The 144,179-nt window shown below is 39.0% G+C and overlaps 1 protein-coding gene across 7 annotated transcripts; it reads right to left on the minus strand.

Moving 5' to 3' along the window:
- Positions 1-14,429: 14,429 nt before the first annotated feature.
- On the minus strand, positions 14,430-99,524 carry VRK1 (VRK serine/threonine kinase 1). Of its 7 annotated transcripts, XM_076003735.1 has the most exons (14): positions 90,311-90,415; positions 60,634-60,798; positions 56,583-56,638; positions 48,344-48,413; positions 47,056-47,143; positions 41,269-41,377; positions 41,045-41,137; positions 38,839-38,971; positions 37,911-38,031; positions 37,715-37,773; positions 34,215-34,393; positions 19,711-19,801; positions 18,260-18,331; positions 14,430-14,847 (listed from the first exon to the last, which is right to left on the minus strand). In XM_076003735.1, exons 1-14 carry the CDS (start codon positions 90,345-90,347, stop codon positions 14,816-14,818), a joined length of 1,305 nt encoding a protein of 434 aa, XP_075859850.1. In that variant the 5' UTR covers positions 90,348-90,415; the 3' UTR covers positions 14,430-14,815. The 7 variants fall into 7 exon arrangements, with proteins under 7 accessions (XP_075859850.1, XP_075859849.1, XP_012646518.1 ...); XM_076003734.1 differs by lacking the exons at positions 18,260-18,331; positions 90,311-90,415 and adding an exon at positions 99,289-99,524 and having other exon boundaries at positions 19,711-19,798; XM_012791064.2 differs by lacking the exons at positions 18,260-18,331; positions 90,311-90,415 and adding an exon at positions 99,289-99,524.
- Between the last annotated feature and the right edge of the window lie 44,655 nt (positions 99,525-144,179).

Genomic DNA, 144,179 nt, shown 5'->3' on the forward strand with positions numbered 1-144,179 from the left:
ATCCCTTAGCAGAGCAGTACATTTGTTACAACTGACAAACCCCTATGGACATATCATCACCCAAAGTCCATAGTTTACATTATGGTTCACTTTTGGTGTTGTATGTTCAATGGGTTTAGACAAATGTATAATGACATTTATCATTATAGTATCATCTGTGTCATTTTTAAACCACTACTATTTTGGAATTGTTACTGCAATATGACTTAGCCCACAATGACCAATACAATCGGGGTTGAAAATGTTTAGGGGGGTGCAAGGGCCAGGTTACAATGGCTGTGCATGGTATCAAGTTACACAGATTGGGGACAGTAGTGAAGGGGGTGGCTCTGAAGACTTAGTCTGAAGATCCAGACAGGTTTGGGCTCAGATACTGCTGTACAACTAATTAATTGTGTGACTTTGGGCAAGTCAAACTTCACCTCTTTAGGCATCAGATGCCTGAAAAATCATAGCACCCTTGTCACAGATTGTTATGGAGATTAAATGAGACGATGTTTATAAAACAGCATTGTACCCGGAACGTACGATAATAATCTTTAATTTGATTACTATTAAAAGGAAATTCTAACATAAGAATCCCCACATAAGATATTTAGCAATCTCTGCTTGAAGTTTCCAGAGGTGAAGAGTTTACAGCCTCATGGGTTTGTTGGTTCCATTTGAACTTAAATAGCTTTTCGGTCACTTCCCTGCATTGGGCCACCCCTCTTTAACTGAGCCTAGTGACTTACTTCTCCGGTGACTCAGAAGAGTCTTCTTCTTCTTGCACATGACAGGCCTTCACATGTTAGTGGGCACTGACCTTCTCCACCACACTCCCCACGACCACCTCTGTCCTCGTCTCCAGACTGTTGCCCCAGTTCTTCCATTTCCTGTGTAACCTGGATTCTTAACCATTCTCCATGCTACCCACCCTCATCTGGAAGCACCTCGATTTTTCCAGGTCCATGCCAAGGGGGGACCAAGTACAGCACACCAAGACAGTCTCTTCAAAAAACTGTCCAGCAACCACTGGACATACATAAGCAAAAAAAAAAAAAAAAAAAAAAAAAGAACCTGGACATAAAACTCACAGCTTCTACAAAAAATAACTAAAAATGGATCATGGCCTTAAATGTAAAGTGGAAAACTATACAACTTTTAGGAAAAATTTAAAAACAGAAAGCTTCAGAATCTAGGGCTGGCACAGTTCTCACACTTGACACCAAATGAACAATCTATAAAAGGCAAAATGGACAAATTAGATGGCACTCTCTTAACTCTAGCATTCAAAATTCAACCTTTTGGGCCAGAGACAGAATCTTTTCTGGGAAAACTGACCAGTTCAAGAGGAAAGACCTTCAGATAATCACATGACGGTACATGAGGTACCTCTTGTGCATGGCTTCAAATCCTTGCTCATTCCAGCCCAAGCCACAGTGACCCACTCTGCGCAGGCTCCCCAGCTTCCTGAGTGCTGCCTGATGGCCCCTCTCCCTCCCTTCTCTGGGGGTCGCATGGGATGCCTTCCAGGAACAGTAGGAATTCCACATGTGCAACTCAGAAGTGTGGGAAAGCTAGCATCCCAAAACAGGCTGTGAGATGTATTTCACAGGCTCCTTGGAAGATCCTGCAGGATCTGGGTGTCTGTCACGCCTAGCAGTGGCCAATCTGATGCATCTACGGCGGTTCTCCCTTCTTCCCTGTTTTTACTCCCTTGTCCCTTGCTTCTCCTCCCCGGGATCACATTCAGAAATAAACTACCTCCGTTACCCCCATAATATGCCGAAAAAAAAAAAAAAAAAAAACTACCTCCGTGTAAGCCTCTCCCTCAGGCTCATCTTCCTGCAGATTCAAGTTAAGAGAGGGTTCTTCTAAAATTGGTCCGAGATGCTAAAAAAAAATGACAGCTGCAAACCCCCTGCCCATCACATAGGCTTGGAACTCCCCATCACCCCATACATCATGGCTCACTCTTATGTATGAGCAAACAGCCAAGGACCAAGAGGCATTTGAGAAAACCATCTGAAATGAAAGACCAAAACAAATGGTGTAACCTGGGGACACAGAGACTATGTAGGGACAAGAAAGCTTCCAAATGTTATAATTATTAATAAAATCCTTAGAGAGAGAAGAAAATCCTGCATCCATGAACTAAGACCAGAATGATTTTTTTGTTTTGTTTTGAGACAGAGTCTCACTTTGTTGCCCAGGCTAGAGTGAGTGCTGTGGCGTCAGCAACCTGTGAGGTTCCTCACAGCAACCTCAAACTCCTGGGTTCAAGCAATCCTACTGCCTCAGCCTCCTGAGTAGCTGGGACTACAGGCATGCGCCACCATGCCCGGCTAATTTCTTCTATATATATTAGTTGGCCAATTAATTTCTTTGTATTTATAGTAGAGATGGGTCTCACTTTTGCTTAGGCTGGTTTCGAACTCCTGACCTGGAACAATCCGCCCGCCTTGGCCTCCCAGAGTGCTAGGATTACAGGCGTGAGCCACCGTGACCGGCCAGAATGATTTTTTTTTTTTAAAGAAACATTAAGAGAACAAAGAAAAATTCCTGGAAATTAAAAACATGATAGCAGAATTAAAAAAAAAAAAACACACATTAGGAGAACACTGAGGAAAATTTCCCACAAAGTACAGCAGACAAAAGAGAAAATGTTTATAACAGAAGTTCCACAAAGAACAGAACAAAGAGAAAGAAGGAAATCATCAATTCAAGAAAAATTCCCTTGGATATATATTTTATGATTACAGGGATATGAACCATAGAAAAGATCCACATCAATATATCTGTGTGAAATTCAGGACATGAGGGAGAGAAAGAAAGCCTTTCAAAAGGCAGGGTGGGAAATGGGTCACATACAAAAGACCAGAAATTGGAATGATTTCCAGTTTGATCAACAGCAATACTGGAACCAGAAGATATCAGAGCAATGCCTTCAAAATTCTGAGAGAAAATTACTTCTGATCTATAACTCTATACAAATCAAACAATCAGTCAAGAGGAAAGCTAGAACAAAGACATTTTCAGACATGCAAGATTTCAAAAAATTTACCTCCCACACATCTTTTTCTCAGGCTACTAATGAAGGCTGTGCTCCACCAGATAAGAAAGAGGAGTAAACCAAGAAAGAGTACCACATTGGCTCAGGAAACAGGTGAGCCAACACAGGGGAGAGACAAAGAGCAAAGCCCAGGGCAGGGGAGAAGAGGCCTCCAAACAAAGACTGTTCTACGTATGTGCAGCAGGTAACTGGCACAGATCACCAGGTCTTTGAAAATCTGTGCAAAGGACGGTGTTGGGCTCTAGAGTCACCTCCCTCCAGTGTGAATAGGCAAGCAAAGCCAAAACTTCTTCTATGAATGAATATAATTAAGAGATCTTCCAAGATGATGATGTGCAACTGAGACTCAATAAGACAAAATATATTCCCTAACATCACGAATTAAAAACACTGACAAGTAGTATCTGACTTCGTAGTTTAACTAAAGCCTTTATTCTAATAAATTGCAATGTAGGAAAAAATAGCTTTCATTTTTTCCCACACACACACACAAAGAGAGAGACAAAGAGATATGTAGAGTGTGGCTTTGGAAGGCTATCCAAGCCTATGATAGTTATTATTTCTGGGGAGGGAAACCAGGGCTGGAGGAAAGGTTCTTGATTTTTTTTTTTTTTTGTCATGGATTCTTTTGGTTGTTAATGCAACAAATAAAACAGGATTATTTTCTATACAGATTCCTTGAAGGTCCATAATCTTCAATTTAAGAACTCTCACTTTTGATTTTTATATCACATACCACATACATATACGTACTCAAAACACAAGTATTTCCCCAAAATTAGTTAAAAATGATGTAGGGATGACTGAGGTCTAACATATATTACATTCATTTATAGCCCACAAAGGTCATCAATCAGAGGGCTGTTCCCACCTTGCTTTCCCTGGGAGAAGCTGTCAAGACCACCTCTTAGAGTTTGTGACAAGATTTTAAAAGCCGGTTCTATTCTTATCAAAGGCAAATTGGTTACATATACATTTTAAATAGCATATTAATTTTATTACATATAATCTAACAGTAGATAAATGGCCTCTTTTTCCCTTTTCTATCAGCTTCGAGTGTAGAACAAAAAATCAGCGTTTCTGTTCCTTTGCTAAGGCACATGAAACCCTTCACCTTTGTCAACTAAACCACTTCCATTGATGGCACTTCAGCCATCTAGCCAGAGGCTGGAGAAAATGAAAGATTATATGTAAATGTGGGCTACTAAAATGGAAATGTCAATTATAATAACTGTTTGGGTTTCACTAGAATGACCGCTACCCAGTTTTGTCTGCCGGTGGCCTTTGGTAGGGAAAATGGCGCCACTGAGAGTAAAGTTTGATAGCAGTTCTGGGGTGTTAGGGAAAGCTAACCAAATGGCCAAATATAAGGAGACGGAGAGTATTAAAACTCTGTGACTGGCCGGGCGCAGTGGTTCACGCCTGTAATCCTAGCTCTTGGGAGGCCGAGGTGGGCGGATTGCTCAAGGTCAGGAGTTCAAAATCAGCCTGAGCGAGAGCAAGACCCCGTCTCTACTATAAATAGAAAGAAATTAATTGGCCAACTGATATATATATATAAAAAAAAAATTAGCCGGGCATGGTGGCACATGCCTGTAGTCCCAGCTACTCGGGAGGCTGAGGCAGAAGGATCGCTCCAGCCCAGGAGTTTGAGGTTGCTGTGAGCTAGGCTGACTCCACGGCACTCACTCTAGCCTGGGCAACAAAGTGAGACTCTTGTCTCAAAAAAAAAAAAAAAAGAAATTTGTCCATTTCCTCCACATTTTCCAGTTTGTGTGAATAAATATCTTTGTAGTACTCATAAATTATATCTTGTATCTCTTTGGGATCGGTTGTGATATCTCCTTTTTTATTCCTGATGGAGCTTATTAGAGATTTCTCTTTTCTGCTTTTCGTTAGCTTAGCCAGTGGTGTGTCAATTTTGTTTATTTTTTCAAAGAACCAACTTTTTGTTTTGTTAATCTCCTGAATAGCTTTCCTGTTTTCAATTTCATTTAGTTCTGATTTGATCTTGTTGATTTCACTCCTTCTGCTGGGTTTGGGGCTGGTCTGTTCTTCTTTTTCCAGCTCTTTGAGTCGTTTCATTAGATTGTCTATTTGTGATCTTTTTGACTTTTGATTATAGGCATTTATGGAGATAAACTTTCCTCTCAGAACAGCTTTAGCTGTGTCCCAGAGGAGTTGATAACTTGTCTCTCCATTGTCGTTTTCTTCATAGAAGTTTTTTATTTCCGTCTTGATTTCTTCATTTACGAAGTAATCATTTAGTAGGAGGTTGTTTAATTTTCACGTTTTTGTGTAGAAATGTGAGTTTCTGTTAGGGTTGATTTCTAGTTTTATTCCATTGTGATCTGAGAAGATACATGGTATGATTTCTATTTTTTTAAATTTCTTGAGATTTACTTTGTGTCCTAGGATATGGTCAATCTTAGAGAATGTCCCGTGAGCTGATGAGAAGAACGTGTATTCAGTGGATTTGGGGTAGAATGTCCTGTAGATGTCAGTCAGACCCAATTGTTCTAGAGTTTTGTTTAAGTCCATTATTTCTTTATTAATTTTCTGTTTGGAGGATCTGTCTTGAGCCGTCAGTGGGGTATTGAAATCTCCAGTGATTATGGAGTTGGTATTAATCCATTTGCTTAGATCTAGTAAGGTTTGCTTTATGAAACTGGGTGCACCTAAGTTGGGTGCATAAATATTTAAAATTGTTATCTCTTCTTGTTGAACTGTGCCCTTCACCATTATGTAATGACCCTCTTTGTCTTTCACTACTTTTGTTGGTTTAAAAACTAAATCGTCTGAAATTAGAACAGCCACACCAGCCTTCTGGATAACAGACTTAAATCTCAGGTATGAAACCATTAGAATTCTAGAGGAAAATGTTGGAAACACTCTCCTAGACATCGGCCTAGGCAAAGAGTTTATGAAGAAATCCCCAAAGGCAATCAAAGCAGCAACAAAAATAAATAAATGGGACATGATGAAACTACAAAGCTTCTGCACAGCCAAAGAAACAGTCATGAAAGTAAACAGACAACCTACAGAATGGGAGAAAATTTTTGCATCCTATGTATCCGATAAAGGACTGATAACTAGAATATACTTAGAACTCACGAAAATCAGCAAGAAAAAATCAAATAACCCTATTAAAAAGTGGGCAAAGGACATGAACAGAAACTTTTCTAAAGAAGACAGAAGAATGGCCAACAAACATATGAAAAAATGCTCACCATCCCTAATCATCAGGGAAATGCAAATCAAAACTACAATGAGATATCACTTAACTCCAGTGAGAATGGCCTTTATCAAAAAGTCTCCAAATAACAAATGCTGGCGTGGTTGTGGAGAGAGAGGAACACTCCTACACTGCTGGTGGGACTGCAAACTAGTTCAACCTCTGTGGAAAGCAATATGGAGATACCTTAAAGCGATACAAGTGAATATACCATTTGATCCAGCAATCCCATTGCTGGGCATCTACCCAAATGATCCAGTGACACTCTACAAAAAAGACACCTGCACTCGAATGTTTATAGCAGCACAATTCATAATTGCAAGGCTGTGGAAACAGCCCAAGTGCCCATCAATCCAAGAATGGATTAATAAAATGTGGTATATGTATACCATGGAGTACTATTCAGCTCTAAGAAACAACGGTGATATAGCACATCTTATATTTTCCTGGTTAGAGCTGGAACCCATACTACTAAGTGAAGTATCCCAAGAATGGAAAAACAAGCACCAGATATATTCTCCAGCAAACTGGTATTAACTGAGTAGCACCTAAGTGGACACACAGGTGCTACAGTAATAGGGTATTGGGGAGGTGGGAGGGGGGAGGGGGGCGGGTATATACATACATAATGAGTGAGATGTGCACCATCTGGGGGATGGTCATGATGGAGACTCAGACTTTTGGGGGGAGGGGGGAAATGGGCATTTATTGAAACCTTAACATCTGTACCCCCATAGTATGCCAAAATAAAAAAATAAAAAAAAAAAAACAACAACAACAAAAAAAAACTCTGCGACTTTAAAAAATGTAAGAGTAAATTACAATTCCTAATATCTTCTCAATGGGGAAATAGAAGCCATCATTTGGAGTCTTAAAATGTCTATATATTTTTGGAGCAGAAACACTATTCATTTCAAAACAGGACATAGGCAAGGTGGGGGCAGGGTGGGAGGGGGCTGCTGCAGACTCACAGGTTGAGTCAAGACGATAAGACTTCTCTTCTCCTGTATCTTCATTCCCAGGCTCTAATGATTCAGAGATGAAGTGTTAACTGAACACACCCTGTACCAGCCTAAGCCTAACTTCTTTTGACAGCCTACATTACAAATTTTTAAAAAATTTTGAAATTAAGTATGTTTGAAAATGGAAAACAGACCCAATTTGGAGGAAGGGAGACTCAATCTAGAAACTAAAATCATGGTTAACTAATTTGCCAAGGGTGGGGAGGGTGATGAATGGTCTTCTGAATCCCCCCTAACAACAATGGGGACGATCAATTAGGCAAGGAGTGCTTTGGGCCTCTGTGCTGGCTCTGCTACAATTTCCTTTTTTTTTAAATGTCTGGCAGAATGTTTTACAAACTAAACCCAGCAAGACTACAATTTTACCAGAAGGTGCCTCAGATGGTTTTGCTAATAATTTTGATCAGCCGAAATGGAGAAAAACATCATTTCAATTATTCACTTTTCAAAAGCCGTCAATTTTAAGTTGGAATATCTTCCTCCTTCCATCACCATCAACCAAATAAAACCAAACCCTGGAAGAGCCCTCACAAAAAGGTAAAGGGAGTAGGCAGTGACGTTTTTTAGTGTGTTAGCATGCTAAGAATCTTATCAATATTAATTTCTTGCTACTCAGAAGTTGAGTCCAGCTTATGTGTAACTTTGAGAGTAAGTTCCCTTAGAGATACTCGGGGGAAGCTGGCGTCGCTACTGCTGCGAAGATGTAAGTGCGAACCACCATATATTGGCTTTTGTTTTAATAGCCTTTTAACCAACTTTGTTAATGGACTGAATGCAATTTAGATATGGAACTTGGCTAAAACGTAGCTTCAATTGGCTATTAAAATTTAAGAGCCAACTAAGATAGCTAATTACAAAAAAAGCTCCAGTGATAATGCTAAGCAGAATTAGTAATAGCAAATGACAGTCTGTCTAGTCTTATTCCCATAGGGAAAGAAACTCTTAACTGAGAAGTCAACCAGACAATGTGCAGCAACCCTAATTGCATTACTGGTATTATGGCATACAAATCTGGCAGCTCACTGGGACAAAACAGTGTGTAAAGTCTGTCAAACTCAAGCTAGAAAGCAACTGACCCTCTTTTACATACCAGTTATAACAGATTCCAGGAAATTTTATTTCTATTCAGAGTTGATGGGTAAATGCTCTTTTCCTATAAAAACCTAGCAAGGACTGAGGAATAAGGATGGAAGAAAACAGACGCTCCAGAAAGCACAATTCAAAAGAAAAAGATCCTTCATCTATATAGAATTAGATTCTCCCTATAGATATTTAGGTCTAAAAAAGGCAACAATAAATATCTGACTGCTAAAAAGTTGAGCTTAGGAGGAAAAAATGTTCTACTTCTTTGCTTCATTACAGATACCCTCATTATGGCATCAGTTGAAGTGCAGACTAGCTCTCCTGTGAAGATTTATCATGTATGGTGGCCACTTTGAATCGGAGGTACTGGAGTCTTTAACATTCCCTAGTCAAGTGTCTCCCTGCTGTGCCTGTAAATGTCAGTCCAGTTTTTTCACGGCTGCGCGCACAGATTAGAAACAGCAGGAGAGCTTGGGAGTATGACTACAATACCAGTAAGGACACTTGTCTTCGTGGCACTGCTCAAGTGATTCTTGGAATGCAGGACCCTGCTGTTTTCTAATATTTACACACAACTGGAGTCATCAAGAGCAGTAAATGCAGTCTAAAGGCAGCTTGCTTCTTTTGTGTTAGGGACTTTACATTCAAATAGGGATATCAACAATAACACCAAAAAATATTTTCTTTAAAGTTTCATATTTCCCCTCAATTTTGCTGCTACAAGAACAACCAGGTATTATCATAACTGTTCACTTAGCTTGACCCTCCCTTCAAAACACTTTCTATGTGCATCATACAGTTCATTGGGAACAGCAGGTGTTTTGGACTCTTGACCTCAAATCGTGTTTTTGCAGACTGTAGCTTCTCTGACCTCTACAGGAACAGACGGGGCCCTGGAAAACATTTTGATGTAATTTCAGCCACCTCTGCTTTCTGAACACTTTGCATGACATATCAGACTTATTTTGGGGACTGTAGCACCTGGAATACAGACAGCTTCAAAAGCTTGGTTAGGAATTAAAAAAAAGTGGGGGGGGGAGCCTTCTTTAAATAATATATGGCAGGGTGAACTATATTTTTTTGTCATAAGCTTTTAAATACCTGCTAGGGATTTCTGGACTAGAAACTTAGCCAGAGGTTTGGGGGAGGAGGAGGTACACAAAGACAAGATCATATACCTTTGCAATTATTAATAGAATGTTAAGCAGATTAGAACATGCAGGCTTCATACTTCTCCCGGTGAACTGACTCGGGTTCACACCAAAATATTCTGTAATAGTTAATGAAATAAATGAAGACAAAAGAATAAATTTTAGGTGTTTTTTGTAGGGTGGAAAAGGATTAAAATGCCCAGGATATGAAAGGTCTTCTTAAGGATCTTGAAGGCATATTTCTGTACCTTGAAAAGTTCGAGAAATATACTATTGGTCTCTTCACCAGGCTAATAGAATCACTTCCCAACTGTAACTTTCTAGTCTTCAGGTTCAGCACAACTTTTAGTTGCTCTACCCTGACTTTTGAGTATTAACACATATTAGTACCTTATGGGGAAAGTTTGACAAAGTGTGTAAAGGCCTTTTTCATGCCTGAGAATTATACCAAAGACCACCACGATCTGTACCATGATTTTTGCACAAGGCCAGAGAGAATACTGAATACAGCAATTTTTCCATTTATAAAGAAGTTGTTGCCCAGGTGTTATAAGGTTTCCATTTTACATAATTATGATCATTTTCACTTGCTTCTAAAAGGTATCAGAAGCAGAAAGACAACCTACAAAAAATGGAAACAGATTTCAGACTGCTGTCTTATTTCCTCCCCATTCCATACTCTGGATGCTCTCAAGCTCCTTCCTGCCTCTGCACCCCAGACACAAAGATGATCTAATAGATCATCTCCACTCATACTTCTGATACTTCAGAACATTCTAACAAACATTGGGCTTAAGTTAAAAAGAGAGTTTTTTTTGAAAATCATTTGCAGTGGAAATAAAACTAAATTTACTTAATGTAGTTTTATAGGTAACTTCATGATGAGCCAAACTACAAAAGTCAGGAATGATCTTAAGTTGCAAAATATTATGCCATAATAAAAGAAAACTCACCATTATATGTATAAACACACCCTTAGTACAGTGGAAATGGTAAGCACTTTATTTGTATAATAACACACAAGTGATAATGAGAATTATCTAAACCATATGGTCAGCAGTATACTGCAGAGGATTACTAATATAATGTATGAGGCAATATGTATATAAAGACCCTTTTACAAATAATTCTTTAGTGTGTCTTGTACTTTCTATATAAGTAGAACTTAATGAATGAGCGGGTTACAGAATAACCTGTAGAACTTAAAAAAAAAGCACTATAAAATTTTATCTATGCAACTATTGTAACTATAAGAAGTTAGGCAGACATGAAAGAAGGCTAAGCATAACATAGCCAAAGAACAAGAGTTTGATTTCTGTAGTGGTGGCAGGACCATAAGTGAATTTTTTTTCTTTCATTTTGATTGCTATTAATATGGTCTGGGCAATAACTAAGAATAAGTAAAATGGCATTAATTAAATCAGTGTGGTGCTGGCATAAGCACAGATCAATGAAATCGAACAGATAGTCCAGAAACAGACCCTGGCATGAGAACTTAATATGTAATAAAGCAGGCATCACAAACCAGGGTGGAAGAGGGGTGGGAGAGATAATTTATTTAACAAATGGTACTGGAGCTACTGGTTAGCTGTTTGAGAAAAAATCCATTGTGATCCCCATCTCATGGCACACATATACCAAAATAAATTCCGTATGGATTGAAAATTTAGAAACATTACGATCGACAGCCTAGAAAAAGTCACAGTAAATACTTCTTATTTCTGGATGGAAAATATTTTAAAACAGTGGCAGAAAATACAATGAAAAGATCAATAGATTAAAGCCATTAAAACTAAACTTCATAAAAATAAAAAATATATCAACAAAAAATAAATAGGAAAAAGTCAGCAACAAACAAGACAAAGGGTTAAGGTCAATACTATACATAAGCAATACATACAAATAAACCAAAGAGAAAATAGAGTTTACAAATAAAGAACTGTTCAGGTTCACTAGCAATCAAAAAAAATTTACCTTATCAAATTATAAAAATAAAACTTAATATCTTAGTACATTTGGGCTGCTATAAGAAAAATACCATAGACTAGGGTGGCTTAAACAACAAACACAGTTCTGGAACTGGGAAGTCTGAGAACAAAGTATCAGCAGCTTCTATCCCTGAAGGCCATCTTCCTGATTTGCATATGGTCACGTAACAGAGAGAGACATCATCTCTCTCCTGTCTCTTCTTATAAAGGCACTATCCCATTCATGTGGGCTCCACTAATCACCCCCTAGAGGCCCCGCCTCCAAATACCATCATCTTGTGGGTCAGGCCTCAACATATGAACTTTGGGGAGTGGGACACGAACATTCAGTCTATAACCCTCAAGGATGACAAAAATTTAAGTTGGGTACTCTGATTTACTGGGGAAAATATTAAAATAGATTTTTGCAAAGCAATTTGGTAATACACATCAAAAGCTTTCCATTTCATAATCTTTGACCCAGTGGTTCCCTTTTGAAAATCTAGGAAAATATTCATACATGTTGACAAAGATTTCTGTCCAATTTTGCTTAAGAACATTGTTTATAATATCCCCAAATTGAAAACAACTTAAATGTCCAATATTAGGGAAACAGTCATGAAAGTAACATAAATCTGTAAGATACCATGGAAACATAAAAGTTGTGTTCATATAGTATCTGTAATAACATGAAAAGTATTTGTTAGCTTTAAAAAGTAGACTATAAGATTTTACATACAGTATAACTATTTAAAGATAAAAATACACAGAAATGACTGGAAGAGAATGGGTAAAAATATTAATAGTGGTTGCCTGTGGGTGGTAGCATTATGGCTTGTTTGTCTCTTGACATTTTTCTGTATGTCCTAAATTTTCTACAAGGACCATATATTAATATACCTTGATGATAATCAGAAGAATACAGAGCATTAAAAATAGAATTTTAAAGAACAAGCATACAATGCTCAACTGTACATATCTAGATCCATACAAATACATATAAATTTATATTCCCACCACTAATTTATTACTATGTAACTTTGGGTCTTATATGCACATTTAATTTAGTAATTTAAAAAATCAGTGGTTTATAACTCTGGCCTGTTAGTGTTTGATTTGTCTTAAGAGATCACTATGGAAGAACACCTAGAAGCTACTTTACTTTAGGTTTTAGTTAGTGAGTTACTGAAGATTAGTTGCTTTCTAGAAAATGTAGAACATATACAAATCCTGTTGAATGAAGGATAACAGCCTGGCAGAGGTGCCGATCCACAACAGACTGGAAAGGCTCAGTTCACTAAGGACCTAGGAAAACAGCAGGGAAGGCAGGACACAACTGGGACAAGAACACATTAGAACATGGAAGCTGCAGGGTGAAGGGAGAGGAGAGAAGGCAAATCCACTCCATTCAGGGATTGAAAATAAAAGAAAAACATTTCAAGATAAAAATAATAAATATAAAACTGAAAGGGACAAGAAAAAAATGCATCTCTGAATGGCAAGGAGATTGCTTAACCACAATAAAGGAAGTAGGAAAAAATAGTACAAGGCAGAGAACAAAAGAATAGTAGAACAAGGGACACAGCTGATGAATCAAACTGGCCACTGTGGCTAGTAGTTTGTTATTAACTTCTGTAGCCCTGCCAATACAGTAACATTCAAGAAAATGCCAGCACTTGTTTGAAACAATATGTGAGGAAATATTTGTTTTCTTAATATTTAACCAACAGGTTTTGCTATGTTTTTGTGTTTTGAAAGATAAAAAAGGCTAAGACATATACACAAAAACATATCACACACATTTTTTCCTATTTTAAGCATCAATGTGTTTAAAACAGAACTTGAAGTGTTACCAATAAACTTGGGATCATAGCACCAATGAGTACCAAAATCCCACATTCTACAAAAAGCTGGAGGAATGTCTCCCCCAAATCTAATTCTCTATTCTATAAGAAAGACACATAACTCTAGAACTTCAGGAAGCATTAAAAGATTAACCTTCAAAGGAAAATCTGTATATGTGTTTCTCATTTTTCAGTATCTGACCATTACAGTGATAAATGTTTCACATAACAACTAAATATCCACATCAGAAGGCCAAAAGTTTTAGTCTGTGTTGGTTCAGCATTTCTCAGACTTGGTACAACCTTGACAATGTCTGGTAAGCCAATATCCTCCCTTTATTATTTTCTTAATATTTTCTTCAAACTAACTTTTTAAAAAGTGAAATACCTACTATAGATTTAATCACTAGTTTAATGTACTAGCTGTATTTTGACTACATATTAAAATACTTAAATAGGTAAATAAATCTGTGTCCATGTAACACCTAAAAACATTGTACATGCTATACATGGTAAGGTGTGCTGGCTACTAGAAAATATATTCCAATCCCAATTTCTCTGACAAAGTAAATTCTGAGGAATGTATCTTGAAACTTTTCATAAATATATTAAAATTCCAAGCTCCTGTGCCTAAGGCAACTAAAAAAACTTCACATCTTAAAAATTTCTCATCATTAAAACTCTAAGGTGCTTGGTTTACTGTACAAATATTATATGCCATAAAAACAAAACTTGCAAGAAAAACAATCTCCTGGGAATGAACAGGCCATATATATGTCTAGTTCACAGGACTTACTTAAAAGAAGCCAGTCTTTATAGAATCTTTGCCACCGCTTGATAATTTATCACCTGTTTTCTTATCATACAGCTTGCATACTTATGTAATTCTTACGTAATCTAACTCTCAAATATGTACATTTTCTCTCTCACAGACATACATACTCCATTTTTTCTTTCATATTCATTTCCCTTCTTTGTACCACCTGTCTCATATAGCGGGTGCTCAATAAATGTTTATGGAATAGAACAAAATCAATACAAATCAAACCTTATAACCATAACAAATTGTGCATTTGTATCAAGCAAATGAGATCTTTATTTTAAGTTTTGGATTTCCTTAAAAGTGAGGACTCTGTCAAACATTTTTATCCATTCTGGGAAATGTACAACAATTAGCAAAGTACGTATCATAGTAATTTTTCTTGTATGTCCTTCAAAACCTCAAACATAGCTTGAAGTAGCTTAAAGAGTATAACCTGAAGATTATGAAATTTCATAAATTAGCCTTTAATAAATTGTACAAAGTATTTTAATAAAAAAGTTTGTTTTCCGAAGACACTGGTATTTAATTACTATTCCCACCCCACAAGACTCACATGAAAATAAAACACTTTAAACAGAAAAGGAGAAAAAAAATCAAATGAAAAGGAAGAAAAGTTCAAATTCACAGCATCTGAATTACTTCTGGACTCTCTTTCTGGTTCTTGAACCTTGAAAAAAAATCAAAGAAATGTAATCATGAATCAGTAAGTTATAAAAGCAAAAGAACAAAAAACAGAAATATTCCTATATACAGTTAATATTTAAAAATCTAACTGACTGATAAGCTTGCAGAGCTTATGAAATTTGCACACAAAAGTACAATTATATACCATGCAAAATCTTAGAAAATTTTGTCAATTTTTAATGTCAAAAATTATGCTAATAAAGCCTACTTTTTTAGCCATATAAAAATTCTTAAATTTTTAAAATGTATCTAATTTACAGTGATAACAAAATATTTCTCCCCAAAATTTTTACTGTAAAATTTAAAACACTAACACCAAATATAAATTGTGGCGATAAAAAGCATTTATTCCTTGGGAGAAGCAACAAGGTTATGCATATAAGAAAAGCAAGGAATTTTATTCTAAATGAGTTTCTTTTTACAGTCTATTAACTATACTTTTCAGGCAGAAGAGCACTAGGCTATTCTAAAATGTAAAGTCTTTTCCACTAGGAATAATGTAGATCCAAACTTAGTAGCCTCCTAGAAAAGCATCACATCTGAAACTGGTCTAAGTCTCTATGACAATTCTCATCCAACTCTTCTTGGTTTAAGAACAAATCAGAGATTCTCTATTGGGAGCATGAGAATTCTGACTCAGTAAGGAGGCTTTTCCCCTCAACCACCACCACCCCCACTCCACCTCCAACTCTGAGCACAGCAGAGTCAGACCGATATGCCTGATCCCAGCTGCCTAGTGCTGGCAAGCGAGGTGTGGCCATTTCCTTCCCACTGCCTCATGCTGCACTCTGCCAGGAACGAGCAGGGGCACCAGAGTGGGGGACTGTGAGATGCCCATAACTAATCAATGACCGAACTAAACAAAAAAGAGATCAACATTTCTTTTCTGAAAAGTACAAAGCATTCTTTGAATTAGGCACTAAATTTCTACCACACATTGTGTAATAATAAACAGTCTCTAAAGGTTTTCTGATTAAAGGTTTATTAACTGGAAAGTCAGTTTAAAAAAGCGCTTTTTATTTTTCCAAGTTATAGTTTCTATTTCATTGTCATACAGTTCAATTAAAGCAAACTTCAGACTTATATATATGAATATCCTTTTTCCCTGCTACTCATAATACGTAACTATAAACTATGATTGATTTAAAATTTTGTGGTTTTTCTCCAATTTTTGTGATGTGGCCTTCTATTAAAATATCCCAAGGTAGATTTTGAGGTTTTTATTTCAATAATTTTGAAATTAATTCTACACACAAAACTGAAAATGTGATAATGAGACTGGCATAATGAGCTATCACAAAATCAAGGCCAATAATCAATACTATAATACACCTCCCTTGCGGTATATTTCTGAAACTGTAACATTACAAAAGACATTAAAGTAACAACAACAGAGCTATATTAAAATAGCATTATTCTCATTAATGTCCTAATTTGATATTTTACTCTTAAATACCATTGCTGCTTTCCCCTCTTCAATCTAAAGTTTCTTGCTGCAACTAAAAATGCTATCACTACCTGAAATTTATTATATAATCAGTCCTAAGCACCTTGGAGACTTTGCTACATGCATCAATATTTTCCCTAATAATCACTTCTAATTGTTGCAGGAAAAAAAATCTATCTTCTTGTCTCTTCAAAATATAACCATTTTCATAACACATTAGTACTGGTAAAAGGTCTAATCATAAGACTAATGTATATATTAATAATTTGACGTTTGAAAAATAACATATACAAGTTTGGGATACTCCTATGATTTTATCACGCAGAAGAAAAAAAACAAGTGGGAAATTTCTTTGCATGGTGCCCTTAAAAATATCTGTTTCTTGACTAGTCATGCTTTCCCCAAAGATTCCTCGGGAATGGTCCCAAATCCAAGGGGATAAGCAGCAATGATATTTAATTTAAGAGTAAAATGTCAACTTAGGACCTTAATGAGAATAATGCTATTTAAATATAGCTATTTAGTGTCCTTCAAACATTCAAAAATAACACCAACAAGAGTAGTCTTCATTTTATCAACAGGAGGGACTAAGTATACTAGCCATAAATATCATGTCTATATTAACTAATTTTTAGCACAATTCGAAAATATTGGCATGGTTTTGAAATGCCAGACATGCATGGTTTTTTAAGGCTTATCATTTTGTGAGGGGGAAAAATTACTTGCAGCAAATAACCAAATTTTCTCAATTGGTAAAAATTATGCCTTGCATAAAAATAAAAGGATTAGAGGCCTCTGTTCTTCTTGAAAACCACCCCATCACCCCCTCTCTTTCTTTGAGAAAACCCTACACAATACACATTTTGAAAGCTTTCAGAATGTGTTCTTACACAATAGACCCCCAACTATTCAAAATGAGTTTAGGTGTATCAAGAAAATTATACACGTTTTTAAAATGGTCTAAATAGATATTAAAGGAAAGTTGCTCCCATTTTGCTAGGCATAGCATTCTGAAAGATCACACAGTGAGAAAAATCTCTTACCATATTGTAAATCATAAATTGTGTTTGAAAATAAAATTGTTAATGAAGAAACTGACATTTCTAAAGCTGCTGTTAGAGGTAACCATTCTTGAAACACGTTTATGACAAAAAATCTTAAAGCCCTAAAATACAGAGCTCCCTGAACTGTATTATATATTTCTTAAAAATTAAAAAAATTGAAATATAATAATATTTCATCTCCTTCAAGTTACTTTAAACTGATGAATACAAAAATATACATTTATAGGAATCCTTGGCTTTTTCTTTTTTACTGGAAGCAATAACATTTTACTATCTCAGGTAATATATCTCTCATTTATGAATATTTTGATAGTAAAATACCTTAACTAGCCTTGTACTTTAGGGGGAAAAATTGCAATGGGAAAATAAACAGCATTTAAGTAAAGCATTTCAGAGTTTATATGAATAAGGGAGATTCTGATTATTTATATTCTTAAAAAGTTATGTCAAAAAAAATCTGAATTGGTCTCCTTAAATTATCCATGAATCTACTCTCTTTTGTCATTAATAAAATAAGGAAAGTACTAACATTTTCTCATGGGAAAAACCATTAATAGGGGACCTTATATTAAAATTTTAAGTATAAAAAAACATTTTCATAATTATATTAGAATTTGAAACCATTTATCTATCAAAACAAATACCTCTGGTGCTCATTAGGCAAAGTTCAGGTAACAAATGACATCCAGGCAGTAAAGAGAGACATGAGTCTTCCCCATGCACAGCTGTGACTTCGCCTTAGACTTAATGGGTATCAGCCTTACTAGGACGATGGAGGACCTTTCCTAAACTAAAATTGACAGTTTTAAAATTTAAAGGATTTTTTTAATAGTAAGAATATTACTCTATCTTTATAAATGCTCCTTAATTTTGTTCCCACTCACTGTCATAGCTGCTGCTGCTAGCCTCTGGCTGAGACATGCTTCGATGTATTGCTCCTTGGGACTCCTCACTTCCTAATAACAAAATGAACAAGACGGGAGCAGGGGAAAAAGACAGTAGCGAATGGAAGAAGGCAGCAGAAAAAAAGAGAGGGACTACTTCAAAACCTTTAGCCTCCAGAGTGAAGTTATATATTCCCTATTCAGGTAAGACAAGTATTCTTTGTGTAAAAGCAGATAAACCTAAGGATGTCCTACCCACAATATGTAATGAAGAAAATGTTAATAAAATCAGGGCAACGATGATTCTCTCTCAAAAAAGCCAAATACCTTGCTTTCCACAAATATGCATCAATGCCACTGTCAAAGCCAAGGTAAAATACATTACTGGCCTTACTCAATAGGGCACTTATGCTTTAATAAAATTTTTAACAAAAATAAGCCTTTTTCCATTAAAAATCAAAAAATATTTCAGGATCAACAAAACAGTAAATAAACAAAAGGCAGACCAGAGAGAAATCTTTATTAAGGAAAAAAAAAAAAAGCATTGTGGACAGCACCGCACTGAATCTCTCCTCATTGAATCAAGTAAATCATACCTTAGAAAACTTGGAACACACTGACTGGCAGTTTATTAAACATACCAAAGTCCAACCTACTTTTGTCCTTTCTAGATGCTGCCTTTGCTAATGTCATTTCTGAAACTACTCCATTATTGGAAGTGCCATCAATCCCAGTTTATAAGCCATATAAGACACTTCATACTTGGTTTTTCACTTCAAGAGCTTTGGAAAGTGATTAAGTCAAAGTTTTAATTCCTTGCCCCTTAACTTGTTCAGAGAAAAGAGGAGTCGGCAGACTTTATGGGGAACAATCAGGCAAATGGAATTTGGCAGTTGCTATAAGCTCATGTCTGACTCCTGACATCCACTATCATACCAGAGTCATGTGAGATCAGCATGAGCAAGAAAAAGACACTGGCCTCAGAGTTAAGAGTTCTGGTCTCTACCTCTAATCTTTTCATAGTAGCTCTATCATTTACTTTGTTTTGTTTTTTCTTTTAGAGATGGCGTCTCTATGGTGCCCAGGCTGGACGTGAACTCTTGGACTCAATCAATCCTCCCACCTCAGCCTCTTGAACAGCTGAGACTACAGGCATGCACCACCACGCCTGGCAGCTCTGTCATTTAAACACTCAGTGGCTTGGGCTCCAAATTTGCAAAATGAGGCTACCTCCCCAGTCCCAACTTCCTGATTATTGTGAAGAGTAAATAACATAATGTGTGTACAAAAGACACTGTGATACATACTATACAAATATAAGATCTTATATGATATTTTCTTATAAAACCACAATGTTATGACCCCTCATAGTTAACCCCTCATCTAGTGGGAGGAAATGAAATTTGTGTCTATCTATGGAAGAAGAAGTTAAGCAAAACTATTCAACTTACGGGTTTGTATGGCCTCCTCTGTCTGTGTATTTGAGCATTCCATATCTTCAACACTAGATTCTGTGGTTTCTTCAATTTCTTTCTTTCGCTTCTTACACATAAAAATTTAAGAAAGAGAGAGAGAGGGAAACAGGGATGTAGTCTGATGGTTAAATAAGTAAATATACAAACTAACCACATGGTATATATAAATGTACATAGGTATAGTTATGTTAAAACATATAAGAAGAATATCCATAAGTTCAGGATAGTGGTTAAGTAAGGGAAGGGATGAGAGATGGAAGAAAATGGGAGTAAGAGAACTTTCAATTATACAGTTAGTCTGGATGGTAGGTACATTTGCTGCATCTACCTCTAACTTTTCATGCTTTATGTAGTTCATCATTTAAAGATATGTTTTAACCATCATGACTGACCATACAGAAACTCTCTTTTAGGCCAGGCGCAGTGGCTCACGCCGGTGATCCTAGTACTCTCAGAGGCCGAGGCAGGAGGACTGCTTGAGCTCAGGAGTGCAAGACCAGCCCTAGCAAGAGTGAGGCCCAGTCTCTACTAAAAACATAAAAAAATAAAATAAAATACTACTACTACTACTACTAATAAAAGAAGCTCTTTTTTAAAATAAAGTGTTTTACAAACTTGCTATCTCCCACCACTCACTCAGACCAATGATACTTACAATGTGGGTGGGAGTACTGGGAAGAGAATAATCTACTTGATAAATGGAAAAATATAGCCTCACCCTGTTTATTATATAACTGGTTGTACACTGGTGGTAAAATTCTATTCATCAATCAATAATGGCAAACTTCTAATAAATGTTTCTCTTTTGGCATACCTTTTTATTAAAAGTTTACGAGGGCCATAAGCCTTACTGAAAATGAATTGCCTTAAAAATACAAAGCACCCCTAAAATCCCCAAAACCATTTGAATTTCCCACCATTTTCTCAGGCCTTTCCTATTTTTCTAGTGGAGTGTTATTTAGGAGTTAGTGCCTATATTCTGTAATTATCCATTCTTCCCAAATATTCGCTCAAGTTCATTTTATTACTTTCTAATACTACAACATTTTCTAACATATCCAGTCCTGTGTAAAGTTTTAAAATTCCTTAACATCTCTACATATAAGTATAATTAGAAGAACATTAGTAATAAATATAAGACTTTTTGTATTTTTCATAACTTTATCCCCATGTAGTTTTAAACTTAACTGGGTTAAAATCCAAATTTTAATTCAAAGTTTCTGTAGGTTGCCTAAAATAAATTTGCATTATTTAGAAAACCATCTGATATGTCCCAAATTTCACAGATTCACAAAGTAAAAGAATGTCCTCATTTATATATTCTAACAATTAATAAGTTAAACTTCATCTGAGCATGTTCCTTGCTGCAGGCCATTTTGTATACAGCTAGGAAAGAGGATAATACCTGCTGACAGCACACTATTCTTTGTCCTAATGGCAACCATGGGTTCTGTTCCAAAGAGAACTACATGGGAAAGCTGAACTCTACTCAAGCCATATTATCTTAAAATCTCCAAATGGTCAGAACTGCTATTACATATGTATTACGATTAATCCCACTGTTTCAAAAACATTCTTAAGGTGGCTATGTAAAGATTAGAACTTGGAGATACCTACCATGTTCTTAAAGAAAATGCTTCACATACATAAAAATAAAAACGTGACTAAACCTTCAGAAACTTTAAAAGGCATTCATTTAGCAGATTTATATATGGAGGTACTGTTTCTCAAAAATAGCTCTAAGAGTGGCTATAACTTCATATAACTGATGAGAGAAGGGAAGAGTGCCTTACATCTTTCTTTTCCAAAGTGTTGCTTCATGATTACCATCTAAACCCTGCTGGGCTGAACAGATTGGTTCGATAATTACATACAATAACTGCAGTGGGCAGGTAACCCTCAGCTGGCACAGGGCAGCTCCCCTGTGAGAACTTCCATATGCAAACTGCACTGATGGAGTGCATTAGGTACATCTTTCCTGCCGGTGCACAGGCCTGATTAACGCCAGCCAAGACTCCAAGGTTAGCATGTCAGCAGATTTGTGATGCATTAGGCAGGAATAAACACAGACACTTTTGTTCGTTCAGACCAAAATTAAGGAGGAATATTTCAGTACTATATTGTTTTCCATACAGGAGAGAATACATTTTCCAGTTTTTAGAGGGCAGATTTTTAAATGCTCATTATAAAGGGAGCTAGCTATCCAATACATTCTACCCAAGAACCTAGTGCATTCATCTTATTTTCAAGCTTATTTAATAAGAAAGGAGCTTTCTTAATCTCCATGCAGGTAAATTACATAGGAATGAAAATCAGACAGTATTCAACCAACAAAAGAAACACCTGTGCTTTAAGCGGATGCATTAGGTAAAGCACTGAATTGCATTAATCCACACTTCAGCCAGGTACCTCCTGCCCAACTTTTCTGATAATGTATGTAGTTTGGATAGAAAGGGCCAGTGGTTTACAGACCACCAATTAAAAAACAAAACAAAACACAAACCCTTCAAGTTTAAGAGTTTCTAAGTATATTATCCATTTTATAAGGCAATAAGTAAAATTCCAAACAATTTGCTACCAGCTTCTTCCTTCTGAATATTTCCAAATGCTTCATTTTGTTATTTGCAACATCCTTAGGCTTCAAATAGTGCATATTTTGGTTCCCTCTGAACAGAAAAACAGCTTCACAAAGTGACTATGCTAATCTCTGATTTTGTCATATTCTATACCAAGTCTCACAGGTACCTTTGTGTTTATAAATGAAACCAAAATATTGTACGACATACAGAATAACTTATAAATAAACTTAGAATAGGGTTTTCTTTTAATTCAGCACAGCTAAAAGATATTCAAAAAATTCCATTTATTCCAAAGGGCATTAATGTATGTATTACACATTTTTGAAATGTCCAGATACGCTAGTCTGAAATTTAGGTTATTAGCAGCTTCTCACTTCCAATTTAGAAACAAACAGGAAGACAAAAAGGCTAGATGCATTTGGACTGGTAATTTACTAATGGTATAAACACTGACTGGATCCCAGTCATAGACTTAAAGCTGTTTCAATGAAAAAGAAAATAAAATGTTCAGAGGCAAAAAGCAAAGAGCAATTCTTTGCTTCCTAAATAAAACATCAAAAGATCACTGCTAGATGCTTTCAACAGCCTCTAAGAAAAGCCAGATTCGTGGCTGTATCCAGAGAAGATGAGTACTGAGACTATGTTGGGGTTTTCCCCATCCCTTATTATAAAAGTTATACATGTTTATTTTAGAAACTTAGAATATGCAGCCTAAAGTTTTAGAATGTCTGGTATTGCACATGGGTCCAAGAACAAAGGACTCAAAATACAAAATGTGACTGCACTAATCAGTTAATCTTATTTATTTAAGACCACTTAAAGTCACTATGCAAATGTACACAATTTACAAATTACTATTACATTCCTTAATAGCAACTAAAAATAGAATATCAGTTACTCAGTAGTAACATAAAAAAAAGATAGGACACATTTTCCATGAAAGTAAAGCAAACACATATACTACACAACAATATTTATAAAAGTAGTAGATTTAGTTAAGATCCACTATATAGACAGCAAAAACTAAAGGTGAGGACAGAAGAAAGCCAAAGAGAATTTGCTCAGTGTTTCTTGGCTGGTGGTATTAAAAGGACTGGAACTCAGAGCTCTTTCTCTGTATTACAATTACTTTTCCACAGAACTATGCTGCCTCCCTATGTGACTTTTTAGTATGAAGCAGCAATTTATAGGTGCTGTATTACTACTTTAATGCATATTTTTCTGAAGAGTTATAGCGCACATATTGGTGTGCTTCATGTAGACTATTTCCATGCCCCTCTCTATTTCTCTCCTACTATGTATGCTAACTGAGGGCAAGGACTATGGTTTTCTTTATTTTTCTAACCCTTGATGAACTTAGCACAGTATTTTACACATAAATATTTATAGATAGGCACCTATAGAGCAACTATTCAACTACTATTTGTAATAAAGAGATGATTTCATATCTTACCCCAAGTCCCTCAAAAACTATATGATATTTGAATGGACATTAAGTAATTATAGATATGTTTTAAGAAAATGCAGGAAAAGGTCGGATATAATTAGAAGGAGAAGAAATGAAAAGATGAGAAGAAGGTTAGGAAATAAGTGACTTAAAAAGGAACAGATGAATTTGAAGAATTATCTAAAAATATTCCGCTAGAATGCATTAAAGTGATTTACTATTTCAAATGAGTTTCAGTGATGAAGACTGTAATAAGAATAATGAATATTGCAATTTCCTTCCACAATAGCATTGACCTCCATCTGAACAGAGGTGATGATCACCACCACGTACTTACTAAGCATCTACTGTGTGCCTGGCACTGTTACAGGCTTCATTCTCAAGCTAAAAAACAGACACTATAAAATAGATTAAAGCAAAAAAGTAATTTCAGCTTTTATAACATTAAACACACACATTCAATTTCTATAACTATTTGTCTTGATGTAAGCCCTACAAGAAATCCTTTCAGCATTCCATAAATGAGTATTCTTAAACAAGTGTCCAATGTAATCCCACTTATATGGAATTTAATTCCATGAAGTATTAATCCATATGTAAATTTAACACACATATGACTAGATAGTCAACCCTTAATTTTGTTTTTTGTTGTTGTTGCTTATTTGTTTAAATTTAGATCTCTCTCTGTGAACACCTAGTTATCTACTATATAGGTAGGAAAAGGAAGTACAATTCAAACAATTTTGCTAATTATTAGTAGGTCTGGGGGAAAGAGTTTAACAAAAGAAAATGTTTAAGTACAAGGCTAACAAAGTTTAGAATATCTATGTTCATTAGTTCAAACCATCCACTCTTATAATACTATGAGGAATTAAGTTAAGATTTTACTGTAATTATCTGAAAATGGTACACCAAAAATTACTAATTCATGTGAAGTGTGCCAAAAAATGGTAGATACTGTCAGAATAAATAAATGAAAAAAACCTCAGTTTTATCTGATTGGCTATCAGGATTGACTGTTCCATGGACAATACATTTCTTAGCAAAAGCACTGCCTTCACAAAATAGGCATAATTTGTCTACTTGCTTTTTTTTGAAGCATATGTATGTCCTGTCCTTCAGTTTGGCCTACTGAGAAACTAGAGGAAGATAGGATCCCTATTGTTAGTTATTCACTAGAAAAAACATTCAGGTAATGAACAGAGGAGCTCAGAAACAAATTAAACCTTGATCACATGATCTGTAAGGGTACTACACGCATAATGACTTACTCTCATCAAAATCTCATACAATAGCAATCACAACATAGAAAGATTTCCCAGTGGCACTTTTGAAAACAGTAATATGTAACCTTAACACTTGTACCCCCATAATACGCTAAAATAAAAAAAAAATAAAAAAGAGTGATGTATAGTATATGAATACTGTGTATGGGTGTGTATATATATGTATAGTAAATGAATAAATATAAATACAAATCTCTTAAAAAGAAAACAGTAAATCCAATTTCCAACTTGTTGGTAACAATGACCTTTCATGATTCTAACATCATTCTATCACAAAGATCATGAAACTTCAACATAAGCAAACCTATAGTCACTTAAGCTGAAAGATGTTTCTAGAGATCCAATGAACTAAGGTCTAGAAAACTAACATATCAGTATATTCTTTTCTATACTAAAATCAGTATGATAGTCCTTCATTCATGGTTTCCTCTGGGGGCTCTATGACTTGCACCATTAATGTCAAAAACTTTTAGTAAAGTTAAGATGTTTCAAGGACAATTTATGGGGAAAGGCAAATGGGTGGCTAGTTATGCCTTAATTATATTTAATATTTTATGCCTTAAACGACTAGATGTTTAAGTACTTTCAGTTTCTCTGAGAAAAAATGCTATGTAAATGCATAATAATAATAGTGGCATGGCCCTGGACAAGTCACCTAGCCTCTTTTGAGTTTTAGTTTCATTTGTGAACAGATATATCACACATGGATGCTGCAAAGTATTTAAAAAATAATTTAAAAGTCCTGAAAGAATATAGAGTACTACATCTATATTTAGTGTTAGTTTCCTACACTAAACTAACAGGAAAAGAGGCATTCTACTCGGGGCTGAGGAATGTAGTATTAAAATTAGTCAACAACAAAAAATATGAATTGATAATAAAGATATTCCTTAGATAACAAAATCTAAGGAAAATCACAGAACCAAAGGAGAAAGACACTGAACTCAAACAGAACTAATCCCTATGCAAAAAGAGCTAATATAAAAAGTTAAAATTACTATTCTCAAAGAGACTTAAGAGGGTATCACACCAATCAAATAATATGGTACCATATAAAGAAAATAATCACTACCCTTAAAACATGACTGAAAAACAGAACAGATGAAATAAGTGAGGTAGAGGAAGCCCACAGATCTACCCAGAACAGTGTTAAAGACAGAAAAAAAAAATTTTGGTGGAAGAGTTAGGAGATAAGGAGAATAGAAGCTAGAGTCCAAGAGCTCCCAGATTCAGGCAGTAGGAGTTCCAGAGAATGAGAAGAGAGATGACACAAAAGGAAATACATACATAAGAAGATAAATTTTTCAAGAGTTAAAAATAGGTATTAAGTCTTTAGTAAAAAGGGTCCACCAAGTAAATAAGGTTTAAAAACAAGACACACAGACACTTATTATGGTGAAATTCAGAAAGCCACGATAAAAAGAAAAGCAAGACAATTCAAAAGTGGAAAAAAAATAGAAATCTAACAAAAAACAAGTCAGGAAAACTGGATGCTAGAAGACAACAAAGCAATATCTTTAATGAAAAACTCTCTATATAGCCACCTTACTTTTCAACTAGAGCAAAATATGGACATTTTTGGACTTTCCAAGATTTGAAAGCTTACCATTCGGATGGTCTCTTTAAATTATTTGAGCATATACTCTGAAAAATGAATCTGAGAAAAAGGATATGGATAACAAAAATATCAGACTCATGATTAACTCTAAACAACTAATGATACATATTATATTAATACACACAAAAAAACTAAAACTAAAATCTCCAGGGAGATAATGGTTTGTGAGGGGTTGAGAGGATAAAAGTAAAAACATGCTCAGTTTACTCTTATTAAAAAAGGATATAAATCCTGATTAACACTAAATGTTCACATATACTAACAAGTTAAAATGTGTTAAAAAAAAATAAGAGTGGAGACATTTTGGGGATAAGACTTCACAACTCCCCTCCCCACCTAAAATTTGAAGAAATGAACCCGAAATAACAATCAAGAAATACTTGAGCAGCAAACAGAAGTGGCACAGCTTTACACTATAACCTTTGAAAAGTGATGACCCAAAATAGTTTGTCAAGACACCTCAAGAATGTGAATGAACACTATTCTGAAATTTTTAAACAATAATCCCCAATTTAGAAGATATAATTAAGGAAGCTTGGGGGAAAAAAGCCTTAAACAGACTTGAACCTTAGGTGTGAAACTATTAGAATTCTAGAGGAAAATGTTGGAAATACTCTTCTAGACATTGGCCTAGGCAAAGAATTTATGAAGACGACCCCAAAGGCAATCATAGCAGCAACAAAAATAAATAAATGGGATCTGATCAAATTAAAAAGGTTCTGCACAGCCAAAGAAACTGTCAAGAGAGCAAACAGACTACCCACAGAATGGGAGAAAATTTTTGCAAGCTACACACCCGATAAAGGGCCGATAACTGGAATCTATTTAGAACTCAGGAAAATCAGCAAGAAAAAAATCAAATAACCCTATCAAAAAATGGGCAAAAGACATGAACAGAAACTTCTCAAAAGACGACAGAATAAAGGCCAACAAACATATGAAAAAATGTTCAACATCTCTAATCATCAGGGAAATGCAAATCAAAACCACAATGAGATATCACTTAACTCCAGTGAGAATGGCCTTTATCAAAAAGTCCCCAAACAACAAATGCTGGCATGGATGCGGAGAGAGAGGAACACTCCTACACTGCTGGTGGGACTGCAAACTAGTTCAACCTCTGTGGAAAACAATATGGAGATACCTCAAAGCGATACAAGTAGATCTACCATTTGATCCAGCAATCCCACTACTGGGCATCTACCCAAAAGATCAAAAGTCACTTTATGAAAAAGACACCTGCACTTGAATGTTTGTAGCAGCACAACTTACAATTGCAAAGCTATGGAAACAACCCAAGTGCCCATCAATTCATGAGTGGATTAATAAAATGTGGTATATTTTATTAATGTGGTATACCATGGAGTACTATTCAGCTTTAAGAAATAATGGTGATATAGCACGTACCTCTTGTATTTTCCTGGATAGAGCTGAAACCCATTCTACTAAGTGAAGTATCTCAAGAATCGAAAAACAAGCACCGCATGTACTCACCAGCAAACTGGTATTAACGGATCAACACCTCAGTGGACATATAGGGTGTCAAGCAGGTGGAAGAGGGGAGAAGGAGATGGGTATATACAAACACAACAAGTGAGATGTGCAACATTTGGGGGATGATCACGCTTGAGGCTCTGACTTGAGGGGGGGCATGGGCAATATACGTAACCTTAACACTTATACCCCCATAATACACTAAAAAAAAGGCCCCTTGAAAAGAGGAAACCCTCCATATTCCTACAGTGGCTCACCAAAAGCAGGACCTGTGATTTCGTTTCTTCCCTGCTTGGGAAGAAGCCTGGAGAAAGAGGGCAGAATAATCAAACTCATTCAGGACTATCTTCAACAATAAACAGGGAATTGCCAGAACAGATGACAAAAGAGAAGATAAATAAGAAACATATAAAGAGCTAAAGTCATAGAGAAGACACAGCTATAACCAAGTCTCTTTTTCACTATGGATTGACTAACAATATCCCAAATTAATGAATTCAAATTTAATTCTCCCCAAATATGCACCCTTAGGCAAAGAAAATGAATTAACACTACTGAGCTCTCAAATCCAAACTATGAGGAAAGAAAAAATACTCTGATAAGATGGGAAGGTCAAAGATTCACAAACAGAATAATCTGGTTAAGTCCGTAAGAATCTATCCCCATTCAATATGAACAGGACTGAGAGAAAAAGCATGCCAACAAAGTTAGAATACTAGAGGACAGAAAGAGAAAATGAAATATATATTTATAACATGCAAAAGATAGCTGAAGACTCCATCACTGAAAGAAAATATATAGTCCTCCCAAAAAGAAGAAAATTTTATAAAATGCATCAGAGGCTTAAAAAAAACTGATTTAAAAAATTGAATAAACAATTTTTAGGAAGGAAAGCAAAGAGATAACAAGGAAACTGCATAGCTAAATATAGAAAACAATAATAATCATTATGGAACTTTCACATATATATTACAAACAGCAAAAACAGATCAGACATAGCTGACAAGTAAATGACATGAAGGAAATGGTTTGGATAATCACAGACAATGCAAAAGAAGTAGAGTAAGAAGCAGTTAGACATGGAAATTGTATATGATCTCTATAGACATAGAAAAATACAAATACAACTGAGATAAATGAAAGAACATTTAAATAAATAAAGGAGTATACTATCATCATGGAAGAGAAGAGAATATTATAAAGATGTCAGTTCTTTCCAAATTGATCTAGAGTCAATACAATCTCAATCTAAATCCCAGAAGTATTTTTGTGGAAATTAATAAACTGATTCCAACATTTACATGTGAATTAAGAGCCAAGAATTGCAAAGACAATCTTAAAGAAAATGAAAAAAGTTGGAGGACTTAAACTATTCAGGTATCACTATCAAGCAGTATTTCAAACAGTCTGGCACTGGCACAAAGACAGACAAGTAGGCCAATGGTACAAAACAGTGTATCGAGAAAAAGACTCAAACATATGGTTACCTGACAGCCCACTGCAATGCTGTGGGGACATGATGGTCTTTTCAAGAAATGGTACAGATCAACTAGATACCCACAGAGGGAAAATAAGTACTGATTCACACCATGCACAAAATCAATTTCTGTTTAAACTGTAGATCTAAATGTGATGACTAAGATAAATTTCTTAGAAATAACATATCTTCATGATCTTAAAGAAGACCCAATTTTTCTAAATAGAATACAAAAAGCACTAACCAAAACCAAAAAAATCTGATAAACTGGGCTTGATTAAAATAAAGAACCTCTTTTCATCAAGATACCATATTAAGAGAGTGAAAAGATAAACCACTGATTGGATGATATGTGCAATACATATATTATATACATACAAAGTACTCAACTCTGACAAATCAAAAGAAAAGATGACAACTCAATTTTTTTTAATGGACAAAAGACTTAAAATGCACTTTACAAATAAAGGATAAACAAGGCTGGCGGGCACACACAAAGGTTCAAAATCAATATTCCTCAAGGAGATTAAATGAAAACCATGAAAAAGGTCGTATACATCCACTAAAATAGGTAAAATTAAATATAATGTAATACTTAGTGTCAGTGAGCAACTGGAACTCCCATAATCTGCTGGTGGAAATGTAAATTGAGATAGTAGCTTTGGAAAACTGATTGGCAGTATCTACTAAAGCTGAATATATGTAAATCCTGTGCCTCAGAAAACTCTACTATGTATACACCCAACCTGAAATATATGTTTACCAAAAGAAATGATAAGACTGTTCTTAATATCATTATTGCAATTGCCAAAACTGGAAACAACTTAAACATCCATCAGTACTAGACGGGATAAATAAATTACAGTACAGTCATATGGAGTACTATATAGCAAAGAAAAACACTAAACTTTTATTACATGCAGCAGCATGGAAACTCAAGACATACAACTGAATAAAAGACATAGAAGAGTATGTACTGCATGACGCCATTACTATAAATTTCCCCCAAAAATGGCAAAACCAATTCTGGCAATGATCCACATCTTGATCAGGTGATGTGTAAATACATTATGTTCACTTTGTAAAGTTCTAATTCCATACATATTCATGTACTCTTCTGTATATATTTAACAATCTCACTTACAAAAATTAAGGGAAAAAAGGCACTTGACAAAATTCATCCAAATAAGAAGAGATTCAAAATAACTCAAAAATAGACCAAAGAAAAAAATTGTTAGTAAATGCTAAATCCACCTAAATATAGCACTATTGCCAAACCATTAGAAAACAGAAATGAATGAACTTCAACAATCTAAATTTATGTAATTAAAATACAGTTTATCTCTATTATTGTATCAGGCTAAAACAGCTGGATAGATTTTCACTAAATTTAGAGGGTATATTGGGGGCAATTTGAAACTATAAGCTATGGTATGAAGACTGCGTGAGGTGCGATTACCTCAGAGAGAAAGGAAGTGGTCCACCAGAGCAACTGCAGGCTACTAATTTACAATGGAAGCCCTCTACTCTTATGCAACTGTTTGTACTCTGTTCCAGGCTGAGTGCCAACAGGGGTTTATTTAACAATGGTTAATGACTTTTCAGAGAAACTCTAGAAAGACCAATTTGCATGATTTGGCTAAAAAACTAAAATTTAAAAATTAGAAGGTAAAACAGGTAGAAGGAAAGAAAGGTACACATATTTCACAGGGAGCAGCAATACAGACTGTCTGAAAATGAAAAAATACAAATTGCAGGGCCATGCTCTAGACCTCCTCAATGACTCTCCAGGGATGAGACTCACAAAGGTTTCCAATCAACATCCCTTTTTGTTGACTTGGGCAGGCAACTTAATCAAAATCCTAGAAGAAAATAGCTAATGGAGGTATTAATGTCCTTTTAACTTGCTGAGCTCTTTCCAGTAAATTAAGCTGTTCTTAACCCAGATGGAACAGGGAGAAATTCCTTACGGATGGGACTACATGCCATTGATCTTTGTGGTCCCAGAGACTTAGCCTAGACCAGGTACATAAATTAGACCTTATACATAATTGTTGAATGCTGACTTACAAGTACAAACTGAATCCAATAACTGTTGCATTGTACTGCCATATTCTAATGAAAGTGTTTAGTTATAATCAACACTAAAAATCTTTTGGCTTTGTACTTTTTAAAGGCAGATTTACACTTGGTCTCTTTCTTTTCAGCCTTACGCCATCCCAAAATTCTCTGCTTTAAATAAAACTCTTTGCTATTAAGCTGGAAACAATTCCAAGTGGGTAAATTCATATTTCACTCTGTTTTCCAAATATACTGCACTACAGTCAAGCATAGTTGAAAAAAAAAAAATGAACAGAAACCTTTATTCCATTGTTTATCATATTCCATTGTTTTCTATAGGTTTTACCTATATCTCTTAGGAACCTAAAGAGAAATATACAATGAAGTGATTAAAACTACCTCTTACCAAAGAACTGATAAACACAAAGCACATATACTCTATACTTTTAAAAATTATGACAAAGGAAAAGAGGAGGAAGTAAATATGCTAATTATAAGAATTAATGGAGTTAATATTTAGTTTTGAGCCTCCTGGTAACCAGAGCAAAAAAAAAAAACCTCGCTAAAAAGAGACAGCATACTAGTTTCTCTAAGATCACTCTTCCTTGTAGGAAGCCCCCAACTTCTCATTCAGTGGAGCTCTGCTTTCATCTGTTTTAGATGGGAGTATTTATAATGTATTTGAAAAAAATGTTTTGTAGCTTAAAAAAAAAAAAAGCTTTTAAAATACTGCTCTGGTCTAATTGTTTCACTTTATAAACAAAAGCCAAAAAAAATAATAACTCACTTTAGTTACATGGTTACCAAGCAGCTTCTTGATTTTACCTAACCTGATGTTAACTTCTAGTAATTTCTTTTCAATACAAAGAAATGCCCTATATCAGCAATAAGTACATAAAAGTAGTAAACTAATAAAGTAGACCTCCTAATAATTCAACTTGGTATTCATCCTCACATCTTAATGAAGCTTTATACACATAAGGGATGATTCAACAGGAAATTTCCAGCCTTCTGAACTACCCAAGGACACAAGAGAATTTTAAGGTCACAGATGTTAGCTCTGCAGCAGACTGACCTATTCAGTTGTAAAGTCAGCCAACCTGCAGAAACTAAATTTCCTCCAGCATGTAAGTCCAAACAACAGGGATTTATTTGCAAAGGAAGGGGGAGTTACTCTGGACAAGTTCTTACTGCAGCAGAGATCTTTACATCTCAATCAGCAAAATTTTAGAGAAAAACACTGTAGATGCTAGCTATAAATATCAATACAGAGAAATCTGTAGTGAGCAATAATATGCATGCTGTATGTTTATGCATGTAAGCAAACAGTAAGTTTACTACTTTCCTGAAACACCCCACTCAGGCTTCCATTCTACCCTCTTTATTTCAAACCTGGATATGGCTTTCTGGATATGGCACATCTGTTCACCACAAAAATGGAGCAGACACAATCAAGACAAAACTTGTGAAAGAAAAATATATATACATAGACGCATGTGTGTAATTCCAGATTCTATTATGAAATTACAAGGACACCTGCTATTTGCCAAAACAGAAAAGTCAAATTCATGATTCAATTTTGAAATTCCCATCTCCCTTGTTAATTAAAAAAGATGAAAATGTCTTAATTCTGTTGCTTTTGATTTAAAAGAGAGAAAATTTGTTTTAACCCTTTTTCTCATAGTTTGGAATATTAGATTTCCAAAAAATATATTGGAATTTACAGAGTGAATGACAATAAAAGTAGAAAAATATTTTTCTTCTAAAAGTAGTTTTCCTTTCCCATATAGAAACAGGTAACACATTTTATTAAATAATTTCAGACTATAAAGGAAATCAGTAAGTTTATCAATAATTACCAAAAATAACCAATAGTAAATCAATAAGTTAATGCATACCTGTAAAATCTAAACTTTAAATTGATACCAGAAGTTCTGTATAGGCTTATCTAATACTTCTACCATAAAGTTCACTGTTTAGCATTTCTCTCCAAAAAATTAATCCCCTTATATACATATATACAGCTTTATAATGACAAAATGATAGTTCTTCAAAGAGCAAAATAATGTTCAAATGGTAAACACACTACACCAACAAACAAGAAAACTTTCAAATAGTAATTTTTAAAATACTAATTTTCAAATGGTAAACACTTTGACCATACCCACAAATAAGGAAATCCTACTTGGAAGAAAAGAACACATAAATTATGAATTCAGTATCCTATAAAACTCCCTTAGATATCAGTATCCCAAGTTAGAATCATTTTAGGAATTTAATAACTTGCTACCAGACATAAAAAATACATATTTATTTTTCTACAACAGTCTACACATTGTCCTGTGTGTCCAAAATCATAAAAAGATTTTGCCTTTACATCGTGGTGATAAATATTTAATTGCCAAGCGATTTGTTATTATTTTCTTCCCTGAGCTACTGCTATACTTTTTCAAAATTAGTGTCTGTGCACAATTATAATCACAAAAAGCCCAAAGGATAATTAAATTTAAATACTCACCTTTGTTGATGCTTTTGCTTTCAAACCTCCATTTTCCACAACACTGAGGTCCAGTTTGCCATCATCCTTACTTCCTATAGCTTTTAGTCCTTGCAAAAGAATGTCTCGTAAATTTTGATAAAGAGGTTTTTCAGTATAGCCCAGTAATTTCACTGTTTCCATGTATTTAGCAATTTCACCTAAAACAATAACACATTTTATACTTTTAATCACAAATCTAATATACTTATCTCTTACTTCTAAGAAAATAATTTATGGTTATAGTAAAATTAGAACGCAAATATACAACATCTTGTTAAGACACATGTTTTTTTCCCAATCACTTCAATAAAAAATATGCTTTTGAACTCAGGAATTGTCAGCTAAGTCAAATAAAAAAATGTATTTGAGATATAATATAAAAACATTTTTGTAATTGTGAGAGACAGTAAGAATACATACTTAAAATTTAAGTATGTATAAATATAACTGCTATAGTTTTAAAGCTATAAAAAAATACAAAGAACCTAGAAAAGGATTATGAAAGTAAAATGTCCTTAAGTACAATGAATATCATACTCAATTTTTTTAATTTATTTTTTTGCCATAGAAGCCATTTGCTTTATAGCAGATAGCTGGATTCTTTGTGTGAAGGAGAAATAAAACACACCAAAAAACAGTTTGAAGAAAGGAGAAAGAAGGTCTGGTTTTCCCATAAAAGAGAAAAATTGTCTTCAAAATGATAAAAGGTTTACTGTACACTGAGGCAAAACCACACCATAAAAAGAAACCCTACTATTCATAATTAACACTTCTTAACATTAAAGACCATTTTAGGGCTATTGACTTACATATAGATCTTTCCCCTGCCCTCCAGCCTTGTATATTCACTGCCTCACATATGGATTGATTCTTGAAGGTGTAACTGTCGTCTCAAATCCAAATCCAAACTCCTGACCTACCCTGAAAACCTGTTTCCTGCAGTTTTCTCTGTCTCGGTTACACAGAATTCCATCCTTTTAGCTTCTTAAGCCAAAAACTCAAGAGTCAGTCATCCTTAGAATCTTCTCTTTTTCTCACACCCACATCCAATACATCAAGAGATCTTGTCAGTGCTACATATACACAAACATTCACAAATCCATTAATTCAAATATTTATTGAGCACCTCTTATATGCAAGGCACTATCCTAGATACTTGCAATACCTCAGGAAAAAAGAGACTAAAACCCCAAACTTCCACTTTCTTCATCTGATAAATAGGATCTACAAAAAATCTAAAACAAGCATCACCACGTATGGTAAAATACTGAAAATGTTCCCTTTGAGAGAGGACAATGGTTAAGATATCTACTTTTACCACTTTCATTCAGTGTAATGAAATAGTCACGTACACTTTTAGCCAGTACAGTAAGGTAAGAAAAGATAAACAAAGTATAAAGAGTGAAAGAAAAGATGTAAAATAGTCTTTATCACAAACAACATGATAGTGCATGTAGAAAATCCTACAGAATCTACCAAAAAAAATCTACTAGAACTAATAGGTAAATCTAGCAAGGTCATAAGATGCAAGATAAATATATAAAAATCTACCTTATTTCTATATACTAGCAAAAAGGAATTAGAAAATACTTTTTTAAAATATCACTTAAAATAGCATCAGAGAGGAACAAATACTTAGCACCAAATCCAATGAAAAATGGGCAAGATTTTTCCAGAGAAGACTATAAAACACAGTTGAGAGAAATTAAGTTAAGACCAAGTTTAATAAAGGATATATACCTTAATAAAGGATTGGAAGACTCAATAGCATAAAGATGCCAATACTCCCCAAATTAGTCAAAGTTCCAGCAACTTAAGGGCAGGGCTATGTGGGTGTATAATTGACAAGGTGATTCTAAAACTTAAACAGAAATGTAAGGAGCTAAGAATAACAACTCAGCAAAATCAAATTTAAAGAAAAATAGTGCTACAGGACCTAAACTACCAGATACCACCAGATATCAAGACTTAAGATAAAGCTACAGTAATTAAGTGTTTGTCCCAAGAACAGACAAAAAGAACAATTGAAAAAAAAGAGTCCAGAACAGATCCACAGATCCAAACTTATTTATAACAAACATGGCACCATAGGGAAAGAATGATCTTTACACGAAAAGCTGCTGGGTCAATTTAATTTAAATACAGGGTGGGAAAGAAATCTAATCCCTCCTCATATAATATACAAAAATCAATTGCAGGTGGACTACACATCTATATGTATAATTAGCAATATGTAATTGCCAAAATTGTAACAACCCAAAAGAATAGATAAATAAATAATGGTATATAAATACAGTAGCATACTATATAGAAATGAAAATGAAAAAACTACTGTTAAATATGCAACAATGGAGATGAATTTCACAAACTTGCGTGAAAGAAAAGGACACTAACAAAACTATACGTTAATTTCATAAGGACAGAGATTTTTTATCTATTTCATTCATGGTATGATTCCATTTCTATAAATTTTAAAAACAAATCTTTGACACTGGAAGTTAAGCAAGTGGCTCATTAGGACAAGAGGAAGAGGCTACAGACTGGTAGGAGACATATGGGGTAATTCTGAGAAGGTCATATTGTATTTCTTGATGTGGGTGGTAGGATGCAATTTTAAATAGCATAAGGTAAGGGTAGACCTTCCTGAAAAGGAGAAAATTGAGCAAAGGCTTGAAGACTTCTAAATATATCCAAACCAACTGCTTCTCACTACCTCTACCGCTCTGTCCCTTGCCTGGATTACAGCAACTTCTCACAACAGAAGCTGGAGATTCCCCTCAAAAACAAGACAGTTCGTGTCATTCTTCTACTCCAAACGTCATAATCTTGCTTAAAGTAAAGGCCAAAGCCCTCATGATGACCTACATGGACATATTCCTCAAATCCACTGGACACTTGTGTTCCTTTTATCTAGAACTCTCTTCCTCAGACATCCACACAACTTACTCTCTCTCTTACTTCCTGCTGCTTAAATATCACCTTCTTGGTGAGAGTGTCACTGGCCACCTTACTTAAAACTTCAATCCTCCTTCTCACTTTACCTCCCACCCCATCCCCACACCTGCAATTCTATTACCTGTTTTCTTCTCTTTCCACAGTACTAATCACATAACAAACTGTAAAATTCACTCATTTATTTACTATTTATCTCTCCCAACTAGAGTTTAGCTTCATGAGGGCAGAGGTTATTGTTTGCATCCCCAGTGCCCAGTGCCTAGAACATTTCCTGGCACACAATAAAGCCTCAATAAATACTAGTTGACATGAATGACATTTACTTCCTTTCCTGAAAGCACTGAATAATAATTGAATGAGGCTCAAGTATTTGTATAACAACCAACATTTGGAAAGGCAAGTGCTTTTTTGGTGAAAGCAGATCCTAGTACAATGATTATACATAAGGGATATTCCATGGATAGCATGCCTTTATTTTTCCAGAACATAAAATCCCTATTAATATTTAAGAAATCTTTTCCTACCTGGTTTGTTTTTCTCAGGAAAACATTTGTCCATCAAACCTGTAATATTTTCTCTATATCTGTTAAAAATTAAACATTCAGTCATTGTTTGAAGCTTGATGTCACAGAATGTTATTAATATTTAATAACAATAAATAGCACATTAAGCTATATTGTGCTTCAATCCTAAATATGCTTATTACAAGTTCTCTTTTACCTAATTTTGGAATCTCTAACATATTTAGGATCTTTCAAATTATCCTCCCAAGGAAGATGGCCAGTCAGCCACTGGATCATGCAATAACCAAGTATTTCCAAATCACCACGTCTTGATGGGGCTACAAATACAAAACAAGAAGATTAGGTATACTGAAATAATTTTTAAGGTATAATTTCAAGTATACATGAAGCAATAAGGTAAAACAGCTAACTCTACAGTCTGTTTTTCATCACAAAATTCTGACTGCATTTAATAAAGTACTGCAAAATTGGAAAGCATAAAAGAAATAACTTACCTGCTAATTTACCTCCAACTAGTAATTAACTTTAAAACCCAAACTGTTAAACTTTAGGGTTTCAAGCTGAGACTATTAGTCTAGGAAATAAATTATAAAATAATAACATTTAATATTCCCTTTGGAAAACTTGAAGAAATTCCTAAAAATGTTATATGTTTTTAAGAGGCCCAGAGAACTGGGTGTTTGAGATCCTCCACAGCGTTGGGCACTGATAAAAAGGCATGATTGCTGAAGGATAAGCTAACTTAAGAGGTGACAAAATAGGTTACCTATTATACAGTTGTAGCTACACAGAAAACTTACACATCTTAGAATAAACAAAAGCAAACCGACATTCCAGTTAAACTAAATAAAACCAAAAAGCAATCCTCATTGCAGTTGAATGAACCACTTCACCCCTACCACCTTCATGGTTATCTTTGAAGGGTAATAGGAAAGGGAAGGAGAAAAGAACACATGCCCCAGAATATAATTGTAGGAGTCTTGCCTCTACCTTCTTTCCCCATACCACCTTGACTTTTCAATTCTTATTTAACTATTTATTTATTTATGCATAACTAAGAACTGTGTAGGAATTTGGCTAACAACATTAGCAGCATATTTCTCATTCTGGTACCACTGACATACCTACGCCATTATGTGCATCGATGCTGGTAAATTCAATGGTGCCATCATGACACCTTTTGGGGTCTTCTTTGTATTCTTTATGAACTCCTTCTGGGCAGTACCGATAAGCAAGGCCATAATCTACCAAGTACACCTATAAATTTCCAAGCAGCAAGACAAATTAAAGCCAAAATCATTACACATATACTCCTTTAAAGCACAGAAACAAATACTAAGGGTGAATCCACCTACAAGGCCATATCATAGAGCTCCAAATAAGATAGATCCAAAAAGCAAACAGGAACAAACATTTCATCCTAAAAGACTTTTCATTTTTAATAAAAAATTGAAATGACCATGTAGCTATAGTCTGAATAGCACTGACTTTATGTACTTTTTTAGACGAGTGTTATACTTGTAATTAATCTTGTCCAACTTGAACAAAGATTATAAATTTCGTATGTTCTCTTACAGACTCTAAAACAAAATTGAACACAGAGTAAACCATCAACACTTGTTGTAACACAACTGCTACCTTCCATGTAGAAAAGCATACCGACTAGGAGACTGCTAACAGAGTTGACACATGATACATTAGTTACCTTCTATTCCAATGTTTCTTCACTTGTAAAATAATCAAATCCCAATTTACTTCATAAAAACATTTCATAGATTGTAATAATGATCTAAAATAACTTTTAGCTGAGGCTCTTATCTACATTTAAGTACTATACATTAAAATCAAGTCTTCATGATTAAAACTAAATTTTAATATTATATACACACATATCTGTGGGCATATACACGTGGGTCTGATGGGCACACAAAGCTAATAAATTTGGTTTCCTTCTATTCCATAGCCACATAGTACATCTCTAATTCTGGATAAATGTCACAAACAATGCATCTGGGCACAAGGGGAAACTTTAGTAAAAATACGAGGCTAGATCTAGCACACATCTAATATGGGAAAAATAATTCCATCCAGAGCGTATGTCCCAAGTATATAAACACTGCAAAAATATTCTCATATAAACAAAAGGCAGCATGTTTTAGTCAAATGCAAATTGAGATAAGGTGTATTTTTATTTACTATATTATACAAATCCAATCTACTACAATTAATGGAACCCTTATTGCTTAAGGCTCTTAGCTGGTTTTGTTTTTAATGTAGAAACATCCTAGAACAAGATGTGTAGAAAGAGTCAGTATGAATTTGGAGATTACCTTTATGATTCTCCATTAGCATGCTATAGTATAGCAACCTTCTTCTGTTGTACTTACTTAGATTCCCTTATATTCACCATAAATGACATGGAAGGAAGGGAAACAAACACATGAAATGACAGAAAAAGAAAAGAAAGCCAAAGGAGAAAGGAAAAACTAAGCAAAGGTAGTTAAGGATAAGTTTGACAGGAAGAAAAATGAAGTATAGAATATTGACAAATAATTATAGTAATCAAAGTACCCAACACATTTAAAATGTTTAAATTGTCCTTTTTTTCATACAAGATCAATTAAGAAGTAAGAATATACATTAAGTAGAGTGGCCCAACTGTGAGTGTCAACTGAACCTTTTACCAAAATCATGGAAACAGATTTACAAGAAAATTGTATGGATGCCTCTAATCCAACTAAACTGACCCAAATAAAGGTATAATAATATTAGCTTTTTTCCTTTCCTTAGAAAGTAAAAATTACAAAGGGAATGTAATAAACAAACAAACAAAAAAGATAAAAATGTACATTTGAATTCCAAACACTAAGGGTATACAAATTTAGACAGCTAAGATATTTCTGTAAACCAATTGATTTGAATAATCAACATGTTAAAGACCAAATTTTCCAAGTAACAGAACACTTACATTTGATGGATTTCTTGAACAAAGGAAATAAAAAAAGTGACAAAGCAGACAGGCAAACATAATTCATTGGTGTACTATATAATTTTAAGCTTCCACCCCCAAATAGCTATTTGAAATTCATTTTGTATCACAAGTACTTCTTCTGAATATTATTTGGGCAAAATAGCCAACTTGATAAAGTGCCAACAAATTGCATCAAAAATGTAGAACGTTAACTAGATAAAAGTGTCAAGAAGAAATATTATTATTACCATATCTACTTCGAAAAGTAAAACTTCTGCATGGGTTCAAAAGTTCAAAGCAACCATATTTGTTTTCAAACAACATGTTTTAAATAGTTGAAATTAAAGTTATAAAACTACCTGGTCAGGATTCTTGTAGCTCAGAAGGAGATTTGAAGCCTTGATGTCTCCGTGTACATACTCATGCTCGTGAATATATTCGAGAATATCCAGCTATGAAGCATCATACAGAATAAAATTAATGCAGTACCTAACACCAACCAGCAGAGGACCAAACTTCAACACAAACTAGCCTTTACTGTATTAAAAACAATTTTTTAAAAACAAGAACATAGCTCACATACAATTCTTAAGCTTAGCTGCAAGACAGTTTTCCGAGAAAACCTTTTGGCATTTGCTTCATATATTTTCTGAAGGTCACTCCCAAAGCGATCCATTATCATAAACCTGTAACTGAAGACATATATGTAAAGTCAACCAACAAAATATGACTCAGGAAAACCTACTTTACAATGAGTTTCCTCCCTTCAAAGTAATTTTTCCAAGGCAACATTTAGTAAGAAAGTATTCTTTTAAAAACGAAATACAAACATTTGAAACAATTTCTCCCAACTAGAAATCTCAAGAATTCAGAGTGTTGTCCTGTCCTGCCTTTTACCTGGAGGGCCTCTTCCTCATGTCAGCTAGTTATGGGAGACAACATTCAATTCAAGAGAAGTCAACAGATTTCATTCACAGTAAAAATAAAACAATCTAAATAAGAATGATAGCACTGATTTTTCTCATAGTTAAAATTAATTTATGTTTCTGGGTATTAGCTTCTTTCCTATGACTATTTTTCTCTATTTTTAAGGTGTATTTCAGCAGTATCAACACTCTGTTAAAATCAAGACTGTCAAGAGATGCTGTAACAACGGCTAAATTCAATAAAATCATTTAAGTAGTGTAAAAGAACTGTACATGAAACACGCAATGGCCAAGATTTGGGGAAAACCAAATATCCTGGAAAAATATGAAGATTTTGGTTTTTGCCACAAACTAGCTATGTCACTCTGGCTAAGTCACATTCCTTCAATTTCCACAAGAGTAAAATGAGAGAGTAGGAATTCTCCCTTACTGTAGTCTTTTTGAGCACTCAAATTCTAAGATTCAATAATCTTATGTTGTATTAATATTTCAGTATGTACTGAAAAGCATCACTGATTTGAAGTAACACTGCTCAGTGTCTGCTCTGAGAACCACTTTTATCTTCAACAGTTTCCCAGATTCCAACTTGTCTGGTTAAATCATTCAATAAATCAATAAAAACTAAGGCCACATTCAGAATGTATCAACATGTCTTAGAATGGGTGTAAGATTATGAATCATCATAATCATCACAGCATCTAGCATTTACTGATCACTTGGTATGAACATGGCACTACTCTTAGCAGTTTAGATATATTAATGCATTTAAAAACTCACATCACCCCTATGAGGTAGGTACTCTACCATCCTCATTTTACAGCAGAACAAAAACCTAAGTAGTTTGTCCTCTAGTATGTGGTAGGGCCATGATTTTAACCACTGCACTACACATAAAACATCTCCTTCAACATGCAGAAAGGAAAAAGCAGTTTGGAAACTGATGTACAGGGGGTAGTCAGAAGCTATAACATGCTGTTGAGCAAGGGATGAGATGATGTGATGGTGAAAGTGGCACTTGGGAATTGGTTTACATGGTGAATCAGAGACTATCTAGAGGGGAGTAAAGTAAGAAAAAACCCTTGCAGATGACTTGCTAGAAAGCAAATGTATTTGTGCTCCAGTATGCAATAGTTATATTCTTAAGAAACAGTACATTATGTAAAACCACATTTTGTAGAGATGATTGGAAGAAAAGTGTGCTGAGGGAGGGAGGGAGGGAGGGAGGGAGGGAGGGAGGGAGGGAGGGAGGGAGGAAGGAAGGAAGGAAGGAAGGAAGGAAGGAAGGAAGGAAGGAAGGAAGGAAGGAAGGAAGGAAGGAAGGAAGGAAGGAAGGAAGGAAGGAAGGAAGGAAGACAAATGTCAGAAGGATACAAAAATCCCATTTATATGTTGCAGGCTTCTATAATAATAATACAATATGACAAGTTCCATAGGGAAGGAATAGCTAACTAACATTAAATGACAACATACCAAATAAAAAATTCAAGATTCTAACCATTTTTGAACTGGAAGAAAATTAGACATCATCTTGTCTAAACATCTTTTAATAAATAAAATAACTAATGTCTATGTAGGTAAAGTGATTTGTCTAAAGTCATATAACTAGTCAGTGGCAAAACATATACATTCACGGAAGATTTCCCATTACTCTGATCTATAAGATAATAAAGAATGAACAAGAATTTTGACTTCTTGATTTCCTTTATATCCCAGGTCTTCAAAGGTTGAGACCAGGACATATAGATATGTTGGCTTGTACTAAATAAGTGATGTGTATAATGATTATAAAACAGGTTGAACATGCCAAATCCAAAAACCTGAAATCTAAAATACGCCAGAATTTGAAACTTTTTGAGCACCAAGATGATGCTTAAAGAAAATGCTCACTGGAGCATCTTCAGATTTCAGATTTTTGGATTTGGGATGCTCAACTGGTAGGTATTAATGCAAATATTGCAAAGTAAATGTAAAACACATCTGGTTCCAGGCATTTTTGATAAAAGATACTCAACTGTAATACATAGGTAACAAAAATATGTCTGACAACAGTCTGAAAGAGGGCTGAAATACAATTGCTTAATTCAATATGGGACCTATTAATAAATCACATTATGTAGGTCTTTGTTTTTATTCATAGATCATCCTACCACTATTTTAAACAATCCCTTAATCTCCTCACTATTTCTAAATTATAAGTATCAACTGCAGCATGATTCCATAAATTGCATATAAATTTACCACATTCTTCTAGAAAGACAGCTCTACTACTGAGTAGTAAGATGAAGGTTATTTCTAAGTAACTCCTCTAAAGCAAAAACTTTGATGTATACTTTTCTAGGGACTTGGATAAAATATGCAAGTAATGAGAAAATATAAATTAGTATAAATGATTTTACTAATTATAGCAGCTAACATTTTTACAATCCAAACATTGTTCTAAGCCCTACATACATATTAATTCAAATGAGTTACAAGGAAAAGTAGGGATTTCTGGCAGGGAGGGGGCTGGAAAAATCATCTTACTTTCTATTTCTTTACTTTTGTATGAATTATAATGATTATTTTTAAGAGCTTCAACTTAAAAATAAATCAATACCTTATACATGACTAATGTTCTCTCTTTGAAGGAGACATTTCAAGCAACCTAATTTCTAGCAGAAACAGGATAGGAAGTAAGGTCACCACTAGCAAGTGGTGAGTTAAGACTTTGGCTTGAGTATGTCTGGTTCCAGTCACTGAACTGTTAGGCACCTCTGATCCACACCAGCGAAGTTCTCTCTAGCAGCACCCTGGTCAGTCAGCTTATAGAGTCAACCTTCGACCTCACAGTCTCTCTTAGGCCCTGGTAACCCTCACAGGAATCACACACATGCAAGCTCTATTTAACTGGTCCCAAGCTTTAACGTAAAATAGGTGATAAGAATGTCTACAGTACAATAGGCTATGACAGTGTGGGCAGCTTTAAGACAGATCACCATTCCCTAGCAAAACACCACCATTTCCAAATATAAATAATAAATAAATAAAACCAAAAATAATAACCATAATGATAACCAGAAAGTTTTCCTTTACTTGCAGCTTAAAGCATCCAAAGCAAACTAAACCCAGTTACAAACTAAATAATTACAATGGATATTTACTGGGCACTTACTATCTGTCCCTTACAATTTACGTGTTTTCATTTCATCTTAACAATAACTCCATAGAGTAATACTATTATCCCCATCTTACAGGTAAGGAAACATTACAGTAAAGAAACTAGCCCAGGACCACACCTGATGGAATCAAAAATAATCAACTAGTGCTAGATTTGTTCAGTGATATTTAGGTTTTATTGTGATATACTATACTTTTTTTTTAGAAGAAGTTTATAAGAAATTATGGAAGAGTTGGAAGAGGCTTTTGTTATTCTAAGTCCAAAAGTGCTCTAACTCCAAGCACACTTTTCTTCCAATCATCTCTACAAAATGTGGTTTTACATAATGTACTGTTTCTTAAGAATATAACTATTGCATACTGGAGCACAAATACATTTGCTTTCTAGCAAGTCATCTGCAAGGGTTTTTTCTTACTTTACTCCCCTCTAGATAGTCTCTGATTCACCATGTAAACCAATTTCCAAGTGCCACTTTCACCATCACATCATCTCATCCCTTGCTCAACAGCATGTTATAGCTTCTGACTACCCCCTGTACATCAGTTTCCAAACTGCTTTTTCCTTTCTGCATCTTCATTATGTGCTCCAGTCCTTTCTCTAAGTTTATTTCCTTCTCTCCTTTATATACATGCCCTCTTCCTTTGCTGGAGAAAGATGGGCATCAGGCTACACAGCAGGACAGAAGGCTCCACAGCAAGACAGACAGCTATCCATTCCTGGAGATGTCAGCCCTCCTTTCAATGATTTTCTAAACCACTAGGTCTTAACATTTAAGGGATTAAGGACCCCTTTGGGAATAAAACCGAACACTTATCTATATTCCACATATTAACTAAGAGCTTTACATTTAATCCTCATTAAGTAGGTAGCTGTTAATCCATTTCACAGATGAAGAAACTGAGGCAAAAGAAGAAACTTACCTAAAGTCCCATACATTTTAAGGGGAAAAACAGATTTGAAACTAGACAGTCTGGCTCTAGAATCTTCACTCTTAACTTACTTAACCAATCCTTGCTCTATAGTATTTCTCCAGGAAACCTTATAAAAACTATGAAAATTTGTCCCAGCAAAACTATATATATCAACATGTTACATGTAATGTCAGGGAGCCCCACACTCCCTAAAAGATGCAAGGATACCATGTGAACAACACTGGTTGCCTGCCCAACAACTACCCCTCCTCTTAGTCTTTTCTAACAGAGCACCTTTTGGCTCAGGCATTCCCCCTCTACCACAAAGCCAAATCCCTCACCAAGTCAATCACTGTGATCACTCTGCCCATGCCAGTGAGTGGTTTAAGAATGGGCACTGATGTTAAGTCTAACCAAGAAACATGAGAAGAACTCTGCCACAGGACTCCTGGGGAGAGAAAGTCACAAGATGTTATCTATTTTCTGCCAGTGGGTCCCATGTCTACACATGAAGCCTAGAAATGGGGCAGCCACCTTGAGACCACACCATAGAGAACTAACAGAGAACAAAGCCAACGTGAGGAAGGCAAAGGTACAAAATAAGGAACCTGGGCCCTTGATCACTGCCTAAGATAGGTGAGTCAAAGTTTTCCTTACTTGCAGCTTAAAGCATCCAAAGCAAACTAAATCCTGTTACAAACTAAATCTACTCTTCAAGTTTCAGCTATGAGCCTTACTCCATGAAGCTCCATTTATTCAAATATTTAGAAAGTGTTGCTTAAGCATAAAATATTAGAGGTTTTCTCCAATGCAACTATGCCAAAGTATGCATTCCCTCCATTCTCTGAACTCGTAAGGCATATAAGAGTCAGAATTACACAATAGCACTTAATTGTTCTCTAATTATTTCATACACGTTTGTTCTCTCACCAGCTAGACTGAAACCCTCATAAAGGGTGGAGTCTAATCTTCTGTGAGTAGATTATGTATGTAACATGAAATATCAAAGAGAATCCTAAAAGGCTCCCTTTTGCATGGAGGACATGGGGGCTTTGTTTATTTTTAAGGGAAAAAAATCAGGGCCTGTTTGGTTTTGTTCCTCCTTGTCTGCTGGTTCTAGTCAGTTGATATTGCTCTATAGAAGTCCCCTGATTAGAGAGGAACCTCCATTCTATTCTAATAGGGTGTCATAGTTTGCTGCTATGGAAAGCAGAGGACAGAGATATAATCTTATTCATCTATGTCATGTATACTCCACATAGTCCAGATGAAGGCCTAGTAGTATTTTAGTGCTTGGTAAATAATTCTTGACTAAACCAACTAGACAATGAATGCTCAAAAAAGGAAGAGGAAAAACAAATCATATATATTTTTACCTTTTTCCATTTTTATCATGTAGACCAGACCCCCAATACTTAGGAACACCCAGGTACTTCAGTTTATGGGTACGAATCCATTTTTGAACTACAAGTTAAAACAGATGCTTATGATTTTAATTGTTACACATAAATGACAACTTTTTAAAAAATCATTAAGAGCAGAATGTACTTATACATGGAAAAAGAATTCACCTTTATCCATAAAAAAGAAAATGAAGAATACACAGTATAACCAACAAATGAAAAGTACTTTAAAATCAAAGTATTTTTATCAACCTACAAAATTTTGTTATCCTGCCCTTAAATCTGTCTTTAAAATGAAAAATCTAAAAAATGCATTTTTAAAAAGATCTAAACCACAGTACAGTCTTCATCTTGGACCCCTCCAAGATACCAAAAATCCAAATGCTCAAGCCTCTTATACAAAATGTTGCAGTATTTTGCACATAACCTCTGCACATCCTCACATATATTTTAAATCATCTCTAGATTACTTATAATACCTAATATACAAATTCTATGTAGCTCTTATACTATATTGCTTTTTAATTTGTACTATTTCTTATTGTTATATTGTTATTTTGTTGTTGTTGTTTTTTCTTTTTCAAATGTTTACAATCCTTCGTTAGTTGGACCTGGTGATGCAGGACCTGCGGATACTGAGGGTCAACTGCACTTAAGTTGCAGTCAGTCTCTCTAATTATAAAAAAGTTCAACTTGCTTCCACAGAAAAGACTTACTTTTTACACCAACATAAAAGTTTGCCTCAATCTAAATGTCCTCAACCAGGAAATCAAGATCTAGGAGAGATGGATGCCTTCCTTGAGAAATTGCCAAGCTTAATATCATCCTACCAGCAGAATCCCTGGGTTCTTAAAGAAGAGGTGAGGGGAAGACAGAAGGGACAAGAATAACTAGAAGTTCTGCTCTCCACCTTGATATCCGTTTTATTTCCTCAATTATGGCATTCCTCTAGGTTATGTTCTCTAGAATCTAGAAAAATACTCAAAAAGATTTGGAGATCCTTGAGCTATACTCATGAATTAAGGTTAATTCTCAATATTTCCTAAATCTTATATCGTTTATTAACTTTATTCTATATATTGATAGGATGAAATTTTGCCACAACAAACCCATTAAGAAATCAGAATTCTTCACACAGATTGCATTTAAATGGAATTTATAATGCAAAAAATAACAGAGTCATAACATAATGCTCTAAGTTAATAAAACAAAAATAGTGGTCATTTTAAAAGTGTAAACATATGTCTACTGTATTTCTTACTTTGCTCTGGTTTAGCAGCTCGCTGGTAGAACTTTAATTCAGTAAAAAGAGGTCCATTGTCACTGGGTTCCTTAAAACATAAGAGTTAATTAGTACTAGCAATAGTTAAAATTACTGATTATTTTCAATGAGGCTTCAAAAAAAAAACTAACAAACCAATTTTTCTTTCTAAACAATGTAATTTTGATACTTAAGTTTATAATGGTATTAAAGACTAAGTCAAACTCCTTAGAAATGTTGAGGGAAATTTAAGTTCATACATCTAATATTTATTTTAAGTTCCATTTCTATAAGTAATAAATCATACAAAATCAGATATACAGCTCAGTCTTTGCAGAAGTTTAAAAAAACGTTTATAATTTTCATCTTTATTAAGCTTCCCCTTAAGCAAAGATCAGCAACCATGTTAACTGAATCACCAAGAGGCTACAAGACATTTCTGAGATTTAATAAAATTTCAATACCTGATTTAACCAAATAGTGGCAAAATCCCATTCCTTTCCTGTCTCTTATTACTGAATCCTTATTATTCCTGTCTCTTATTACTGAATCCTTATTACAGTTATATTCAGTTCATCAGGACTGGCCTAAACAGACCTTACCACAAAGAAGAGTATGTATGTATCCTGGCTCTCCAGAATGAACGTGCACTGTCCACTTAACTACATCCTTTTCTTTCTGACACTGATTTCTATCTTTTTCAAACCAAAAAGCCCGACAACTTATTTCCCACACAATAATTTAAGTCAAGAAGAAAATGTGATTCATTGCCAGTTGTTTTCTAGCAACTTTACTGGATTACATTAATTTCATATTTTCAGGGATATTAACAAAACTATTTATAAAGAGACATACATTTACAAAAGGTATTTGCACAAAGAAGAAATAAAACCTGACAGGAGTTTTGTCCTGTTAAATAAATACAAAAGAGTATAGAAGATCTTATAATTTTGTGAACTGTTTAAATAGTAAATTTTATCTGACTAAAATTTGGTTAGTATCTATTTAATGTTTGGTATTTTGTGTTATTACCTTGTTTACTAACAATAAGGAAAAATTTTAAAGCAGTGAAAACTTCAAATGAGGAAGCTAACATTTCTAAGCTAATTTTAGGATTATTTTTCTTTTTAGGAGATATGGGAAGAAAATTACTCTGGACAGAATATCTGCACAGCTGAAGTTCAAGCTTCAATAGAGCATTAGGAGAAGTGATAAATGAGGTCCACTACCTTAATTGAGAGAAAACTTGTAGTTTGGGGTTACTGGAGATGCCTTTTACAAACACTTAAATTATGTTCACTTTTTTTCATTCAAGATAACCTTACCTATCACAGAAAGCCACTCTATACACACAGTTCTAGCATCTCAAATTATCTGTAATTCAGAAAAATAGGAATCCCTAGTTAAAACACTTAGAGGAAGACTGATTAGCCAATCTACAACTAAGCAGTACCTAGTTATGAATGAACATTTCACAGCAAATGGGCAGTACGTATAACATAACCTGATCATAACCTGAAAATAAGCTTGCCTTTTTTGTTACAGGTGAGTATACTTTTCAGCCTAGTCTGGAAGAGAGTGGTATACATGGGCTTGGCATGTCATCAACTCCATAAGAAGTAGGAACTAACAAATATATTAAAAATGTGAGTGCTGAATCCTTAATTTATGGACTCAGCACCTCAAGTTTCTCTATAACCTGTGTGTGGCTCCTTTCCTAGCAGCAATGGTAGCTAGATAGACACTTGTGAATGTTTCAAGCCAGTGGCTGAGAATAGGCCTTCACCAGGAGTCCACAGAATCAGTATAAGAACTGGAAATTTAAGAGAAGAAATTATGGTAAAGTTAACTCTCCAAAGGCTAACTTTTGGGCTAGCTCATTAATATAATTCAGGTTTGAAAGGGGTTTTCCTAAGACTAATCCTGGCTTATAGCATCAGTATAAAATTCTGATTTATTCAGTTTCAACCTATGGCATATCAGCTTTAATTTTCAAGTTTCCCTTCAGGCAATAATTTATTATTAAACTTATAATAATGAGAATCAACCACATAAACCAGGCTATTGTAATGAAAGCCCCACTACAATGAAGGTTCTTTGAGCTCATTTCATACTTTTTCTAATCCAATAAACTTCCATTATCACAAAATAAAGGAGCTACTTCCTTGGCATTGCACCCCAGCCAAAGCTAGCTTTTCTGTTGAAGAAAATACCTTAACTCATAACTAAAATTTTATTAACATATTTCAAATCTAAAATACTTTGCCAACTCTATAATAGCCAAGATTTAGAAAAGAAATTGGGACTGACATTTTAACTAGAATATCACTAAACGTTTCTTTAAGACTTCTAAGTGTCAAAATGAAGATGACAACAGAAAAAAAATTAAAATGTGATATATTTCAATGGCACCATCTAAAAGCAACTGGCTGCCATTTAAAAATGAAGCTGCACAAAGTTTCTCCTTCCTACCAAAAAATTATGATATATGAATTGAAAATTCAGGTCACTTCTCATAACATCAGTGATGGAAATCAAACATCAGTCTGCAAACTTCTTTCCAGGGAACTCTGAAATACAGATTTTTATCAGTTCACACTGGGAAAGGACCATGATACAATGAACTATTAAGATCCACCATCCAAAAGCCTGACCTCTACCTCCAGTTATGCTCTGACATAACAGCAAAGGGTGAGTGCAATCCAAAGAACTACTAATTTCTTATTAAGTCTGTCAATAAGAAAACACAAAAGAGAATTTCTTTCTCCTTGCATTATCTAATTTATCAATTTATCATTTCTCTCTGCACATTTACTTTCCTGAAATAAAACACAGATAGTATCTCTCAGGAGAGGCAGAGAATTCAAGTTTACTGCATCCTGGGTGTCCCAGCACCACTCTTCCTCAGCTACTCCTGTAGATCAAGCATTATAGCCCCAAACAAAGCCAGAGACCATTATTTGGTAGGAGGGAGAACATTTTGAGTGGGTTCCTAAACATTTACCTTGAATATGTATGTCTTAACTTCACTCCAATGCCAAATATAAGAAATCTGTGGGTTAACTATTTCGAGCTCTTTCATAAAGCAGATAGATACATGTACTATTAGCAGTAACCAAATTTTCTGACAAACCTTCCACATCAAAATGGAAATCCTTACCACAATCACAGTACCTGCAAGCCCCTATTGAAAAAAAGGGTCAGAAAATAAGGATAAACCATGTATGCACACATGATTCCATTTAAAATAATTAAGGTGCTTTGTGTGCCAGATTCTATCAGTGGTTTTCAACCCTGATACACAAAAGAATCACCTAGGAAGCTTTACTAAAAATACCGATACCCAGGCCTTACACCCAGAAATTCTGATTATATTGCACAACTAGGCTTGAGAACTACTGTTTGATATGCCATTTACATTATTAGGTCTAATTTCACATTAAATATCAATGTCTTTATTTCATAAATATCATTTGCAAGTTTTTTCTCTAAAGATAAAATACATGCTCACTTTAGAAAATTTGGAAACATTTTGGTATATTTTCTTCATATATAGCCATTTTATAAAACGATCTTCATACTATATACAGAGCTTTGTACCCTGCTTTTTTTAGTAATTATGAAATCCCCCCCCCAAAGAGTAGTATGTGTTCTTTGAAAACATGATCTTTAACAGCCCCTAATGTTTTAAATGGCAAGTGTTCATAAACAGTTCTGATTTTAACTCTGGAAAGAACTGATACTCATTTTACATATTTGTATTTGATGAACCATTTCAACTTTTAATACTATAAAGCTGTGAGAAGGCAAATTATGAATGGCCTACTACTCTCAGTGACGCAGACAAGAGAGGAAAGTAAGTGGCATCAGGAAGTTGAGAAGTAAATGAATAAAGACAGCAGTAAAAAGGTGGTAGATAATTATGGCTAAAATATATTCCAAAAAATAAATAAAATAAGCATTTAAAGACTTCATAGCGAAAAAATAGTTTAAAACAAGGTCTTATCAAATAAGTCAAAATCTACTTAGGAGGATAAAATAAACGTACAAAAAAACTAAAAACTAGTGGCATAAGGAGGATATTAGCATATGAAATTGTAAAACAAATGTTAATACAAGGAATGCCGCAGGAGTTTTAAGGAGTCCAGAAAAGACAGCTATCAGAGGAGAAAGAAGCAAACAGCAGTTACTAAATTTCCCCTTCAACGGGAAAGAAAAAGTCATAATATGTTGTTTTGTTTATGGCATTCTTCCAGGATCACAAACTGTAACATTGAAAAAGTTACTGAAATATTAAATGTAAAAGAGAAATCAACGGAATATTTATCACTGTCCTAATTACAAAGAGAAGTAATACAGGATAATAGAAAGAGAACTAAATTAGAAGACAGGAGATGCAGACTACTGAACTAGGTTTGATTAAATGGCCTTAGAAATGTAATTTGTTACCTTAAGCATATAGAAAATATCTCTTCCTATCCATTTTTTTCCTTAACTGTATATAAGTTTTTAAAAAGGCAGTAAAAGTGAAGTTACATTGAATAACAACTGAAATACTTCTGATTACTCACAATAAAGAATAATATCATAATTCCAAGACAAAACACAACTTAAAGAAGCTCAGGTTATACAGAACAAAAAAAAAAATGATTATACACCAGTTCCACCTATAAGTTAAGGCACTGGCAGGCTTTCTTTCCGAGACATGGAAACGTTTATACAAATTAGCCAACTATAATGGGTCAGAGGTAACCATATCATTTGAACCTCAAGATTATGAGATGTCATAAGGAGACTTGCTTCCTTCCCACAATAGAAACCTTTTGACAATCCTAAGAAGAAACTAATCTTACCCACAGATTTTAATATTTTAATGTGTCATATCAAAGACAAATGCAGATAATATTCTGCAATTAAATGCAAATGATCCAATTTAATAGTAAGAACTTTAGTTCTTCTGATTTAGCTGCAAGCTGACTATTTCAAAAGGAATGTTATTCCACAAATCAGAAAGAAGAAAAATCCAAAATAAAAGGGAATCAAGAAAAGGGAAATGACAGGAGAAATAAAGCATTGACACACAACTTTAAAGTTATCACTTCACTTCCGCTTCCCTGCAGGGGAGAAGCACTGGGACTCAATTAGCCTCTCACCATAAACAAACATAAAGGTGGATAATAAAAATAGCAATTACTATTTTCAAAAATTAGATAATAGGCAGTACAGGAGTGTGACCCCTAAAAGATAGGAAACAAAGAGATCCCCACGACAGCCCCAGCTTTTTTTCTTGGAAGCACTAGGAGTAAAAAGGAAGAGACTCAAGAGACCAAACATAGCACACCAACAGGCTTTGGTACCGAAACCAAATAATGAGATTAGAAAATTTTGAACTAAGAAACACTGGGGGGAAAATTAAAGACGAATATCCCTCATGAAATCCTTAACAAAATATTAGCAAATCAATTCCAGTCTTATGTAAAAAATATAATACACCATGACTAAGTCGGGTGTATGTTAAGAATACAAAGTTAGTTCAGCACTCAAATATCAATCAATGTAATTGCCACATTAACAGAATAAAGGAGAAAAATCCTGTGACCCATCTCAATAGATGCAGAAAAAGCATTCAAAAAATGAATAGGCAAACTACGAACTGGGAGAAAATATTTACAACACATACATCTCAAAAAGGACTTGTATCCAGAAAAATTCTTACTACTCAATTATAAAAAGCAAACAAAGCAGTTTTTTCATTAAAAAAAAAAAAAGAGGAGACACTCCACAAAGGAAAATATATGAATGACCAATAAGCACCAAGAAAAAGTGCTCGAAATGATTAGTCATCGAGTAAATGCAAATTAAAACTACAATGAGACACAGCTACACACCCACATAATGGTTAAAAAACAAACACACAAAACTAACCCCACCAAATGTTGGAGTGGGCACAGAGCAATCAGAACTCTCATACGTTACTGGCCGATGTGTAAAATGGCACAACCACTTTGGAAATTTATCTGGTACTTTCTTATACATTTAAATATATACCTTCCCTATAAACCAGCAATTCTACTTCTAGGTATTTACCCAAGAGAAATAAAAACCTATATCCATGAAAACACTTGTACAAGAATGTTTATAAACACTTTATTCATAACAGCCAAAAACTGGAAACTACTCAAATGTCTACCAACAGAGAAATAAAAAACAAATGACTGATACACCAACAATATAGATGAATCATTAAAATATCATGCTGAGCATAAGAAGACAGAGACAAAATAGTATATACTGTATAATATCATTTATGTAACATTCTAGACCAGTAATAACTCACCCTGGCAAAAAAATTCAGACAAGTGGTTGCCTTCAAGTGTGTGGGGGAAGTAGGGGCTTGACAGGAAAAGGACATAAAAATTTTTATTACACATATATGTTTAATATTAAACATATTAATTAATATTAAACATATTAAATTTAATATTAAACATATATGTGTAATCAAAATTATGCCTCAATAAAATGTTTTTAAAAATCAAGAAAACAAATGTTCAACATCTCTAATCATCAGGGAAATTCAAATCAAAACCACAATGAGATATCACTTAACTCCAGTGAGAATGGCCTTTATCAAAAAGTCCCCAAACAACAAATGCTGGCATGGATGCGGAGAGAGAGGAACACTCCTCCACTGCTGGTGGGACTGCAAACTAGTTCAACCTCTGTGGAAAACAATATGGAGATACCTCAAAGCGATACGAGTAGATCTACCATTTGATCCAGCAATTCCACTACTCGGCATCTACCCAAAAGAACAAAAGTCACTTTATGAAAAAGACACCTGCACTCGAATGTTTATAGCAGCACAATTTACAATTGCAAAGCTATGGAAACAACCCAAGTGCCCATCAATTCATGAATGGATTAATAAAATGTGGTATATGTATACCATGGAATACTACTCAGCTTTAAGAAACAATGGTCATATAGCACCTCGTGTATATTCCTGGATACAGCTGGAACCCATTCTACTAAGTGAAGTATCTCAAGAATGGAAAAACCAGCACCACATGTACTCGCCAGCAAATTGGTATTAACGCGGATCAACACCTAAGTGGACATATAGGAGTAACATTTATCGGGTGTCGAGAGGGTGGGAGCAGGGAGGAGGAGGAGTATATACAACCACAACGAGTTAAGATGTGCTACGTTTGGGGGATGGACATGCTTGAAGCTCTTACTCAAGGGGGGAGGGGGCATGGGCAATACAAGTAACCTTAACACTTGTACCCCCATAATATGCTAAACTAAAAAAATAAATTAAAAAAAATCAAGAAAACAATTCAGGTCCAAAAACACTGGCTCCAAAGCAGACAAATTTATTTTTTTTTAAAAGAGTAAAAACAAAACAAAATAAAAAACTCAAGTTGGGGTAATCCTAATTCCTAAATTTCTGTATCCTTTAGGAAAAAAAGTAGGAAGGAATTACATGTTAATTTGCCCAAATAACACATCCTATTACGTCTTTTATTTAACAAAACCATGTTCTCCATATGTATCAAAGAACTTTGAGGAAGGGAAGTGGCAAATGTTGGTAAGCAACAAGATGCATAATTTATTTTAAAAATAGTAGTTAAAATGACTTTTAGTTTTCCAATATATAAATTGACCTGGCTATTCAAAGTATGCTTATGTCAGACAGGATGCTGCCAATCTTTACTCATTACAACTAATTTCAACATTAGTGTAGCAAAGAAGGTCTAACAACCACTCTTAAATAATTTAACTTACTAAGACAGAGGAGAAGGGAAGAAAATTGGGAATAAACAGAAAGAAAAAATTGACCAAGTGGAAATCCAGAAGTAAATATAAAAGAAAATACAATAAAATTATATTAAATTAGCATGGTCTTACAGGACATAAATATAAAAAGCATTTGTAAATAGCTGAAATTTTTTAAGTGAGCTGAATATTTTTATTCCACATCTTCATACCTCTATGCTTTCATTCATTTATCACCAAATACCAGTGCCATTCTAATTCAAAAGAGGAGAAGGATTTTTTGAACTCAAGTTATTTAAAACCATAAGGCTATTTTTATGTCTGATTAAATATTTATAACACATTATTTAAAATGTAACACTTTATGGTTTAATTATTCTAGTTATCAAAAAGGATGTTTTACAAAACAAATACTATAACAAATCAAAAGAAAAAATTAGATAAAATATTTTCTTACCACTTTTACAACACAGGGTGCGTCACTGCCAACTGATTTTGAAGAATTTGTATCAGCTGTTTAAGAAAGTAAAATATTTACTATCAGAAAAAGTACCATTATTATAAATATTATATTAATATTTAGGTCTATATATCTGTTACCCCTTGATAGAATAAATTTTATTTCCCAAATATGTGTTTTAGGATATCATTACAGTATATTTTATCAATTTTAAGACTTACCCCCTCCCCATATTTTAATATGTCTGAAATTAGAATGGATCTTACAGTCTCTGGATTCTTAAATTTGATCACTGATTAAGTATGAGAAACTTTGAGTTAAAGTTAAGATACCTTGAATTTGAAAGTACTCTTTGCCTTTGATATGCCAGTGTATAATGTGAATTCCCCAGAAGATAAATGATATAATTTCTTAAATTTAACAAACTATGGAATCCTTTTAAGAAGGAGCATCTGGAGGGTAAAAAATGAGGGAGTTAAAATTCCAAAAAGCACTAGTTTGGTAAAAATGTATCTGAACCAACAGTTCAGGATTTTGGCACTAGAACTTTTACCTGCCACCCAGAATATTTTTAATGTGACTGTCACTTTGTTTCATGCAAATAAAGAAGCACAGTTGTCCTGGAATAACGAGTTAGTAACATAAGGTTGCCCATCTTCATTAAACAAATATTTTCCAAGTATCTACTATATGCTAGTTTCTAAGAAATAGGAATTTTGCAGTAATCAGGAAAAAAGAGTAAATCCTTACTCTTACAAAGCTACATTTCAGAGGCAGGCTGCAGGCAACAAATAAAACATGAAGTATGTTTGATGGCACTAAGTGGAGTGCCATCACTCCACAATTTTTCCTATGGAGGAAAAATTAAGCAGAAAAGGAAGGTAGGCAGTGGTAAGAGAGAAGTCACTGACAAGGTGTGATTCAAGCAGTGGTCTGAAGGAAGTGAGGGAATAAGCCATGTTAGTACCTGGGTGAAGAGCACTCCAGGCAACCGGCACAAAGGCCCTGATGTGAGAATGTGTCTCACATGTCCAGAAAGCAAGGAGGCTAAAGTAGTTGGAGTGGGGTAGAAGAGGAGACAGATTAGAAAAGCATCAGGGAACAAACACAATGGGCTTTATATTATACAGATCACATAAAGGTTTTGGCTATTACTATGAATGAGATGGGGAGCCACTGGAAGGTTTTGAGATGAAGGTTGGCAAAGTCAGACCTTGATTTTTAAACACTTCTTTGGGCTGCTTTGCGGAAAATGGAGCATAGGGGCAAGTGCAGAAGCAGGTAAATCAGTTGGGAAGCCATAACAGTGCTCCAGGTACATCAGCTTTACCTCAATAAAGTTCCCCAAAATTTTCAAAGGCATAGTACAAAAATAATGTACAATATTCCATTAATAACTTTATTTTAAATACATTTTGAAATTATTTATTAGACATATGGGGTTACATAAAATATATAATTAAATTTTTTTAAAAAGCATCACATACAAAGATCAAGAGGCAAAGGGCAGAAGGATGGCTGAAGCATAGATTTTGAGACAATAAAAGGGATGAAGATAAAAGTTACATATGAGGGGTCTCATATGCCACTCTTAAAAATTTGGCACTTTATTCTCAGGTCACTGAGGAGCCATTAAAGAGTTTTAAGCAAGATAATCACAAGAACTAATTAGTCTGCTAGGTCACTCAAGGCATACTATGAACAATGGGTTGCAAGAGAACAAGACTGGGACAGAGAAGATTCAGTGCTACAGTGAGTCTAGATAATGACCAGACCTGGGACAGTGGCAGCAAGGATGGAGAGAAACAAATGGATCTGAGAAGTCCCACAGGTAAAGCAAAAGGACTAGAAAAGGTACAAGGGATGTTAGTGAAGGAATACTCAAGAATGCTTTCCCAGTTTCTGGCTTGACGGGTGGTCCTTCTTTCAGACAATCCTCTCCTGATCATAAGCATATCAAGAGGTGGAAGAAGATGACGTAAGTTTACTCATACCTGTAGAATATCCAAGTAGAGATCACTTGTAGGCCACAGGCTATGGCCTACACTCAGGAAATCAAGTCCTAGACTACAGATAAAAGATATGGAATCAACAATAAAAGGACAGTAACAGAAGCCATGATATTCAATGAGATCACTCAGATAGAATATATAGAATGAAAAGTGAGCCAAGGAAGGAAAGCTGGAGAACAGAGGTACCTACAAAGATGACCAAGTACAGGCAGGAAAGTAGTAAGAAAATCAAAGGGAAAGGTATGCTATCATGGAAGACAATGGAAGCAATTTTTATGAGAAGGAAAGATAAAGAGTATCAAATGGTACAGAAAAAAATCCAAACAAAATTCAAAAGCAATCTTTTTAATTCACTCACAGAAATTGCTGATGATCTTGAATATAGCTATTTCAAAGTATCACCAATGACACAGAAAGAGAAACTGGAGGTAGTGATATTCAAAGCAAATCCCTCATTTTATAGATTGGTCAACCAAGATTTACAAAAGTAAAGTTTTATTACAGAGATCTGTCAAACCTATTACAGAGATCTGTCAAACCATAGGATATTAAAGACACTTAGTATTATATGGCACTTTATGATGATAAATACAAATAAAACAGCTAGCACATATACAAAGCAAGTTCTAAATTTGCAAAAGGTTACAAAAGCAAATTAATGTAAATGAAGAACCTACTAGTTTAGAGACAAATTCCCATTAATATGGGATGTCATTAGTCCATACATCCTGTAGCAGAGACAACTTATATAATCTACCATCTCCTCTAAATCACAAGGTCAAAAATATATGCCTGGCTAATATAGCTACTACGCTTTCTTGATTTCCAAGGATTTTCACTTTAAGTCAGATACAGTCTAGCTCACTGGAATGGGCTTGGCCCTAAATAAAACCAGAGAATCAATACATATTTCTGAAAGAAGTGTGCCAATGACCTACAGGAAGCATATGTGTAAACTATGGAAAAGCTCTGGATTTTAAGCTATGTTTCATGAAGACAGCCCTAGAAACTGCAGCTGACCAACTACAGCCCACTGGTCCTGGAAGAAGTGGGACCCCTTCCTGAGTAAGAGGAGTGCTCTTTTATCAATGTTAGTGGTTCTCAAACTTTCGCATGCACCAGAATCATCTGGAGGACCTGTTCAAACACACTGCCAGCCCTCTTCCTACAGTTTCTGATTTGTAGGTCTATGGCAGGGCCCAAGAATTTGCAGTTCTAACAAGTTCCAGGTAACACTGACATAGCCACATTATTAATATGCCAAGTAAGATGTTATTTAAAAGAAAAAAAAGAGTTCCATTGCTAAAAATAAAAATTCATAAACTTCTATGGCAGAAATCAAATAATTAAACTGATATTTGAGGTAGAGGGAATACAGAATGGAAAAGTTAGAGAGAAATATCAGAAGCAAACATGAATTGCAATTGTATCACTACTAATATTCTTGGTAATATTAGACAGCTTTAGAAGCCATCAGGCAAAATATTTTTTAAATCAATAATTTCAGGGTTCCACAATGGGTTCCTAAAAATTTCAGAATAAGTACGCTAGTTAACAGCACATTTAATCAGCCCTAATATGCAGTTTCTAGGTAATTCTCCTAATTCCACCATGAAGACTATTAGGTTTGTACAGAAAGAAAACAGATACACACCTGTAAAAGATCCACAAACCTCCAAATCAGACAAACATGAAGGGAATAAATCTCAATTAGATGAAGGTAGGAGAGAGAAGATGTACATGGCTTTCTTTGGGTCTCAAGAGATTAAGATTATATAGAATATCTTAAAAATCTAAAACCATAGTGCTCACTAAAATCAACATTACGGATATTTTATCCTCTCTTTCTATTGTGATTAAATTACCAATCATTTTTTCCATTCCTATGTCAGAGATGCACTTTGGCTTAATAATACAATATTAGGTTGACTGTAAATTATTAGGAACATCCTGTAATTGCTCATAATTGCAAAACCATTTTGATAAGAAAGCATATAAATCTTTGGGTTGATAACTAGAAGCAGTCACACACTTACCAAGATATATACAGCCAAAGCCACCTTGTCCAATGGGTAATCCCACTTTCCATTCCTTTTTTGCCATGTCAGTTATTATCTCCCCAACTGCAAATTGTTCTGCAAGATGTCTCTTTGCAGGGCCCTGTCTTCCAGACTGAGCTGCTTTTACACGAGGCATTTTCACTACAATACAAAACAAAGCAACACGCAGAATTATAATCTTAGAAGTATTCAAAACATTTTTCCCTAAAGAGAGCTTCTGTACAACAGAGATGTTCAAATTCATACTTACTCCAAAACTTAAATAAAGGACATCTGTTAATTCTGATTTATAATGGCTCAAATCCTATTTGATTATCTCTTAACTTTAGAGAGGAAACAATAAATAAAACAATATATGCAATTATTTTCAAGGAAATATTTAGGCTTAAGTTCCAGTAGCATAAGATCTATGACCAAAAATGCTATTTAACAAACAAAACAAACAAACAAAAATGAATTACTCTATGAAGTTGAGGGGACAGGTACATCCAATTAGAATGCATGCTTTATATTGATGCAATGAGGAGTTTATAAAGGTCAATACTGATGTGACAAGTACACAGCACAGAATAAAAACAAGGCAATTAGACACAGGGGGAGCGGGCAAGTGTTCTTAGGACATGACAGTATATGCTTTACTTGGTTTCCCATCCATCCCCACAACTCTGTGCAAACTGCATTATCCCATTTTATAGATGAGGAAATTAAGGCCCAGCAAGCTAGCAAGTGATGGAACTGTTGTTCCATCACAACAATTTACACTGATGATTGCCTGGCTCCAAAGCCTCACCAACATGCTCCACAATTACAGAAGTCACTGTAAGGAAGCACAGCCTTCAAGAGTGACAAGGAGAGGCCGGGCGCGGTGGCTCACGCCTGTAATCCTAGCACTCTGGGAGGCCGAGGAGGGCGGATTGCTCAAGGTCAGGAGTTCAAAACCAGCCTGAGCGAGACCCCGTCTCTACCATAAAAAAAAAAATAGAAAGAAATTAATTGGCCAGCTAATGTATATAATATAAAAAAAATCAGCCGGGCATGGTGGCGCATGCCTGTAGTCCCAGCTACTCGGGAGGCTGAGGCAGGAGGATCGCTTGAGCCCAGGAGTTTGAGGTTGCTGTGAGCTAGGCTGACACCACGGCACTCACTCTAGCCTAGGCAAGAAAGCGAGACTCTGTCTCAAAAAAAAAAAAAAAAAAAGAGTGACAAGGAGAAACTGCAGCGGTTTAGTCATTTGGGTTCACAAAAAAAGCAAAGCTGGTGACAAACAGCATTTCTACACTTCCTTTGTCACTAAGTATCCTGTAGGAGATGAATCTTGATTAATTTTTCCCACTTACATATAAGTTTAACATAACATTTGGGGAAAGCAGTATTTTACTGTGAAAATAGCACTGGACTGAAATCAAAAGACCTGGATACCAGGTATAATACCAGTTAGTTGAATAATCTTGACAAAGTCACTTCACGCTGGGCTTTAAGTGTCCTCAAGTGTAACTCACTTTATTGAGTGAAGGAACTCAATGTGTGTTTGTATGCATGCCCATGTGAGCAGTGTGTGTGCTGTGCGATTTCAAATTCTCAGTTCTACAAATGTTAACTTTAAAAGATTTCAAACAAATATGTTAGGATTCTATAGTTTCCTAAATACACAGTAGAGACATAGTAAAAAAAAAAAAAAAAAAAAGGAAGTTGATAAGAATTATTAAGACAGTCTGCAAAATTTGAAATGGCTATTCAGATGAAAGAAGTTCATTGTTTGGTTTTAAGCCTAGATATGCTACACGCATACATACTACACTTGATTAGAACTTTTCAGCAAATATCATCACTCCAAAAAGAGCCATATATGCAAATGTTCTTTATTAATTGATTAGGAATTTTTAAATCAAATTTTTTTCCTACAGAATACTAATGCATCTTTGCTATCTAAATCTTCTCTAATTTAACAAAAACACTTCCAAAATGAATGTGCCCCTGTCACTTCTTACCAATTAATTTTCTTAATTAATGTTTTTTAATCATGGTAAAATCTTGCTGAATGGAATTTCAGTGTCAACCAAGATAGCCCAGATTCAAAACACCAAAAAAAGTAACTTTAACACCTTTGGCAGTGAACCAAGTAAGAAGACAAAACAAAAGAAAAAAAACTAAAACACACGGTATTTCCAAATACTAAAAATGAATGCCTTTTGAATTTCACCCAACATTAGCAAGTCACCAGAGTAATCTCCTATTTGATTGTTTATTTATGATAGTCAAAACAGTTTAAAATAAGTGAAAAATATGTTTTCTTATCTTTCTACAACTCAAAATAGTGACTGGGCAATCTTTGTGTTTTTCTGGAATTCTTTTCCAGAAGTGATAAAAATACAATATTATAAATGAAATATTCTGGTTTAGCATCAACTCAATATAAATTGTGGTCAATAAAAAGTGTTTTTCCGGCCGGGCGCGGTGGCTCACGCCTGTAATCCTAGCTCTTGGGAGGCCGAGGCGGGCGGATTGCTCAAGGTCAGGAGTTCAAAACCAGCCTGAGCAAGAGCGAGACCCCGTCTCTACTATAAATACAAAGAAATTAATTGGCCAACTGATATATATATAAAAAAAAATTAGCCGGGCATGGTGGCGCATGCCTGTAGTCCCAGCTACTCGGGAGGCTGAGGCAGTAGGATCGCTGAGCCCCGGAGATTGAGGTTGCTGTGAGCCAGGCTGACGCCACGGCACTCACTCTAGCCTGGGCAACAAAGTGAGACTCTGTCTCAAAAAAAAAAAAAAAAAAAAAAAAAAAGTGTTTTTCCTCCAAATAAAGCTGTTTGCTTTTATTTTTAGTCTTAATCCCGTGGCCAACTAATTGAAACTAAGTATAATAATTAATTAAGGCTTGGACTGACTTTCTTGCCTAGAAATAGTCCCACAGAATGGCCTCATCACCATCAGTCTACTGAACACTCATAAATCACTGCTCCTGAAGGTTAACCTCAAACACAGTGAGGGCAGCAGCAACGTTGGTTAATCTCCCTGAATTCCCCTAAAGACCCAGATAGGACAAATAGAGACCAAAACTCAAAACTCATGAATAACATCTACAACAAAATTGGGGACAGTATCTCCTATCTCAACAAATCCCAAAATTTGAGTAGGTGAAGACAAACCAGATGGCAATAAGATCTCTGTGGTACCAGGAACTGTAAAGAAAGGAGCAGAAGTATGGTGCCTTTGATGAACCTAAGAATCCCAAAATTACCAGGGGCTACTTCTTAGAAAGAACAAAGACACTGGGAGAATAGAAGTTGAAACAAAAAGGCTTGCAAGGGGTGGGTGATAAAGTGTGAAGAGGCTAGAGCACGCTGGACTATACAACTCTCAAAACCAATCAACCAAGGCCCCTCCCAGGTCAAAGCCTCAGGCTGAGGAGAAACTGCTCCAATGGACTCCAAAGTGAGCATCACAAGGATAATATAAATAAAGGAACAAGAAAGTTCAAATGAAAGTGGATCTGTGAGTTAGCCTCCATTATTTTGGAACACTACACAAAAACAAATAAAGAAGAGGTTCTAAAGAATGACATAAAGTCTCCCTGAACCACATCGTCTAAAACTAATTGCATAGGAAACATGAAATTCAGCAAAAGGATGGAGACCTAATCCCTCACAAAGTGGATGTATTCTTAAGAAAGAAAGAAAAGCCCATAAAGAAAAAACATACCTCCCAAAAGGCTGAAAGCTTTCAAAACAAGCTAAAATACATTTTATATACAAAACTAACATGACTCAGAAAAATTCAGAAGTCAGGTGATAAAAAATTTAAAATGAAAGGGAAAATCTTTTCAGAAATGAAGACCAAATGAGAAAGAATATAGACTGAATAAAATTCATAAAAATAACTTAAGAGAAATAGAAAGTGAAAAGAAAAAAAAAAACCCAAAAATCAAAAAGGACCAAAAAACTTTTAAAAGAAAATCACAAATTTAGAACACAGGAAAAAAAGCTGATATTTTATATATATATATATATACACACACACACACACACACATACACACACATACATATATATATATATGTCAAAGAGAATGAAAGCAAAGAAACAGAATATTAAAAATGCTTAAATGCTCACCCAGAATAAAGGCGCAAAAAAAAAAAAATAAAAAAAATAAAAATGCTTAAATTCAAGAAAACTTTCATGAACTTAAAAAAAAAGATGTGAAACTACATATTGAAAGGTCACACAACATACATGAGAAAAATCGACACAGAATGATCATCAGTAAGACACAGGCTAATAAAATTACTGAACTTAATAGTAAAAGAAAATTCCCTTTGAGCATCCTGGCCAAAAAGCAGGTATTTTATAAGAGAAATAAAATCAAACTGTCATCACTTTGACAGGAACACTTCATGCCTAAGAAAAGGGAAAGTGACTAAAGGGAAAAAAAATGAACCAAAAATTTTATACCCAGCTAAATTTCAAGTACAAAGACGATAATGTGTTATCAACATGGAAAAATAAGAATCTACTAAAGAACAAGCCTAAGATATCCAAAATATTCATAGAACTGAGATTCAACAACAGTTACAAAGGAGAGGATAGAGTATACGATGGGCATATGTTCTGCCAATGTAGATATAGTATAACTATAAAAAAATGGGATAACATATGCAAAAAAAACAACTTTCCAGTAATCATATTGTTCAATACTTAGTTCTGTTAACTAAGGCATAAATGTGCATAAATGTTGAATAATGCAAATGAACAATTATGATATTCTTATTCTGTCATTCCCTTACGTCCTTAAACTCAGGATTCAAATATAAAGAAAGTAGATACAGATGAAAGATAGAAGCGGTACAGTTAAAAATGTTGTACTTGGAAATATTTTAATTCAGAAGGTATTTATCTTTTACAAAAAGCATACACATACCTACAGAGACATACTCTTTGTTTTTTTTTTTTGGTTTTTTTTTTGAGACAGAGTCTCACTTTGTTGCCCAGGCTAGAGTGAGTGCCGTGGCGTCAGCCTAGCTCACAGCAACCTCAAACTCCAGGCTCAAGCGATCCTACTGCCTCAGCCTCCCGAGTAGCTGGGATTACAGGCATGTGCCACCATGCCCAGCTAATTTTTTCTATATATATTAATTGGCCAATTAATTTCTTTTTATTTGTAGTAGAGACAGGGTCTCGCTCTTGCTCAGGCTGGTTTCGAACTCCTGACCTGGAGCAATCCACCCGCCTTGGCCTCCCAGAGTGCTTAGGATTACAGGCATAAGCCACCACACGCCCAGCCTACCCTTTGTATTAACAAATGGAAAAACACCCCCTGCTCATGGACTGGTAGAATCAACATCGTAAAATGTCCATACTGCCCAAAGTGATTTACAGATTCAACGCAATTCCCATCAAAATACCAGTGTCATATTTCACAGATCTATAAAAAATAATCCTAAACTTCATTTGGAACCAATAAAGAGCCCATATAGCCAAAGCAGTCTTAAGTAAAAAGAACAAATCTGGAGGCATCACATTACCTGATTTCAAATTATACTACAAGGCTATAGCAACCAAAACAGCATCGTATTGGTATAAAAGCAGACACACAGACGAATGAACGGAAGAGAACAGAGAACCCAGAAATAAAACCATCTACTAAAACCAACTGATCTTTGACAAAGCAGACAACAATATACCCTAGGGAAAGGAAGCCCTATTCAATAAACAGTGCTGGGAAAATTGGATAGCCACATGTAGAAGAATGAAACAGGATCCCTATCTCCCACTATACACAAAAATTAATTCAAGATGGATTAAAGACTTAAATGTACAAACACACACACACACACACACACACACACACACACACACACACGGAGTACTACTCAGCCATAAAAAGGAATGAAATAATGTCATTTGTAGCAATGTGGAGGGAACTGGAGACCATTATTCTAAGTGAAGTATCTCAGGAATTGAAAACCAAATACCATATGTTCTCACTAATAAGTGGGAGCTAATAGATGGGTACACACAGGCACAAAGCAGGAGGATAGATGTGGGATGAAAACTTACCTATTGGGTACAATGAACACTAACTATTCTGGTGATGGGCACACTAAAAGCCCTGATTTAAGCATTATACAAGATAGCCTTGTAACAAAAATACTTGTACCTCCTTAATTTTTTTATATTAAAAAAAAAAATCAGGGAATTTACATTGGTACAACCCATAAAGCAAGTTCAGATTTCACCATTTGTACATAAACTCATTTGTGGATATGTATAGTCCTATGCAATTTTATCATGTGTGGACTGTATAACCGCCAGTACAATCAAGATGTAGAACTGTTCCACCACAAGACTCTGGTGTTATCCCTTTAACCACACTCACCCTTTCCTCATCCCTAACTCCTGCCAACTACTAATCTGTTCTTTATAATTTTGTTATACCAAGAATGTTACATAAACAGAATCAAACAGTATGTAACGTTTTGAGATTGGGTTTTTATACTCAGCATGATGCCCTTGAGATCCATCCAAGTTACCATGTGTACCAATAGTTCATTCTTTTTTATCCCTGAGTAGTATCCCATGGCATGGATATGCCACAGTCTGCTTCACCATTCACCCACTGATAGACATTTCAGTTCTTTCTGAAATGTTGCTATGAACAACAACAACAAAAATTGCCACTACAATGAAGTAGTCTTGCCAAAAAATAAATAATAAATTGAACCTGATCTGATCAAGCCTACCAATTCCCAAGATATGAATGAAGAGAACAAAAGAACATGATAAACTATAACATAAGAATGCAAACAGCAAAACCCTGACTGTGGGAAACCTTATAATCCCATTTTTTCAGCAAATTAAGGGGGGAAAGGAAGAATGGGAGAGAAGAAAAATAGATTTTAAAAGACTTAAAACAATATATCTAAAACAAAACGAAATCAGGCAAATCTAAACCACAGCATTTAAGAATGCACACTTGAGTGGTAAAACTATAAAGAAAAACAAGGAAGTGATTGCCATCAAAGAAGTTATTCTGAGGAAGAACATGAAAGTTATGATTCAGTTGGAACACATGGCAGGTAAAGTTTTACTTCTCGACAAGTACCTTATAACGACTCATTAAGTCTGTATTTGCTTAAGTTTTCTGAATTGTGCAATATTTTATAATTTTAGACATTCAAAAATTACTGCTATAATTAACAATCACCAAGGGATCAAAAGTAGAAATGTTCTCATACTCAATGAGCTTGCCCAATCCCCCTGCTGATAAAAAGAGAAAGAAAAACAAGACACCTAAGCAAAATCTGTACTTTGTTTCCTGTCAACTACTGGTAACTTTTGCCTATTTTTCTTTTGGATTACTAGTCTGCCTTTTCATTTATAGGCACTTCTTATATATTGTGTATTAAAGAAATTAGCTCATTGTATTACAAAGAGCCTTCCCAATTTGTCTTTGGACACTTTACTTTTAGCTTTTCAATTTTATCTCACCCTTAAAAAGACCTCCCCACAATCTTTTTTTAATATCACGTTTTCTTTAGTTATCTTAGGGTTCATTTTTTACCAGAAAATTCTGACCTGCCTATACTTATTTTGGTATAAGATATGAGGTAGGAATCTAGCTTTTTCCAAATGGTTATCTAGTTTTGTTTTGTTCTTTTTTTTCTTTTGCAGTCATTCATATTCATTAAAGGCATCTGGTGTTCAAAGAACTTAAGTATAACACGTCACACCAACCCAAGTAAACCAAGTACAAAAAATATTCATATAAAGGTGTTCACATGTAGATCCTAGATTACCAATTTCTGAAGAAAGGAGGACGAGGGAGGAAGAAGGAGAGAGAAGGAAGAAGGGAGGAGGAAGGCGGGGGAGGGTTGGAGGAAGGCAGGAGAATGAGGAGGAGGAGGAAAGAAATAGAAAAATAGATTCAATTAACTAGCATTTGAAACTAACTTTGTGCTTGGATTAAAACCTCCCTCACACCTGCTCCATAGGCGTGTTAAGAAGTCATTGAAATATACTGTTGTTCTGATAGAGTCCACTATGACACAAATATTTCTTTAAAATATATCTAAAACTCCCTCCTGCGGCTCCTAATGGAAAAAATATGTGCAGGCTACAATCTTAGGTGGCCTTGGGAAACTGATGGCCACCTCAGTGCTCAAGGGATAATTCTGCTGGGTCCAAGGGGGGCTGATGATAGATTAATAAATATTTATTCAATAAATAATCTTTTAAAATGTTAAAAAACATAAAAGACTTAAATATAGCTAGTATCCCATATACTTAAAATAACTATTCCCAGAAAAAAATATTATACTTGTTGGCTGTTATGTTTTAGTGTGTTGCTGAATTCTATTTATTAATATTTTATTTAGAACAAAACTGATATTCATGAGAATAGTCTGTAGTTTTTTTCTGGTATATGTGTGTGTGTGTATATATATATATATATATATATATATATATATATATCTGTTTGAATATCAATATTATGCTCATTTCATAAAAAGATTTTGGAAGCTTTTCTAGTTTTACCACAATCTAAGAGTTTAAACAGCATTTGAATGATCTATTCCTGAACGGTTCTGAAGACCTCAACCGTGAAAAGTCTGACAATCCCAGGTGTTGGTAGGGAGGTGGAATAATGTGAATTCTCATACACTGTATACTGTTTCAAACACTTTGAAAGTCTATCTAGCAGTACTTGCTAACTAACCCAGCAATTCAGCATAGATAGATAGATAGATAGATAGATAGATAGATAGATAGATAGATAGATAGATAGATAGATAGACAGATAGAGATAGATAGATAGACAGATAGATAGATAGATACCTCTAAGAAAAATGAAAATTTGTCCACCCAAGAACATGCACAAGAAAAAGAATGATGATAGTAGCTTTATTCAACAGCCACAATCTGGAAAAGCACATGTCCATCAGCTAGGAAATGAATATAATAAAACAAATGAATCTACAAACACTGTGTTGAGAAAAAGATGTGCCACACAGAAGAGCACACACTACATTTTGTTTATATGAATTTCAACAATAACCAAAACTAATCAAGGGTGATAGAAGTCAAAAAGCGTACACTATTTGAGGGAGGAAATGACTATGAGTTGGAAGAAAGAGGCTGCGATTGGAAGGTACCTAAGGATCTGGTAACATTCTATATCCCAATTTTGGTGTTTAAACTGTATATTCACTTTGTAAAAATTAATCAAGTTGTACACTTATGATTTATTTCATCCTGTTTATTATTTATGTAAAATTAACACAGTAAATTATACGAATTACAAGTGTAACAGTGAGGTTCCATTCAGGAGATAAAAAAAAAACATAAGTAATTAAAACAGGAATATTTAATATAAAAATTATTAATTTGTAAAAGATGGTCAACTACCAAAAGGAGTAAAAGACAACTCTAAGGAATATAGGACTAGCAAATTCAGGGAGCAATTACTATCTCTGAGGCTAAGGAAAGCATCCAAGAAAGGAACACTTACTGGACAGGCTGTGGTGACAGCCCACTGGGTGGCAGAGTAGCTCTCTGGAGTGCCAGTGGGGCAGGAGCTGCTCCACAGGCATCTGCCCACTGGAGCACTCTGGGTGGTGGCGGAGGAGAGAAACAAGTTGCCTATTGGGGTGCTAACAAAACTTACAGGAGAGTAAGCACGGCTGACAGCCACACCTCAGAAAGAAAGAAAAACAAGCACACTGCAACAAGACAAGCCCCTTCCTCTGCTAAGTCTTGCTGTACATCTTCTTTACCTTCTAATGACAAAATCTAACATTATTCTGGAAAGGAAAAATGTTTACAGGTTCTAGCTCAAGTATCACAAATAGAACAAAGACTGGTGAATTTGGGGTTGAGAGGCAATAAATTGATAACTTGCACAAGTGTAGACAGATAAATGTTTACATATGTATATATACCTATGCGACAACCAAGATTAGAACACCTTAATCACATCATAAAGTTCCGTAGTTCCCTTTTCCACCAACACCCATTCTTGTTCTTCCAAACACAGGCTCCTTAATGTACCTCTCAGTGTGTGCCACTTACTTTGGAGAACACAATTCTGCCAGCTTTGTCTGACCTGACAGTGTTCCCATTCAGCATCCTCTCATACCCCCTATTTGACCTTCACTGTACTTGGCAGCCCCTTATTTTCTGGTTCAGGACAACAGGGTCTCCTAGTTTCTGAGAATATGAAATCTGTGTTTCTCAATCTCCATGTTGGTTTTCAGGCAATTTCTAAAAAGAGGAAAAGGGAATTATTTAAAACCACTAGTCCCACCTCAAAAAAATAACATAACCACAAGTATCTGCCTCAGTAAGTTAGTGAGTTTTCTAAAGAATTTAAAAACACTAGTTTGAATTAAAAAATCACTTTAGTACACTATTGAGTTTTTTCTAATAACGAAACCAATACCTGCATTAAGGTTTCTATTAAAGAACAATACATTGGAAGGCACAAACTTTAACCAAATTACATCTATCCATGTAATTTCAGCCCACTTGGCTCAATGCAAATCTACTACTATAGTAGCCAATGCAACAGGAAAAAAAATTTATCAGCACATAATCCATTACATAATCTGACCACTTCTCTTCCCTTGGTATTAAATGAAATGCAGATGCAAGTGAAAAGCACATCAAAATGCAAATCAATACTGCCCTTTGCTGAAATCACTCACTGGTATATTCCATATTAGCATATTCACCAAAATTTAATTGTAAACAGAGTAATTATGGTACTAAAGTTATTAAATACACAAAGCAAGCTTGGAACTATACATATTCAAATAGAATTTCAGTGGCAGATCAACTTTTATATCTGAAACAATACCCTAATTAATAGTCAGCTCTGATGATAAAATGGTCCTCTGTTTTTCAGATAACATTCCAAAAAAAGTTCTGCAATGAATATTAAAATAAAGTTTTGTGAATAGATTTTAAAATTTTCAATAGCTATATTTATCACAATATGGTACTGTATTTAGACAACTGGCATTTCTCAAGTCCTGGATTCAAATTTGAAATTTTTTTTTTAATCTTCTGCTGAGGAGAGAAAAAAAGCTTGAATGAATCACAACAATGACACTTACATTTAATGAGCTCTATGAATTCATCATATCCAAACTGGAAAATTGTAATGCTGAATAAAGCTCATTATACCCTGGATGACTACTCATAAATTTTCCCTAAAATAGTTATGCATGTAAGCTCCCTTAGGGGGTCATATATTTTTATGAAATTTTCTTTAAAGTCATAAACTCTGATGTGTTTTATACCATATAGAGACATGATGATTCAAGGATAATTTTGGACAAGCTGGACTATTTGCCATTCCATTAACACGGTACTAACATAGTCTTATCTCCTGTCTTGGCAGTATAAAGTCTCTTCTCACACATATCCCGCTCTATATACATTTATGGAAATTTTTCCCATACCCAAAAATCTACCTCTTTCTCAGTCAGATATGACCTCTGTAGTTTCAGTACTGTCTGTACTTCTTATTGCATGGGATAAATAAATATTCCTTTTAAGTTTATAAGCATCCTGAATATGAGAACTGCCTTAGTCACAATACACAATACATAATACATGTACTTGGTATGAATAAATTTATAAACTTAAACAGCAAAAACATTAGTGTTTTTGCCCAAGTACCTGATGTCTATTGCTAAATATATATTGCCATTCCTTTTAAAAGCCTAGCAACCACTCTCTACAATGACTATGTCAAACCCTGTTTATTCTTTCACAAAACTATAATTCCCCTTCCTAACTCATAATTCTCAGATGATCTACTCCAGTTTAGAGACAAATAGAAGCTTCAGATGGGAATTCCCTTGTCTTTCCAAAAGCCAACCCTATAAACCACCTGTGCCCACTTCAAGCCAATCCTAGCTTCCTTCTCTCCTGTCACAATGTGAAGCAGCCATCCTCCTTCTATCCCATCCCCTCCATCTTTCTCAGGACTTACCCTATTAATCCTTCCCTCATATATTCAATGTCTCCCTCAATTGGATCCCTTCCATCAGCTTTTAAATATGCTCACAGCTCTGCCAGTTAAAAAATAAATTTTTTAATCACCCTGCTCTACCATCCTTTCTTTTCCCTTTCCATGCCAAACATCTCAATAATCATGTGGACTTACTGACTTTTCCTTTCCCTTCACTCCCTCAACTCACCCCATCTGGGCCCCACCTTCATGACTGCACTCTAACAACTCCTGGGAAGGTTACCAGGGAGCTCCACACCCAGAATCCAGGTGACATTCAGAATCACTTGGCCTGTTCAGTGGCACAACACTGTAGTTCTTTCTTTCTTTCTTCAAACAGTCTCTTCCTTTTGCTTTCACAATACAATACTGTCCTGGAATTCACTCTACCATTTAGGCAACACACAGTTCTAGATAATTTGGAGGAGAAAATAAGTTCTTCTTTCAAGATGAAATGAGCTTATTCTTTCAAGGAGCTTTTTTCACTTTATGATATACAGTTTTCCAGGGTTATATGTTAAAAAAGCAGACCACCTACACTTCCACAGCTTACACCAATATACAAATTTTATTATGACAATAAATTATATAAAGAATATGCTATTAAGTAAAATTAAGATCATTGGAAATTCAGGATAGAAGCATATACTTCAAAATATAAATGATTGATAATGTCATTCCTTTAAGCTAACAGATCTCTAGGAAAGAGTTTATAGTCTTAGAGAGGTATATGTACACCCAAATGCTTAGCAGCACTATCCACCAACAGCAAGAGGTCTAAGCAACCCAATTGTCCATTAACTTCTGAATGAATAAACAAAATGTGGTATATACATAAAACGGAATATTCTTCAGCCTTAAAAAGAAATCCTGACACATGCTACACCACAGATAATCTTGAAGACAGTACGCTAAGTGAAATAAGCCAGTCACAAAAAGACAAATACTATATGATTCCATTTATATGAGGTAACTGAAGCAGTCAAATTCACAAAAACAGAAAGTATAATAGAATGGTGGTTGCCAGAGACTGAAGGGAGAGAGAAAAGCAAATTATTATGTAATAGCACAGAGTTTCAAAATTGCAACATGAAAAAGTTCTGGAGATCTGCTTCACAACAATATGACTACCCTTAACGCTACGGAACTGTATACTTAAAAATGGTTAAGATAGTGATTTTTATGTTATATGTTTATTAATCACAATTAAAAAAAAAAAAGTCTCCAGATGCAACAGGTAAAACAGACACAGAAATTAAGTTGAACCAAGATAATACCAATATGAGGCCAGGCACAGTGGCTCACGCCTGTAATCCTAGCACTCTTAAGAGGATGAGGCGGGAGGATAGTTTGAGCTCAGGAGTTCAAGACCAGCCTGAGCAAGAGTGAAACCCCATCTCTACCAAAAATAGAAAAAATTAGCTAGGCATGGTGGTGCGTACCTGTAGTCCAAGCTACTCACAAGGCTGAGGCAAGAGGATTGCTTGAGTCCAGGAGTTGGAGGTTGCTGTGAGCTAGGCTGATGCCACAGCACTCTAGCTAGGGCAACAGAGTGAGACTCTGTCTCAAAAAAATTAATTAATTAATTAATTAATTAAAATGACAATACCAGTATGTTCTTGGTACCTATGGAGTCACTCCCCCATACACACAACTACCAAAACATTACAAGTGGTACTTTTTTCAAAGGTTGTTCTTACAGAAGCTAATTACATAAATCTACTAGTTATCCCAGCAATAAACAAATGTTAACTGTGAATTATGTAAATTTATGAATAAGCATAATCATATGGCTTGTTCATTCATTCACTCTACAAACATTCATTGATAACCTACCACGTGCCAAGCACTGTTCTAGACACTTGCTATATATACCTCAAAGAACAAAAGTCCTGCTCATTTGACACTTATATTCTAGCAGGAAGAGACATAATAAGAACAAATAAGTTATTGCCTAATACTTTAGAAAATGTAGCTGTCATACTTAAGTATAACAGGAAGTGACAGGAGATAGAGGTTAGGGAGTAGAAGGTGGCAGAGGTAGCTTGTAGTAAAAACAGAGTGTTCATGGTCAGCCTCCTCCACGAGGACTTTGCTCATTCATCTAAGCAAAGCCTTGGAGGAGGTAAGGGAGTTGGCCATGTGAGTATCTGGGGCAGACAGGAAGAAGAGTTGTGCCAAGACCTTAAGGTGGGAGCATGCTTGGAGCCAGTGTGACTAGTGTGGAGTTAGCAAGGGAGAAAGTAGGAGATCAAGTCAAAGGAACAGATCAAGGAAAGCCTTGAAGACCACTGTTGGTTGGGACTCTGACTTTGGCAAAAGAGTAAACATACTTCTATAAGATTTTAGAACATGCTATATACTTGCATTTTAATTCACAATGCTTCAATCGAATTAAAAATCATACTCTGAGCACATGAGTCAAGAAAAACTCTCCCACTGACTAAATTCTCACCAAGTTTTTACATTTTTTATGTTTTTCACTAACATGTATTAATCCATTCTCAAAATACATTCCATCTGTAGACTAAACCATGTAATAAGCTTAAAATAAATCCAAAATTTTAAGTGCTTCTATAGTGCCTTTGTCACAAAGGTCACCTTGAGGTAGGAATGAATGGGTTTGAAATGGATCAAATACCATACCTAAAAAGTAGGATTGGACTGAGCCCTATTATCCCTTTAGCTTAAATATTAGTAATTTGGTAATGCTATTAGAGTGAATGGTTTATAAATTTTTTTACAAAAAATATGAACATTTTTACCATGCTATACCCTTTTTTAAATCTAAAATAAAAATAATATCAAGTCCCATGGAATTCTACATTACTACAACATATACCCTGCTTCATTAATTCATTTACTCAATACTTATTGACAACATACTCTGTGTGGGAACTGTTTTAGAAGACAGGGATAAAGCAGTGAACAAAGTAGACAAAAAGCCCTACCCTCATAGAACTTATATTTTATTCAAGAGAGATAAATAATTTAAAACACTAAAACATGTCATATGTCCAACTTTAATAAGGGCTAAGGGAAAAAAAGGGAGTTGGTAAAGGGAGTACAAATTTTAAAAGATGGTTTGGTAAAGCTTCACAAGAAAGTGTGAAGCACATTTAAGCAAAGATCTGAAAATAAAGTGAGAGAAGCTAGCCACACAGATGCTCTGGAAGAAGAGCATCCCACACTGAGGGAAGAACAAGTACAAAGGTGGTAAGGCAAGAATATGACCAGCCAGTTCTAGAAACAGCGGGAGTTGGTGCAACTGAAGAATCAGCCAGGAGAGAGAGAGCACGGGCTAAGGTCAGCTGTAAAAGGGCACAGAGGTGGAGAACGTGTCCAACGCATAAGCCATCAGAAGGAAATCCCTGGAAAGTCTTGAGCAGAGAAGTGACATGCTCTGACTTACATTTTGAATGGATCACCCTGGTTGATGCATCAATAAGAGACTATAAGGGGGCAAGGCAGAAACAGCTATCAGTTATTACAATGGTACTGCTACTGGTATAAACAATGATTGCATTCATCTTTATTGAATAAGAATGTCGATTTTTTTTAAAAAATGTACTGACTTTCAGCCACTAAACAGAGGGGTACAGAATAACCTAAGAGTTTTGGTTTTTTTTAACTTTACACAAGCTGCCCTCCCCTTCAAAAAAAAACAAGTCTGCAGTGCCAAGTAGAAACAATTGATATTAGTGACAGATGGTCTAGGAAGCATACTAATCATCTCTTACTCTAGATTTTCTAAGCGCTCTCTTTATAGCAATTTAGTTCACTAGGAAATTAAACACTTGAACTCCTTTATTCCAAAGGCATTTATAAAAACACCTCCAAAATATGCACCAGAAACTACTAGAGGCTGGAAATACAAAGATGAATAAAATGCAACCTTTGGCCTCAAAAGCTTCACTTAGCTTCATGTAGAAACATCATCACACAGTTATGATTTAATATTATACCATCGGCTTCAATAAAAAGCCTCCCAGGTAAAGAACATTTTTGAATTCTTTGATAAAACTATTTATTAAAGACAGCGAACAGTTGTAGACATCTACAAAACAAACCCTGCCAGGTTCATGGTAGGAAAAAAGTGCCTCTTCCAATGATGCAAGTTTTTAAGATAGCAAAAGCTATGAAAGTCCTATTTCCTCTTTTGGAATGAATGCCAGGAAGTTCAGAGCAAAATTACAAAGTTATTTATGAAACTACTCATCATCTAAGGCAGTAACTGTCCATCTTGGCTATACATCACAGTTACTGTACAACTCTGGAAGAATAAAGGCACTACTCCACAACAGCCTTAGCACATGTATATTTTCATGCTGCACAGGGGACTGTGATGCACAGACTGAACCACTGGCCTGGATACTCTGGTACATCCTTTCTTCATCAAGTCATTCATTTTCATTGCTCTGTTATATACAAGTCTACTGTATTTAAAGATTTTAGTAAAAGCCTCCTCCAGTTCATTTTAGCAGTTAGATAAAAAATATACATTAGTGAATGATTCAGGAGGAGTCAAAAACACTGCTTTTTGCCATCCCATCATATCCCCAAGCCAAAGACTCATTTGTATTTCAAACTTATTTGGGATTAAGAAGTAATTACATGTTTTGGTGTAAATGGCTTCCTGCCAAACTATGGTAAGTCAAAGAATAAAATCAAACAAGAGATAATTGGTCAACAAAGAACTTCATCACCTCTTTTGCTAAATTACATCAGGAACAATTTGAAAGCAATACATCTAAAGACAATCCTCTTACAAATGAGCCAGCTAATCAGAAGTTGATTAATGTATTTGATTAGTGCTAAGAAATCATCTGAAAAATAAAATACTTGAGTTTGTATAGCTACTTCCCAATAACAGAGGGTCTTCATATATTTTCTTTATTTTGATCCTACAAATCCTATGACTGAGACAGAACTGTAAAGATATTCACTAGAAATAAAAATATACTTGTTACCAAAACCAGTAACATTAAAAACCTGAGGCATAGGAGGGCTAACTGGTTTGTCTCTGGGTTTCTATTAGGAATACCCAGTCAGTACCCTGGTTTCACTCAGAGAACCATGCATATCAATAAAAGTATGAAAAACATTCACGGCTACATGGTACCTTCAGGAACATTAACAAAATAAGTGTCAAAATATAACACAACAAACCATGAGAATATAGAAGTGAACCTCCAGAAATAATGATCCCATAAATTCATAGATTTATTCCTGAAAAACATTAAGCTAAACTCAAACTGTGATACAATCTTTAGCAGCAATTGTCACACTAGTCATGTTTTCACACCTAAGCTGGAAAGAACTAGGTGAAGACTTGTGATTCTAACTCTGAAAAAGGAAGTGGATGTCTTTAGAGGAGGAAAATTTCTTCCTATTCAAAAATATTTTTACTTGTATTAGAAAAGTGATTAACGTAAGATTACAAAATTTTTTGGTATAGTGAATAAAATGTTTAAAATACAGTATAAAATGTACTTCCTCAACTTGTATTTCCTTAAATGACTTCTAAAAATTCTAAAAGAGGAGCACTAACTGCAGAACTAGTTTTTAACTAAGAACACAGAGCACGGTACATTTCCAAACACAAGCCCAAGACACCTCACTGCTACCACTTCTCCCTACGAAAGAAGAATTCCAGGATATAGTTAGAAGAAGATCCATCCCTGGGTCACAACAGGTCTCCCAGAACCAACAGTGAAGACAACACGACAGCAACATTCATTTATTCCCACAGAGATTAGAAATTTAAAATTTACTGTTCTGCCTACGTAAGAGAGTCAGGGCTAAGAGAGAAGCAAGACTAAAGATGTCAACTTCAAAGGGAAGTTGACACCTGACTCCTTGACCCTGAGTCCTACAAAAAGAGCTAAAAGGAATGCTTCTTTATGTAAAGCAAACACTGAAACTTTTATAAAATTAGAAATGTTAAACTATATTGCTAATATTTTTATATAACATTTAGCATATTTTAGTAATTTGGTAAATTATAGATTTCTCATTAATTCTCCTATGGGGGGGCAAAATTAACTAGCAAACTTTTGCAATTAATTGTCTGGTTGTTCACTATTAAATCTATCAATACACTACACAACACAGCTATTAAACATTTCCCTTATATATTCTTGGGGCAGAGCTCTAGGGGAGAAAATTTCCAAATACTCTAAGAGGAAATTAGGATGACCAAAGAGTCAAACTGTATCAAAAGTATACTACAGTCATTTAAAAATTCATGAAAGCATAGAACTTTTCAGAATCTGAAAGACAAATGTTTTCCTAAGCAACACAAAAACTCACACCATAAAGATGTCACAAAAATAGAAATTCTCAGGCCAGGCACAGTGGCTCACGCCTATAATCCTAGCACTCTGGGAGGCCAAGGCAGGAGGATTGCTCAAGGTCAGGAGTTCAAAACCAGCCCTCTGAGCAAGACCCCATCTCTACTAAAAATAGAAATTAATTGGCCAACTAAAAATATATAGAAAAAATTAGCCGGGCATGGTGGCACATGCCTGTAGACTCCTGGCTACTCGGGAGGCTGAGGCAGTAGGATTGCTTGAGCCCAGGAGTTTGAGGTTGCTCATGAGCTAGGCTAACACCATGGCACTCTAGATTCTGTCTCCAAAAAAAAAAAAAAAAAACAAAGAAAGAAAGAAAGAAATGCTCCACAGGTTAAAGGAAAAAAAAAAACGACCATATAGAAACTCAAAAGACAAAACATATCTGCAAAACATAGGACAAAGGCTAATTTTCTTAGTATTTGAATAACCCTTTAAATTATTAAAAAAAAAAGAAAAGAAAAAGCCCAACAGAAAAATGGGAAAATGATATGGAGAGGAACACTCACAGAAATATAAATGGCTTTAAAGAAAAAATTTATTAGAGGAATTTTCAAATATAAAGTAGAGAAGTAATATCATGAGTGCCCAGATAGGTACACATCACCCAGTTTCAACAACTATCAATACATGGCCAATTTGTTTCATCCATATCTCAATGTACTAGCCCCTCCCAAGATTTTAAACAAACCCCATTCTATCATTTCGTATGTAAATACTTCTAATAGGTATTTTTTTAATATAGCCACCATTTATCATTGCCATACCTAATAAAATTAACACTGATTCCTCAATATCATTTAATTCTAATAAGAAGTGTTCAGATCTCTGCAATTGCCTCCAAAGATGTCTTGTTATACTTGTGTTTTGTACTTAGGACCTAAAGACTAGTCATTGCATCTAGCTGATATGTCTTTGAGTCTCTTTAATTTATGAGTGTCAACTCTCTGATATTTTTCCTTCCTCTTGTCATTTGTCCTGTAAAATTTCCCATTTCATTACTGTCACTTAATCCATTCCCCTGTATTTTTTGTTATTGATGCTGTTGCTCAAATCATCCTACCTCTAGTATCAATGCCCTTCAGCCAAGACCACCAGAAATACACCTTGTAGTTAAACAAGGTAGGTTTATTACTTGTTGCAGTGAGGGAGAATTCACCTCCCTCATAGGGAACCATGAGGCATATCAATAACAGGATGTTAAAATCTATTACAGGATTTGGGTTTGGTTTGGTAATTTGAGGGAGAGTCTAGAGAAGGAGGGGTTTCTCTACACTGGATGCTGGAAGTGGACCAACTGCAGGAAGTGGGCCAATTCTGTGATTGGGTATCTCTATAAATCTTACCTGAGGGGAGACTACAAGAAAGATAAAGCTGCAACAAGAAGCAGCAGTCACCCATTTTCGCTGAGTATTTTGTAGGCGACCTTGGTTTTTGTCTGTGCTTTGCTCATTTTAGCATGATCTGAGAAATTCTGTCTAAGGTTTTCTGTGAGATTATTCATGTTTGGTAGGAGAATAGCATGGCCTAGCTGTTGAGTGCTGGGCCAGCTTCTGAATATCAGAAGCTGCTCTTTTCTTTTTTCTTTTGCGCTACACAATGAAAGCCCCTTCAAGTTGGCCACTGTGTCCTTCTGATATGACCCCAACTGTCTTGGATATTTTCCTTGCTTTCTAGTACAAGATGTTCCAGGTTCCTCCTGTAAATTTTCCTGCCCCAAACCTAAAATCAGCCACTTCTACAAGGGACTCTGTTTCATTTTAGTCAAAAATGGTATTTGGAGACCAAAATCTGGACCTTAAGATTTTGCTTCTAAGGTTATTATTTCTACGTCTGTAGACTGAGCAAGGAGAATTTTTTTTAAGAGATTCACAAATTTATACTGGTATTTTCCATTCAAATTTAGAATTAGAAGGTTTTTGCTTAACTTCTTTGGCTTTATACTTGTGTCTCTTTTTCTCTGTTGTTAAAAACCTTGTTCCCGGTCTGCCATGGTGTCTCATGCCTATAATCCTAGCACCTTAGGAGGCTGAGTTCGGAGGATCGCTTGAGGCCAGGAGTTTGAGACCAGTCTGAGCAACAAAGTGAGACCCTGTCTCTACAAAAAAATTTTTTTAAAAAATTAGCCAGGCATGATGGCACATGCCTGTAGTCCCAGCTACTCGGGAGGCTGAGGCAGGAAGATCACTTGAGCCCAGGAGTTTGCAGTTGCAGTGAGTTATAATCATGTACCACAGCCCTCCAACCTGAGAGAGAGAGAGACCCCCATCTTAAAAAAAAAAATCTTAGTTCCTAACAATGTTAACCTAAATATTTAACAGATAAATATTTTTTCTCTTTGAATTTTTAAAATTTTATAAAACATTTACATGTTTCCAAAGCTCAAACAATACAAAGTGTGTTCAGAGAATCCTAGATTCTATTTCTCCTCTCCTCTCTTCTTATAAGTAATTGTTTTCATTAGTTATTGGTTTATCCTTCCCGTTTCCCTTTTTAAATAACAAATAAAATACATTTATCTGCATCCCCCCCACATCTTAGATAATAGGTAGAATATTATACACCTTGTTCTTCATTGTGATTTTTCACTAACAATGTATCCTGGAAAGCAACAGCAAATAGGCTCAGCTTCATTCACTAATAAAATGCAAATTAAAATCATAATGAGGCTTAATTTACAATTAAAATGGCATTTTTCAGCTATCAGATTATCAAATTCAAAGAGTTAGAAAATGCACTAGGTTGGTAAGAGTATGAGGAAAAAATGCAGTTTTTAGTTCAATATTATCCATCAAAATTTTAAATGTACACCCCTTTGGCTCACTAAGTCTACTTTCAGCAATTTATACTATAGGTATACTACTCATATACTGTCAAATGTACATGGATATTTACTGCATCACTGTATACAACAAAAGATTAGAAAGATCCTTAATTTACATCAAGAGGAGACTTATTAAATGAACAATGGCATATCCAAAGAATAGAATATTATGCATTTTAAAAAATGAGGTAGATCTACATGTACCAATATGGAATAGTCTCCAAGATATATTGTTAAATGAAATATGCAAGGAAAGAATCATGTATAAGAACATTCCTATTTATATAAAATAAAGGGACCTATTTATACATAGGCTGCATATGCTTGAATATGTATGACCATACCTAGGGAGTTGTGCAACAATGTACCTCCAGTAAATATATACGTTCACACCCATTGTGCAATAATGTACCCACATTGAATACACACACACACACACACACACACACACACACACACGCAACCACATCCCAGGAGTTGTGCAACAATGTACCCCTGTGTGTATATATAGCATATTACTAGGAGGCTATATAACCAAATAGTACCAGAGGATGCCTTAAGGGTGGTAGGCTTATTTTTCATTCTTTACTCTTTTATAATGTTTACATTAATTATTATGAGCAGGTAATTTTTCAATTGAGGTTTTTTTTTTTAATTCTTCACAAATAATTTTAAAAAAATCTTTACTAAATAAAATGCCAAGTAACTCTTTTCTTTGTTGTTAGTCTGGAATTTGCCAGTGCTTCTATAACAACAGGATCAGCACAAGTCAGCCCTACCAATTGCAACTGGTTAAAAACTGCAATCAACTATGTAGAAAAACAATTCTCAATACCTTCATTTGCAGACAGAATCATACCTTCACGTTTTGATGGTAAATACCAAGTCAGCCTTCAATGAGTAATACAGTCTTGAAAAGACTAGAAAATTAAAATGAATACTGACATCAAGTTCTTACATTCATATTATCATTTATTTTTGCTCAATTAATCCTGAGTAAAAATATGAATGAATAAATCTATACCAGGAAGAATCAAGTAACCATTAATTATAACCTACAGCTCTTACATATAAATGAACTAATATATCACAACTAATACCATCACTATTAAGCATCTATGTAGTAGGCTGTGTGCTGGGTAAATACATTATCTCTAATTTTTATAATAACCATAAAACAGGTATAATTATACTAACTGTATACACAAGAAAACTGAGGATAAGGGAAATTAAATAATTTGTCCATGCCCTCATGGACAAACAAGAAGAAAAGCCAAGGTTCAAAAACCACGTGTGGATGAGTAGATAAAGAAATGTGGTGTATATATACCACAGAATACTACTAGGCCATAAAAAAAAGAATGAAATACTGTAATACTGTTCTCTTCAGCAACATGGATGGAACTGGAAGCCATTATCCTAAGCAAAGTAACTCAGGAACAAAAACCAAATACCACATGTTCTCACATAAAAGCGAGAGCTAGGCTATGGGTACTCAGGGGCATATAGAGTGCTACAATGGACACTGTAACCTCAGAAGGGGGAGGGTAAGAGATGGGTGAGGGATGAAAAATCACCTATTAGGCACAATGCATACTATTAGGGTGACAGGTACACTAAAAGCACAAACTTCACTACTATATAACTCATCCATGTAATGAAAAACCACTTATACTCCTAATTCTATTGAAATAAAGTATAATTTTTGCAAAAACGCCTTTTTGTTAATTAAAAGAGGCTACATACTACAGAATAAATCATTTGAAAATCAAGAAATATTAACATAGGAAAATATTTGTTTTAATGACTAATGATACAGCCATAAATATAAATTCCATAAAAATAGTATAAAAGACCAAACAGAAACACACTCACATGTTACTATAAATGTATCCCACAGTCTAACTCAGTTAAATAAAAAGCTGGATGACTTCCAAAGAACCAAAGGACAAAAGTAATGAAATAAATCACTTGATGTAAGTAAGGTCTTCAGAAAGGAGTTTTAGTTGGTTTTTTTTAATATATTGACATAAATTCACTTGAAAAGCTTGATGTAATAAACCACATAGAATATATGGGAAAAGAAGTTAAAAATATACATATATAAAAGTAGTACACTTAATAAGACCACATTCTAGATTCTAGTGCAAAACCCTGAAGATTCTAAAGTCAATTTCTTCTGTAATCTCAGCATCTGAATGATGGCATTTTTGTTGTTTTTTACTAAATGGTCCAGATAAAATCAACTACTCAAGAATCTAATTCTGCCCACATGCCAAGGACAATAAGGAGAAAATACAGTCAGCACTGAGCAGTGTATAGAGCACTAGACTATACATCCATGCACACATTTTACAGCACTTGTGTCACTGTATTATCATTAGTTGTGTGTATGTCAGCCTCTCTTGACATATTTTGTGAGGATCTGGAAGTCAGGGACCCTGTCTTACTCACCTTGCTATCTCTTCAGTCTAACATATCTGTCACTTGATGAGAAAGCAATCGATATTTCTTAAGAATGAGCTGAGGCCAGGCACGGTGGCTCACACCTGTAATCCTAGCACTCTGGGAGGCCGAGGCAGGGGGATCACTCAAGGTCAGGAATTCGAAACCAGCCTGAGCAAAAGTGAGATCCCCTCTCTACTAAAAATAAAACTAAATTAATTAGCCAACTAAAGATAAATAGAAAAAAATTAGCCGGGCATGGTGGCACATGCTTGTAGTCCCAGCTACTTGGGATGCTGAGGCAGGAAGACTGCTTGAGCCCAGGAGTTTATTGCTGTGCTAGGCTGACGCCATGGCACTCTAGCCCCGGCAAGAGAGTGAGACTATGTCTCAAAAAAAAAAAAAAAAAAAAGAATGAGCTGAAATAAAGTTAGTCTACTTCTACCTCCTACAAACTTTGGCACCATACAACTTCTCTTTTTCATCACCTATAAAATGAAAAGCTTGGATTAAAGTGGAAGCCAGGCATTTTACCTACTGGTTTGTAGAGAAAGCAGCATAGTTCATTTTAAAACCAGTATAAACCACAAAGAATCTATTTCTATAACCAAGAGATGTTGGTATATTTTCTAGTCTAAGGTAATCCACAATGTATGCTGCTAATGGAAGTTGCTGCCAAGAGAATGAAAAAGAGTTTGAAAACCCTCTTAACCCTCCTGCTTAATACAGAAAGACTGAACAGACCCTGATCAAATGGAAGAAAAACAAAGAAAAAGAGTGTTTTGAGTTGAAAATAAATCAAAGTAAACATTAAAAGGTTCATGAACTCAGTAATAAAAAGACAACTAACCCAATTTAAAAATGAGTAAAGGATCTGGATATACATTTCTCCAAAATAGATTTTAAAAATGGCCAATAAGTATACAAAAAGATATTCAACATCATTAGGGAAATGAAAATCAAAACCACAATGAGACACCACTTCACACCCACTAGGATGGGTATAAATAAAAAGACAATAAAAGGTATTGGTAGGATCTGGAGAGATCTGAACCCTTATACATTGCTAGTAAAAATGTAAAATAGTGCAGCCACTTTGGAAAAGTTTGGTAGCTCCTAAAAAAGTTAAACAGAGCTACCTAGGTATATACTCAAGAGAAATGAAGACATACATCCACACAAAAACTTGTACATGAATGCTCACAGCAGTATTATTCATAATAACAAAAAAATGAAAGCAACCCAAATGTCCTTCAATTGATGAATGGATAAATAAAATTTGGTACATCCATACAATGGAATATTATTCAGCAATTTAAAATATGTACTAATTCATGCTACAACCCGGATGAACCCTGAAAACATGCTAAGTGAAAGAAGTCCAGTCACAAAAGGTCATATATTATATGATTCCAATTATGTAAAATTTCCAGAATTAAACTTATAGAGACAAAAAGCAGACTAGTGATTTCTTTGAGATGGGGTAGGAAATGGAGAGTGACTACTAATGGGCAAGGGCTTTCTTTTAGCATTGATGAAAATATTCTAAAATTTGATTGTGGTGACGATTGCAGTTCTATAGCTATACTAAAAACTACTGAACTATACCCTTTAATGTGTGAATTATATGGTATGTAAATTATATCTCAATAAAGCTTTTTTAGTTAAAGTAAATGAGGAAAATGTGATAGCAAGTAGCAAGGATAACAACAGAAGGAACAGTAGCTACACCAGATTATACTGTTCTGTGGAAGCTAAACTAGACCTTTTGATAAAAGGGCAGAAATCACCCCAAAGCAGGCCACTGAGAATGCAAACAAACCAGCAAATGGTAGATTTCCTGTTACATCATTCCGGGTGGTTCCTGACTTACTCTTGTTAGGGCACAAGCATAGTATACAAACCTCATAGAGCAATTTGTAAGGCATGCCACTTTCCAAGAACAAATATGCAAGATGGGAGAGAGAATTTGCCAAGACTAAAACTCACTGATTACGAATGACTTCTGCTGATTCCTGAAACTCTGCACTGTATCTATGATTCTTAAAAGTTCATTAAGAAACTAAAGCAACACGTAAAATGAACAGGATGTGCAGACTTTCAAAAATGGAATTGGTGTCCTATATGATAACTTACTAAAGCAGAATGATGAACTCCTAGCAAGGGACAGAGTAAACTAAAAGGATCAGAAGAACATGTAATTTTGGACTTGCCAACATGATCAAGAAGGCTTTCATCAGGAGCTTAGATGAAGATCTACATAGCAAACTTATACTGGGGACAACAGAAAGCAGAGAGATGTCATGAATACATTAGATAAAAGAATCCAAATATAAGAAGATTCTAACAAGCATCAATACAAGCATAAAACTAGGTAAGATGATCTAGCAAATCAGAGCCACAATGAAAATCAGAAAACATTTCACTCAAATCCTTCATTTTACAGATGAAGCTAAGGCCAGAGGGGTTTAAGAATAGGCCCAAGTGCAGAAGTCTCATTAAAGGTAACTTAACGCTGAGAATACAGGAACTCAACTCCCTGACTGTGTCCACCTACCCAATGCTACCTGCCACTACTTGTGTGTGGATAAGCATATGAATAAAAAGAACACTGACTCCTACCTCACAACCCACAAAAATCACTTCCTAGGTGCTTTGACCTAAACATGAAAGGCAAAATAGTAAGCCTTCTAGAAGATAATATAAGAGAATATCTTCATGACCACAGGTAGCAAAAACTCAAATAAGACAGAAGAAAGAGCACTAACCATAAAGAAAAAGATTGATAAAATTAGAACCAAAATTTAGAATTTCAGTTCATCAAGACACATTACAAGAGTGAAATGGCAAGCCATAAGATAGTAAGAAATTTTTACAATTCATATATTCAACAAAGGATTCACATCCAGAACAAATAAAAACTCCAACATTTCAATAAGAAAAAAAGAGAACCCAATTTGTTAAAAATGGGCATAAGACTTGAATAGGTACTTTACAACAGAGGCTATCCAAGTAGCTAACAAGTATATGAGCTGAAAGCATTAGTCATTAGGGAAATGCTAATGAAAATGACAGAGATCTCCTAAACAACTACTAGAATGGTTAATTTTATTTTCTATTATTTATCTGATAGTATCAAGTGGAGATACTATCAGATCTCCTGATCTGCAGAACAACTGAAACTCTCATACTTCATTAAAAGTACAAATTGGTACAACTACTTTGGCAAACAGTTTGGCAGTATCTTTTTGTCTCTATTAAAGCCAAACATACACATATACTTTCACCAGGAATTCTACTCCTAGATTTATATACAACTAAAATGAATATATATGTATAGCAAAAGATATGAATAAGAATGATTAGCAACTGGCCAGGCACAGTGGCTCATGTCTATAATCCTAGCACTCTGGGAGGCCAAGGTGGGTGGATTGCTCCAGGTCAGGAGTTTGAAACCAGCCTGAGCAAGAGCAAGACCCTGTCTCTACTAAAAATAGAAAGAAATTAATTAGACAACTAAAAATATAGATAGAAAAAATTAGCCAGGCATGGTGGTGCATGCCTATAGTCCAAGTTACTTGGGAGGTTGAGGCAGGAGGATTGCTTGAGCCCGGGAGTTTGAGGTTGCTGTGAGCTAGGCTGACGCCACAGCACTCTGGCCCAAGCAACAGAGCCAGACTCTGTCTTAAAAAAAAAAAAAGACACACATAAAGACATGAGTTCTATATTCCTTTCCCTTGAATCCAAGAAGGCTTTTTGTCTATGTTAACCAACACAGTATGATGGAAGTGACACTACATGACTTCTGAGGATAAGTCACTCTCAGGAAGCTTCTTCTGGAAATTCAGCCAACATGCCAAGGCCTCATGATCCCCCCATGTGTAGGTGCTCTGCTCAACAGTACCAGATCATCCTGGTCTTCAAGACATCCCAGGCAAGGTACCAAATACATGTGAGCAAAGGACCCTCTAAATGACTCTAGACCCCACCCATTGTAGAGCAGTGATGAGCCACCCCCACCAAATTCCTAACCAACAGAATCCTTTGAGCATAATAAAATGGTAGTTGCTTTACACCTAAGTTTAGAGTGGTGTAATCAACAACACTAATTCGTTATGTGGTAATCAATAACCAAAACTAGTATACGATGCAGAAATAGAAAACCAGAACTACAGAGCTATTTAAAACAATAAAAAATCACATGCAACATGAATATTCATTCATAATAATCACAGACACAACACTGATTAAAAAAAAGTCTGGCAAAAAAGAGTATGTAAGGTACTATTCCATTTACATTTGAGTTCAAAACCAGGCAAAACTAATCTATGGTTATATAAGTCAAAATAGTGGATACCTTTGGTGGGAGTAATCACTGGAAACAGGCACAACAGAGACTTTTGGAGTGCTAGAATAGTGAATGTCTTGATCTGGGTGGTGGTTACTACAGTGTGTTTACTTTGTAAAAAAAAAAAAAATCATTGAGCTTGATGCTTAAGATTAGTGTACTTTTTTGTTATACTTAAAAAAAATTTTTAATCAGTAGAACTTGGTAACCCAATAGATGCAAGAGTATGAAGGAGAAACAAAGGATGACTTCCAAGTCTTCAGGCACGATTGACTAGGCAGTACCATTAACTAAACAGTTAAAACATGAGGCAAATAAAAACAGGAGCAGAAAGCAGCGATTATATCCTATTCACACTTTGTATTTAGGTATCTACCATAGTACTTAACAGTCACTCTAGCTTACAAGACACTCCTCTCATTACCATCCTGCCTCTTTTACCACATTTTCTTGGTCTCCTTTGTTGCTTCCTTTCTGCCCACCTGCTTCTTAATATTGGTATTAGCCAGGCTTCCATCCTCAATCATCTTTTCAATCGCATACACACATACTTCCCTCTCCTATATTTCCAACTTCAGTTGATAGCATCATCATATACTTGTTCTTTTAAGTCAGAAACTTCCAACTAGACCAAAAATTAGGATTCCCAAATATCTTTAAAAGTTGCAGTTAGCTAAATTCAATAAAGAGAAATATAATGGGATAATCGTAAGTTCCCATGGTCAAACCCCAAGACTAATGCATACGAACAGGATGAAAAGATATGGCTTAGACAGATCTAGGAGTTTAATTCCACTCTGAGCTCAATGTATGATGTGGTCATCAAAAGGATATAGCTGATATTAATAAAAATACAGTATATAGAAGAAAGAAGGTAATATTCTTCCCTATTCTAACAGAAGAAAAGTGCTATTTCTAGAACAGGAGATGCAACTCTATTTCTTACTTATTGAACCATAGCTGGAGAAAATAAAGGAAAGCCACCAATGTGGTGAACTTACATGAAACCATGTCATGTAAGGAACAACTAAGGAACTGGAGATGTTTCAGGTCAAAAAGACTGAGATGACTTGATGACGGTCTTCACATAGTTGAAAGGATATTATGTGGAAGAGAGATTCAGCTTGTTCTCTACATGTGTCCAAAAGAATTGAGTAGAAGGAATAAGAAAAAAGACTTCTGGTCAAGATAAGAAACAATTTAGTAGCAGTCAAAACTAAACAGGATAGGCTGTCTCTAGAGCAGTGTTTCTCAACCAGAGATGATTTTGTCCCTCTGGGCAGGGATGCTGCTAAATATCCAATAGTGCAGAGAACAACAAAGAATGACCCATCTAAAATGTCCCATCTAACCAGTCCCATGGTTGAGAAATTCTGCCCCAGATGTAGTGAGTTCCCTGTTATTGTAGACATGCCCTTATAGGCCAGACCATGTGATGATGTCCAATAAATGATTTTCAAAAATGGTAGGAAATGAGTTGAATAAGATTTTGTTTCAGATAACTCTCCAGAGAAAAATATCTTCAGGTATGTCCAAGTGACAATGATGGTGATGATGACAAATATTTATTGAAGACTTACTGTGGGCCAGACATTACACCAAGTGATTCATGTACACATTTTAGTTAATTCTCACAACAACCCTATGAAACAGGTATTATTTTACCTTGATTTGATGCTAAGTTGGATTGCTCTAATGTCATCTAGTCAGTATTTGAACTCAGATGTACCAGACTCCAATTATATACATCACTGCCCAATGAATAAATGTTAAACGATTTTTCAAAGCTTTTGTACTCTGGAAAACAAATGAAGAAACACATAATGCAGAAGTATCAGGACAATGTCTGAACACGTTTGTCCTCACTGCAAACCTAACTGGCTAGGAGAAAGAGGAAAGGATTATTTGAAGTAGTCCTGTGATGAAAGAGAGAACAATTATCCTGATTGTCCCCAATTGCCTACTTCTGTAAGAGCCAAGAAGCTCTTATATACCCATGGAATCTCAGTCAGAAGCTAGGATTAATGATGACATCCCTTTATCCACAGGCGTGAAAGCTCAGGATGGACAGACGTTTGAACATCCCCGACTGGGAATCCTGCCCTTAACAAATACACTAGATGCAGATACATGGTTTCTTGGCTGCCTACACTCAGGCCCATCTGTCAGGATGGCAGTGTGCCTGCTCACATGTTGGTCAAACTGTCACTAGGGCATAGGTGCCAAGCAATGATAGTTTTAAATGGGCAGCTTGCATAGCACTATAAGAGCTTGCTCTTCTGCAGAAAAAAAAAAAAAAAAAATTCTGTGATAATACTGAAGGGCTGCAATCACAAGTGAAATATTCTTGGTCAATCTCAACATTTAAGTAGAAAAAAGATCTAAAAGATCTAGACTAGTAGAAAATAATCAGACTAAGGAAGTGAAACATAAAAAGTACTTTGGAGACAAGTAAATTGTTGCACGAAAGCTTTTCACACTGCCAATATTTCATTAATACGTATCATGGTAACCTCTTATGCAATGAAATCCTTGGCTCAACAAGTAATCACTGATTTAAAAAAAAATGGGATGATATGCTTTTTATCTTCTAAATAAAAGAACAGGAAAGTACTGATTTCTAGTAATTTGTCTCACACTATATAGGTTCTATTTGTTGGCTGGTTATTTTTAAAATGACAAAAGTCTAATCTATATCCAAAATTAATCTTTTAAATGCACAAAGGAAAGCAGAAACCAAATGAGATTCCTACAGATCAACAGGGAAAAAAACTATCACTTGTATAGAGAAAGAAATCAAGAACTGAAGTGGGTGCTAAGAAAACAGAACCTGAATATTTTCAGTCGTGAATTTAAAAATTAGGACTCAAGGGCAGAACCATAGATCTGTTACTTGTCACATCCCCTAACTATAAGCAAAATGTGCCTACACTACATCTAGGTTTCTATTCTATCCTTAAATATTTTCTTGATTACTGGCATGAAGTATCTAATGTCTTTACTGTCTGGAAATTCTTCCCTAAAACCAAAACCCTAATGCTACAGTTTGAGTCATTTGTTCTTATTCAGTACTCAGTGATTTTGAAGAACAGCTGGTCATCATCATTCTCTGTATAGTTCTTCATATGCAAGTATCAGGACATACTGATTAAATAACTCCTGAGTCTCCTCTTTGCCATGATAAATAAATCTGATTCCATTAACTTTTCCTCATTTGATCAATTTATCAACTCCTTGTCTTTATTATTTCAGTTGCTCAACTCTTGGACCTTTCTCAGGCCTGATAAGAAATGTCACCCACATCAACAATGAGCCAATAGAAACTACTCTCTTCCCACATGTATAACCCGATAAAAGCAGCATCAATCTGAATGTCTTTGAAAGTCCAGCAGAATTCTCAGCATTCCTCACCAAGGACAGTGGTAAAGTTTGAAATCTACCATTACACTTCTAGAAAATACTAGGAACTTGTAACATTCTGAAGTATCACCACTTTTTTAGCTTTCTGATAGACATTTCTAATACAAAGCAGTAAGTCAAGTCAAGGGTCATGATTATATCCTATTCTTCCTACCAGCATATCACTGCCATACATGGCCCTAAAACAAATATCTTAAATACCATTACCATCATACCATTTGCCTGCTCAAGAACATATAGTACCTTCCTAGTAACCAATGAAATTGTTTATAAATTCTTGAATCTTGCTAGCAGTTTATAACTTATGAAACAATTGTCCTTCCTGATTTCCTTCCACCCCTTCACTTGCATGACTCCCCAAACCAGCCAGTTCTTACTTTCTCTAGGACACAGCATTGCTCGTACTATTCTCTAAAATGTTTTCACATTTTTTTATGATTCAAGCCATGTCATACCTTCATAAATCTGTGCTTAATTGCTCATTTCCTTCTGTCTTTGTTTTGGCCATACAGTTTACAGTGTATGGCCAACTGATTTTTTATAAAGGTTAAAAAAAAAAAAAACTATTCAATGGCGAAAGGGTAGTCTTTTTAACAAATGGTTTTGGAGCAACTGGACATCCAGACAAAAGGAAAAGAAAAAAGAGCCAAGATATAAATTTCACATAGTGTGCAAAAAAATGAACCCAAAAAGGATCACAGATCTAAATGTAAGATTTAAAAGAACATCCTCCTGACCTTGAGTTAGGCAGACAGTTCTGAGATGTGAATGACACCAAAAACATAATCCATACATCAAGAAGTTGGACTTCATCAAAATTAAAAACTTTTGTGCTGCAAAAGAAACTGTAAGAGAATGAAAAGACCAATCAGGGACAGACAGAATACATTTATAAATCATATATTTGGCAAAGAACTTGTATCCAGAACTTACAAAGAACACTCACTCTAAATTCAACAAGAAGAAAACAATCACAAAATGGGCAAAAAACTTGAAAAGACAAGTCACCACAGATAAGAATGGCAAATAAGCATATGAAAAGATTAGCCCTTTAGGGAAATGCAAATTAAAGCCACGATGTGATACCACTACACACAAAAAGTCACCAATATCAAATATTGATGAGGATGTGGAGAAACTAGATTTCTCATATAGCATAGTCCTCCCTTATCTGAGGGAGATATGTTCCAAACCCCCAGTGGACGCCTGAAATCGAGGATAGCACTGAACCCTATATATACTATGTTTTTTCCTATACATACATACCTATGATAAAGTCTGATTTATAAATTAAGAGATTAACAATAACTAAAAATAAAATAGAATAATTATAACAATATGCCAGCATCACTACTCTTGTGCTTTGGGACCATTAAGTAAAATAAGGGTGACTTCAACACAAGCATTGCAATACTGGGCAAACTGATAATCTAGGGCTACTAAGTGACTAACTGGCAGGTAGTATATAGAGTATGAATACACTGGACAAAGGAATGATTCAATCCCACCTGGCACAGTGAGTCGGCACAAGATCATGCTACTCAAAATGGTGTGTAATTTTTAACTTTATGAATTATTTCTGGAATTTTCCATTTACTATTTTCAGACCATGGTTGACCAGGGTAACTGAAACTGCAGAAAGCAAAACTGAGGGGGGGAGGGGACTACGATAGTGATGATAAGATTGTAAAATGGTACAGTTACGGTGGAAAAGTTTGGCAGTTTCTTAAGCATACACTTATCACACAACCCAACAGTTGAACTCTTCCGCATGTATATTAGAAAAATGAAAACTTACATTCACATAAAAACCTGTACATGACTGTTCATAGCAGCTTTATCTGCAATCACCAAAAACCAGAAATAACCCGTATTTCCTTCCATGGATGAATAAACAAAATGTGAGACAGCCATACAATGGACAGAGTACAATTACCAAAATTAGGAAATTGACACTGATAACAGTATTAGTAATTAAACTTATTAAAATTTCATTTTTTACATCCTTTTGTGTGTTTATATAATTCTATGACATTATATGTATACAGATTCATGTAATCATCACAATAATCAACACATGGAACTGCCCTATCATCCCAAAGAAACTCGGACCTCACCCCAGCAAAACAGGTCTATTCTCCATTTCTATAATTTTGTCAGTTAGAGAATGCTATATAAATGTAATCATAAAATCGCATAACCTTGTAAGATTGGCTTTTGTCACTCAATACAATGCCCTTAAACGCCACCCACGATGCTGCATGATGCTGCATGCACTAATCATTTGTTTCTTTTTGTTAATGGGGTGTTCCCTTCTCTGACTGTCCCACATTTTATTTAACCATTCACCCACTGAAAGACATGTAGGTTGTTTCTGGGTTTGGGCTATTATTAATTAAGCTGCAGTAAGCATTCATGTACAGGTTTTTGTGTGAACATAAGTTTCTATTTCTCTAGGATAAATGCCCAGGAGGGCAACTGCTGGGTTGTATGTCAAGTGCATGTTAACTTCTTGAGAAACCGCCAAAATAATTTCCAGAGTGGTTTCACCATTTTACATTCCCATCAGCAACATATAAGAGGTAATATAAATTTTAAAGTCACAATTTCTAAACTATTTTCTAAAAATCTGAAAAAATAACAAGGTTAAACCTCTTAAATGTTATATAACCTAAACTTAAGTTTTTTAAAGATGAATCTAAAACTTTTTTCTCCTGATTCCCAAATAAGAGACTTCTTTTTTCTCATTACCTCTAACAAAGAATTTACACAGTTGACCCTTGAACAACCCAGGTTTGAAATGCAAGGGTCTACCTATATGCAAATTTTCTTCTGTCTCTGCCAGCCTTAAGGTAGTAAGACCAACCCTTCCTCTTCCTCCTCTTCTTCAGCCTTCTCAATGTGAAGATGATGAGGATGAAGACCTTTATGATGATCCACTTCTACTTAATGAAAAGTAAATATATTTTCTCTTCCTTATGATTTTCTTAACATTTTTCTTTTCTCTAGTTTAAGAACACAGTATATAATACATATACAAAGTACGTGTTAACTTTTATCAACTTTTATCGGTAAGGCTTCAGGTCAACAGTAGGCTATTAATACTTCAACTTTTAGGAAGTCAAAAGTTACACTCAGATTATCTACCGCGCGCGGAGTCAGCACTCTGAACCCCCAACTTGTTCAAGGCTCAACTATAATTACATATAATTTGTATATTGATAGCTGTTCCGTACTATATAGAAAACTGCCATAAGAAGCGAAAAAGGCAACTTTGAAGCCTACAGTAGAAAGAGTAAAATTTGTTCCTGCATCTTCCAGCCTACAAAGGCTTAAGGTATAACACAGCACTTTCTAACACTGAGTACTGTGAATTACAATCACAATACATTAATACATAGTACCATCAAATGATGACTTTTGTTTAGCTGTTACTTGGTAAAACAATTTGAGAAAAGCAAATAACCTGAAATAAAGCTATAATTAGCTCTATGTCTAACTTCATGGTTTACTTTTTTAAAAATTTTAGATTTAATTGACAATTAGATAATGCAGTCTCTTCTGAGTTCTTAAAAGTAGCTTAAATCTAGAGCTGACATATCTGCCAACATGCAAACAACAGCTAGACAGCCAGTTCACAAAGAGAAAATAAATGCACAGAAAAAATTATAAGACCTCAGAAAGAGTGGAATAGTACTGCCTTGTTTCTAATGACCTGCAGGCTCATTTTTAGTCTCTTGTGGCCCAACCATATTATACCTGAAAATGAGCTCTATTAAGAAATACATATCCATGATTGGCATGATATTTGCTTAAAAAGTATGACAGAATGTTCCCAAAACTCAAATTATCTTGCAATTCAATTACTTCCATCTAGTGTATCTTCCCTCTTAGTGAATACAACTTATTGATAAACATTTTAGTATGCACATATATTTAATATTCATCCTAAATATTTGCCATTCTCAACAGTATATGCCTTAATTTTCAAATCCTACAGTGCTGGTTCCCATCCTATGGGAACCTACCATAGAGAGACAGGGGTTACTGCAAAAATCATCAAAACTCATGTATTATTTACCTAAATGACTAAATAATATGATTCACAAACATATTTTGCCAAGTTGACAAAGATACTGTAGCTAATAAAATTCTTAATAAATCTGTTGAAAAAGGTCAGTAAAAGTAGTTTCTTGGCATTAGTATTTACTGATGAATATTAAAAACCTAACTCCTAATATGGGGACAGGGGCACACCTCACACTTGTCTTGACTCTATAGAGCACTTTTCTATTTTAAAGTAATGCCCATATGTCATCCAGAACAAGAGTAGTAGGATGTGCTCAAATTTGAAAGCAACGATTTAAAACAACATTGGGAGAGATGGAGCAGGAGTAGGAGTAATTGGGAAAGTACATGACATTACAGCAAAACAACTTCAGAATGCTGGGTGCCTAAATATCATGGGGGGGGGGAATTAAAGGGCACCGCACTCTTCGCTTCTTTATAATGGCAAGTAGGAACATACTCAGGAATTTTGGTCAAAAGAGCCAAACATATCCCAGAGTACAACATCTAGCTTAATGTTTTGTCAGGATTCTAGCACCTCTTTAAATTAATCTTGCATCTTTATTAAAAATATTCTACATTTTATCATTAATAGTGCAGTTTTTCAAATATGCCCTAGGTATTTATTGACTTTTTTATGTGCTGAATAGTCCAAAAGTCAAAAAAAAAAAAAAAAATGACCTACATTAATTTAAAACAAAGAAAACTTGCTTCAACAAAGCACTACAATAGCAAGAACAGACTTTGCACCTAGTACAATTCCTGGCAAATAGGAGGCACATGACCTCTGGTGAATAAATAAGTCAATTTCTTCTCAATCCAAAAAATAACCCTGGCTAGCATGTAAAATATTCTACCAGTCTGAAAAATATTCTCCAGTCCTATTCAGTTACCAATCCATTCTCAGAACCCATCAAGACCAATTTTCATGAAAGCCTCACTCACACACACAAAGAGGCAGCATTTAATTCCCATTAGGCTCACTGCCTGATATATGGAGATATGAGCATTTGCACATTTGCATAAATTCAGGAGTCATCCTTCATTTGATATAAAGGTAAATCTGAAAGCTTTGTTTCATTTCCAAATAAGTTTTATTTTTCAAATCAAAAATATTTTTTTTAAGTTTTATTTTTCAAACCAAAATCCTATTCATAGTACATATTTTATTAAGGATGCTTTTAAGGAAAAAAAAACATGGTTGTCAAAATTAAAATCTTGTTTTTTTCTCTTCTAGACATCTGGGACATTCACTTATATATTTATTATTACTTCACATTAGTTCTCAAATTTTTAAAAAACCTGGCCTATTTCCTTAAGAAATTTAATTTTAGGGTCTGTCAACATTTTGAATGTATTACTGTTATTTTTAAAATATACACTTGCATACTGGAATAAAACTTAGCATAAGCTTTCCATATAACCATTTCCTGGGCACTTACTAACTTACTATATGCCAGGCTCTATGCTTAACACATTACTCCATTATCTCATTTGTTTAACAAATATCTTCTCATAATTTTTGCAGCACTGAGCATAACAAGAAGCCACTGCACTATAAAACTGATATGTGTACTGGATACCCGTACTAAATTGACAGTAATGCCTAACACAAGTTTATTGTTATTAAATTCAAGTTGTGTTACTGTATTAACACAGAATCTGATCAGCAATGTTGAGACGTTCAGAGAACACCATCTGTGGTAGCATCAACGGGGAAAGCTATTATTATTTAAGTGACTACTTGAGTTACATTCCCTTCTATAGGTAGCACATGAACATCATCTTACCTACTCAGAAATTTAATTCCAGTCACTACTTGCCATGTTGAACAACATAAACGTAACCTGCACGAAATGACTAAACAATCCCTACTTCCTTCCGAAATTACTTTAAAATTGTAGATTAAATTCTTCCCCAAAGTAACATGCTCAGCATGTCCTTAAAAAAAAAAAAAAAGTGCCTTTTTCTGAACTCTTGAAAATAAATGCTGCCCTACATTTTTTTCACTCTTTTGAATTTCAGACTGAACAGACGAGCTATTCAAGTAAACAATAATAATAATTGAGATTCTTCAACAATTCCCTAAAACCACCACCCTCTTAAAACCAAAACTGATGTTTCCAAGTGGATCCAAGAAAGAGAGATTGGGGGGTGGGGGGGGGGAGAAAAACAAAAAACAAGTGACTTGAAAGAAAAGGGAGTGGTCTCCAGAGGAACCCAGTTTCTGTCTGTCTCTCTTCTCTCTCAGCGATTCTGGTGCAGTCTGTCAAATTTAACTCACTCTCCTAAGAGTTTTGAGACCAGAACCGAAAACTATTTCGGCGGTAGGAAATTCTGTGTGTTGCCCTTAAGTGCAGTTTCATCAGCCAAGGGTGCCGCCCTGTCAGCTAGGGAGAGAAAAGAGGAACTGTCCAGAGGGGCACGAAAACCCCTCGTAAACACCGACCGCGACTCTCTCGCCTCGAACCGTGCCCCAAAGTGCAAGTTCTAGGGGCCTGACCGCGACGTGGCAGGTAAATACGACACGGGGGCGGCCGCAGGGTCCCCGGGCCGGGACTGCGATCCCGGGCGGGGCACCTGTCCCGCTCAGGTCCTAGGCCCCCTCTGGGACGCCCTCGCTGGCCACCGAGCCTAACCCCCACTACTCCGGCCACTACTCGCCTGCCCCGTTTTAAGAAAGGTTTTCGGTATCCGCAAAGTACGGTACTGGCGCACACTGCGTCTCCCTTCTAGACTACGAGCTCCGTGGCGGCAGAAAGGCCTCGTCTGTCCTGGTCGCCCTCAGCACCGGGCCGACCCACACACCGGGTCTCTCGGACAAGGCCCCGAGCGCCGAGGAGGCGAAGCAAGCCCGAGCGCGCTACGGGGCCCGCCGGGACATGGAACTAACTTGGGGGCCGGCCTGGGGCCCCGGCGGGGCCTGAGGGAGACCGGGAGGAAGCGGCCGCCGGCACAAGCTGAGGTGACGCGGCGGACCGCGGCCCCGGCGAGCGGTCCAGCCCGGCGGCGCCTCTCGCAGCCCGGCGCCCGCAGGCCGCCCCCGGCCACCACCGTCCGGAGGCCCAGCGCCGGCCCCGGGCCCCGGCCGCCCGCCTCCGCGCCCCGGGCTCTGCGCGCGAGCTCTCAGGCCGCGCCGCCGGCGGCGTCCCTACCCCGAGCCGCAGGCCGGACGCCTTCTGCCCAGTACGAACTTCCCGCCGCTTTCGCCGACTCGCAACTCGGCAGCGGCGCCGGCCCCTTCACACCCGGCAGTACGGAGCCTCCCCATTGGCTGGGGGCGACGCGGGGAGGCGGGGCGCGCGGGAGCGCGGACGGGCGAGGCGGGGCCCGCGCCTGCCCCGCCGCCTTCCGGGAATGCCGGGAGCTGTGGTCCCGCGCGCCCGCGGCTTCCTGGGAAGCGGAGTCTTTTAGGCCAAGTGAGGACGCGGTCCTGCCCCCAGGGCTTCTGGGAAATGTGGTTTACAGCCTCTGCTTCCGCCCTTCTGATCAAACACAGAACTGTACTCATCGATGCCATACAGACCGTATTCGGAGTGGCTTGATTTTCTAAATGTGTTAACAAAGGGCTGAGTGTAAAAGAAGCCCTGTGTTCCCACTGACTGTCTCTCCTGCATACTTTTCTCGCACTCTTGCCCATCACCCTGGGGTGCCCTCCCACTGCAGTCTGGTTCTGTTGACTATGGCCTGGCTCCGATTTCACCTCAGTTCAAATCTAACTCTCCCACCCTATAGCTTTGCAACCAAAGGAAGTTACATAACCTTTAAGAGTCTCAGTTTCCTGTTTTTGTCAGGCTGAAACGAGATCATCTATATTACACAGGAAAGTGACTCCCAATGCTGGGAGCCTCTTCAGGTCCAAATGGGTCCTTGGCTTTGAGTAAGAAAGAATTCAGGAGCGAACCAACAGTATAAAGTGAAAGCAAGATTTATTCAGAAAAGCAGAGAAAGTCTACTCCACAGAACTAGCAAAACCTAGCTCTCCTTGCAGAAGAGAACAGGCCCCCTGGTTCCTGTTGCCTTTCTATTTAAGCAATGGCTTAATTATAGGCTAAACAAGAGGAGGAATATTCTTGGAAGGGGCGGTGTTTCACCATCTTGGTTCTAACCGGTTGGAACTTGCCCTGTCTTCATCCTGTTTTGGTCAGGGTAATTTGAAACTTTAGTTTTGAGACTTCCTGACTCCGGCAGTGTTGTGACAATGCCCAAAGCAATGCCTAAGGCAATGACTGCAGCAATGCCCAAAGCAGTACCTGCCAGTTCCCTATCTCATATAAGATAGTACTTTGCACTTAGTGCTCAATAAATAGTAGATATTATTATTATTTAGTATTGACATGTGCCTAAATCTCACCTGTCTTTTGTCAATGGAAAAGAATACAAACTCTGTAAAATAATTTAAAGAGTTTCATTCCAAGCCAATTAGACCATGGCCCAGAGAACCATGCCTAAGAGGGCTTGAGCAAGTGGTCTGGCCATGGTTGGGTTACAGTTTGGTTTTATATATTTTAGGAAAACAGGAATTACACATAAAGTCATAAATCAATACATGGAAGGCATACATTTGTTTGGCCCCAAATGGCAGGACATTTCAAATCACAGGTTATGGGTGAGTTTAAAGATTCTTGATTTGTAATTGGCTAAAGAAATAAAGTTCTGTCTAAAGGCTTGGAAAGTTTTAAGTTAAGGAAGCCTATTAATCAGAAACAAGCCACCAGACATTTACCAAGACTCAAGTGATCTGTTAAGTAAATTGATGACCTGCAGGTGTGGTTTAACTTTTGCCTCACACGGTCTTAGGTTTGTTAATAATTTTGTATCTTACAGTTACAAAGAGTAACTCCAAAAGGGGGAGACTATAACTAGGCATGTCTGACCTCCCTTCTCCTTATGGCTAAAACTCAGCTTTAAGGTTTGGTTTGGTTTGGGGCAGGGTCCCCTTGGCCAATAAGGGGTCCATTCAGTCAGCTAGGAGGGCTTAAGATTTTATTTTAGTTCACACTTTCAAGGCCTATTTTAATGTCTACCTAACCCTCTGTAGTATTTCATCCGTAATTCTCTTATACCACAGTTTGCTTTGTATTTATAACCTGTTGTGTAAGTCTTCATCACCCATGACACTGTAAGCTTATTGCAGACTGGAACAGTGTTCTAGGTCAAAAGTACCAAAGCCATACGCAGAGGGAGATGAACAATGAAGCCAATGAAGTACAAGCATCAGGATCTCACTTGCACAGGTCCCTTCCAAAGCCCTGAAAAGGGCCTTAACAATATATTTATATAGCTTTTTTGTTTCATCTTCCAAGATAAGATTTTTTGTATGATTTTCTTAAAGTGGATCTTGCAAAATTGTCTAAGCTTAGGTCCCCACACAACCGGGGCTGGGGGGAGTTATGCCCATAGGACAGTTCAGTGTAGTGCCTGATGTCTTACATGTGCCCCTCCAGATAGCCCCACTGCCCCAGATACTTACCCAGCCTGCCCTCTGCCCCAGGAAGCTGACTGCTACAAACCACTTCAAGGTCCCTGTGCTCCCTGGCTTCTGTAGGGAACCCTGTAGAGGATTGGAAGGAAAGAGAAAGGTCGGTTAGCATAGGATTTCCCCTGGATGCTTGCTGGCAAGGTTACTTCCAATTGGCTGGGCCCTCAGCTGAAGGTCACTGCTCCCTGGTCCACCCACCAGTTTGCAATAACAGTCGTTCCCTTTGTTTCTTGGTCTGGCAGTGATAACACCAGGGCTGCAGCTCAGCCCCAAGTTACTGCTCCAACCTGCGTGGTCCCACCCCCACACCTTTGTAAATAGTCCTGTTGCAAGGACTATTTGCAAGGACCCTCTTCAAATGATGCTGTTTCAAATGTGTCATCTGCTTCCTGTCGAGACCCTGATGGAAACACACGCATAAGGTGAGCACTCGATGAATATTTATTGGCAAAGAGTCTCAAGATTCTCACATCTCATGGGTGTGGAATCGCCCAGCAAGACTCTGTGGCCAGAATCCACTGAGAGGAAGACATTCTGCACACTCACGCGCGCGCACACACATGAGCACGTGCTAAGGAGACTTGGAACAGGACTGTCTGTCACAGTGTGACCATGTTCCCTAACCTCGCCACAGACATGCGGAAGAAACGTCCCTGCTTCCACACTGGGTTGACAATTGGCTGCCCTTAAAGCACAATTAAATCAGCAACCGTGCACGGCGTATTCCAGGGTGAGAACGGGATGTATTTATTCTGGAGCTCATGCCCTGGCACCCTCAGTAGGGTGACTTACTGTAAAACACTCCTTAAATGCAGCTATGCTCCAAGGCAGTTGCCAACACCTCCAGCACCACCCACGCATGCCGAGATGTCCTACCAGTGCCGAGCACAGCAGGACCCCAGTCTAAGCTGCCGTTGCGAGACCACGTGTCTGAAATGCTGTAGGTGGGGCTATAGCTCCTGGCACATAGGAGACCCTTGACGAATTTGTGAGAGTTAATGGCTTGGTATCAGGATCAGGGTTGTGCAGAATGTTAACTAGATTTGCTATTACTGGGCTTTGGAAAATAAGAATTGAACTAGGGAGAAAAGGTTCATGAAAATAATTCCACCATTTATTCAAAAATACCTATACAGTCCAAACATTTACCAAACACTGTGAGCCAGTGATTGGGCTAACCTTCAGGGATTCTGGCTTAACTAGTGTTTACAGAGCCCTACTATTTGTCAGGCACTGTGCTGTTTCACAGACATTATCTCCCCAATTCTTAGAGACAAGAAAATATCTCAAAGAATTCAAATGACTCTAGGTTCTTGAATCTACTTTTTTTTTTTTTTTTTATGAGACAGGATCTCATTTCCTTGCCCAGGCTGAAGTACAGTGGCATCATCGTAGCTCACAGCAACCTCGAACTCCCAGACTCAAGTGCTCCTTCTGCCTCAGCCTCCCGAATAGCTGGGACTACAGGCATGTGCTGTGACACCCGGCTAATTTTTCTATTTTTGGTAGAGACAGAGTCTTACTATGTTGCTCAGGTTGGTCTCCAACTTCCGGACTCAAGCAATCCTGTCTCAGCCTCCCAAAGTGCGAGGATTACAAGTGTGAGCCGCCATGCCCAGCCTCCCAAATCTACTTCTAAATGTTCTTTTTACTGCCCCTTTATGCACAGCTTCGATATATAAGGACAGTTCTTATAAGGGAATCATTTCAGCACAGTGGTAGAGACTTGTATAAAATGTTGTTGTCACAGTGAAGTACTGGTATCCCTGGTTAAGGGGCCATAAGGCTAAAGCAGAGTGACCCAGGAGAGGGTTTATTTAGCTCAGTGAATAAAAATGTTCCAGCTGCCCAGCAAGGGCAGACCAACTAAAAAATTATATACAGGATCTGTATTGATTTACCACATAGCTGGGCCCCAGAGGTCCCTTTTTTTTTTTTTTTTTTTTTAATCTCTAGGAGCCCTGGCACAAAGGCAAGGAGAAGTAAAAATGGTCCACAGCACTTTGAGGGAGCATGCAGAAGGTGGCATTGGCTCTGCTGAGGCTGGACCCAATCTGTGAGGTGCAAACAGACATGATAGTCATAGGCAGCAACACTGCCCTGGCAGGCTGCCCAGGAGGCACTGGTTCTACCTGTGAGTCAGTCCTTGTTCTTGTTGTTTTCATCTGCAGAATGGGAACAACCTTTCTGGTCCAACCAGCTCTCTGCCTCCCAGGCTGGTGGGAATCACCATATTCTCTTTAGAAAGCCTTTGATCTCTCTGGAACAAAGCCTCTGGGGTGTTATTACTCAGTGTAAGTGGCCTAACAACAACCTCAGGAAATATCACCTCCTGGGAAGAAGGAACCAGGAGGAGGCAGAGGAGCAGGTGTGATCAGAAGTCTTCTGAGGGCCCTGCCCCGGGTTTGTACCCCTCCATGCCCTCTGATGCTCCATTTCATCCCAAGTGCCTAGACCTCTTATTGCTATTTCCCTTTTAGCATCTTTTGATCGTCTACCATGTGCCAGACACAGTGTCCTTAGCACATTTATAATCCAGCTGGGACAGCCAGGCATATCCACAAGTCCTAGTGACTACGATTTTTATGAGAACCTAATATGTGTTGGGAAACCCATTTCACAGAGCCCTGCGAGGTGGGGGACATGACCCCCGTGTCCAGAGGAAGAGACAAAGGCCCGGAGAAATGAACCGACTTGCTAATTACCAATAGAGCTGTCCGACTCCATATCTGCCCTGATATCCAACGCAGCGGCTGAAGTTGGAAAATGTAGTGAAGTAAGAGCGAACAGGAGGCACATCCACTCCACCCAGTGACAGTGCAGGAAGAAGAGCAAGTTGCCCCGCCAGGCTTCAGAGACAAGGCAGCATTAGCCCAGTTACTCTGCTGAACTAAAATCCAGTGACTCCCACAATAGTAGTAAAGACAGGTTCTTTTAGACATTATGACACAATAATGGATGATTCTAGATTATCCTGAGGTCAGAGGCGTATGAAAAGGCCTAGGAAATGTTTCCTCCTCCTTCTCTTCCTCCTTAGAATAATGAACTCAGTGATGGTGATGGTGGCGATATTGATGGGTGACAGCTGCCATTTATTGAGTTTAAGAATTTGCCAGGAATTGCGCTAATCCTTTACAACCGCCATTTCAAGAAATCTTCACAATAACCTTTGAGGGTTAGGAACTTTGCCCCCATTGTGGAGATGAGGGTACTGAAGCTGAGAGAAGGTATGTCACTGGCTAAAGGTCACACCGCTGGTAAATGACGCAGCTGGACTTTAACCCAGGGTTTTGACTCAGAAGACCAAACATTTATCCACTCTACCATGTGGTGCACCAAACACTCATCATTTCATGTGTTTTTTATCTCCTGAGCGGGTTTTCAAATTTCCATTATTATTTCATCTTCCCCAAATCTTGAGAGATTAATAATATAGGAAAATTTAACGTGTGGGCCTCCAAGAATGACCGAATTGTTTCACAGAGCACCGGTGAAACTCTCTGGGCTGAGCGTGATGTGAGCCACGTGCAGGTTGCTTTGTGCCCACTCCATGGGAGGAGTGCCCAATGGGGTCTGTCGACACTTGGCATCCATTTCCACTGCCTTCTACTGTCCCTTCCTACTACAGAGGTGGCAACACTGAAAATCGCATTTGCCAGACACCCTAGGACTTAGGGCTGTGGTTGCAAAAAGTCCCCCCGTTAGATTCCTCAAAGAAGATTTGGAGGGCAGGAGTAAGGTGGCAACATGGTCATGGGACCTTGGGATTTTTCTGCAGCAGTAATCCAGTGCCTTGTCTCTAATTTTATATGTGTCATAAAGCAGCTATGTTGGTGACAGTAGCAGCTTCCTAACGTGGTTGTAAGTTTGTGTAGTAAAGAATGGGACCTTGCCCAAAGAGAAGTCTGGCTTTTGTCCTCAGCAGTTGGAAGGTAATCGTGAAGCCCTTGGAATATCATGCCTAACAGGAGTATCTTTGTTTGCCTGAAGACCTTAGGTCACCAGATAGTCTGACCATATAATTTAGTGGGGGGAAGACCTTACCAGATAACCTTAGGGTACTGGCTGGTCATGCCAGAAACACCAACAATGCAATTTAGGATGTTTTGGGTCATGCAGTATCAGTCGACCTCCAGAGGGACTGGAGAGTGATACTATCTATATGGGCAACCAGCTGAACCTTTGTGATGTGGCCTCAGTAAAAACTCTGGACACCAAGGCTTGGGTAAGCTTCCCTGGTGGGCAATAGTCCATCTATATTTCCACAGATTAGTACGGGGAAAGAAATACTGTCCTAAGCCTATGAGGAGAGGACAATAAAAACTTTGCATTTGGAACCCTCCTAGCTTCTGCTTCTTCTCTTGCTGATTTTAATCTGTAGGCTTTCCCTGTAATAAACCATGTCCATGAATATAACAGGTTTTAATGAGTTCTGAGACTCTTCCTAGCAAATTATCACAAATGAAGGTGGTTTGGGGACCCCCTTCCCACCAAACTTGCATTTGGTTTCAGAAGCAAGGGTGGCCGGCCGGGCGCGGTGGCTCACGCCTGTAATCCTACCACTCTGGGAGGCCAAGGCGGGCGGATTGCTCAAGGTCAGGAGTTCCAAACCAGCCTGAGCAAGAGCGAGACCCCCGCCTCTACTATAAACAGAAAGAAATTAATTGGCCAACTAATATATATAGAAAAAAAATTAGCCGGGCATGGTGGCGCATGCCTGTAGTCCCAGCTACTCGGGAGGCTGAAGCAGTAGTATCGCTTGAGCCCAGGAGTTTGAGGTTGCTGTGAGCTAGGCTGATGCCATGGCACTCACTCTAGCCTGGGAAACAAAGAAAGACTCTGTCTCAAAAAAAAGAAGCAAGGGTGGTCTTGTGGACTATATTCTAAATGTACAGTTGGCTAAAACTCTTACAGTGTTCTAGCCAGTGCGTGGTAGGCCAGCCCTTTAGTGCTTTACTCTCTATATTACATCCCTTTGTGCTTAAAATACCTAGAATGGTTAACTGGGTCCTGCATAGAACTTTGACTAATACAGGAAGGAAGCTGCTCTGATAAATGCAATCTCTTATCCATTCTAAGATGCAAGCTTTTCCCATTTTAATACCTCTGAAATCAGGATATATCTTGCAATCAATGCCAATTATATTAATAATTGGAAGTGGTTTTATTTTTTATTAGTAGCACATAAAATAATGGGGCATCTTACACTTGATGGAGTCTTAGATTTGATGACATTCTTCGATACGTGGTGCTTGCCTCATTGGAACTTTTCTTAAGATCATTTCTCCCTTTCATTCCACTTCCCATATTGCACACTGCGTCTGATGCTTCTAAACTCCCAAGGGCATGGACTTCTCTCCTTTCTCCTTCTCCACACTTTTTGAAATTGATGACACACATCCTTAGAGAAAGAGAGAAGCCATGTAGTAATACAACAGGACATGGGTTTTGTAAATGAGATAGACCTGAGTTGGAGCCTTCTTCTGTCCCTTAATTGCTGTGTGACCTTGTATAAATTATTAACCTTGCTGAGCCTCCCTCTTCATCTGCAAATAATAGGAACTGTTGGGATTAAATGAGATAGCATCTGCAAAATTCTTGGCCCTCGTAGGCACTCAGTACGGGTTGTTTCCTCCTCCTTCTGCTCATCCTTTTGTTATTGTTCTCCTTCTGAACATCATGAGGTCTGCCTCTCACATCACTCCATCTCCTGGAGCCAAGCTTCAAGCAGCTGTCACTACATATTGTCAGTGGCTAGACACAGACTCAGGTCAAATACACATATACGTCCATATCCAGCTGCCAAGCTGCAAACCAGGAAAGGAAGGGGAGCTTTTTCAAAAACAAAAGCAAATTGTTGCTTTTATTTTCGCAACCATCCAACTCTTGTCATGTTTTGATTTCAGGGCTGCTCCAAGATTCTGGGACAAAAGGCACTATATATAAGCATTATTATGAAACTCAAAGGGGCTCTGTGCAAAACAAAATCCTTTCATCACAAGAGAACTGGAGAGACTTGTTACCAAATATAGTTGCTGCGTGGAAAATACAATTTTCCTTTTTTCCGCACATCCTCACCGTTGCCACCACTGTGCTGTAGCTAAACCCACACCCTATCAATTAATTTATCAGCAAATATTTTAAATGATAATGAATAACATATTTTGGCAGTTACCATGTGCCACACGTGGTCCTAAGTACTTTATAACTACTAAGTCATTTGGTCTTTCTGGCAACTCTGTGAGGTAGGTACAACTATTAGCCCATTTCACAGGTGAGGAAATTGAGACCTGGAGAACTTAGGAAACTTTCCTGAAGTCATACAGTTAATAACGGGTGAACCCAGGGTTTGAACTGAGCTGTACAATGTCAATGATTATGTTCTTCCTCTGTGTCAAAAGGAATATGAGATTGCACAACAAAAAAATGGCCCATGGCCCTGATCTTCAGAAATCTGTCATCTGATCATCAAGATACATTGTCTAGTAACAGGCACGATAGTAACTGTCCTGGCGGTGCAGGTGCAGCAGAAATCTCAGTGAGCCAGGCTCTTGGAGAAGCCAGAGTTCAGGAGCTAGCTGCCCTTTATTTTTAAGAATTGCCGTGTCCACCTCTAACCTCCACCACCAATTTCTCTGACCCTGTGGTCTCCTCCCAGCTCGGGCAACAAGGGTCTTCCAGTTCTATGCCTCAGGGGAGGAAAGCCACAGGAGAGGGAACAAAGATGGTAATTCTCAGCTTTCAGAATTTTAAAATACAATTTTGAAACTCACAGCAATATAAATCAGAGAAGGTTTTACTGAGTTTCAAAAACTGATGCCTTTGAATATCAAAGGTCAAGGCCTTGGAAGAAGGCCAGAGCATGGAAGAAGTTTCAGAAGACCTCTCTCTGCCCAACACTGGATCTGTTTCGGGGAGAGTGGGGAACAGGGAAGAGAAAGGTGTCCCTGAGAAGGGCCCTGTGTGTATGCTGCCCCTTCCCCACCCCAAGACGGAATCCCAGGTAGTGTTGGAGACAGAACCTCACAAGGGCCCCATTTGATGGGTTTCAGAGCACCAGGTCTCACCCGTCCCCTGGATGCTCCCTGCGGCACCCATTCCGTGTGTTACGGGCTGGATCACACCCCTCCCGTCAACCGCTGGTTTAAGCCTCCCAGTCTCTGCTGTTTTGCTATGGCAGCCATAGCTGACTAATACACATGGTGACCAAAACCCAGAGCTGCAGAGCTGCGGGGCTCCGCCTCCAAACCAATCCCACCCACCCCCTGCCCCAGGCCACCCCCTAACCCCTCTCAAGGCCTGGAGCCCCATCTCTGTCTCCCACCGACAGCTGGCAGCAGCCTGTCTGTGAACCAGGCCAGGAGTCCTTCCTTCTTCTGTCACTCGGGTTAGAGGGGAACTACAGTAAGGCCAAAGCATGAGCTGAGAAAGAGATGTTGGTGCAACTGTACTTTTAAATGCTAAAAAGATCAGCAGAATTCCTAGGAAAATAGTGAAGGGGGCCAGGAACGAACTGTGTTGCACGTCTGTTACAGGAGGCATTATTTGATCCTCAGTATCAAGCTTGAAAGGCAGGTGTGGATACCGCAGCTAACAGATGAGAAATGGGATCTTTAACTGTGCTTGTGACTAGTTAGTGACAGAGTGGGGCTTTATACCCAAGATTAGCTGACTCCCAAGCCATGATAACTCCACACTGCCCACTAAAACAGATAAGTGGGCATCTCTCTCTCTTTCACTCTCTCTCTCTCTCTCTTTCTGCACAAAAGTCTCTGGCTAATACCTTGAGAGAAAATGAATAATCAGAACATGTAATTAATTGATAAATTATGCTCACTTCAAGCAAACCAGCCAATTGCTGTTTCGTCTCTCACAGGTAGGACTTGATTGCAGACCATTAGTGACCACTAATGAAAGAAAGCCAGGCTGCAATTCACAAGTATGTTTGAATTTCCCAGGACTTGCATTTCACACCAGGGAGCTGAGCTCAGCCAACATTTTCATAAACTAACACCTGCACTGGAGGCATAAAGCATGATTTAACCGAGGTAACATTTGTCTTTGGGAATTAAAACAAACCAAAGGGTAATTTGGGAACTTGATCATTCTTTCCCGTGACTGTCGTTGGTCTTAGCTTAACATAGGGATAAGCCTCAGGTGTTTTGAAAATCTGTTAAGCAGCTTTAAGAGCATTCAGGACATATTGCAGAGCCTTTCAGTGCCTCCGCTGGTTTAACCTGAACTTTATTCACTTACTATATTTACTGAGCGAATATTTACTGAGCACCTATTAGGCACTGTGCTAGGCTCTTAGGATAAGAATGAACAAGACGAGATTGTTGTCCATAAGATGCCGCTATTTTGGGGCAGATGGACACAAACGGACAGTTATAGGACAAGGGGGTGGTTGTACAACGAGGGGGATTGTTGCTCACACACTCCTGTTTTCACAAGGAAAATCCCATCCTATACCCTAGGGGCTGCACTATTAGAGAGGAATGTCAGACCCTCTCCCACTCACTCCTCCCAGGTGAAGAGAAGTGACATGTGGGATTGGTAAGACTAAGAGAAAGAACCCATAATGGGTGGGGAGGAGGCTGAGTCTGTCTGTCTGTCTGTCTCTCTCTCTCTTCCTGCCCATGCCTCCAAGGTGTAAGAAAGCTTGGGTCAGCCCTTGGGTCGTAACTCAGGTCTGGAAGCACATTCTCTCTCTCTGGCTCAGAGGGGTGGGCAGAGACTCCTTGTGTCTAGTTGGGAATGGCTAGGCTCAGGGGAGTCACCCCAGGGTTTAGATCTGGGGCCAAAGTCTAAGGAAGCCCATTGGCCACAGGTCAAGCCATACTCTCCAATCAAGCTTTACCTACAGTAACGCTGGCATTTTGCTATCCATCTGTTTGATTCTGCGTCTACATTTTCATGTATTTCAACAGTCAGAGGGGAGGACATGAGTGTTATTTAACTGGGCTCCTAAACCCCCGTAGCTATGGCGGTGATGACCAGGGGCAGGTGAAGGAGGGAGGAGGAGAGACGGCTGGCCCAGTGGAGGGGGTGGGGCTGCTGGGTAAGGATGGACCCTGGAGTGGGGTTCTGCAGGAGGAATAGGTGTGAATCAAACAGACAGGCACAGGAAGGGCATTCCTGGCAGGAGGAAGGGCCCATGCAAAGGCATGGAAGTAGGAGAGAGGCTTGGAACATTGGAGAAATTGTCAAAAGCTCCCCTCATCTCCTGACTCTCCATGGACTGCACCTGCTTAGCTGTGGCTGCCTCTTTAGAGAGATCTCTGTCTACACGTCCTCATCTCTCTGAGTACACATATTGTTTACTACGTAATGGCATTCATATTCCCATCGCAATGCTCTATCCCCAAATAAACTTCTTTTAGAGAGCCTCTCTCTGTTTGTCATTTAGGTTGACGGGCCCTCTAGCCCGTGCCCTCACCACTGCACCCCAAGGCCTCTCTCTCAGCACCCTATGTCTTTTCTTTAGAGCACTCATCACCAAATTCACCACCCAAATGTAACTGCATCTTCTGTTGTTTGTCTTCTGCACCAGACCGAAGATTCACAGGGCAGAGAGCTTGTACAGTGCCTGGCACACAGTCCACAGCCAAACATTCATTCGAATATTTGTCGAATGAATAAATGAATCGTTTGGTATGGCTCACTTACCAAAGCCTGAGCTTGTGTAATGTATCAATATCTTCTCTCCTAATGTCATTAAAATACATTCCTGCCGCATGACTTCCCCCCTTCCCCTTGTGATCCTGGAGGGATTTAAATCACCAATAATCACTCTGGTTTGTAGCTGGGCTTATTTGTACATAATCTGTTACTGACTACTTTTAAGCATGATCAGGAATTTCCAAGTGTAATAGGTGTGACTCAGTATTTTGATTAATCAGCTCAGTAGGGAAAATTTCTGTGGGTAATCAGACTGAACATAAAGACAGGGCACATGCTGAGAATGAATGGAGGGAGGGGAAAGAGGGAGAGAGACAGAGATAAAAATTCTTTTGTAGCCAGAAAGGCAGTTAGAGTCAGAGCCACAGAACTTGTAAAGTTTTTGTACAGTGAAGTTGGCAGCTGTATTAGTTTCCGGGGCTGCTACAACAAATTACCACATACTTGGTGACCTACAATAGCAGAAATGCACGGTTCTGGAGGTCAGAAGTCTTAGAGCAAGGTGCCAGCAGAGCTGTGCTCCCTCCAAAGTCTCTAGGACAGACTCTTGCCTTGCCTCTTCCTGCTTCTGGTGGCTCCTGGCATCCCTTGGCTTGTGGCAGCATCACTCCAGTTTCTGCCCCCACCACACATGGCCTTCTTCCCTGAGTGTCTTAAATCTCCCTTTCCTTTATCTTTTAAGGAAACTAGTCACTGCATTTAGGGCCCACTTGAAATCCAGGATGATTTTATCTAAAGATCCTTAAATTAATTATATCAGCAAAGACCTTATTTCCAAATAAGATCATGTTCACAAGTACCCAGAGTTAGAACTTGGGCATACCTTTTTTGGGGGACACAGTGCAACCCACTACAGCAGCCATAAATGGCAGATACTGCTGCATAAATCCCTTTAATGGAATTGAAGCATAGAGACTACCCTGACAGTCAACTTCCCCTGCCCTCAGGTGTTGCTGGGCATGGCTCCTGCTGCTAGGTGTCCTCTCCAAGTTGGAGCCCACTCTGGCCCAAGCCCAGTGCTGGGTGTCATTAACCATTCTGCAAGGTCCTTCCTTACTCTTCAAAAATGAAACAGAGGCTGTATCGGTGGCTCAAGGTCACATACACGGAGGAGTCAAGGTTTGAACCCAGGTGTGTCTCCAAAGCCAGGTCTATGGCCATCCTGCACTGCTTGAACCACTCCCGTTGTTAGCCACTGTAGTCTCTAAACTCGTTTGTTAAAAACACAAACACTTCCTGAGAGGGGTTACCCAAGCCTTCCTGGAAACCCTGATTGTGGAAGAGTGTATTCGATCACCTTCTTCTAGAACATGAGAAACCCCAGGGTACACATGTGGGGAAAGGCAGCAAGATGGAGCTTAGTTAGATACAAGGGTGAATTTACAAATTGAGAAACTGACGCCAAGAGAGGTACAGTGACTCGAGCAGGAGTACACAGCGAGTCAGCGGCATAAGCAGAAATACACCTGAAAGTCCTGACTCTGCATCAGGAAACTTGGAATGCATCAGCCAACCTGAAATATCCCGACTTGGCTGTGTCAAAGGGTTGCTATCGGTGGAAGCAAGTTTAAATAGCAAGGGCACAGGCCGCCTCTGCAGAGACTGCCTCTGCTCAACCCTTCCCGGGAGGCCTCCAGTGCCGCACAGCTCAGAGAGGACAGTTAGAGAGCATGGACGTGAGTGCAGAGGGACCTGAGTTTTAACAGCAAGCCTGCTACAAAAAGACTCAAGTGACCCCGAGCCAGTCCCTTCTCCCCTCTGAGCCTTAGTATCAACTTTAAGCAAAAAGGTTGGATTCAATAATCGCAAAAGTGCCTCTAGCACTAAGCATTTATTATTCAAGGCCAACAAGAGCTAGTTCAAACCCCAAACAGGCATCTGTGTTTCAATTACCTGACATCCTTTCCCCCTTCCTCTATTAGCAGCTTTCCAACAGGGGACCCTCAATCTCTAACTTTGACCTTGCAGCGGGAGGGGCCTGATGCTCTGGAGTAAGCATGTGACAGAGGCCTAGCCAATCAGAGCAGTTTGCTCCCTGGAGATGGTGATTGGTTCAGGGATACACATGTGATCCAATCTGAGCCAATGAGATTCAACCCAAGGGGATTTTGTTGAAAATGGTAGGAGGACGTTCTGTCTCTGCTGGCATTGCCACGCAGTGAGAATGAAGGGTGAGCAAAGGACCGCAGCAGGGAGGGGAGCCTGACTGGCTGTGATGTCAAGGGGCAGTGGGAAACCAAGTCCTGATGCCACAGAAACTGCTGGAGCATCCAGATGCAACCATGCCTGAACTCTGAACACTCATGCTCCTGAGATACGTCGTTACATGAGCCACGAGCCATTATAGTCCTTTCTTCTTCTTCTTTCTTTTTTTTTCTTAAGCCACTTTAAGTTGTCACTTGCAACTAAAAGTTTCCTGATTGATACAAAAGCCCTCATTTTAAAGATGAGAAAAGGGAAACTCAAGAGTGAAAAATAGCTTTTCCATATAATCTGACAGCAGGAAGCACCTCAAAGCCCATCAAGTCCAATTCCCACTATTTATAGATAAAGACACTGGTATCCAGAGATGAGAAGTGACTTGTTATGTGTATACAACACACACACGTACACACACACACACACACACACACAGAGCAGTGTGAGTTGTCTTATTACAATACTGAGAAGCTCTGTTTATCATCAAACATTTCATACATCCTATTACATGTGAGAGAATTATTATCTAGCCTGATGCTGTGAAATGCTTTCTCCCATAATGGAATTTTACTCTGGAAGTGTATTTTGGTATTAAAAGGTTCCACTTTATAATGTCGATGGTTCAATCTGTGATCTAAAAGGCACTTAAATGCTTTGAACAAGAGGCATAAAAAGCTTTTATTGCAAAAGCCTTGCTGGATCTACCAATTTTGCCATTGATCCTTTTCCCCACAAGGCCTCTCTGGAAGCAGCCCATGCCGGAGCAAATCCCGTGGCAGGGTTGGTCTCCAGAGTAAGGCACATTTCAGAGGGCTGCACTTTCTGTGTGCCCACTTGCAGATAACAAAACATTCTGGGTGGACTTCAGCAAACTTCTTTAAGCACATTCTTCTAAGCAAAGACATTTGAGCGATCCAGAAAGCCCATAAAGCTTGATTCTAACTCCCTTCATTACTCCCAGTGGGTTTCCTTGGTTAGGTCACCTCACCTATAAAATCGGTTCAATAATACCAGCTCCCATGTTCTTGGGAGGGGTCAATTACAGTTGCTAAGAAACTTGGTACATATGGGTGCTCAGTGAGTGTGGGTTCCCCGTTCCTGGTTGACATACTTCTTTAATAACTGAGAGACTCAGGTCCCATTGAGAACAGAGATATCATGGAAAGAACCCCACCCTTAGAGCCAGGAGATCACTGATCTCCCAGCTTTGCCCTGGGCAATTCATTCACTTGTCTAAGCCTCCATTTCCTCATCATAAAAGGGCATTTGGATATGTCTCAGAGCTGTCATTGTCACTCATGGTGAGCATGGATCAATATGGCTCCCTCCAACCCTGATTGAAAGCGACCTGTCAGCTCAGTCGCCTGCCAGGGAAAAGAGGATCTGATTGGCATTTCTTCATCACTGACCCACCCTTTGCCAATAGCTGGAGACCAGACACATTTGGTCCACTGCCTCATCGGCTGGGGCTGTGGGCAGGAGTACCCCATGAGAGGGGTTGCGGGCAGAGCAGCAATGAGAATCTAGAATCATAGAACTCTTCCCAGGGAGTGTCCCGTGGAACAGTGGTCCTACCCGAGTTCCAAAGCGAAATAGGCGAGGGAAACATTGCATCCTGCACTTTCTGCACAGAGATTGCCAGTGCCCATCAACATATTTAACTCATACAGGCAAAGAGGAAAAGTAGTCTTGTTTGGTCTTAGACTTCTCAAACATATTTCACCATAAAACATCTTTCCCCCAAGCATTGTCTAGCACCATTCTGCAGCAGGGACGGAAAGCAGGGCGCGCTTGACAGAGCAGGGCTCCAAGACTCCAGAAGTTCAAACGGGATTTCAAGCTATTTCTTATTGCTGATATTCCTGTGATACTCCACATGCGTCCCTTTGGGTAATCCAGAATGAAGCCGTACTTCAGGCCACGTTGTTCAGTGTTCTTGAGGCGTTCATTGATTCACACATGTGGCCCGTACTCACCAAGTGTACCCCACTTCCCACCTGCCACGGTATGGCTCCTGGCTAGAGGGGAGACAGACACACGAACAAAGGAGAGTGAAAAGGTCTGTATGATGGATGTGCACCTTGTAGGGGTGGGGTGGGGAAAAGCCTTCTTTGAAAAATGAGTTGCCGCCCTAAGAAATCGTCAGGGAGGATAGGATGCGGCAAAGGCAGTGCTTGCAAAGGCCTAGAAGGAAGACAGAGGGGATTTCTGGAATTTCAAGTAATGAAATTAGGACAGAGCATAGGGGATGAGAGGAGAGGAGTGGAAAGGTAGTAGGGGCCAGCCCATGAAGAATTGACTGAACCATGTATGCTAAGGGCTCAGGTTTCCTTTGGAAGAGTTCATTGTTTGTGAGAGTGTGGGGGGGTGGGGGTGGGGATATAACGTGGTTAGATCCGTGGTTAGCAACAGTCCTAACACCCTATGGGGTTGGGCTTGGAGAGCCCCCCTGGAGCATCTGATAATGGCTGATAGGCAAGATGTGCTCGAAAAGGTTAAAGAGGGCTGCAGATTCCTTGTCAATCTCCTGGTTGAGGGATGAAGTTTATTCCCTTTTATCTGGGCTGGCCTTGGTGACTTGGTTGGCCAATAGAATGTTGGAGAAGTGGCACTGTGGAATTCCAAGCCTGGGTCATAAGAACCCTCGAAAGGGCTTCTTGGAATACTCAAGGGGAGCCAGGTGGCCCCTGAGCCCACCAAGCTGGAAGGAGGCCGCAGCTGGCCACATGGAGAGGTGTGTACTGAGAGAGAGAGCCGTCCAGCCAGCCCCGCTGGCCTGGATGTCCCAGCCCAATCATTAGACGTGTAGTGCAGATGTCATCTTGGATAATCCCATCTTAGCAAACACAACACGGGGAAGGATCAAGGAGCCCAGCTGGCAGCCAGAACCACGGCCCCGGCCGGTACCACAGTTCCAGTGGGGTCTTGCAGGCATCTCCAGTTGTTCAAGTCACAATGGCTGAGGCTTAGCCACGGCAGGGCAGAGAACGGCCATCCCGCATGTTCTACCCCAATTCCTAACCTACAGAGTTTGGTATATGATACAACGGAGCTATTGTTTTATGCCACTAACTTTAGGGGTAGTTTCTTACACAGCAAGAGATGAACAGAACACTGGACAGGCTCAAGGTAGCAAATCTAATGGAGTGAAAAGGGGTGATTGTTTATTGGCTACAAAGTTTCAGTTTGGGGAATGAAAGGAGTTGTGGACATGGGTGGCACTGATGGGAATGCACTTAATGTCACCAAACCATACCTGAAAATTGGCTACGATTATAAATTTTATGAGTATTTTACACATTAATTTTTCAATCCTGTGAAAAGATAGGAAGTAGTGCACACACACAAGCACACACACTCAGACACATCTCCTGTTTCATATATGTACACTCTCAGCTGTCCTCTGCCCCCACATGCATGTGTCACTTCATAGCCACAATTTGGAAGGCTTGAGGGTGGTGGCCCTTGAGAAAGAACACATAAATATAGAGAAGCTCATTAGTCCAGATCGCAGCCTGGCACCTAGTAGGTTCTCTGAAATTGTCCGTGAAACTGAAATGAGAGCAGAACAGGAGCCCAGCCTGGGGCCCTCTGTGTCCACGGTGGCCTTGGAGTGTTTGCTCAGCTCCTGTGGACAGCTGGGGCCACCTTCACATTTCAGCGCAGACCTACTTGTCAATCTGCCCACCTGTGACCGCTGCAGTGGGCCAGAAGGCAGGGGCCATACCTGCAAAACCACAAGCCGCTGGGCACCCGACCAAGCTGAGCCAATAAATCCCTTCTCCAAGGATTTGAATTGAAGGGATGGGGAAAGAGAGACAGACCGACACCAAGAGAACTTGAGACAGAGTGACACACACACACACACACACACAGACACACACACACACACAGAATCCAAACAGCCTTTGTGCCTGGTTCCAGTCCCTTCCCGCAGTTGGCAAAATTCACCTGGCAGAGACAGGAGCTGAAGATCCCTTTTGTCCCTGCCTCCAATCCCATTGCCTCTTCCGAGGAAGACTACTCGTGATGCCTACCACCAGGTGCCTTGGTGGCTTATTTTACAACAACACAATGGAAAATAAGAGAGATCTTGGCAAACTTTAAAGAAAATACAGTTAATTGCCACTGACATTCTCCCTTTAGTTGCACAAGCAAGCCCTGGGTTTAATCATATGCATTATTGTAATCAGCCTGCCAATCACATTTTGAAATATTTCATTTCTGACATAATTACAGTAGAATACCCACAACCCATCAATAATATGGATAAGGCAAGATTGATATTGTGTTTCCAAATGGGACCTGACAAAGCCATCGTGGCTTTTGTTCCGGGAAGAAAGGCAGGAGGGGTAGCATCTCTCTCCCTCCACGACTGGGTTAAGCCAGACTGTCTAGAACGCCACTCACGAGCGGCTGGAAAACCCTACTCATCAGAGCCATAATTGGGAATTTTCAATTATTCAAGCCTCATGCCGGTTATTCTTACGGAGTAACAAATTCAAAATGAGTGCTGTAACCTGGGGCCTTTGTGCTTACACGGTATTGTGAAACGGAGGCCTATTGTGAATTGCTCTTTTATGTTAATTTCCCTCATTTTACTTATTAGTTTCTCGCTGTACATCAGTTTATGCGTGTGTACCACTCTCAAACGTGAAACGCGCCCATGAGAAATTGTGAAATCCAGACTCCCAACTCATGCAGGTAGCTCGGCCACGGCCCCCTCCCTTCCCCGCACACACCTTTTGTTTTTTCATTTCAAAGTAGAGCCCGGCCTCTATTCCCAACAGCCAGGATTAGAAGCCTGAGACAAATCCTCAAACAGGGTGTTTAAAGAATGCCTTTTTTTTTTTCTTTTTTAAATACGGATTTCTGTGCTTTCAGTAGAACCCTTCCTATCTGCTCAGTGGAAGTGCTAAAGTTATGAGAAAGAGTGGGTAGCTCAGAGCTGAAGGGAGCATGTCCTCACCCAAACGTTGGCTCTAGAAGCATCGCTTATTCAGGACAACACATTGGGTGTTTCAACAGAAGTGGGCATGAAACGGCGACTTAGGCAACAAAAGTTTATTCTCTTACAGTTCAGGAGGCTGGAAGTCCGCGATCAAGGTGTGGGCAAGCCAGGCGCAGTGGCTCATGCCTGTAATCCTAGCACTCTGGAAGGCCGAGGCGGGAGGATCATTTGAGCTCAGGAGTTCGAGACCAGCCTGAACAAGAGCGAGACCCCGTCTCTACTAAAAATAGAAAGAAATTAGCTGGACAACTAAAAAAAAATATATATATATATAATTAGCCAGGCATGGTGGTGCATTCCTGTAGTCCCAGCTACCTGGGAGGCTGAGGTAGGAGGATCGCTTGAGCCCAGGAGTTTGAGGTTGCTGTGAACTAGGCTGATGCCACCGCACTCTAGCCCAGGCAACAGTGAGACTGTCTCAAAAACAAAAAACAAAAGCTGTGGGCAGAGCCATAGCAGCCTCAGCAAACTAGTACATCTGGTAAGGTGGCCCAATGAACTAACCCATCATTTCCTGCTGCCTCTCTGTCCCTGGTTAGTTAAGGCCAATCTCCTTTTAGGCTGGGGGGTGCTTGTGCCATTCAGTGCAGGCACCTGAGTGTGCTGTCTGTGGCCTACCCCAGCTGTGACTGTTGAATCACAACCTGGAGTCTAGTGTGGTATCTCATATAATATGACCCAGAAAAAAAAGAAAGGAGGAGAGAAGAAGGAAGGAAGGAAGGAAGGAAGGAAGGAAGGAAGGAAGGAAGGAAGGAAGGAAGGAAGGAAGGAAGGAAGGAAGGAAGGAGGGAGGGAGGAAGGGAAGGAGGGAGGGAGGAAGGAAGGAAGGAAGGAAGGAGGGAGGGAGGGAGGGAGGAAGGAAGGAAGGAAGGAAGGAAGGAAGGAAGGAAGGAAGGAAGGAAGGAAGGAAGGAGGGAGGGAGGGAGGGAAGGAGGAAGGATGGAAGGAGGGACGGAAGGAAGGAAGGAGGGAGGGAGGAAGGGAAGGAGGGACGGAGGAAGGACGGAAGGAAGGAAGGAAGGAAGGAAGGAAGGAAGGAAGGAAGGAAGGAAGGAAGGAAGGAAGGAAGGAAAGAAGGAGGGAAGGGAGGGAGGGAGGAAAGAGTTATCTACATGCTAGGCTGACTTTTGCTGGCTTTTCCCTTTTTCTCCTTTCAGCTGACTTCAATTCATCTGTTCTCTCATTAATTCTTGACACTCTTTGTGATGTGCCTTCTCCATCATGCCCTCTGTTGGAATTTTTCTAGGAGCGCCTCTTTGGTGCTGTGCATAAACGTGGGTCCCCAAGGTCCGTCCCCTGCGTCACCTCCTTGCTTTCTGTTTGCTTCAGCTTCTTTCTCTAGCATGAGACCTTCACAACATCCCTTTCAATTTCTGATCTAAACAAAACTGCTGCTTCTTGTCCTCTTTTTTGCTCCAAATCCTCCACTATATTAGGGCTGATTTCTTTCTTAATTACATGCTTTATTAGCTTTTTCTTCTGATTATAAAATTTTAGATTGACCCATATGAAATTGCCATTTATGTCAAAATTGGCCAGATGCCAGCATTCATATGGGTCAACCTAATGGCAAAAAATAAAAATAAAAACAACACATACAGTAGAGAAAATCTGGGAAATACAGAATATACAACGGTGTATACAGAATATACAACATCTTTGATCAGAGATGATCAAAGCAAATAATTTGGTGTTCTGCCTTCAATTTATTTTCTTACTTTTGTTTGTAATACATATTATTAGAGCACTATTGCATATCTTCGACACATATTTGAAAGCATAACTAGGACGGTACTACCACTACTAGTAGCGAACATGTACTTTGATAACTACGTGAGACACTGTTCTACAGCACTTTGCAAATAAGATCTAAGTTAATCTTCAGGACAATCCTAGGGGGTAGGTACTATTGTTAATCCATTTTGCAGAGGAATCTTTTATGTACAGTTTTGTACCTGCTTTTCTACTTCATCTGTGGTTCTTACACGCCACTAGAAATTCCTTGACAATGTGTTCTTCAATGTTAGCATAGTATTTCTGCATAGGTGTGTGCTGTGGGGTCAGCAACTTCTCCTGTGAAGGGTCACATAGTAAATATTTTAGGCTACGTGGGCCGGACAGTCTCTGTCCCTGGTCCTTGACCCTGCTGTTGTATGGAAGGACCACAGCCAATAAGTAAAGGAATGGGAGTGGCTGGGTCCCAGTAAAAACCTATTAATAAAAACAGGTCACCAGATCACAGGCTGCAGCTTGTCAAACTTGGCACTGTAATTTAGTTAATTGTTTTCTATTGTTGAACGTGTAGTCTTCTTATAAATTTTAACATGAAAATGTAAATTTTAATCGAGTCGAATCTATCCATCTTTTCCCTTGGCTTTGCTTTCCGTGCTTTGCTATTCGGCATAAGAGGAGTTTCCATTCTAAGGGCAAATTCAACTTTCAACAAGCTGCGTATAGTTGGAGCAAGGTAGAGTAATAAGCCCATATGCTCATCTTTCTTGCCACCAAAATCCTGAGAAGTTATAGGAAAAACGTTTTAATAATGAAAAAAAAAGAGAGAGACTACCTAAAACTCTGAATGCAAGAAAGAAAATGTCATTTGCCATGGTCTGAATTTTTGTGTCCCCCTCCAAAATTATATTGAAACTGTAATCCCAGCGCGATGGTGTTGGGAGGTGTGGCCTTTGGGAGGGTCACAGGGGTGGAGCCCTCATGAACAGGATCAGTGCCCTTAGAAAATGGACCCCAGAGAGCTGCCTGGTCCTTTTCGCCAGGTGATGACTCAGCAAGAAAGCTCTACCTATGAACCAGAAAGTGAGCCCCCACTAGACACTGAATCTGCCAGAGCCGTGATCTTGAACTTTCTAGCCTCCAGAACCGTGAGATATAAATTTCTGTTGTTTACCCAAGTGCCCACCAATTCATGAGTGGATTAATAAAATGTGGTATATGTATACCATGGAGTACTACTCAGCTTTAAGAAACAACGGTGATATAGCACCTCTTGTATATTCCTGGATAGAGCTGGGACCCATTCTACTAAGTGAAGTATCTCAAGAATGGAAAAACAAGCACCACATGTACTCACCAGCAAACTGGTGTTAACGGATCAACACCTAAGTGGACACATAGGAGTAACATTTATCGGGTGTCGGGAGGGTGGGAGGGGGGAGGAGGGGATGGGTGTATGCAACCAAATGAGTGAGATGTGCAACGTTTGGGGGATGGACACACTTGAAGCTCTTACTCAAGGGGGGAGGGGGGCATGGGCAATATATGTAACCTTAACACTTGTACCCCCATAATACGCTAAAATAAAAATAAATTTAAAAAAATAAAAAAATAAATTTCTGTTGTTTGTAAGCCCCCCAGGCTATGGTAGTTTGTTATAGCAGCCCAAGTGTGCCTATACCACCTGTGTAAACACACATACGAACCCTCATACACTATGTGGTACGTTTGCTATGGCAGATCGGTTTTCCGTTGCTGCATAACAAACATTCACAACTTTAGTGCCTCAAAACCACACCCATCTGCCCTCTCAGTTTGGAGGCCAGGTGGTGTGACCAGGGTCTGCTCAGGTCCTCTCATGGAGGCAAGAGGACACGGGCCGACTGCGTTCTCATCTGGAGCCTTGGGGCCTCTTCCAAGCTATTCCTGCTATTGGCAGAATTCGGTTCCTTTGTCCTTGTTAAGTCTGAGGCCCCATTTTCTCCTCAGCTGTCAACTAGGGGTCACTGGCAGCTCCTTGCGGCTGCCCCCTGGTCCTTGCCTGTGGCACTCTCCTGGTCTTCAAACCAGCCACACTGCACCAAGTCCAGCTGTGTGCGGACCTGTCTATCTTCTTTTGCCACCAGCCCGAGGAAACTCTGCTTGTACATGGTTTGTGAGATTAGGCTACACCCACCCTCACAATCTCCCTTTCGCCACATAAGGCAACATAGTTATGGGAGTGATATTAATAACATCATGTTTGAAGGGTCCATCCATGCTCCAGAGGGATTATACTTGCTGGTCATTCTTAGACTTCTGTCTACCAAGTCTGGGAACACATACATGTGTATAAATTCACAGAATGGCCCTGGGGGGATACACCCCAGACTAACAACAGTTCTTGTATGGGAAGAGAGTGTGCTTTTCTCTTTAACCCTGAGTCACACACGTGAAAGATGTTTTAATAGTTTAGGCAGACAGACTTTATTCAGCTGCCTTCATTGTGGCTGCTGGTAATTCCTAATTTTATTGAACTGTGGTCGGAAAAGTGGTTTGTATTATTTTTCCTTTTTTGTTTTTAAAAAAGACCTCTCTAAGGCCTACTATCTGATCAGATTTTATGAATATTTCATAATAAGAATATATATATGATTTCATTCATTTGATTGCTGTGTTCAAAACTTTGTCTATTACCCCAAGCCTGTTAATTGTGCTACTCAAGTCTTCTATGTATTTCTTTCTTTCTCTGTTTGATCCATTCATTTTTGAGAAAAGTGTGTTGAAGACTTCTGCCATGATGTTGTATGAGTAAATTTCCTGCTTTCCTGCTTTATTGCTGTCTTTTTACTAAATGTTTTAATCTTTTCTCATGCCTTCCTTTATTTTTTCCAGTCTTTTTCATTACAGTCTTCTATGAATGACATACCTCTGGGTTTAAAAGCTCACTTAGTTTCTGACTTTTAATATGATATAAGAATTTAATGCATTCACATTTATTGTTCCACTGGTATTATTATTTTATGTTTTCTAGTTCCCATACCTTGTGATATCTTTTCCCTCTCTTTCTAGCCTTTCATTGGACAGATTGCATTTTCTTTCTTCCACTGATTTTTCCTTCTTTTTGCATTTAGAAGGTATGCATGCATCTCCTTCATATTTCTTAGCTTTTACTCTTTCATTGTTAACACAAATATTTAAAGATATACTCCTAGCATCAACTAGCTGGACATAAACAACAATGAAACCACTACAAATAAAAACCTGTGTGTGGTTTGCAGCCAAGATAATACTCAGAGGAAAACCTATAGCCTTAAAGCTTCTATTTGAAAACAAGGAAGATTGAAACCAAATGAGCCATGCATTGAACTCAGGAAACCAAAGAGGTTGAAGGAACAAGAAAATAAACCTAAAGATGTCAGAAGGAAGAAATCAATAAACATAAAAGCAAAAAGTAATAAAATAGAAAACAAAAGAGGCGATAGCCCGTAAAAACAAAAGCTTGAACTTTAACAGACCGATAAAACAGACATACTTTTGATATAAAATAATCATAACATTTTCACTGATTTCACCAAAAATTTCTGGAGCACCTACTAGGTGCCAGGCATTGTTCTGCCCTCATGGAGCTTACACTCTGGTAAAGGTGGAGAGATAATAAATAAATAAACAAGTAAAATTTAAATAGGTCTGAGGATGATGCAAGCTATGGAGAGGAACAAAGCACAGAAGAGAGATTGGGGTTGGTTGGCAATTACAGCATAGATAAGATGGTCAGGGAAGACCTCACTGGAGTCTCCAATCTCTCTTCTGTCCTTTGTCTCTGGGAAAAGACCACCAGGAGGCAGGGGACAAAGCCAGGCAGGTATCTGGGAAGAGCATTGCAGACAGAGGGAACAGCAATTGCAAATACCCTAAGGGAGGAGCGGGTGTTTGCAGGAGGTGAGTAGGGAGGAGCGTGTGTTTGCAGGAGGTGAGTAGGGAGGAGCGTGTGTTTGCAGGAGGTGAGTAGGGAGGAGCGTGTGTTTGCAGGAGGTGAGTAGGGAGGAGCGTGTGTTTGCAGGAGGTGAGTAGGGAGGAGCGTGTGTTTGCAGGAGGTGAGTAGGGAGGAGCGTGTGTTTGCAGGAGGTGAGTAGGGAGGAGCGTGTGTTTGCAGGAGGTGAGTAGGGAGGAGCGTGTGTTTGCAGGAGGTGAGTAGGGAGGAGCGTGTGTTTGCAGGAGGTGAGTAGGGAGGAGCATGTGTTTGCAGGAGGTGAGTAGGACACAGATGAGCCAGGGTGAGAGAGGAGAGAGAACACATATACAATAGAAATGGGGAAAAAGCCATAATTACAGACAGAGGAGATTTTTTTAAATTATAGAATCTTCTATAACTTCATTCGAACAAATTTGGAAATCTAGGTAAAGTGGTTAATTTTACAAAAATATATTACCTAAAACAAGAAACAAAAAAAATCATAGACCAGTAAGTAATGGAAGTTATTAGAAATGTGGCTTATTAAATGAGACTCAGTGGTCATAGCAAAAACCCCAAATAAGTGGCTCGAACAAAAAAGAAGCTAACTTCCATTCACATGACTCTTCCGGAGCTGGCATGACAGCGTCATGGCACTAAGGACCCAGGCTCCTTCTGCCTCGTGACTGCGTCCTAGCGTGCCAGCTGACTCACCTCTAGGTCCCGCTTCCAGGCGGCAAACTGAGGAAAGAAGACTCCCACATGTGCCCGAAGTCGCACGCAAACTCACTCACTACCTTCACAACTCACACCCTGAAATCTTTCGCAGCCTGCTCTCTGGAACTTGGCCACATCTAGCCACAAGAGAAGCTAGGGAAAATGTCTCATTCCGGGCATTCGTACTCAGCTACAAGTCAAGGATTCTCTTATCTTAGAAAAAGCAGAGAACGGGCTGGGCGCGGTGGCTCACACCTGTAATCCTAGCACTCTGGGAGGCCGAGGCAGGTGGATCGCTCCAGGTCAGGAGTTCAAGACAAGCCTGAACAAGAGCAAGACCCCCGTCTCTACTAAAAACAGAAAGATATTAATTGGCCAACTAAAAATATATAGAAAAAATTAGCTGGGCATGGCAGTGCATGCCTGTAGTCCCAGCTACTCGGGAGGCTGAGACAGAAGGATCGCTTGAACCCAGGAGTTTGAGGTTACTGTGAGCTATGCTGATGCCATGGCACTCTAGCCCGGGCAACAAAGTGAGAATCTGTCTCAAAAAAAACAAAAACAAAACAAAGCAGAGAACTAATGTTGTGGGCAATCAGCAGCTTCAGCCATGGCAGTCAAAGCTCTATTCCAAAAAAAAAAAAAAAACCACAAAAAATCACCATGCCAGATGGTTTTAAGAACAAATTTCCCCAAACCTTTAAAAAATAGTTTCAGATATATCAACTATTACAGAGCATGGGAATGGGCAGAAACTTTCCCAGTTCATCCTTTCAGGTTGGCATAACCCTGATACTGAAAACAAGAATAATGTACACATAAAGAAAACTGTAGGTCAACATCATTTATAAACCCAGAAGCAAATCCTAATTAAAATATGATCAATGATCTGTTAAGGAAATCATGCAACTTGATTAAATAGAGTTTAATCCCAGAAATGCAAATACATTTCTGCATTAGGAAATCTACTTCATTAACAGATTACAGGGGAAAATCATATGGTCACCTCAAAAGATGTTGAAAAATAATATGGTAAAATAAAGCACCAAATCCTGAATTTAAAAATAAAATTTAAAAACTGCTTGTTAACAAGAAATAGGAGGAAATTTCTCTAAGTTGATAAAGAATATCGTGGCAGAGATTGCTCTAGTTTCCCATAATCCATTCTCACTTCCCCCCTTTTAGCTGGGTAGATGGTCGCAGAGTTAGAGACTACGCCTCCCAGCCTCCCTTGCAGTTGGGTATGGTCATGTGATTAAGTTCAAGCCAATGGGATGTGAGTGGAAGTGATAACCAACAATTACCATGTTATTGCTTTAAAAAAGAAGCTGTGTTCCCTAGATTTCCCTTTCCCTCTTCCAGCTGGCTGGAAAATGGCCACGATTGGAGCAAGCTTGGAAGCTACCTGAGGAGAACAGCAGAACCAGTCGTGGGCTGGTTACCCTAGCTGTGAGCTCTTGTGTAGGAGAGAATTAGCTTCCATCCTATTTAAGCCATAGATTTTATAGTCTCTTTGTTGTAGCATTAAGCCTATGTCCTAAATCACCGCAGACATAATTTCCAATGACAGATTATTAGAAGCATCCCCATTAAAGTCAGGAACATGACAAGGATACCTGCAATCATCTCTATTGTTCAACATTTTTCTGGATGTATAGCCAAAGCAATTAGGTGAGAAGAAGAATAAAATAATATATAGAAGAAAGTTAAAAAAACTAAAATTTCTATTTTGTGCAGCCTTTTCTTTTGAAGAAGTACTAGAAGTAATAACAGATTTCAATAAGTTTCTGGAATATATATAATAGGTTTTCTATACACAATGACCAATTGGAAAATATAATAGAAAAAAAAAATCTCTATTCACCAAAAGCCAAAAAACAGTAACTAACTGACAAATACGTATAATAAACTTCACAACAAATACGCATGTCCTATTTGAAATAAACTAAACTTTTCGCAATGTTATAAGAAGGCCTGAAAAAAAAAAATGAAGTGCCCACTGTGTTTAGAAGGCGTTCTCCACTTTAAAGATGTCAGTGCTCCCCAAATTCTCTTTTAAATGTTACGTACTCCTAACAAAATTTTTTTTTTTTTTTTTTTTTTGAGACAGAGTCTCGCTCTGTTGCCTAGGCTAGAGTGAGTGCCATGGCGTCAGCCTAGCTCACAGCAACCTCAATCTCCTGGCTCAAGCAATCCTTCTGCCTCAGCCTCCCAAGTAGCTGGGACTACAGGCATGCGCCACCATGCCCGGCTAATTTTATATATATATATATATATATATATATATATATATATATATATATATTAGTTAGCCAATTAATTTCTTTGTATTTATAGTAGAGACGGGGTCTCGCTCTTGCTCAGGCTGGCTTCGAACTCCTGACCTTGAGCAATCCGCCCGCCTCGGCCTCCCAGAGAGCTAGGATTACAGGCGTGAGCCACCACGCCCGGCCATAACAAAATTTTTTATAGAATTTGATAAGCTGATTTTCAAGTCCCTCTGTATGAAAAAAATACAAAAGAATCCAAGAAAAAAGAAATCAGACATCTTAAATGTTCTAGTAGCTAAAGTAATACAGCACCAACATAGAAACTGACAAATAGATTAATGAAATAAGAGGGTATGAAAAAGAAACATTGCATACGTGACAGTTTAGTGTGTGGGAAAGGGGGTGTCTTAAATCAATGGAGAGCTCAGTTTCCTTAGTAAATGTCCTTGAAATAACAGGCTCTCCATTAGGAAATAATATTTTTAAAATTCTTTTTAAATAAAAAAAATTTTTTTTTCGTTTCTATTTTTTACAACCCAATACCACAAATGACATTCAGAAATAATTTTATAGCTTTCACCTCGCACTATATACAATGATAAATTCTAGTTAAGTCAAAGACCTAAGAGTAAAATTATAAACTATACAAGCATATGGCTAAAACATAGGAGAACATTTTTAGAAGGCCAAGTAAGCCAAACTTCTCTAAGCAAGGTACAAAACACAGAACCCAGGCCGGGCGCTGTGGCTCACGCCTGTAATCCTAGCTCTTGGGAGGCCGAGGCGGGCGGATTGCTCAAGGTCAGGAGTTCAAAACCAGCCTGAGCAAGAGCGAGACCCCGTCTCTACTATAAATAGAAAGAAATTAATTGGCCAACTAATATATATATAAAAAAAAAATTAGCCGGGCATGGTGGCGCATGCCTGTAGTCCCAGCTACTCGGGAAGCTGAGGCAGGAGGATCACTCGAGCCCAGGAGTTTGAGGTTGCTGTGAGCTAGGCTGACGCCACGGCACTCACTCTAGCCTGGACAACAAAGCGAGACTCTGTCTCAAAAAAAAAAAAAAAAAAACACAGAACCCATAAAACAGTAGTTCTCAAATCTTTTCCTCTGCTCCAGCTACACTGGTCTCCTCGCTGTTCCTGAACATTCCAGGCAGGCTTCCACCGCAGGGGCTTAGCACTTGGTGTTCCCTATGACCGGGATGTTCTTCCCCCAGGCCTCTGTTTCAACGCTGTCCTATTAATGAGGTTTTTCCTCACCCTTTTTGAAAAACAGGCTCTAAAAGGAAAGTAAGCTTCTATTGCATTTCGGTGCTGCGGCATAGCCATGCAGGAATATAGTGGAATCGGGGCCTTTCTGGTTGGAAAACATCTAACAGATTAGTTTGTCTAGCAACCCATCTAGGTCCTGAAGCCTCTCTACAACCTGTGCTAAAATGCATCCATTGTCAGGGAGAACATCCAGGAGGATCTGTTTCCTCAATCCATCCACTAACCCATCCACTCCCCCACCCATCGCCTATCCATCCTTTTTTCCATCCATCCATCCATCCATCCACCAACTAACCACCCATACTTCCTTCCATCCATTCATCCATTCACTACCCACCCATTCTTCCATCCATCCATCCATCCACCCACCCATCCACCCACAGCACCATCACACAAACATTTACAGAGCATGTATTATGCACCAGGCATTGTGGAAGACACTGGGGTTTTTGAATTGAACATATCATGTTCAGGCTGTCAAGGAATTCAGAGTCTTGTGCGTGTAAACAAATAACAGTAACACACTGTGACAAGAGCTATAATAGAGTCCCTTTTCAATTGCTGTGGAAGAATGGAAGTAATAACTTCTGGGGGTGTCAGAGAAAGTTCCCAGCAGGGATGGCATTTTAGCCAGGAGCTGAAGATTGTCTAAGAGATATTCTCTGAGCAGAGAAGAGAGGAAGGGCATTGCAGACGGAGGGAATAGAAAACTGAATGCAGACGTGGACGCGCATGATAGGGTCAGAAAACTGCACACAGGAGGGCTGGAGTCGGGGTGCATGAGCGGGAGGAGAGTGGAGCAGGAAGACAGGCATCAGGCAGTGGGCCTGGAAAGGTGACAAGAGGCAACTCTGAAAGGCTTTGCAAACCCTGCTTAAGTTAAAGTTTTGGAGAATAGAAAAGTCATTCTCTTGAAATCTCCGTAAAAAAATATGCAAAGAATCCCCATGATGTTTTTACATTAATCTGCGCTGCCGGCTTGGGCTTAGATGCAGCTTTGCAGAATATATTTTTTAAAGTTTCATTATGCCACTGTACATCAAAATAGGCCAATATAAATTATAATACGGTCATGCCAATAGGACTTGCAAACACAATATTTTAAGTTTATATTGCATTCCAAGACCCATAAAAATTATTCCGAATGGCTGTTTGCTTTTTGAAGCCAAATGAAAAGGTATTTGCAATTTGATTATTAACAAATCAAATCACTGATATGATATTGGATTCGGTACATCTCAAACTGACTGAGAGTGAAAAATCCTCAGTGGTCAATTATGTAGCATGGCTGGTTTATAGTTTCCTGTGTGTCATTAAGAATAAGCACCACAGCCAACTCTGATTTTATTTTGATTTATGTTAACCATTTCCCTGCTCTGAGAATTTCTCTCCAGGCCTCTGCCAGGCACAGGAACTTGGCTCCTACTGACGCTGGTGTGGGTACGACTGTCCACATAGGTGACTAAGTGAACAGATCACGGGGTGGACGCCTAGATGGATGGATGATGCGTCGAGGGGGGCATGGTCACGTGGATGAGTGAATGCATACCGTTTACACTGCACCTGCATTTGAAGAATTAGAAGCTCAAGAACTGAGTTGCTTTCCTAATAGAAAGAATGCGAGTTTTCTGACTCCCGGCATCGAGTCTCTCCTATCTGTGACACTGCTTTGTGGTTTTGCCCTGTCTCCTTGACCAATGTAAAAGTCCCTCCTCTTTAGATATGTGCAGGGGCTTCGGGGTATAATCAATCGATGGAGAAAACACAATAGGCGCCCCAGTAAAGCTGATCGCCCTAGATCGGGCCTCCTGTGCAGGATCCCCGTTCCTCTGCAGTTTCGGGGGGAAAACATCTTCCTTCCAGAAAAGACACCTCTGCCTTCCCTGGCAGGGTGTGCCTCTGTCTTCGGGGGAAGTCTCCTCCCACTTACTTTTCAACTCAAGACCTCTGCATCCCGCCGACGTGCAGACACGCCTGACTCCAGGAAACACAGGACGAAGGTGTCCTGACACCCTGTCTCGCCTTCTGATCTGGAAACCTTGGGTTTGGGTTCCTTTCCTGACTATGGAGAGCATTTGGGTCTGGGGAAGTCACGCCTTGTCCTGCTCTCAGCCTCCAGGTGGCTACTGGTGCGAATGGTCACCTCTTCCAGGCAGATCCTGCTTCCTCCGGGATAGTTTGCCCAGGCTTCCCGCCGTGCTGTTCTCCCATCCACGAACTAGCCGGGCCCGACCCTGCTTAGCTTCCCAGATCAGATGAGATCGGCCGCGTTCAGGGTGGAATGGCCGTAGACATGTGCCGTTCTCAAACCTGAGCCTCAACTATGCGTTGGGCGGGACGAGAATTAGTTCCTGAGTTTTTCTAAAATAAGAGGAAACAAAGATTTGGGAACGGTGTGTCCGACACAGGCCGCACGGGGATGGGCATCTGTTGGTGCCTGTCCAGGTTCCATTCTCCCCTCGGTAATAAACAGCTCCCTCGGGGATCCTTCTGGGAGGTGTCGCCCCCACACTCAGGACTCGACATGGGCAGAGCTGACGCCCATCCCTTCTTGTAGGGGTACAGAATGTTCCTTCCATACCCCTCCTTTCTGGCCACGTCAGGAAAGTTTCAAGAAAGAGCACGTTACCAGGCCAATGACATGTATTTTCAGGAATTTTGTTGTAACCAATGAGCAACAGCCAGTCTGTCCACTTGTTTTTGCTGGAAGTGGGGTCAATATAAGTCTGGGACTTCTAGGGGACAGCCAGTGCAGGGAAGTGGTTTAGGAAAGAAGCCAGCACAGAAGAGAGCAAGACATGAGAAAGATAAAAATTATTTGAGCTCCTGGATCCAGCCATGCCTGAAACCAGGCCTCCCTAGACATTTGCAGAAAATATGTATTCTGATTATCCATTGCTGTGTAACAAACCGTCTCAAAATACAGTGGCATAAAACAGCAACTCATTATTATCTTCATGGTTCTGTGGGTTGATGAGCCCAGCTAGTAGGATCTTGCTTGGGGTCTTTGACACTGTTGTGTTCAGATGTCAACCACGCTGGATGAGTGGAAACAGCGGGGGCTAGCCAGGTGTCCCTCCCCATGTAGCCTCTCTGCAAGGCTAGCTTGAACTTCCTCATAGCATGGCGGTCTCAGGATAGCAGGACTTCTCAGTGTCTGGCTTTACCCACAGTGAGGATAAAGTGTTCCAAGGGAACTAGGTGAAAGCTGCAATACTTCTTCTACCTCGGAAGTCGGGCAGCATCATTTCCACCATTTCCATGGTTACCAGCAAGTCTCAGAGTCAACCCAGACTCAAAGGGAGAGACCCACATAAAGGCGCCAACATCAGAGGGCACGACTCATTGGGAAGCCATCTTTGGGGACTACCATGACATGCCAGCCAATATATTCCCTCTGACGCCTATAAAGTTAGGTTTCTGTCACTCATGGCCTCAAGCAAGTTTGAGCACAGCCTGGATCAGGACGCAGGCCTGCTCTGCCCTCTCTCCATTTGAAATCCTGCACGTAAAGCCCAGTGCAAAGACCATCGCTTGGTGCACCCCTGTTCCAACTTGCCCTCCCCCAGTCAGAACTAACCTCTTCCTTCTTGGATGCCACGGCTCTGCTGGAAATGAACAGGAAGAACTGGACACAGCCCAAGTCATCGATGAGGCCCAATACCATACACAGCTGGGGACATCGAGGCCCAGAGAGGCAATGCCAAAGGTACTCAGCCAGGTACTGGACTCATCAGGGAAGCATTTAAAGCTCTTTTCAATTTCCTCTTATATTATGGATATTATGTACATGTTTTCTTGTCTCCACTGCTCTATAAACTCCTTCCAAGCAGCGACTGTGCCTACTTCCTCTCTGTACCCCCCATGGCACCTTGAACCGGGCTTGGGTGGAGCAGACCTTCATACAATTCAGTTCATGTTACATGATTGCTGAAGCAATCATATAATACCCTGGGGACTCCCCAAGTCTGCTCTGCCCTAAGCCACTGTCCGGTTTCTGGGGAGCCACCTCTCTGTACTGCCCCCCAAGAAAGTAAGGACAGGGAGGACAAAAGACAACACAAAGAAGTAAAAAAAGGGAGCAGGCGGGCTTGGTGTTAGGCAGCCTGGGTTCTGATCATCGCCAGGTGAACTTCCATTTCCTCACCTATGAAATGGGACGTGATAATTACGCCTGCCTCTCAGTCACATGCTGCTCGATGCAACAATCCATGCAAAGGGCTTTGAAAACCCTAACAAGCTACACACAAGCAAGGGGTGGGCATCGTTCGTAGACTCGGAAGCACAGACCCCAGTGTGCTGATGGGGCGGGGGAGGGGACGTGAGCCCCACACAGGGCCCCATCCTCGAAAGGGCTGCCCCCTTCCCCTCCCCTCCTTTGTCCACCCCCACAGCCCTTTCCAGGCCCAAGGGATGAGCAGTCCCCCCAGAAGCTGCCCATTGCAGCCCAGGGCTAAGGCGCAACTGAGCCCCATTTGATTTTCTCTCTCCCCCCTCAGATTTCCCACCCATTATTAGCCCCGAGTGGGGAAAGAGACATGACTAATTGTGCCCACAGTTGCCTCCTGGCACGGACAATTAGCCACCTGCATCTAATTCTGAAGGACCCAGAAGCTAATTGCATCTGCCAGACCCGATGGGCTACGTGCATGTGTGTGCGTGTGTGTGCGCGCGCGCGTGTGTGTGTGTGTGTGTGTGTGTGTGTGTGTGTGCCTCCACAAGCTACCAGTGGGCACCAAAGCAGAGGCTGCCACAGCGAGTGGGTGTTATTGCGTGTAACATCCGCCCAGAGCCTGCCGGCCCCTGAACACAGAAGGACAAGCCATGCCGTTGTCCTTCCCCAAGCAGGAGGGACAAAGGGGCTGGCACTGGAGAATTGCAGAGCGCAGTCCTCCCTGGCGAGCCTCCTCTGACTCATCCTGGAGGGGAGGAGTCCACTTAGAGTGGCTGCTGGGATCAGAACCACCTGCCTCAGGGTTCCAGGAAGATGCCATGCCGGCCCCTCCTCTGCAGCCCTCCCTCCCCTCCGCCAGAGCTCTGCGTTCATACAGCTATGTCATCCTGTGTGCCTTCCCCTCTGGCTCAGGGCTGGGCATGCAGTAGGTGTGGGGGAAAACGTGTGTGGATGAATGAATGAATGAGTGAGTGAATGAATGAATGAGTGAGTGACAACTGCTGCCTCCATGGGGTGTCTCATGGTTCCAGCCCTGTATTGTTAGGGCACCCTGCTTGTCCTCTCCACTCACGCCCACGCTCGCCAAGCAGCAAGCAGACACCTTCCGGGGGTGTCTTCACAGTGGCCCCGGCATCTCCGGCTCCGGCCTGCACCTGCTTTGACCTGGAGCTGGCTGAGCCCCCGACCTTTGCCTCCAGCCCTCGCTTTTGCTCCCGCTCCTGCAGCAGTTGCTCCCTCTGGCTGCAGAGGACTGGAACCCCATCTAGAAACTTCCAGCTGGAATTCCCAATCCTCTGGCCCCACGCCTTTCCACTTTGCATCTGCTCCACCTCACCAGGCCAGCTCTCCTGATGCCCGTGGGGCAGGTGAAGACCGCCTCCTCTGAGGCACACAAGCCTGTCCCTGCCGGTCCCCACCTGGCCCCATCCCCCTCTCCCACAGACCTTTGCCTAACGTGGTTCAGTCATTTGCAGGGAACTCTTTCCCCAGCAGCAGGGACCTGGTTGTTAAGGCCAGAGTAGGCAGCTGTTGGGACAAACTCCCAAATCCCAGGCGCTTCCCACAGTAAGGCACAATGCAGCCCAGTACGGGTGGGTGGGTGAGGGGCTCTGCTCCGTGGTCATTTCACCACCCAGCCCTCTTCCTTCTGGGGCTCAGAAACACCCCTTCCCGCCGCCCCAGTCCCCTCTGCATTTGGCAGGCAGAGGAAGGGGGAGTTGTCTGGAAGGGTGTTATGTCCCTGCTCTATGTCCCTGCTCCCACGTTCCACGGCCAGAACTCAGTCACATGCAGCCCCCGACTGCAAGGGGGCTGGGATTTGTAGTTCACTCATGTGCCCAGGAAGGAAAGAGATGGGTTTGGTGAACAACTAGCCTGTCTCCACTACTTCCCGCTAGGATCTCAAATATAGAGCAAAGAAACTGAGCAATGAGGCATTTCCTCCGCATGCTTGGTAAAGGTGAAACACCATGACCTGGCACCCAAAGCCCTGCCTCATCACTTGACCTCTCCCCCCTCGCTCCACGCCCTGTGCGCCCCACTTCAAACTAGGTGGTTAGACCCCCAGAGCTGTCCCCAGGCTGTTGCACATGTCTGTGGTTTGCTTATTCCCCTTCCTCTGCCTCGGATGCCTTCTCCCTCTCCCCACATCCTACTTAGCTTTCCAGACCCACCTGGAGGCTTGCTCCCTGCAGGACTCTCCCGGCCTCGTTCCCAGCAGGGCTGACGCCTGCTCTCTCTCTCTCTCTGCCATCGTCATGCCTTGCACCTGCCCACGCATACCTTGCTCTCCATGGCCCACCTGGTGGTCAATGTGCAGTGGGTGGAATTGTGTCCCCACAAAAGATATATCCACGTCCCAACCCCTGGTACCTACGAATGTGACCACGTTTGGAAACAGGGGCTTTGCAGATCTCGAGAGATGAGAGCATCCTGGATTTAGCACTAGTGTCCCTATAAGAGAAAGGACAGGGAGATTTGAAACAGAGGCACTGGGAGACCCACGGAGACGGCCATGCGAAGGTGGAGGTGGAGAGTGGTGATGCAGCCACCGGGCAAGGAACGCCAGGGACGGCTGGTGGCCCCTGGAACTAGGAGAGAGACAGGGAACAGGTTCTCCCGCAGAGCCCCGGGAAGAACCAACCCTGTTGACACTCTGACTCCATACCATTGGCCTGCATAACTGGGAGAGAATAAAGGTCTGTGTGGCAATTTGTCACAGCAGTCCTGCAATTCCAACACCCCACCACCCTGCAGAGTCTGTGCTCAGAGCAAGCTGTGGCTGTTTCACCAGGAGCCACAACCCCAATGCTCGGGAAGGCCGGGAGGGTGATCTCACCATGTGTACGACCAAAGAGAGTGCCCGGCCTGTGTTGAGCATGAGAACATATGCCTCTCTGGAGAATATTCCAATTTCTTTTTGAAAATAAAAGAAAATGCTATGGCAGTGAAACAAAACACTTTGGTGTTGGGGATTCAGCCTGTAGCTAGCATGACCTTATGCCCTGGTTCCCCTGGGACAATCCTAGTTTATCCACATTGTCCTGGTATAATTTTCTTTTTCTTTTCTTTTTTTTAAGATGTGTGTCTCACTACATTGCCCAGGCTGGTCTCAAATTCCTGGCCCCAAGCCATCCTTCCTCCTCAGCCTCCTGAGTAGCCGGGATTATAGGCATGAGCCAACGTGCCTGGCCTTGGTACAATTTTTCATAGACCCCTTTGACTCTCAGAAGTGTCCAGTAGAAGTGATAAATGATATGATCACCCTACCATGGACCATCAAGTTTTCTACTCCCCTCATAACAAGCATTCAAAAAAGACCTGCCTCACCACACCTCTAATCATGCCCCCACCCCATGTTTAGATATTGTTTAGGTCGCTGTTCAGCAAATATTGACTTCCTCCTCACGCCCACCTCCAAGGGAGGGGCACTTTTCTGTATCCAACAGACGTAGGACTTGGCCATTATGGCTTGCTTTGCCCTGGAGGTGGGCAGAATATACCTCCCAGCTGCAGGATGTTGGTCCCAGCCATGTGACTTGCTTTGGCTAATGGGATGTTAGCAGGTGTGACCAAATCAAAGTTGAAAAGCACTTGTACAACTGCCTGTTGCACCTCTACCATCCTTCTCCCAGGCAGCTACTGCCTCCTTCAGCCTGGATGCTGGGATGAACATCCTTGGGGGAGACCTGAGCCCAATCCTCAGGGGGGGAGCCAAGTGCAGCCAAGCCCAGCCAAGCCCTGCCTACATTAGCTGAACCCCAGCCAAACTGCAGAGGTGTGAGTGAGAACCAGTGCATACTGTAGTGTATCTCTGAGGTTTGGGGGTTGTTTGTTACACAGCAACAGCTGACTCATACGCCCACACACTACCATCTGACCCAGTACGTTTGTGCTCACTTTTGGTTCCCTGGGTTCCAACTCCAGACTCCTGGCCCCAATTTCAGGAAGGATCCCGAACCTCCCCACACAGCAGGAGCCTTGGCTAACTTCTCCACCCAGCCACCTGCCAGGCTTCAGCTCATGGGGGATTCTAGAAAACAAGAGCATTTCCTTTGTTGTACTATAATAAACTAATTACACATCTTCGAACCTTCTAGAACAGCACCACCCAATGGAAGTAGCAGGTAAGCCACATATGTGATCTAAAATTTTTTTAGTGGCCACATTAAAAAACATAAAAATTTTGACAATATTCTATTCTAATAATTAAATTTATTTCAATATTGTTTCAACATGTAACCAATATTAATTATTTAAATTATATTATTACATGTTTCTAATATATAACAGATACATTATTTAACAGATATTTTACATTCCTTTTCATACTAAATCTCTGAAGTCTGGTGTATTGAACACGTACAGCACATCTGACTTCAAACCTGCTACATTCCAAGTGCTCTATAGCCACCTGTGGCTTATGGCTACCACCCTGGACAGCACAGCTCTAAGTAAAGGAAGGTGGGACTCGGTGTCCCCAGTGCATAGCATGGTGCCTGGCACACAGGAGGGACTCAGTAGACAATCATTGAATGAATGAATCATAAACACATGGGCACTGTTTTATTTTTATTTTATTTTATATTTTTGAGACAGAGTCTCACTTTGTTGCCCAGGCTAGAGTGAGTGCTGTGGTGTCAGCCTAGCTCACAGCAACCTCAAACTCCTGGGCTCAAGCGATCCTCCTGCCTCAGCCTCCCCAGTAGCTGGGACTACAGGCATGCGCCACCATGCCCAGCTAATTTTTATATATATATATATATATATATATATATATATATATTAGTTGGCCAATTAATTTCTTTCTATTTATAGTAGAGACAGGGTCTCGCTCTTTCTCAGGCTGGTTTCGAACTCCTGACCTCGAGCAATCCGCCCGCCTTGGCCTCCCAACTGCTAGGATTACAGGCGTGAGCCACCGCGCCCGGCCATAAGCACTGTTTTAAAGTTGGGGTTGGCAGGCAGACCTGTGACCCATGGTAAAAATGTATGGCTCACACAGATCAAATCTCCGTTATAAAAGGATGGTTTCTAAGGGCCACAGCGGCTCTAGGGGGTCCTACCTGGCTAACCCATCACTTCAGGCAGCGTTTCCAGAACTTGTTTGACCATGGAGTGTTGTCTAAATTGCACTGTTTTGTCAGGATGCCAAGACAGGCTCATGTGATAGCATTTAAATTAAAGTAGACAGCAAAAAACTGGTCTCACAGTTGAATTAATTGCTGTAAGAAATGATCAAAATTTGATCCATATGCTTAATATAAAGTAAACATTGAATAATTGCACCAATAAATGTTAAAATCATGAGATAAAAGGCGTAACAAAGACCGGCAATTGTCACATAGAAAGCACGCAGCTTGGCAGTGGGGAGGTAAAATATACAACCTGCTGCGGAGCCTCATGCTTCCTGCATAAGGCGGTTTGTCATGTGACTTCCTGCTGCCAGGTGCAGGAGCTCTTTTCCCAAAGGTAGATCAGCACTTATAAATAAAAACTGCCACTAGTCAGAGACTTAGCGTGTGCCAGGCACTGTTCTGACTCTGAGGCTGACACTATCATCAGTGCCGTTTTACAGATGAAGAAACTGAGTCACAAAGAACGTAAGTAATTTTCAGGTCAGGTTGTACCTGGGGATTCTGGTTGTTATTCCCTACAACGTCTCTTGTTTAATAATTAGAACAGCTCTATAAATAAGTTTAGCATTTTTCAAACATATACTTTAAAATGAGTCTAAGGTGAATGATGCCACCAGCTGTGCTAGCTCCCCACCCCCCACCCTCGGAACACCCATGGACATCCCATGGAACCTTCGTGTGCCATGGAACAGAGTTTGGGAAATGGTGTCTGAGAGACACATGCAAACTATTTTATGCTGCCAAAAGCTATTTTTAACCATTTATTGATTGACTTAATCACTCCCCTTTCTCCCCTCCCCACCCCCTTCGAAAAGAACAGCTCACAAATAAAGATAGAATACAATTAGATCAGGCAGGGGGGTACGCTATTCCAGGTCATGCTAAAGAAATTAAGCCCAAAAATTCATCCTGAGCTTCCCAACAGCTGGAGCCTGGAGGGAAGGATGGCAGGCCACGGAGTTCTTATTGTCTGGAGGTAGGATCCAGCCCGTATGTCAGAAGAACCAATTTTTCTTGGCCCAGCGCCCTAGAATGCATTTGTCATAGGGACATTTGCATAAGTGGCATTGAGCAGTGTAATGAATTATATCCCCAATAGTCATTTAAAAAAAAAAAAAAATAACTCAGTGATGTTCCTTGGGTGGCTCTTCTTATATCACTGTGGAACCTTTGCTGAGGGCAAAATATTAAAGTGTTGTTCCACAATGATAATTCTAGAGACGAACTGAGGTAACTGTAGCGCCTTAAATTCTAGACCCCAAACCACAGAGAAGCAGTTCTGGAATTTCAGCGTAAGCTGCTTTCAAATCTGCTCACTCACGTCCACGCCCTCAGCCCCTCCTCCGCATGGTCACCTAAAACCCAGGTGTGAGCACGTCCCGTCTTGCTCCGAAGACGGCTCCTGTTCTGCTGGCACGGGGAGGCAGCCACCTCGTCTGCTTCGTTTATCTCCATGCACCAGCACGGGACAGGTGCTCAGTAAATGTTTATTGCTGCGCACGGGGCTCATCCGAAAATTAAAAATCAGAGACAGAAGATCTCAAGTCACTGCTGCCAACTTGCTGGTCCCCAAACTCAATGTCCCCTGGCCTTTCCCTGTGCCCTCTCTAGCCTGGCCCCATCCATCACAGTCAAACTTGGATGCCGCCTCCTCCACGAAATTTTCCTCCTCGCCCCCAGCGGGAACGAACCCTGCTTTTTTAAGTTCTCCAGGGCACTCAGCACAGACTGCTGCTTCCTGGGGGCGTCAGGCAAAAAGATGTGGGTTCCTAGGCTAGGAAGCCCGGTTTCAAGAGGTTCAGAAAAACCACTTGAGCAGTCTGAGCCTCGGTTTCCTTGTCTATAAAATGCCCAGGTAGGAGTGAGGGGCAGACGGACGGCTCTCTGAGTTAGGAAGGGCTGTGCGCGCGAATCCGCCCGGCCAGCTCCCTCCACCCTGCAGTTTCCCTTGTAGCAGGGCCCTCGTCAGCCTCACCTCTGCGCCCACCAAAGTGTCTGGGGAGGGGGGGCCTTGCTCAGAAGGACCTAGTAAACGCCGGCAGATTTAAAGTCGGGGGGCTACGACACGTGTGCTTTATGGCTGGCGCCCTGGGTCTTGAGCCCAAATATTCTGGGCGACATTCATAAATATCTAGACTCAACTCCCAACGCTTCCAATTTCTTTGATTTCATGGTTCTACGGATAGAAATAAATGTTTGATTTTAAATAGAAAGCGGGGAACTGGAGACAAGTGACGAAAGTCTTCAAGACATCCAGGCACAACTGCGGGGTTCAGGCGGGGCGCAGAACACCGAGGGGGGGCGTCTGCGTGACAACTCTCGGAGTGAACGCAGAGTTCCGGGGAGCGAGGTCTGCGTGGCCTCCGCTGGAAGCAGGCACAGCCTGGGCAGGGAAGATGATTAGCAGTAAATGGAGAGCACCTCAGGGGACCCTCCTACAGACAGTCTGTCACCCAGTGTTTTTGCCATTCCATTTCAAAGTTTAATTAGATAATCACTTTCCAATGCTTAGATGCAATTAACCCCTTTGGAGCGGCTCTGGTACACAGTCAGCTTGCACAGGCCACAGCAGCTGAGATGCCCACGACTGTCCTCGGCGTCGCGGAGTTGGGGAAAACATTTCTCGGAAAGAAAAATAACTGACAAATATTTGTGAGTTTCAGAGAGAGAACTTCTTTCTTAAATGTCAGAAGAAAACAATTTCCCATCCAAGAGTTCGGCCCGTGCCACTAGCGCCTCCTTCCTCTTGCAAGCCCCTGCGCTCTGGGCACAGCCAGGCTTAGCACTCCTGCGGAGGGAGGTAACCGGGGTCACCTGTCCTTCGAGGTCAGTGCCTGGTAGCTGCACGTGCACACCCACTCTCCCTCTCGGGCTGGTTGCTACGCCGGTCCTGTTTCATTCAACGCAGTGGGGGGGATGCAGGCCCCCTTCGGTCCTCTCCCACCCAGGTGATGCCGAAATCCAAGAAGGCAAAAGGTCAGAGAGAATCAAAAATGTCCCTGGACTTTCAAAAGCCATTTGTCTATTTGCATGGTCTTTTAAAGCACTCCTGTATTTTATCTGACCCTTACGATGTCCTCGTGAGGTGGACAGGAAAAGCATCAGTATGCCCACGTAACGCACACAAGGACGCTGACTCAGAGACGCTGGCACACACTCAATGTCAGGCAGCTGGTAAGAACCGGAGCAGCATTTTAACTCAGGGACCCAGATACAGGCTCCCGGGTGCACTGTCTTTCCACTAAGCGTTTGTGTTTATTTATTCAGCAAATACTTACCGAGTGTCTACTACTCGGTAGGCAACTCACAGGACACAGAAGGACCTACCCTTAAGGGATTTGAAAACCAACGGAAGAGGCATACACAGAAATGCAGTGCAAGAGTCCAGGGAGAGGTGGAAGCCTGGAAGCCACTGGATCCCAGACCACAGGCCCGATCTGATGCCAGGAAGCCAGGGGAAATGGACTCACAGAGCCAGGACTGGCGTGAGACCAGTGAGGTGCCTGGTGAGTAAGATTTAAGGAGACATTCGGTCTTAGGGGCACACAGGTCTTAGCCCTGTTATGCTTGAGGAGGCTGGTAAATACTTAACAACCTGCTCTCTGGGGAAAACAGACCTGCCGTGCAGCATTTGCCCATTCCCGTGGTGTAAACACTCACAGCAGCCAATGTCAAGCCACCAGCGTGAAGTCACTGCAGTTCAGAAGAGATGCACGCATGTGTATTGTAAGCTGGTACAAGCTCTTGCAGGCCAGCGGAAGCCACTGAAGTGACATCTAGACTGAGACCCGCAGAGCTAATGACAGGATGGATACAGAGGATGGATTTGGGTTTGAGTAAGAGCAGAGGCAGAACTGAGGACAGGTTTTGACAGACTTTCACTGTCCAATGCTGCAGTCACTAACCATATGTGGCTATTTAGTTTAAATTAAAATTTAAAATTCAGTTGTTTGGTGACACTAGACACATTTCCAGTGTTCAGTAGTCACATGTGGCTAGTGGCGACCATATCGGATGGCACAGATTATAGAACATTTCCATCATCATCAAATGTTCTATTGCAGCCATCCCCAACCTTTTTGGCACCAGGGACCAGTTTCATGGAAAACAATTGTTCCATGGACAGCGGGGCAGGGGATGGTTTTGGGATGATTCAAGCACATTACATATATTGTGCACTTTATTTCCATTATTATTGCATTGTAATATATAATGAAATAACTATACAACTCACCATACTGCAGAATCAGTGGGGGCCCTGAGCTTGTTTTCCTGCAACTAGATGGTCCCACCTGGGAGTGATGGGAGACAGTGACAGATCTGACAGGAGGCGGAGCTTAGGCGGTGATGTGAGCGGAGTGGCTACAAATACAGGTGAAGCTTCACTTGCTCACCCACCACTCACCTCTTGCTGTGCAGCCCAGTTCCTAACAGGCCATGGACTGGTACTGGCCCACAGCCCAGGGTGTGGGGACTACAACCAGTTCTATTGGACAGCACTGCAGGGAAGGAAGGAGGGAACATGAATTTCTGGCAAGAGAAGAAGAAGCCCTGACACGGAAGATGAAAAGTCATGTCAAAGAAACCTCCTCAATGTCCTGATTTTACCAAGGATCAGCCTGGAATGAAGGATGGATGGATGGATGGAATGAAACAAAGAGAAGTCAAGGTGTGAAGGCCTCTTGCTGGCGGTCTCTCCCTGCCTGTGGGAGCGTGCAGCCCTCGCACAGAGAGGTACTCAGTGCACCTGTCGAGCATTCTGGACCGTCTCCGGGACAGCGGTCCACTGAGCACACTTGCGAAGCACCTGTCTAGACATATCCCTGTGTGTGTGGCAAGCGAAACCCAGAGCTGTGGCTGCAGCTGAGGGACGTGCTCGGCGCTGGGCAACAGAGGGTCTGGCTTTGGCTGAGGCCCCAATCGGGAAGTAGCTTTGTGGCCAGACTGTCCTGTGCCTCTTCCTCCTGTCTCCTCAGCATAAAGGAGGATAGCGACGGTCACGGTGATCCGGGCAGCTGCTGAGGAAGCCAACCCCACGTTGAATAGCTAAGGCAGCAGCGAGCGTTTGGAGGGTCCGGCGCTGCCCCGTCACGGAGCGCAAGCAGGGCTGGACCCCAGCTCCATGTGCCTCCAAAACCCACGCTCTGCCCCTTCCTGCACAGACCCGCCTCTCAGACACTTTTCTCCCCTTCACAGCCCCTGTCCACCGAGCACCTGGCTGCCTTCCCATCAGCCCTGCCTGCCTTTCTTCTCAGAGCACTTACCACTTTCACAACCGCTTTCAGAAGGGAAGAGGAAGGTGGCTGCTTTATTCTATTCTGAAAGTAAATTCATGCTTCGTCCAGGAAAGTAGAAGGCAAAAAGAGAAGTGGAAGGGGGCGGGGGGATCACCCACAGCTCCAGCCACACAGAGACAAACACTGTGCAAGTATTTTCTATGTGTGACATTTAATGGTCTCTATCTCCTGGCCTCAAGTGATCCTCCCACCTCGGCCTCCCACAGTGCTGGGATTACAGGCCTGAGCCACCCACCTCACCTGGCCTCAGTAACTAGTAGGTGATTTAGTGTCGTGATCCTGCTGTAGATTTGGCTTTGAATCCTGCTTTTTTACCTTGCCATTCGATCACCTGCATCTCCCAGTCACTGTGTTCTTACAAACACCACTTTCCACAGCAACACCAACTTTGGGTGGCAGATAGACCACAGCTTCCTCACACCGTCCACTTTTGTTGGACATTTAGGTTATTTCCAATTTTTCTTTCATACATACATGGCAGCTTGGTTTACAACTTTGGATACAAAGCTTTCCCCACATTTCGGATTATTTCTTCGGGCTAGATTCCCCAAAGCTCAATTACTGGATCAAAAGGTATGAAGTGTTTTAAAGGTGCTTGGTACAGATTGCAAAATTTCTTTCCAGAACGGCTGTACCAGTCTCTACCCTCAAAGCTCTGTGTCTGTCTTCCTCCTTCTCTCTCACCAGCCTTGAGTTCTGTGTACTCTTTAATCGCTCCATAGGCCAATGCACTAACTCATCGTTTTGGTCTGAAGCCCTTGCAATATTTGGGTGGTGGATCCTTTCCTCAAACCCCAGCAAACTTTAAAGAGTCTGGTGCTGAGTGAACCTGGAGACATCTTTAAGGAAAGTGTGCCTGGTTTGGAGGCTGCCGGGTCTCCAACTCCGGGAGCTTGTGGAGGAAGGAGTCACCGAGGACAGGCAGCTCCTGGGACCCCCTCGCCAGCCCCCACTGCCCCCCACCCACATTTCTACACTCGCCTACGCCACTTCTCCAACAGGACAGTGAATTCCAAAGGAAGTCCTGCTAGTCTGTGTCTATAAAGCACAAGCAAAGCAATGCCGAGCCTGTCCAGGCGGCGCTGCCCAGGGCGCGGGCGGCGGGGAAGCTCCCCCTCCAGGACGGAGAGGTCGCCA

Source organism: Microcebus murinus, chromosome 6 (genome assembly GCF_040939455.1).
Source record: "Microcebus murinus isolate Inina chromosome 6, M.murinus_Inina_mat1.0, whole genome shotgun sequence".
Lineage (NCBI taxonomy): Eukaryota > Metazoa > Chordata > Mammalia > Primates > Cheirogaleidae > Microcebus > Microcebus murinus.

Bases quoted from the DNA above. Each gene is read 5' to 3' on its own strand.
- VRK1 (XM_076003735.1), bottom strand. From the start codon at position 90,347: ATGACATTAGAGCAATCCAACTTAGCATCAAATCAAG. The intron at 41,138-41,268 runs GTATGTGAGCTA...GATGCTTCATAG, and splicing joins TGCAGCTAAGCTTAAGAATT to CTGGATATTCTCGAATATAT. The intron at 38,972-41,044 runs GTAGTTTTATAA...GGAAATTTATAG, and splicing joins GCTACAAGAATCCTGACCAG to GTGTACTTGGTAGATTATGG.